Source organism: Carcharhinus amblyrhynchos, chromosome 2 (assembly GCF_965287045.1).
Source record: "Carcharhinus amblyrhynchos chromosome 2, sCarAmb.v2.hapA, whole genome shotgun sequence".
Lineage (NCBI taxonomy): Eukaryota > Metazoa > Chordata > Chondrichthyes > Carcharhiniformes > Carcharhinidae > Carcharhinus > Carcharhinus amblyrhynchos.
Window position 1 is genome coordinate 52,555,991 of NC_137325.1, and position 107,055 is coordinate 52,663,045.

Genomic DNA, 107,055 nt, shown 5'->3' on the forward strand with positions numbered 1-107,055 from the left:
TATAGATTCCTTTGCACTGGGAGACCAGATGCAAGACCCTGAGCTGCCAGTCACTTGTTATCTTAATTTTCCCCTCTAAGTCTTGGCCTCCTCCATTGTTCTAATGGAATAGAACGGCTTTTGATTTGGTATTTTACAGCCTTCCAGATTCAAATTTAAACAGTTCAGATTATGATTGCTGCTCTCCATATTTGGATTGCAGTTGATGGTAATGATTCTCTTTGGGCATTTACACTTCGTCCAGATACATTTTTCCCCTTTACTTGTCTGATTGCGAAAGCCTTGCACCATCATATTATTTTTTCATTTAATTTCTCCAGCCTTCCACCCAATCACAGTTGAAAGGAAAATTCAGATGGATTTACTTATAACAAATTACGCAAAAGGGAGGAGGGCAGATAACTGGTTACCACAAGACTTTGAGTTCTTGTTATTATACAGACCACTACTGTATAATGCTGCTGATTGATTTGAAAGGAGGAAGTAAGAAATAATGACAATATACAAGTAAGGACTCAAAATGCAGCTGCAAGCAGAAGCAGACTTACACTTTTAGGGGCCCCACACTCTGCCTCTGTGCTGGGGTCTCCCATGATGTTACCACCCCCTGAGATGTCCTTCAGCCCCACTCCAAATGATGTCAAACCCCACACCCCAATAGCATCCCTTCCCTCCTAACCCCACTCACCTTCAGCTCACACAATGCAAGCTACAAAATTATAGAACAGTGCAAAAATCACTGTTTCTTTGCTTTTTAACTTATGAAAACAAGCCTATAATTGATGAATTTAAATCCTCAGTGTAAGCCACAAAAATACAAAAGAAAACACAAATGACAAATCACTGATTAATTGCTTTTTTGTGCTTTTTAACTTATAAAATCAAACCTATTATTGATGAATTGAAATCCAAGCCTGTTGTCAGCAGTAGAGATGGTCAATATTGTGGTCTATATGTCTCGAGGTGAGCAAATATAGAACTGGCTGATGAGCAACGAGATGGAGAAACCAGCCAATGATATGACTCCAGCATAGACCAGTGCAGGACAGAATGAATCAGAAAAAGTCCAGTGCAGGAGCAAACACTCCAATCAAGTGGAGTGCAGTGAGTCCACGTGTAATATCAATGGTTTTTCTAGCAACTGTTTGGCAGAATCCCATTATTTGTCCAGAAGAGACTTTCTGAAAACCAATATTAAGAGCGATGGGAGATGGCAGTTACTCACCAGTTATAACTGTCTGCATGATATCAGACAAGCAAATGGTTGTCCCATTTGAAAAACAGAATTTAAACCAGAAAATATGGAAACATTTTTAAGATGTTCTTGCTTCACCAGTTATTTGCAATCCATTGGCAATTTAGATAGTTTTTCTTCTGCACTTTCGCTGCACAAAATCATCAATATTATCATGGATAAAATCTTGTAAGGATATATTTTCAATCGTCAGTTTGCTGAATTTGTTAAATGTTCCTGATTCACCATACTTCATAGATAATTTTTAACTCTTAGAACGTTCACTAGAAGCATTTGTGACAGGTAATGTTAAAAATATTTTCAGAATGGTTTCCATATTTGGAAGTTGCCTGCAAACCATCATGTACAAGAACGTACAAATCAACTCGAAGTACAGAGCTCATTATTGATGAAATGAATGAATTGTTTCACTTCATCTTCAAAAAGTTGTGTGTCAACGTCTCCCCAATAGAATTCAGTTAATTTCTTACTGCAGCAGCTCTTAGCATTTTCATCCAAACTTCTGTCGAAAAGTTCAGAAATAATTTAACAGTTCCCTTCAGAGATTCACTTCTACTGTGCAATTGCACCATTATTGTCACAACTAACACTAACAGTCCCAACGATGATTTTCTCTTCCCCTTTTAAAGTGATTTCATTGTCTCTAGTTTCATCCAGTTTGGTGAAAAAAAAAAACACATAGTAATTTACCATTCCTAAAAATGACTTGAGCCCCAAGTATGTTTTGGGGACCAGTGCTTCCTTTATGGCCTTGACCTTGTCTACCACCAGTGTACATCTACATTGCATCCAAGATAGGTTACCTCAGTGGCTTAAAAAGTACATTTATCCTTCCTAAGGTGAACTCCAGCCTCTTGAAATCACTTCAGCATCTCCTCTAAGTTTGCAAGATGCTCAGCTTCTGTCAATCCAGTTATGAGATTATCAAGGTATACCACTACTTGTGGCAGCCCCTGCAGCAGAATCTCCATTGTCCTCTAGAAAATTGAACATGCTGAAGACACACCAAAAGGCAAGTGCATGTATTGGAACAACATTTCGTGTGTGTTTATCATGACATAATCTCAGGAAGCATCGTCTAGTTTGAGTTGCTGATAACCGTGATTCACATCCTGCTTTGCATAAGATTAACTTCCAGCCAGTTTTGCATGCAGGTTACCAACCTTTGGGATTGGATATTAATCCAATTTGGCAGCCCAACTAACAGTTAACTTGTAATCACCATAAATGTGGACAATCTTCTTCAATTTCAATATGGGAACTATGGGTGCTGCCCATTCTGAGATCTGAACTGATTGAATAATGCCTAGTTTTTCCAATCATATTAATTCAGTGTCTACTTTCTCTCCTAAAACATACGGTAATGGGTTTTGCCCTAAAGAATCGAGGGGTCGCCTCTGAGTCCATATAGATGTTTGCTTGCAGGCCTTTTATTTTGCCTACTACGTCACAGAATCCCTACTGTGCAGAGGAAGGCCATTCAGCCCATCAAGTCTGCGCTGACCACAATCCCACCCAGGCCCTAACCCCATAACCCATGCATCTATCCTAGCCAATCCCCTGACACTAAGGGGCAAGTTAGCATGGCCAATCCACCTAACCCGCACCTCTTTGGACTGTGGGAGAAAACTCATGCAGACACTGGGAGAATGTGCAAGCTCCACACAGGTGGTGACTCAAGCCAGGAATTGAACTCAGGTCCCTGGCACTATGAGGCAGCAGGGCTAACCATTGTGCCACCCCAAATGTCCTTGAAAACATTCTCGTATTTAGTCATCAATTTGAGCAAAACTCCTTCCTGCACTTGGAAAATCTCAGTGTAATTTAACTAGATTTCCTTAAGCTACTTGCAGCCAAAAAGGTTTGGACTTTTACCTGTCACTATGACTACTAGGCGTTGAGCAGACTGTTGCCCATAGCTCACAGGCACCATTGCAGTGCCTACTATTTTTACCACTTCTCCAGCATAAGTTGCTAACTTGGTTGCAGTACTTTTCAAATTCAGTGATTGAATTTCTTCTCTCAAGTACCAATATGTATGCTCATGTCACTGTGTGTGCTTTTGTGCAAACCAGATTTCATGTTGGTTTTCCACAGAGGCAATTTTTGGACATCAAGAACCCCTAAAATCTTACATCTCAGGAACATTAGATGCTAAAATAGTAAGATCCTATTGTCATTACTATAAAGCTTATAAAGGGAGTACAAACTGGTTTGCAATTGTATTGCAGTTTCTCCATAAAGGCATCATTATATCTCAGTTTTTGAAATAACCTCTTTAGAGTGCAAAATAGGGCAATTTTCATTTTGTTGTTTAACCTTTCAGACCAATATACAAACTAAATAGCAGCTCCATCACCATAATCATAATTCTTAATTTTGCACATTCTATTAATTACAACAAAATTAATTAGTTTAGTGCAATATTGTTCATTAACTTCAACACACCAAGTCCAAATAAGTGTCAACTATTATTTGTGATGTCCTAAATATTCCTATAATTATAAATTTGAAGTTATGGGCTAATTATGCATTGCCATTATGTTTCCATCAGGCCATATTGCATTGCACAATTGATATGAGAGTAATATAGAGAACTGACCTTGTGTAAATACCCAAGGTTGAATGTTTTGATTACCACGTTGTTACTCTGTATGCCATTTGGCTTGTGTGTATGGAGTATACTTAGTGCATAAACTGGAGTATCCAGTCACTGTTAAAGTAGAACTGCCTATTGATAAACTGCTTGTGGTTGAGGATGGAAGCAAAAAAGACAGGGATCAGGACTGGGAAGGTATCCATTGAACTCTGTCCTTCACAACATTTCATCTGCTTGTCCTTACTGACCTTCATTGATTTTCTCAGTGCATTGATTTCAAATTCCTCATTTTCATTTACAAATCCAGCTGTGGCCTAATTTCTCCTCACTTATGCAACTTGCTCTAGCTCTAAGTCCCTGCTCGCATTTCCACTCTTCCAGCTGAGTTACTGAGCATTACTCCCTTAATCCACCCCAGAATTAGTGACAGAGTTTCTAGCTTTCTTGCTTAAACACACAAACACGGCAAATAAATCCCTTCAGTTTGCTTCATATATCCTCAAAAAACTGAATTTATTGTGCCTTTAGCCATCACCTTTAATTTCCATCTCTGTTTCTGTTGGGCACTGACCACAACTGTAAAAGCTTTGTGATCTCTCACTGGGTTAAAGGTGCTACATAAAAGTAAGTAATTGCCTCAATTGTTAAATGTGAACTAGTCAGGATCAGATGTTGAAGTGGCTAGGCAAATACCAAACACAATACATTCAAGATAAAAAAAATGAACTAAATGCTAACAAAGGAAAATGTAATTTTGTTGATTTGGTGCTTCTATTCAAGAATAGAACCATAGATCAGAGATAAGACTTATACTGTGGTGTTGATTCTTCAAGCATGGTGATTTCACCCTAAAACCCCAAAGCATATACATTTAACAAAGTTTATTACTATTCTGTTCTTCCCAATCAAACCTCCCTACTTATTTTCAGGCTCTGATCCACCCACCCATGGAAATGTGGTTATTTTAATGGCAGCATTAAAACTTAACATTTAAGCTAAACAGTCCTAAACAAAAACAGATGGATAATGACCCAGATGTTGAATTCAAAACCCTGCCTGATGAAGTCACTGGAAAATAACAACCAATCCTGAATTTCCTTGGCAGACCTTAAGGACTAACTATGTGGTGCATTTTCTGGTGGCTTGTTACAACCTGATCCAATCCCATTTCCAGAGTTCAAGTCTTTTGCAGGCATCATACAAAAATGTTATTTTTGATAAGTTGATTTCCATAGTCAGTTGTCCATTCATGTCCTTTCAATTTTATCTTCTGTTCTAATGTTTTTTATTTTTGTGAGGCCAGAGGAATTCTCCACCTTGGCCCAACAAAAATATTCAAGCTGACTGACCTCAAGTGACTGCTTTCCCAGTCAGTTGGCCAAATAGAGAGGCCTTATCCAGGCACCAGTGTAGCTTGCCCAACCTATGCAAGTAAGACTACTATCTCAGTGGCATCAACAAACAAGTCTTTCCTGTGAAAAAATGTTCAATTTTTATTACAGAGTATCCTGGCTCATTACAACACTGACTTAGCAATAGACTGTGTTTCTTTTTCTGTATAAAATATTGCAAATGTAAAAACTATGGTGGTAATTCTCAGCTTCACTACTTTTTTCCTTTATTTGTTGTTAGTCGCAAGTATGCTTACATTAACTTTGCAATGAAGTTACTGTGAAAATCCCCTTGAGTAATAAACTGGTCTGGAACTTCCCATTATTTTTCAATGATTTCAATATCAGATTTAAGTTTGAAATCTATTTTGGTATGACTAGACTCAAGACCTTCATTTTTTTGTATATGAGAGTGAATGAGATATAAATAAACGTGGAATTTCCAATAAAATCAGTGAGCAGAAGATGAATGGAAGAACATTGATAAGAAAAATAGGGTAATATATGACAGTCAATATAACATCCGTATTTAATTGACCAAAAATTGACCTCATGTAATTTGCAATGTCATATTCACAATCAAATACAAGGGGCAGCCAGAGGGTCACTTTATAACTCGATGTCCAGAAGACCTTTAATGAAATATCACATAAGGGACCCCTTTACAAATTAAGGTCAGTGGGCATCAATATTAATGGATACAAATTAGTAACTGGCTATAAAGACAAATGCAAAAAAAATGTGAGAATTAAATTTAAACAGGAAGTGCTATTGATTGACATGCCCCAAGAGTTGAAGCTAGGTCTCTCTGGTTTGTGATATACATAAATGACCTGTATTCAGAATCCCAAACCTCACTAGTAATATTTGGACTGTGGATTCAGAGAATACAGTCAAGATGTTAAAAGGGAGTTTGATGAGATGGTTTAGTTATGTATTACATTTGTTAATGTATTATGTTTGTTATTACTTCCGTGGCGAAAAACTGCAGCAGGCGACGGTGCAGAGGGACCTCGGGGTCCTTGTGCATGAGTCACAAAAACCCAGCTTGCAGGTACAGCAGGTGGTCAGGAAGGCGAATGGGATGCTGGCCTTCATAGCGAGGGGGATTGAATATAAAAGTAGGGAGGTCTTGCTGCAGCTGTATAGGGCACTGGTGAGGCTGCAGCTGGAGTACTGTGTGCAGTTTTGGTCGCCGCACTTACGCAAAGATATTTTGGCCTTGGAGGGAGTGCAGAGGAGGTTTACTAGGCTGATACCGGAGTTGAGGGGGTTGAGCTATGAGGAGAGGCTGAATAAACTAGGCTTGTACTCGTTAGAGTTTAGAAGAATGAGGGGAGATCTCATTGAGACGTATAAGATGATGAATGGGATGGATAGGATAGAGGTGGAGAGACTCTTCCCGCTCAGAAAGGACAGTAGGACTAGGGGGCACAGCCTCAAGATAAAGGGGGGCGGTTTAGAACGGAGTTCACTCAAAGGGTGGTGAATCTCTGGAATTCTCTGCCTGTTCAAGTGGTGGAGGCTGCCTCGCTAAATATTTTTAAGATGCGAGTTGATGGGTTTTTGATAAGCAAGGGGATTAAGGGTTATGGGGAGAGGGCGGGAATGTGGAACTGAGCCACGACAGATCAGCCATGATCTTATTGAATGGCGGGGCAGGCTCAAAGGGCTAGATGGCCTACTCCTGCTCCTATTTCTTATGTTCTTAATTGAACCATCAGAGGAGCTCCATATTTTTCTATCAACTAGCCCTTCCCCATGATGTTTTGTGTAGTCTGCATACAAACATGTGGTCATGCTACCTGGCACTATCGTATACCAAACTAGAAAATGTATGAGAATTTGACTAAAAACACACACAATGAACCCAGAGTGCACCAGTGGAAAGCAATATAGACAAATACACAGTTCAGAGTATTAGAATCTAAAGTTGTGGGTCCTATCAATTCTGTAGCTGCAAATAAAGGACAAAAGAAAAAGAATCTTAAAAGTGGTGATTGGTCAAAAGCTTGAGTGTATCCAAAGAACTATTTAATCAGAATGCCAAACCAAGTAGAGCTGATTTACTATCTCCTAAGTGCTCAAGACAGAGTGGCCTTGAATAGAGCCACTGGATTTCCAGCCATTTGTTCAAAGATCTTAGATAATGTGTCCTTTAAAAAAATTACGAAAGCTTGCATAAGGGGAGTTCACTTCCATGATATCCTATGCTGTGTTATCAATCAGTAAATGAATATTATTCCAAAATAAGATGGAAAGCCGTCTCATAGAATCCTACAGTACAGAAGGAGGCCATAAGGCCCATCGAGTCTGCAACGACCACAATCCCACCCAGGCCCTATCCCCATAACCCCATGCATTTACCCTAGCTAGCCTCCCTGACACTTCGTGGCAATTTAGCACGGCCAATCCATCTAACCCACACATCTTTGGACTGTGGAAGGAAATCAGAGCATCCGGAGGAAACCCTACACAGACACGGGGAGAATGCACAAACTCCACACAGACAGTGACCCAAGTCTCAGAGATCCAATGGATAATTCATTAGTCATGTCTGATTATTGTTCCTGAACATTTAAGTTAAAGTTAATTTATTAGTCACAAGGTTTATATTAACACTGCAATGAAGTTACTGTGAAATTCCCCTAGTTGCCACAGTCCTGCGTCTGTTCGGATCAATGCACCTAACCAGAATGCCTTTCAGAATGTGGGAGGAAACTGGAGCACCTGGAGGAAATCCACATAGGCACGGGGAGAACATGCAAATTCCACAATGACAGTGACCCAACCCAGGATACAAACCTGGGTCCATGGCGCTGTGAAGCAGCAGTGCTAACCACTGTGCTGCCATGCTGTCCCGAATCCTTGGGCAGAATTTAATGCCCTCCCCCAAGGCATGTTTGAAGGCAGGGTACATTTAATTCACTGGGAGGGTACTGGATGGGGAACCCACCACATTCCCACCTCTGTGCTAATTAAGTCTGAGGTGACAACGGAATCAGATTTGTGCTGCTTTTTGTGGACAGGACATACAAGGGTAATTTCCCACATTACTGCGACACTGGCATCTAGATGGCAAAGTAAAGTCTATTTATTAGTCACAAGTAAGGCTTACATTAACACTGCAATGATGTTACTGTGAAATTCCCTAGTCACCACACTGCAGCACCTGTTTGGGTCAATGCACCAAACCAGCACGTCTTTCAGACTGTGGGAGGAAACCCACGCCAATAGGGGGAGAATGTGCAAACTCCACACAGACAGTGGCCCAAACCAGTAATCAAACCTGGGTCCCTGGCTCTGTGACGCAGCAATGCTAACTACTGTGCTATCTTGTGGTCTGTGCAGGTGTACGAGAACAGTTTGGCTAAGGATGCAGCTAGTTCTGGAACAAAATTTTCAGTTTGATCGCTGGAATGCTGTCAGGGCCCACAGCCTTTACAGTATTGAGTGCCTTCAGCCCTTTCTTGATGTCATATGGTATAAATCAAATTGGATGATATCTGTGATGCTGGGGCCTCAGGAGGAGGCCGAGATCAATCTTGTCTTTTGTATTGATGTGCTGCCTCCAAGCACCCAGTTCAACGGGGCATACCCAAGGATAGTGATGGTGGTGTCTGGGACATTGTAAGGAATGGGTCCGTGAGTATGACTGGGAGGCTGTTGCTTAACTAGTCTGTCAGACAGCACTCCCAATTTGAGCACAAAATAGTTCAACTTTATGCTAGGAGAATTTTGCAGGCTTGACAGGACTGGGTTTGCAATTGTTGTTTGCAGTGCCAAGGTCGATGCAGAGTGACTCGTAGACTTTGTAGCAGTTTTGATACTTCTGAGTGGCTTGCTAATTTCAGAGAGCATTTAAGAGTCAAACAGTCAACCAACATGAATACACAGAGTTGGCTGAGCAACAGGAAACAGAGACTACTGGTGAATGGTTGTTTTTCAATTTAGATATATAGTTGGATTCCCCAAGATGATGTTTGGACCACTGGTTTTCTAGATTTATACTTAGATTTTGGTGAACAGGACACAATTTCCAAATTTTGAAATTACAAAACTTGGAAGTATTGTGAAATGTGAGGAAAACAGTGATAAACATCATGAAGAAGAATGCTGGTTGAATGGGCAGACAAGCAGCAAATGAAATTTAATGCATTTTGATAGTAAAAACCAAAGAAAGACAATATAAAATAAAGGGTACAATTGCAAAGGAAATGTGGGAACACTAGGACCTTGGAGTATATGTGCACAAATCATTAGAGGTGACAGATTTCCATCTCCAACATCTGTCTCACTCCCTCTGTTATCTGATAACAATCCAGAGATAATTCCCTTTGATGTTCTGCATTTAAAGTTTGACCCTAACTACTCAAACATTTTAAGCAGAATATTATTCTAAATCCTACCTATGTCCTTGGATCTTATGTGGACCACAACTTGATTCTCCTCCTCCTACTTTATCTCCATCCACAGGGAGATGTTCTTAACCCTGACACTGGGTCAGCAACACAGACTTTGGCTGGAGCTCCCAGTCATGGCTTCAGAGAACCACATCTATTAGCCTGACTATACTGTCCCTCATTATTACCATATTCTTTCTTGATAACCCTATTTAAAAAGCATCCTGCACCACTGTGCCTTGGTCAGTTTGCTCATCTACCTTCTCTTCATCAGCACTGGCTAGCACCTGCTGATCAAGGTCAAAGGCTAAGTTTCTCAGACAGGGCCTGCTGGATTCCCATACTTGCCTGACCCACAGTCACACCCTCCTGCCCCTGACCATTGGTCAACTGTAAAGATTTTTAAAATTTTTTCACAGGATGTGGGCATCACTGGTTACCCCAGCATTTACTACTTATCCCCAATTGCCCCGAGAAAGTGGTGGTGACCTACCTTCTTGAACATACTGCAGTCCATGTGGTTGATATATGTACACCCATAGTGATGTTAGGAAGGCAGTGCCAGAATTTTGACCTGGTGAGATTGAAGGGATGGCAATATAGTTCCAGATCAGGATGGTGTGTAGTGACAAGGGGAACTTGCTCTTATTCTTGTAGGTGGTAGAAGTCACCGGTTTGGAAGGTGCTGTTGAAATTCTACTGTCCATCTCCCTGATGCTCCACAATAACACTGAGCCAAAATTGCTCAAGCTGCAGCCACATTGCAGGTATGAGTGTCTGGTACTGCAATGAATTCCACAGATTACCATGTTGTTCCGATGGTACACTACAAACACTGACTTATCTGTCTAATCTATTTATTTAAATATCAAGACATTGTTATTACTTTAACTATATAAAGTAATAAGCCTTCTAGCTTGGAGACTAAAGAAGCTCAGCAGTTGTGGGAGGTTGAAAAAAAGGAATAAAATGTATCTTTTCCCCCATCAGCACCAAATTCTCATTGAACCAAGTTCCCGGTTTATCACTCGTTCCTCACTGCATTGTGTTCACTTACTCAGTCCCTTCATCATCTGGGCCAAACTTCCTCAAAAGGTTCCCCCCAGCCCAGACCCCTGAGCTTGCAACTTTCTCTAATTCCTATCCCATCTTCCTCATGCCCTGTCTCCAAGCTCATCCCACTGAGCGTTACCCTGCTTGGACGGAATTCCACATTGGCCCAAAGCCTCAGCCCTCCTCCTTAGGTCAGGTGCCCCACAGCATGAGCCACCTCACGGAAATGTCCTCTGTGCCTTTTTCCACCATGCAGAAGCATTTCCTGTACAGGCTGCTGCTGCAAACCTTCTATTACCGCGTCCTCACCTGTCGCCCGGATACACCTTGGCGGGCCTTGTTGCCATCAGGTGGCAGGGGTCCCCAGTGGAGGTCCCTTTATGGAGGGATCTCCCCCAATTATGTCAGGCACCTGGGGTAGAGGGTGATGCATGCAGCAGTTCCGCACAACTGTAGGATAGCTTGCCCTTTCTGTAGCCTTGTGGAGCCTGTTTTTTGTTTTCCTGAAGAACCTTTTATTAATGTTGTGTTTGTACTTCAGTCCCACACTCCTTATCTACGGCACCTGGTACGGAGAGACGTGGGTCAGGATGGCAACCTCCTCGTGAACCTGGGCCTGGTGAAACGCGCCATTTACAGTTCCAGGTGATTGAGGGGGCCATCCATCCTGACTGTCTGCCCCTCTACCGCAGCCACATAAGTGGCTAGGTATCCCTGGAGAGGAAGCATGTGGCATCCACAGATACAGTTGATGCCTCCCGCACCCATTGGGCACTGCAGGGGCTAGGGTGCCTTACCGACCCTAATAATCACATTTTAATTTGATGCTTTCAAATTTCCTTTTGGGGAGCTGCTCCTTTTACTTTGCCCTGATTTAGCTTGAGATTATTTGGTTTGACCTTAAGAGTCCAAGCTCATCCGAACCTGAGGCCCACTTTCTGCTCCCTAACTGCTGACCACCTAACTTCCTTTACTGGCCTCAAGTCAATGGATCCCTCTAATCAGATGCTGCCCCCTCTCTTTCTCCTTGACCCCTGTCCTTGTAAACTACCTCTGCACAAAGAGGAGGAATTTGAGATGTAAAGTTAAATACACACCTTTCTTGACACTCCCATATTTTAATCCATCCAATTAGGTTTTCTTTCCATCTCACTACATAAATAACTCTCAAGGTCAAAATCAATACCCCTCTTCATCCTTCTTGACCTTTCTGCAACATTCAACATACTTGATCACTCCATCCTCCTCCAAAGTCTCGCCGCCTTCATCCATCTGGGTGGCACTGAAGTAATCTAATTCTATACTTAAGTATCAAGCTGAAGCCAGAGAATCATCCACAGTTATTTCTCTTCCAGCTCTCACGTCGTTACCTTTGGAATTTTCCCAAAGATCTATCCCCTACCTTTCCCCATTTCTCTTCTACATGCTGACATCAGTGGCATTATTTGAAAACATCAAATCCACATTAACACTGACGGCACCCAACTCCACCATCATTATCATCATCACTTGGCCCTCCACTGTTTCTAAGTTGTCAGAGTGCTTGTCCAATATCCCATACTAGCAGAAATTTCCTTCAACTAAATATTGGATAAGACCAATGTCATTGTCTTTGGTCCCCCTCATAAACTCTGTTTCCATACCAGAATCTCTAGCTATCTTTTCTTCCTGGTAACTGTATGAGACTGAAGCACTGTTTAGAGCCTTGGTGTCATGACTGACAAGGAGATGAACTTCCCACCACATCTCTGGCATATTACCAACACTGCCTGTTTTATTCCAGAAAACTCATCGCTGAAGGATAGAATTGAAGCCAAACTATAAGGGTTTTTCCTCATTAAGAGAATTATTACATCTAACCCAACAATTCTAGTTTCAGAAATAAAAACAGAAAAGTTGGAAATCCTCAGCAAGTCAACCAGTGTCTGTAGAGAAAAACAGTAAAAATATTTTACAGGCAATTTAAAAAGCCAGCCATTCATTTTAAGTAGGCAACTACTGGTCAACTTCTACAATAACAATAAATGTGATTAAGTACTCGAAAAGTCAACATTGACTTGAGCCGTTAACTGTGTTTCATTTCACAGATGATAATTGACCTGACGTAATTCCAATGTTTTCTGTTACTCTTTTTGATTTCCAGCATCTGTAGTATTTTGCTCTTGCAATGCTAGTTTGTCTGTTTTTACTCAGAGAACAAATTAATCTCCATTTAATGCACACCACCTTCAAGCAATTAAACACAATTAACAAATTCCTTTCTCTCAAAATAAATGTAGAAAATAAATTAAGACATTTCATGACCACACCTCCTTTAGAGCCTCAAACAATTTATTCATACATGCGAGTCAAAGTGTCTCTTGCATCAGAAAACCTCAGTATTTGCATTTCATTCTCTTGCTTTCCACTCTTTCAGCACATTCTGCACTCCCTCACCTTCCATTCTTGTGCACATTCACCACAAAATACAAGTGGGCAGCGCAGTGACACAGTGGTTAGCATTGTTTCTTCATAGCTCCAGGGTTCAATTCCTGATCTGGGTCAATCTCTATGTGGAGTTTGCACATTCTCCCCGTGTCTGCATGGATTTCCTCCCGGTGCTCCGGTTTCCTCCCACAGTCTGAAAGATGTGCTGGTTAGGTGCATTGACCCAAACAGGCACTGGACAGTGGTGACTAGGGGAATTGTATAGTAACTTCATTGCCATGTTAATGTAAGCCTTACTTGTGACTAATAAATAAACTTTGAGGTACAAAGTACCTTATTTACTTCCATAAACTCAAAATCAGAGATTTTGTAATTAATTCCATTAATAGGTTCATAGTAGTTTGATTGTATAATATTACAAGCTATTTCCCCACCAGAACCTTTCTAATGACTTTTTTTTTTAAACAGTATACTAAATCTCCTGAATTAAACTATTTTTCAGATGTTTTTATGATTTCTCAGCCAAGTACTTGGAAATTTAAGACTTCTGCCTTGATTAAAGCATGGTTCCCTGCATGTAAAGCATTCAGTGTGCAGGAAAACTAAAGTAACTATCTTACTTCTGGAGCAGGAGGACTACATAACAGAAAAGGCAGCAAATTGGGATTTTGTCAATGGACTAATTGGTTGGTAATTTTCTCTCCAATCATCCCGAGTGAAATGTTTGCATGAATCACTTATGTCATGACAGTTGTCAATTTACAGTTTAATTACCAGCTAAGATTTTATACAGCATTCCAATAGTTACCCAGAAAGTATTGGGCAGAAAAATCCTAGTCTTAACTGCTGTGTAACTATACAACTGATGCCAACTTGACCCTCAACCTGACTACCCTCTTGACACCGCACACCCACCCCCTGCAACCTGACCTGTCTAGCCATCCTAGTGCTAACTTACACTAGTAGCGTGAGTGAGCTAAATGGGTATCTGACCCACTCTGTACACTTATTCACCTATCCATTTACTCACCCATTCACTCATACATTAACATACTGAAAAGCTGATGAGGTGTACCAAAGCTTTCCAGTGTGATAGCGAAAACTTTGCAGAATATGGCAGCTGATGCTACAAAAAGGGGGCACTGGCTTGTTCCTCCCTCCCCAACCCCCAATAAATTAGTGCTACAAGAAAGCAGTTTGATAAAAGACCACTCCCCATTTCTGAAGAAACCAGGATTGTTGTGGAGCTCCATCATGACATAACGAAAAACAGAAATCCAGTGGTGATTGCTGCTTCTTGGAAAATTCAGATAATTATTATAGAAGACTAAATTTAGTCACAGTCCACGAATTGTAGGATGAAAATATTTCTAATTTTTTTTGTCCAATATCTTCAGACCCACAACAACTACCTTAAGTTCTTGTCAATGGCATAGTTCAATACTTCTACAGATTTCACAATTGTTGCTAATGTATTATCAGCCTTGTACACACCTAGATTTTTAACCTTTGCAAAGTAAGATGAGCAAATTGCCTGTGTAAATTTAAGACAATTGCTTTCACTGATTTTCATCACCTAACGCAACATATATACGAACATACGGATTAGGGGCAGTAGTCCACTCAGCTCTTTGAGCCTGTTGAACCATTCAGTAAAGATCATGGCTGATCTAATTGCAAGCTCAACCCCACATTCTTGCCTACCCCCAGAGACCTTTCTTCTTGATATCGTAGCTTCTCCACTCCATGAAAGTACTAGACTATGAAGGGTACTCTGTCCGCCGCATCCCGTGTTTGTCTTCTGAGGAGGTTGGTGCAGTTTTTGAGTGGAGAAGCTATGACATCGTCTCTAGAGCCTTCAACATGTCATCGATGGAAGACGAATATCCAGCTAAGGCCATCCCCACATCTGCACTTCTTGCCTTCAAGTAACCGCACAACCTCAAACTGACCATTGTACACAGCAAACTACCCAACCTTCAGAAGAACAGGGACCATGACACCACACAATCCTGCCACAGCAACATTTGCAAGATGTGCCGATCATCGATGTAGATGTCATCATCTCACGTGGAAACACCATCCACCAGATACATGGTACATACTTGTGACTTGGCCAACATTGTCTTCTTGATACACTGCAGGAAAGGGTGTCCCGACGCATGATACATTGGCGAGGCCATGCGACAATGAATGAATAGACACCGCTTAACAATCACCAGGCAGGAGTATTCACTTCCTTTTGGGGAAAACTTTAGTCATGGGCATTCAGTTTCTGATCTTTGGGTAAGCGTTCTCCAAGGTGGCCTTCACGACACACAATGCAGAATTGCTGAGCAGAAACTGATAGCCATGTTCTGCACACGTGAGGACAGCCTCAACTGGGGTCTTGGATTCATATCACACTAACAGTAACCCCCACGACTTGCAAAATTTAACTGTCCTGGCTGGAGACAATACACACCTCTTTAACCTGTGCTTAACTCTCTCTCCACTCATTGTTTGTAGTTTTAAGACTTGATTACCTATTCAGACTCACATTCCAACCAGTTTCTTGTAATTGAGTTTGTGTCTACATATATCCTGTTTGTGAACCGAACTCTTCACTCACCTGATGAAGGGGCAATGCTCCGAACGCTTGTGCTACCAAAAAAATCTGTTGGACTTTAACCTGGTGTTGTGAGACTGCTTACTGCTCCTGCATCCTGTTCTCAATTTATTTTCCAACCTATGCTTGTGTAGTTAGCAAATTTGGCAACGCAATCTTTCTCCAAATAATTTATGATAAATTGTAAAATTTGATGCCCCAGCATACCACTCATTACATCCACTTAGAAAAAAGGCCATTTTTGCCAACTGTTAGCAAACAATCTTCTGCCCATGATATAGTTATCCACTACAATGTGCTTTTATTTTCTACATAACCTTTGTGGCACTTTTCAAATACCTTCTGGAAATCTAGGTTTGTAAATTCACCAGTTTCCCTTTATCCCATTACATGTGACTCCTTCAAAGTATTCCAATAAATTGATTAAACATGATTTCCCTTTCACAAGGCCATGTTGACACTGCCTTCTTGCCTTGAATTCTTCTATACGCCCTGCTATATTTTAATGATAGCTTCTAACAATTTCCCCATGGCAGATGTTAAGCTAACTGGTCAGTGATTTCTTGCTTTCTGTCTCTCATTTTTTTAATGAAAGGAGTTATATTTGCTATTTTCCAATCTAATGGAGCAGACCCCAAAATCGAGGGATCTTTTGGAAATTAAAACCAATTCCTCAATTATTTTATTAGCCACTTCTTTCAATACCCTAGGATGAAGTCCATCCAAACTAGAGAATTTGTCAACCTGCAAACCCAACAACTTGCTCAATATTATTTCCTTAATGGCTGTAATTTTTCAGGGTTCCTCATTCCCTTCCATTTCCTGATTTACAGCTGTCTCTGGGATGTTACTTATATCTTCTACAGCAAAGGCTGATGAAACAACATCTGTTCAATTCACCCTTCTTTCCATTAACAATTTGCCAGATGCACTTTCTATTGGACCAACTCAATAGTTGTCTAACATTGACAAAACATTAGGTTAAGATGCCCTCAGAAAACTACAAATCAACTGACTTTCCATATATAATTCATGTTTTACCATGTGCCACACCAAATTCCATTTGTGCTATTTTCATAAAATGTATTTCACTGGATACGCCATCAATACTTGTAAAATAGCTGGAATAAGTTATTTTATATGGAATTATAATGGCTTAGGGACTTCATTGTGTTGACATTGCCAAACCTAAAGCAAGTAATATTTTTACGTTCTTTAACCTTGCATTGCTTCTCACCATTTACAAAATCAAGTTATTATTTTAACCAATCTCTCCCACATATTGTTGAGGTACAGCTAAAGGAGTCTATCACTAACAACCATCTCAGGATCAAAAATATTGATTTTTTTTGTACTCAGTATTTTCATCTTTTTCTTCAGAATTTGCTGTCATTTGAAGGACCCTGCCTCTTTGCTCTCTAAAGCTTACCACATAACATTACTTGTAATCACATTATGAGCATGCATTAGCTGCTCTTTTGCCATTTCTGGGATTCATTTACCCACATTGTTGTTCCCATTATGCCCTCAATTGTAATAGCCAAATCTTCTGCTACGGATATTGTCAGCCTCAATCTCCGTGTTTAATCCTTCTGTTGTATTGTTGTCTGTGTCTAGTGTCTGGATTATTTCTAAATTTGGCAAGCTTTTGAATATTCTCTTTTGTGTCATCACAGTTTCTAATTTTCTCCACAAAAGCTTAAGGAAATGTTTCTCCAGAATGCTTTTTAAAGCAACAGACATTTGATCCAACAATCCCCCTAAGAACCAAACACCAGTTAGAACTTATGCCTGTCCATACGCACCTTAGCACAATCCTATAATTGAAACGTTAATACCATGCCCAGAATTTCCAAATTGAATTTTATGCCATCCTTTAAGGTACATGACATATTCTTCTGTAGAATAACTTCCGTCCTCTCAAATCTATTAATACTGAGCATGCCACATTGGCATTTAATAGATCATCTTTCTTGTAACGATCAAGAACCAACAGAAGCTCCAGCATTCACCTTCATCCAATTGACAGGCACCTGCTTCACAAGATAGTTCTGATTTTCCTTCTCATAGGGAGTGACACCAAGTTCAAGTGTGTATACCCACTTCATTCTTCCACTAGTCATAGAGTGAGGTTTCCAAAAACAGAAGATAGTCATACCTTAACGTCTTACACTTGCTTTCTGCCATTTTCCAGTAGTCACGAGGATTTTAGTTCTTTACCTGAATTTTTAAATGTTTCCAACCTTACAGCCATTCTCTGCTGCTGTGTTTTACTCTAGAACTCTAGCTCCGCATAAAACTCTACTGCCCTTACCCTCAATGTCAAAGTCCAATATCCACTGCTCTCAGCACTGACTCTTGGACTGATAACATAAATGTTAAGATTCTCATCCTTGTTTTCTAGTACCTCGCCCCTTGCATCTCCAACTAACCCCAGCTTAATGTCTCTCAGATCTCTGCACTCCTGCAATACTAGCGTCTTGGGCAATGTCTATAATTGTTCCAGTGTGCTTTCAGCTGTATCAGTCTTAAATTCAAACCCATTGAATCTCTTCCTTTACAACACTCTTTACTATATGTAAATAAACAGACAGATAATGAGAATTAACACATGGCTAAAATATTGGTGTGTCCAGGGGATTATAGACGTTTATTGGAGGTAGGAAAAATAATGTAATCTCAACTAAATAGATAAGACATCAAAAAAGAGTAGTCAGCATGGATTTTAATGCAGAAAATTTGCTTGACAAATTTTATTATTTGAAGAGGCTATTTATTAAGCAAAGGTGAAGTCCCTAAGCCAAGCACTTCTTCCAGTTCTGCTATGTCGAGTGTGGATAGGCCTCCTGAGTCTGTGGATTGGACTCTCTTCTATATGTAGTTTGCTCACCACAGGCACATTGAAGACTGGCACTGATGCCCCATCTGTGGGGGTTAGACAAGTAGGGGCCATGTTGAGGGTGGACTACTCTTTCCTCAGAAGATTGAAATCGGTCAACTGTTGGGTTGTGTTTGAGACCAGGTACTTGTTTGCTGTGTCCAATGATTTCTATTCATTTGTCCAGGTATATCTGCATGGGGTAGCAGATAAAGGGCTTTGCAAACCTTTTCTATCATTTTGTGGGTTTTTGCAAATTGGCAGATATGTGGGGGAAACCAGTGTTCCAGTAATGATTGCCATGGCCACATTCCGCTGGGTGTCAACTGCATGTGAGATAATCTTAGCCAAACAGAATCACAGCATTCTAACACTGTGTAGCACATGTTGAGGTTTGAAGTGTGATGATAGCAGCACCCTATGTTGAGTCAGCTAGTTTGGCATTCATGTTGTTTCTGGACTTAATCTTGGCTGCAGTTTTAGGTGTTCCCAAAAGGTCAGTGTCCATCCAGGATCACTAAGATATGTTGGAATTGGTTGGTACTTTAATTTGAAGTCATTCATTTAGATATTGAGCTCTTCATTGGCTTTCGCATTGAGGATGTAATAAGCTGGATACGGTTTCTGCAAGGCTGATCTTGAGTCACCATGCAGTGCAGTATTGTTCTCAAGTTGAAAAGTCCTCATTTAGGGCACAGTCCAAGGTGACGTCAGGGACTTGAGGTGTGAGATGGTTGTTTTTGGCATATATGAATTCGGAAGGTTATTTGCATTCAAGTTGAACAGAGCTGGTACTGATCCTAGGTTTGGGGGGGGGGGTCCATTCATTTGCATTTTCCATGGATTTTTTTTTACCTGTCCAAGGTGAACTCTTGAGTAAACAAAGTAATGCAGATATAATTAACCTGAATTTTCAAAAGGCCTTAGATAAGGTATCACATAACATTCTGCACAGAACAAATTGCAGAACAGATTTAACAACTGGTTGCAAGATGGACAGTTTTTGAAAAAAGGTTGAGGTTTAAAATTATGGAAGGCTTGATGGAGAGAAAACATTTCCATTTGTGGGGATAAACATAGCTAGAGACCAATATGGTGCCAGAGAGTGGCAACTTTTCACCATGTTAGCTAGAGACCATAAAAAATTGAATATAGCGCCAGAGAGTGGCAACTTTTCACTGTGTACTAATACATGTGACAATTTATTAAGTCACCAAGAAATTAATTTAAGGAATTAAGAAACTTAATTGCCTAAAGTGCTAAGTATGTGAAACTTGCTATCAAAGCGCTGGAACTGAATACTAGGTATAGGCTGGATAAGTGCATGACAGTGAAGGGACTATGGTAGAAGACTTGAATACTGCATACAAACTGACATGGACTAATCAGGCCAAATGGACAGTGTGTGTTGTACATCCTATGTAACACCAACCTTTTCAATAAGGTATCACCTGACCCCAATATCTTGTGTGACTTGGTGTTAACTTCAGCTTGTTGACCAACACTGCAGTAAAGCACGCTGGAACATTTTACAATCACAATAAATGCGAGTTGTTTTTGGGTCCTCAATTTCAAGGCCACTATTGCACTTGTCCCTATACAATGGTGGATGCAAATTAAACCACAGCATATTGCACTATGACCCACTATTGAAAACCAGTTGTGCTCATTCTGAATCGTGGTTGCAATGTAAAAGGCAACGGTTTTGCCACATTTTTGTAAAAAAGTCAGGTGAGAGTAATAGTTATCTGGCTCAGTGTCATTCCTCTCCCTTCAGCTGACAGAAACATCATTGTATTCAATGGAACTCCAGCTGTAATGAGGTGTGCAGATCTACTTCTGGAAGTGAACCTCTCCCTCCTTCAGCCATCTTGTATACAACAGTAGATTTTTAGCAGTAATAGAAAATAAATCTTGCCTTAGCTCTCACCTTAAGCTGTTGTCAAGGTATTCACACGTTAATCAGTGGAACTCTCGTCATCCTCTCACATCATGCCCCATAATAGCCACCACTTACCTTTCCACGCCGATGTGATCCCTAATAATGTTGCCTCAGGCCCTGCCCATTATAATCTCTCATCAGTTTTAGAAAAAGAGATAAAAGAACTATAATGGCAGGCTTATGTGAAGTTAGAGCACCTTAAGACACACGCATAGTTCTTCATTATATTACTCTAATCATATCTCTACAATCACAGGGCCCGCTTACTGTTTGATCACAAGCAACAATGGGACTGATGGCCCATTACTTTGTCCTATTATCCCTCAACATCTAACCACTTGCCAGTACTTTGATGCACAATAAGCACATTGGGTAACTAAAATAGCTTGAGCAAGTATATATTCATGAACCAATTGATATAAATCATCGGAGCTGGATTTAAAAATGTGGTACAACATTACTGTGGAAGTTGTAACAAGCTGCAATGAAATGTGATGCTGAATACAAGTACATCAAAGAAGTCACATTGACTAAACATGTCAAAAATGCAGTAAGCAATGAATATAATTTCTGGTGGGACTGGCTGAAGGAATGATTTTGCTCAGTTAGATAAACTTCTGCTCTTTGAATAATAGTGAATTTTTAAAGCACTTAATAGAAACTGCACAAGATCTTGCTCTACATCTCAATAGGTACAAAATTGCACCTTTGATCATGTAGTTATTTCAGTACTACATTGTGAAAGTAACAACTGATTGACGTTGTCAGGCGAATGATGAATAAGAAGCCACTTCCAGAGTAAATAAATTAGGTGAATGTAGCATGAAAGAAACACGAGTAACAATTTTAAAAGGAGGTACTGGGGAACTAGGGCTGATGTAGGTCAGTGAAGACAAGGCAATGGGTGAAGACAACTTAATGCAGGATAAAATATGGGCTTTTAAATAAACTGAATTTTAGACCGGGTGTAAAGCCAATTTGAAAGATTGGAATAAATAAGGAGTTTACAAAGAAATAGATAAGGGCATCAGCAGCACACTTAAATAGGGGTAGAGGTAGATAATGTTCTGCAAGTACAAGTAGGCATCTGTTAAACAAAGAATACATGAAGGTGGAAGCTCAGCTCTGGGTCATTTGGAAGACTAACATTTTGTCTGACTGGCTTAGTCAGAAACAATGGCTAAGGGGGCAATTAGGTCATAGCTTGACAAGAGTTTGCAACAGGGGCTTAAGACAATGAAATCAGTCTTTCTTGCATTTAATTGTAGCTCACTTAAGACCAGAAGTTGGACAGCCATTGGGACAGGATGGAGTAGAGTTAGATCTTAGAGTATATGAGGTAACTGAGTCTAATGCCATCAGATAAATCCATTAATGATAGATCCTTGGTGATTCCAGAGAAGAGTGATGGGAAAAGAAAAACGTTGTTGTAGAAGCTCAGGCTACAATTAAGGAAGACAGAGTGAAACCAAGTGAGGACCATTCCACTTAATTGGAGATAAGGAAAGACACTGAAGGATGAAACAGTTCATGTCAAAGGCTGTAGATGTAAATACTGAAATGCACTCACTTGGGATCAATGCTTATCTATTGCTCCTTCAGCTTGCTTTTCAAAATAAAGTGTTGCCTCATCACTTGTCCATACTTGAATCCCTTCTACAATTCAAAAAGCTCTACACCTGATCTCAATGCACCACATTGCCTACAGTAGAGAAGGTCCTGTTCCATCTCCTGTGCTGCTGGCACTATTAAGGGTAAATAAAAAAAATTCTTCCTTACAAGGCCCTCATTTCTGAGGACTTTAGATTGAGATTTGTTATCATTAGAACATATGAAAAATTAGAAATTTCCTCTGAAACCACAGTAATCACTTACAATAGATGCCAATGCAACAATAAGTTTATTCTCAAACCGAGTCCACCCTGTACCTAATTATATCAATTAGACAAGTGGCCTTAAGAGATACACATCTTATTGTAGCAGAATACTACGTCCATTGCATGTTTAAATTTTAATGTTTGCTTCAGGTGAACCCAAGGTTTCAGAGTAATATTTTGGATGCAATTTGTGTAACTGACCATATTACGTCCCTCTAAAGGTATGATAATCTTAACACCCTTCTGGTTGTGAAGATCTGACTTTGTTGTGTAGGATATAAAATTAGTCAATTAGGTTGCCTGTTTCTGACTCTAGGGTTAACTTTAATGAGATGTTTGGCATTTATTTGATTGGAACATTTTGATTAAATTAAGAGTTTAACAAAGGCCTAGATTAGTTCCTTAAAACTTTAAGCAGTCTGTCCACTTCAGCGCCTTGACTTAGTGGTTCTGACATAAGTTTGGGACACAATTTCATCATCATGTCTAGAACATACAATGCCCAAGTCGACTAGAGACTTTACATGCCAAGTTATAAAGCTAGAAATAGAATGGCCTGCTGGAGATTTGAGTATCAACCACATATCTGCCTACCCTTCTGGCTCAGCAATTGGTATTGTTTCAGTTCAGAAACTCTGGCAAAGCTGAAAGCATGTTTGTGTGCAACAACATTAATCTATTAAAATTCCTGGCAAAGTACCATCGACAAGCTGTAATGCAGTTTCACAGAGAACAACTTCTCATAAAGGCATAATTACTGTGTGCAATGTTGGCCACTTTCAATAAGATTTTTAATAGTTCATCTTGCTCTATTTCTCAGATAAGTGGTTTTCAACTTTGAATGGGTTTATTCATTTGACCTGCAGCAATGTACACAGAGTATATCTTTTAAGTTTTCCAAATAAGGTATGATGACAAATCAGGAAAACGACAAATTTATTGGTGTATTTAACTGCATCATAGAAGTGTTCACTTCATAAATGAACAAAGAAAACCAAAGATTCATAATGTGAAGGGAATAATTGGACAGTTTGAGTGCAAGGAAAATGATCCAACAAAAATCAATCACAAAATAATTTGTAATTGGTTTATTATACCAATCTCTGAATATACGTGTAGTTAAGGACCATTGTCCTTTGAGCACTGCAGTAATATTGCACTTCCATCATTTACTTATTTTTCCTTATAGTTCTTATGATTCCATATCCAACTTCAGACCTTCAGTTGCCAAGATTACATGTTTGAGGAAGGCTGTGGCAGTAAAATTTAAAGTTCAACTTAGAGTAAGAAATGTTTCCTTTTGTTATTCAATTAATTGAATCACTACCTGGGTTCACTCCAGCACAACCCAGTTTGAAAAGTATAGAAAGTTTTGGAAGAATCCTGAATGCAAACTCTATACACAGAAATTGTAGACCAACTGGTTCTTAAATGATACTGAAACTTTAATCTCCACCACTCTATCCAGGAACCTATTCAATATATTGATTACCTATTGTGTGAAGAACTGCCTAACCCAAGCTCTAAATTTGCCTTTTGAAACCGTGGCCCCTTATTATACTGTTGCAACTTTAGCAATTGCCACATTTACTGTTTCCATGCAATTTATCACTAATGCTTATCATTTTCAGCCATACAGACTCCAAAGAAAGAGTAACAAGTGAGAAACTACAATAAAAGCAATCGGGCGAGTGAATTGCCACATCCCTTGAATTTTATTACTCAATTAACTACCTTCTGATCAAAACTACCTTTAAAACCTGACACTGAATGGAAAACTATTTACTGAACTCAGCATCCTTGTCAAAAACATCCACAATCCATTGAATCCCGTATCAGCTCCTAGAAAGGGAGAAAAAAATTATCACTATCCAAACTTAAGTTTCATATTTCACAGAAACGAACAGTGAAGAAATTAAGCAACTTCAAATTATTAATTAAAATCGATTTTTCTGTAGTGCAGATCCACAAGCCAAAACCCATACACAAGACTTGGATAGCAAGCATGAGGAGAAATTTCTTCAATAGGGTTCCGAATCTTTCGAATTCTCCACCTGGAGGGCTGTATTGCTGAGTTGTTGAAGGCAAAGATCATTCGCTTTTGAATACTAAGGGAATCGCAGGATACAAGAAAATCAGGGGGGAAAGTGGAGTCAATATTTAAGATCAACCACGAATTTAATACATGGCAGAGCAGGTTCATGGGGCTCTGTGGTCTATTCCTGCTCCTATTTTATGTTCTTCGTGGGGAATTTGATCAGAGACTATCCCAATCAGACCTGACCCTTTATTAATCCAACAGCCACTATTAGAACATTTCCAACAGGGACCATTGGTTAACCAGGGAACAAGAACCACTTGCACCATCGTAACCAAGCTAACTGCGATCAGCAAAAACTAGTCTAAATTAGAGAAGAAAGTAGCAGAGAGCACTGTTACACTTTCTGATTCTATCCATGCCCACCCATACATCTTTTACAGCTCAACTCCAATGCCATTTCCAATATATAAAAGCAAGTTGCTGTTCCTGAAATCACCAATGTTCAAGATAAGGTTCATCAAACACAACACCTGAAGATCAGTTTTATTTCACAAAACTTAGAAACACACCATAAGAAATATCCTATGTTAAATAGGAATAATAATTCGAGTCAATGGGGACCACACAAGTTTCTTACTAAAGAATCTTCTTACTAATGCAGCATACTAGAAACCTCTAGTTCCCTACAAACTGCAAGATATCCTAATTACAAAATACCATTTAAAACATCAAACATTTGCCTCAAGAGTCCATCTGCCAGCTCATAATCCCTGCATGTAACTGTGCATGCTGTATTTACCAACTTAAGTACTTTACACCATTCCAGTGACATTACAGATTGTCATTAAATCAATATATTAATTAGATTACCTGCAGATCCTCACATAACGTCCCCCAAAATCTCATTCCTAGGCAACCATCTGCTAGATACGCATAGGGAAAATAGGAACCAGGCACACGTCTTAACAGGAATTGCAGGGAAGGAAACAAAAAAAAGACCAACACCCCCGCCAACATAGTGGATAAGAACAGTAGGTTTGAAATTTGATAACTGGATTTGTTGTTTGAGTAAATTTTCCAGGACCCGACCGACGTTAACTCAAAGAGCAAGTGAAAATAAAAATACAACTACAAAAGATTTAGCACTTTTGCCAGCAAAATGCAAACTTGGCTGAACATTTATCTGATGCACGCTTTGTTTTTATTGAATTAGGGTACTGCAGCTGTTTCTTCACTACTGACCTCTCATTTTCCGATCTGCTTAAATTTTTCTAAATCATGAGCACATTAAACATTGAGAACACTGGGACACATACTTAATGCAGAATAGGCCCCAGCCAGAATCTAGGAGGGAATCTATCACTGGAAGACAACTGGATGTAAACGCTCAGCTATTTAATCAATGGTGTGAAATATTTTGTCTGCTCGAGCAAAATCTATATTTACTCATGTTTGAGTGATCAAGATTTTGAAAAATTACCAATCGTAATGTAGACTTAAATATACAATAAGAGTCAAGTTTTAAAGAGGAATATTTTCATTACACAAAGTTCTCTTCATATGCTATGTTAACAATGCTCCAACACTAACTTGACTTTATTAAATTGGCAAGCGCTAATTTGTGCTTGAAATTTTGACATGCTGAACCCCTTCAGTGCAATTCAATTATTCAAAAAAAATCACAGCTCATTTCGAATGTTATTCAAATTAATGCATATCGCTGTGTTCTGTACACTTACCTACTCCAGCAGAGAACAAAACTGATCATGGGGCTTATAGCCTAGATCACTGCCCTCTCCACTGTGATTTCAGTTTCAGTGCAGCTCAGACCAGTTGATAGAGGTCAGACGCTGGCTGAGGATGGTTCTGATCACATGTGGAATGAAGTCTGGCAGCTCACAGTTTAAGATCCAGTGGACAATCAACACCCACCGTCAGATACTATAACCTTAAATAGCACAGAAAAGGTAAATAGTTAGGCACAAAGAAACCACGAATTTTTAATTTTGTGCAGATTTTAACTTTGCACAAAAGGGAACTGGTGTGGATCAAAATCCCTACAGACCAAGAATGTGGTGCTATTGTGGTACTATGGAATAAATTGAAAATCAAAAACAAATATTATCTGCTAGCTTGCTATGTTTGCATTGGCTACCTCTTCACTTCTGTAAAATAAAAAGACAATTAAATAATATCTTACTTACATGATGAAGTTTAACTGATGTTTAGCTCTATTCTGCTCTACAAGACCTCTGTTTGCGTTGGCCTCCTCTTTATATTTACTGCAGTTAAAGCTTTTGATGCATGAATATCGCTCACTTTTAAAAGAGTGCTGGCTGAAATTAGGCTTCTTTGTCCAGACTTCTTGTGCTAGACCTGTTTTCTTGAAAGTGTAAACCACTTGCTGTTTAACGCCGGATCATGCCTTTCCTGGCCGATGAAGGAGCTGCTGTATCTACAGGATCTAAGGATCTTTCCTTCTTGCAGAAACCACTCAGTTCTAGCAGTTTTTAAATTGAGGATTTGAAGATTCATCTCTGCAACTTTTGTCTGTTTAGCAGTCCTTGCATTTCCCTGGCTGTGTCAAAGACTGAGCATTTTACCCACCCATAACAAATCTACCTAAAAAAACAATTAGACACCCCCTTTTCTTTTTTTTTGGGATTTTATTAAAGTTACTGTGGACATACAACATTTTCCAAACTCTACACACTGCAGATATTGAACATAGAAAGACTGAATATTATAACTCCATGATCCTGGTTCATAGCTCTCAAAGTTCTCAGTGCATCTAGGAATATTTAAATGTTGAAAAATCCCCTCAACTCATAACAATTCCACATTGCAACTTATGTAGAACACTACAAAGATACTACAGCAAAGAAAATTTTTTTTAAAAAGCTAGAAATCTGTCTCCAAGGCATCTTTACAGTCCTTTCTCCACATCAAGAGTCCGCTCAATTAAACAATCCCAAGAATTGACAAAATGGTTTTCTCTGCCTGTGCTCTGGAGTCTTCCGTCATCTCACTGCCTTTTTATGTTCCGCTGAGATAATTTTTTTCCTTAAAATTTTGCTGAGAGAATAACCTGCAGCTGTCCTGTAAACTCTGGGCTCTCATCCTCCCCTATTTATATAGTGATGCCTGTTACAATAAAATAGAGGTAAATAGTAAGCAGCAGTTAATCATAAAAATCCAATGTTACTATCCATTTAACATTGTAATGGTACAAAGTCCTTAAGTGGTATGCTGAACGAACCTTATGTTTTCTAGAAAAACGTTACTTAAAATAAATTGTGGCTACATTATTCCTCCCCAGACAACTTGCTACAATTATGAATAGTTGTGCATATCTAATTGGGTTAAGGATACAAAGGAGATGCAACTCCAAATTATTACTTGAAACCTAAGAGTCTAAGGATTCATATATTCAACAAAATATTAGAAGTAACTTTAAAAATCTCTGCTACTGGTACTATACACAACAGTAATAAATAATAGGAATTGATCACACTTACCCTTGGAATGGGTTTTTACTGAATTAGTATCTGTTACGACCAAATCCACTACCACCTCCACCACCATAGTTCCCTGAGATCAAGATTATATAAAATTGCATCAGGATAATTCTATTTTAATTCACTACAAAACATTAAAATTGCTTAATTTTGGTACAATATTCCACATTCTTACTGTTATTATTCAGTCACATGCCAGAGTTCAAACTCAATTTGATGGAGAAAATCCACTGGGATTTTGATCACCACGATCTCATGAAAACCATATGGTTATCTGAGCCTACACCAAGAACTATAGTTTGGAATTTGTGTTAATTCCAACAAAGGCTTCGCCCTTAGATAGACCACATTAATTTAAATTATCAACACGTTTTAAATATGGCTGGACTTAAAAGCACTGCTTCCAAGATCTATACGGGCCATAACAGGACAAATAAATTTTTGTTTTAGCTGGTATAGAACTCTTGACTGGCTTTAAATTTCAGCTACTTCTCAAGGATGTACAGTTAAATGGGATTAACTCAGGCTTTACTGAAATATTAAAGTAATTAATGAACAAAATTTCAAAACATTTTTAGAAAATATTGGGCAATGCCTGATAATTTCAGCATTTGGTGCTCACACAACATTTAAAAAGTGATTTGGCACTCCCAAGAAAGGTGAGAATGGGCTCTTGCAGAGAGGTTACATGAGGAAAGATGCACATTTGTGAACAAAATTCATACTGATATTCAGAATCACCGAAGTAGAATTATCAAGATATATGGGGTAAAGCAGATGCAAAAACAAAAATCGTTTACAACACGAAGGATTTCAAGAATGAATCTGCCAATTGGAAGTACCAGTTGTAAAAGAATTATTTCCACTAAGACATCAAATTTCACCTGTCACAGGCAGGTAGAACATGCTCAAAACCCTGATCCAAGAAGCTAACTTTCTCCAGTTAGCTTTCCCCCTTTTTTGAAAAGTGGGAGGGGAGAAATTCAAAATTAAAATTCTCATCCATTGCAAGTTTCCACTTGCTCAATGCCAAAGAGATATTACTTCAGAAATTATGTAGTGGGATCATTTCTAAAATGTAAAAAAGGCACTCTATTAGATACGCAACTGTCAACAATGCATATGGATGCATCCAGTGCATTTAAAGGAAGGAATTTTTATTTATGGGTGCAATGCAGATATTGATAATCAGCAAAAATATAAGAAACTGCTACTGACTAAACTATACTAAATCTGACTAAGCAAAGAAGCCGAGTATCCATCAATCCTTTAGTTCCATGTTAATATTCATGTTTCTTTTGTAATAACATTCATAAGCGAACCAAAGGAAAACAGTGTCCATAGTTAAGAGAGAGCAACTGGAGAATTAACTTCCAATTTTTCAGCTGACCTTGAAGTATGTTCAGATATATTTGAACAATTCCTTTTTTTTTTCGGAAGAGAAACATTTTTCTCTTTGCTGGCCAATATTGTTTATTTCAGACATTACTACATTATGGCTATATTGTGGTTACCAATTGCAAATTAACTATGACTAAAGCTAAAATTTAAGCACAGACTTGATCCAATTAAAAATTCACAAGTTTCTTCTTATCCCCAAGAAAATCAGGGAAAATTTCTAAAAGGGATTTTTATAGTAAACATAGAACCTTCCAAACCGTTGCTACCCACGTACAATCACAAGTAAAAGAATCAAGAGCGATGATTTTACTGCAATTGATCAGTAAATGTGCCATTCTAAAAATGGCAACAATGGACACCCCTGGAGTACAACTGGTGTTTACTTATTACTACCAGCTATTTGTAAAGCACAATTTCAACGCAATGTGCTCTTTGTATTTGAAAACTAAACACCCATTTATGAGTACAATGGAGATTACACTTAAAACCCATCTACCAATATAACTCTAGGAAGCTGTTACCCTGTTTTGGGCATTTTCATTTACATTATACAAGGGAAAGTACACGTATGCCTGATGAGCTAAGGTGTTGTAGTACTCCTATCATTAGCAAATCAGATGATCCTGGGCTGATTGAGGGCAGAGAGTGGGGGCAGAGAAAAGAGGAAATGAACACAGTTTCCATACATGATGGTCGTCCAGTGATTCTTGGATGATGAACAACGCATGAGGGCAGATTGTCTTAGCAAGCTCCTCAGCAGACCAATTATCTGCTGCCACTTATTGTTTACACTCATCAGTCAAGACTCACTTGGCCATGAAACTATCAGTACCTTAAATCAACAGAAAAATGGAAAGCGAACAAATGAATATCAACAAATTAAACAAAGACAAGGTAAAGCTGTTAACAGTCCACAGGAGCAAAAAGGAAAATTCTAAGGCTGTTTCAACAGGCCCAATGTTTGACTCAAGGCAAAATTCACAAGTGATTCTTGAATTGGGTTAAACTATATTGCTGTACCAGAATGGAAAAAAAGTTTTACCCTGTCTGCCCAGGAACACTCAACCCGAATACTTAAACGTCAAAAGCGATCAGAGTGTTTCTAATTTTCCAACATTTTTTAGCCTAATCAAGCCGAAAGATGTAAAATAGGTAAACTCATCACTTTCTTTTAATTTAGGAGTTCTTTGAACCTCCACTACACTGCTTTCTGCCATACAGTAACAAAAAATATACCTCCATATGGTCCACCCATATTTCTTCCTCCATAGTTTCCACCTTTCATTGGTCCAAAATTAGAGTTCTGATGATGGTAATTTCCAAAATCATTGTAGTTACCACCTCCACCAAAATTTCCTAGGATACAAAATACACTGATCACCAAGTGAGTTATTTAATTCCTACATATTCTATACTCCCATATGAAACCTTCACTGTTCATGCAGAAATGAATCTTCACTGTCCTCATTCAAATATTACAACCAAAACTCAATTTTAATTTCTTCCTACATGATGAGGCTGGTAACGTAATACTTATGTTACTGGACTAGTCACCCAGAAGCCTGGACTAATGTTCCACAGACAGAAGTTCAAATCCCACCATAACAGCTGAGGGAATTTAAAAATCCAATTAGATTTGGAAATTTAAGCTCTATCAGCCACGTAAGTGACCATGAAACTGCCAGATTGTAGTAAAAAAACCATCTGGTTTACTAATGTCCTTAGAAAGGAAATATGATGCCCTTACCCAGTCTGCCCTAAACAGGACTACAGACCTTTGGAAACAGCCCTCCAAAATGGCCAAGCAAGCTACCCCATTGTATCAAATTTTTGCAAAACAAAGTTAAATAAAGATAAAACCAGACATAATACCCACCATCAATCTAAACACAGGATGTAACAAAAGCATAACAGGCCACCCTGCAAAGCTCACTAACACCCAAGGATGTGTGCCAAAATTTGGGAGAACTGTCCCCACTTTCTAGTCAAGTGGCAGTTCAACATAGTTACCAATGTCTTAAGATTCTTCCATCACCCATTCAGCATCAAGATAGGCCCACCAGAGGTGGTAGCACAGCAGTATACAGATGAGAGGATGTGCTACATGCCCTCAACATTGATCTCATAAAGTCTCATAGCAACTGAAGTCGAAAGGAAACCTCTGATGATTACCACCTACTGCCATCCCTCAGCTGATAAATCAGTATTCCATGTAGATCATTAGGATGAAGCACTGCCGATAGCAAGGACATACTCATGGTGGAAGCCTTCAACAAATGGCTTGGTAGCAACATCACTGACTGACCATACCAAATCCTGAAGGACATACCAACAATGGAATCAAATGACACATACTCAACAATAACCTACTCAAGGGTGCTCAGTTCCAGTTATGCCAAGGCCATTTGGTTCCAAATCTTTTGATTTGATTTATTATTGTCACATGTATTAGTATACAGTGAGTACTGTTTATGTGCTATACAAAGCATACCATACAAAGGGAAAGAAAAGAGAGAAATCTCACTACAGCACTGATCCAAATACGGAGAAGAACAGAATTTCAGAGATGAAGTGAGTGACTAACTGTGACATCAATGATCCCTGGTATAATTGAAGTCAATGAGAAATAGGGGAGAAATGCTATAAGGCTACAGTCAGGTCTAGCACGAGAAAAGGTGTGGTTGTTGCAGGCTAATCATTTCCAGTGATGTCCTGAGCTGAGGAGTTTCTCAGGGCAGTGCCGTAGGCCCAACTATCTTTAGCTGCTTCCATGCTCTTCCTTCCATTGTAAGTTCAGAAGTTGTGTTAATAGTGTTTGGTTCCATTCAAAATTCCTTGGAAAATGAAGTAATTCTTGCACAGATGGAACAAAATCTAGACCAACATAGGCTTGGGCTGACAAGTGGCAAATAATATTTGCACCATACAAGTGCTAGACAACAACCACTGCTAATAAGAATGAATCCATACCTTTAACATTCAACAGCATGGTTATTTTAGAATAGCTCACCATCAGGTTCATCACTGACCAGAAACTAATCTGGACCAGCCATATAAGTACAGTGAGTACAACACCAGAACAAAGGCTTGCAATTCTGCAGTCAATGACTCACCACCCCCACCTCCCCCCAAACTCCTCAAAGCCTGTCCACCATCTGCAAGGCGTATGTCATGGAATACTCCACATATCTAGGTGACTGCAGTTCCAACAACACCAGAAGCTCTGCACCGTTGAGGGAAGAACAGCCGTCTCGATTGGCACCCCATCTGATGCATCATAGCTAAGTTCACCAGTAACTCACTAAGGCTATTTTGGCCACACTGTACAAATCCACCTAGAAGAAAAGGGCAGCTGGTGCATGTGATCACCATCTGCAAACTTCCTTCTAAGTCACACACCATCCAAACTTGAAAACAGACCACTGTTTCTTCCTCTTTGCTTGGTCAAAATAACAGTATTTAACAGCACTGTGAGTTACCAACACCATGCAGACTACAACGCCACAGCTCACCATTGTTTTCTCAAGACTGGTAAAGGACTGGCAATAAATGCGAGCGACACCCACATCCCATAAACAAGTAACTTTTTTGTGATTTACTACTGAAATATTTCCACTGTTGCATACAAAAATCAATTGTATGCACAGATAAGCAAATCCAGAATACAAGCATTCTTGTAGGATATTAATGAGTAATTTGCCAAACCTTCAGTTGTATAAACTTACATCATTCTGAAAAAAAATATGGTGCCTGGACTGGTGATTGCAAAGTTATTCTTCTTCCTTTTCCACTCTAGCTCCAATATCTGTAATAAGCTAAGTCACTGGAATGCCATCCCATAATTAGGAGAAGACTGCGAAAGATAAATGTCCCTGGATCACCCTCCTGCTTAAAACTTCTGTAGAAAAACTGTCATATTTTTGACAGGGAGAAGTCAAGAAGATGACATGCAGTAACTCAAAGTAGTAAACACAGATCTATTTCAACCAGCCTTGTACTTGTTTAAACAGTATGAAAATGCACATTGGAAGACATAAATAACTTGCGACAACGCCCAAATTCACACATTCAAACTTTATGGAAGTTCTTATTGGAACAGCAAATTTGCTATTTTGATTATAGGGATTCTTTAGATTTTTGAGAGTATTTTTCCCCCTTTAATTCAACTAATGCCTGACCCTTTCTCATCCACCTCATAACTAGCTGCCAAAAGAGCAAGTGTGATCCAGGGATATCTCTTATTTCAAATCTTTCTTGCTCTTGGGTTCTCTTCTATACTGTGTTCCCAGCCTCCCTGACAATGCTAAATTTCAGCAACAAAATTTAGGAAGCCACGTTAAATATTTGGCAACTGTATTAGGCAATTGTATTCAACAATAAGCAGGAAATACTGCCCTTCATTACTAGCCTAAAATCAAAGGTTGTGCACCACAATGCACCAAATGCCGCAGTAATTGCCATAATGTAGCTCTATCATATCACATACTTCAGAGTGACTTCATAAAAATCTCAAATTTCTCAGTAGTCGTAGCAACAAAGTACTCACCACCATAATTTCCACCTCCATCATAGCCACCACCATGGTTGCCAAATCCACCACCAGGGCCTCCACCAAAGCCTGGGCCTCCACCAAAACCAGGGCCTCCAAAGTTACCACCTTAAAACAGAAAAAGCATACTGAAAAGGTTGGCCAATTCATTTGGATTGTTTAAGGATGGTGTGGGAACCCAAGACTACACAATAGTCTCAGATAAATTTGTTTATTGAACAAATTCCTGAAGGAACTCAAGTAAATGGAAAAGTTATGTCTGAAATTAGAATATGAAAGACACATATAAAATGCAGTTATTTTACAAGTAATTCCTATATCAGTTAGCTGTTAAATTTGTTTGAAAGCTTTAAAAAGTTGCATGTTGATCAAGCCTGGAAGAATAATTTAGTGCTCAATGAGGAGGTGAAACCCTGCATCTGAACTAAGCACAGATATTCCAGGTTAACATCTTGCAGATTAGTTTGCACATAGAAAATGAGAACTAGGACCAGGCCATTAGTCAGAAGTCTGCTCTGTCATTCACAATCATAGCTTATCATTATTATCTTCTACTTCAAAAACACCTTTTTGCACTCTATCTCAATTCTCTTACTAACCAAAAATCTATTGACTTCCGATCTGAATATATTCATTGAGCATCTACAGCTCTGAGGTAGAGTCCCAATACGTACAATCCTTTGAGTGAAGAGATTGCTCCTCATCAGTCCTGAATGACTAATGCTTTATTCTGACTACGACCACGTATCTAGATTCCACAACCTGCGGAGCTTTTTTCTCAGTATCTACTCTATCAAACCCCTTTGTGCTTTAGTGTTACCACCTATTATTCTTCCAAAGTGTAAAGAATATTTAAGAACATTGACCAAAATTCCAATGCAGTGCATTTTCCTGCTGGCATCACAGAGAATCGGGCTTGGGGGCTGAATTCCAGTCAGGCCTTCATCTGTAAATCTGTTCTACGCTAGTTACCAACAGGTTTCCTGATCCACCATGGCAAGCAATTTCAGAAGATCCTGCAGGAATTTCATGCTAGCATGAAACTGATTTTTGGAGTGAATCTTTGTTCCATTCTCTCCCAAGCAAGTACATTCTTCCTGAGGTCAGGAGAACAAACAATACACAGTAATTTTAAGTGTATCCTCACCAACACCTTATACTTCTTCAATCTTTACTTCAATTCCTTTGAAATAAAGTCCATATACCACTTACTTTCCTAATTGCTTGCTTTACCTGCACATTAACTTCCCGGTGATTCATGTACAAGAACATACAGACCCCTCTAACTATCTGCATTGCAAAGTCTCTCAGTGTTTAAAAATATTATCTTCTATTTTTCCTACAGAAATGGATAACTTCACATTTCCCCATGTTACATTTCACCTGCCATCCTGCGCATTCACTTAACTGGTCTAAATCCTTTACAATTTCACAGCCTACTTTCCCATCTAACTTTGCACCATCAGCAAGTTTGGATATTTTACCATCTAGCAGTGAGACTGAATGTAAATGGCTCAGGCCCAAGCACTCCCCTATTTATTATAGCTTGCTAATCCAAAAGACCATTCTGTTTTCTGCTAACCAAAACTCAATCCACCCAAACATATTACCAGCAATCTCATTTGCTCCAATTTTACATTTACAGCCTCATGCTTTTTAAAAATTTAAACACTTGACTTCCAGTGGTCCCTCATTCCATTTTCATAAATTTATATTTTCTAACTGAATTGTAATCATGCATCTAATATTTCCACCTTTGCCCTATAACCAATATCAATCTAACTGGTCCACTCCCTCCTTTCTGGATGAGCGGCTATATTAGCTACATTCTAATCTAGAAACCATTCGAGCCTAAAAAATTCTGGAAGATCAAAATCAATGCATCCACTAGCTTTGTCGCTACTTCTTCTACAACTCTCAGACATCGACCATCAGATCTGGGGATGTGCCACCTTTTTCCTGAATACTCTCCAGTACCAAAGTTCTTCCCTTTTCTTTAAATCCTTGGAACACCACTATTTCTGGAACGTTTTTGCCTTTTCTACCATGAAGAAATGCTGGTTAATTATCATTCCCTAACTTTATTTCCTAATGAGCTTCATGGAATTATTATAAAACAAAATTCAACACCATACCACATAAGATTTTATGATTTATAATAAAAGCTTGAATGAAGCATTGTAAATTAGGAAAGCGAGGTGGACAGCAGAAAGGTAAAGGGAGGATATTCCAGTGCTCAGGACCATAACAAGCAAGAACTGAGGCCACCAATGGTTGAGTGATTAAAATCACAGATGCTCATGAGATAGATAAGCATAGATATCTCACAGGGTTGTGAGGCTGAAGATTAGATCATGTGGGAAGAGGCCATGGAGATATTTGAAAACAAGGATGAGCATTTTAAAATCAAGACACTGCATGACCAAAAGCTGCCAACATAGGTCAGTAAATACATGGGTGATAGGTGAATGGAACTTGGTGCCAGTTAAGACATGTCAACAGTTCCAGCTGACCTTAATTTTAATGGAGGATAGAATGCAAGATAGCAGTATCAAGGGGCAGCATGTAGTGAGAAACAGTAAATAGTTTCCTAGTCATCCTTTGCTGAATTTTAAAATCTTAATCCTCAGGCTTACTACTGTTCTTGATAACTGTATAGCCTCTTCCTTTAATCTAATATAGCCTTTTAGTTTCTCTACTAGCCATGTTTGCACCGCTTTTGCTGTGATTTTCATTCAGTAAAAGGCCATCACTAAAGCTCAACTTGAAACTTCTTGCCAAATTCAAGTCATGGAACATATTTCAAAATTGCAAACAATCTGGATCACAAAACAAGAAAATACATGTACAAAAGGAAATTTGGAAACTTGAAGTGCAATATCATAGTGACAATTCAACACAATATTGAAAACAGAATCTACACCACCACGCTTAGTTACAGAGAATGCCACTACTCTTCAAATTTCCTAACCAAGTCAAAGGATTCTCCCATCCCGCTGTGCTAATTTTTAGTGCAGCATGCCAGGATATCGTCACGTTGGCCAATTCGCAGAAGCATTCGCCCCTTGCTATTATCTCCCAGCACAGATACTCAGCAGTACCTGCTCTACATCAGAAATCGGCGGGGTCTACAGTCATTTCAATATGATTAGCAGGCGCGGGACTAAGGTCTGCAGGCCCACCAACAGGGTTTAGAGTAGCTCCCCATAAACAGGAAACTAGCAACTTAATCCCACTGGAGTGAGGGGGGAGGCAATCAGAGCCCACTGGACATTGGCATCCTGGCAATGCCAGCCCATGCCCCTGTCACCGCTGAAGGGGCAATGTATCAATGCCCAGGGGCCTCTTGGCACTGCCCATTGGGGAGGGCCAAAGGGGTGGGAAAAATGAGGGATGGGGGTGTCTCGCTACCACTCTGCATTGGGATTGGTGGACAAAGGACAGTGATCAGGGCTGAGCCTGGGAATGGGTGGGGGGTGGCGAACAGCGATGGGGCCGTAGTGGTGGTGGGGGACCAGCATTGCAGGGCTGGCCAGCAATTGGGAGGACAGTGTGGGGCTGATGCATGTGCTGATCTTCGCGCTGACAGATCAGCAAACTGATTTCAGCCCTTGATTTTCATGAGATTCATGTTGATGGCCTCTGCAGTGCAGTGTGGGAGATTCTTCTTTGAACTCTCACTGAAAAAAGTAATAGGAATTACTCCAATTTTCATGCAAATTCGACACTTAGAATTTCTTCAGAAGAATTCTGGCCAAAATGTTTCAGCAACTCAATTAAAGATTTTGTATCTTAACAGTTAATGTTCTCCTCAGTTTTCACCAATTTATGCATATTTTAAGTGCAGGTGTTGTTAGTTAAGTTTAATTTTTCTTCATTTCTGCCCAATTTAAAAAAAAATTAACTCCTCGATAGCTCAATATGTTTATCCACAGAATAACAACCTTGCATACCAAAAGATCTTCAGGCTGTACCAATCTGTGTTAAAAATATTTGAGCAGTTAAAGCTGGCACCAAGAATCACGTCTTTTTGCAGGGACTGTGGGATGATGAAAAGTACAAGTTTACAACACAGCAGGAGGCAGTCATTTAGCCCATCATGTTAGGTTTCTGCCACAGTAATCACGATTAATCACTTTTCTGCTTCTTTATATTTTCCTCTTTCTAATCATTATCTAATTCTCCCCTAAAAATACCAGTCTCACAGCCTTGCTCACTGTGGTAAAAATTCCATGGTCCAACAATCTTTTAAGAGTAAAGCATGTTCTCCCAACATTTCTCCACCCTCAGTGAAAAGATACCCTCTTGCCACTGATGCTTAAAGAGTAAACTGTCTTACCTGGTTCAAATGTCCTCAAGTTTTTCTTTCCATATCATCCTGATGGAACTAACAGTAACATTTTATCTGGGGCTCCCAAAATGTCAAAGTGCTACAAATGCGCTCGAACTGAAAATTTGTATAAACTTGTACTTCTTACTCAATTACCATTGAACAAAACCCCATATTCTACCTGTACTTTAAGGGAATCATGTACTTGAACTCCAAGCTATATGATTCAACCACTTAAGTATCGTTCCACGTGTCCACGACCATTTTTAATTCCAAAATAATTGCCTCTCACATCTCCACATTAGCAGGCACCTGTCAACTGCATGCTCATTAAACTAACCCACCTATCTTTCTAAGTTACTTACAATTCCCCCATAACTTGTAAATGTTAGAACAATGACAGCACTTTAAAATACTGCACTGGCTGTAAAGCACTTGTCTTAAGGTTGCAAAAGGTCCAATTTGCCTTTCTGCAAATCCATTTACTTCTATGAATTGATTCTGTGCAAACTATGTTCAAATCTAATTTAAATACAAATACAAAAAGCCAATTAATCCCAACATTAACTCCTGCGATACCATGCCTTCTAATCCAAATATCAGCCAAGACCCTGGAAACAATGCCCTTTCAACAATAGTGCTATGGAATCTTTTACAGCCATCCAGGCAAGCAGGTGGGCCTTGGTTTAATATTTCATCTGAAAGGCAACACTTCCAAAAACGCAACACTCCTTCTGTACTGCACTGAACTGAACTGTTAGTAGGGGTTTGAGAGCCCAAGCTCTCAAATTTGAACCCAGAACCTTGTGACTCAAAAGCCAAGGGATTTGCTGCTTTTCTTACATTACAACGCAACACAATGTACACTTCAAAGTACCTAAATCAACGACAAAGCACTTTAGGAAGCTCAATGGTCACGAAAAATGGTGTATAAATGCAAACATTTCTTGTTTCATTGGTTTACTTCCCATACTATGTGCAAATTTATAAAAGAATTGATAAATTGTAGTCGTAGCATGCCATCCCCCACCCCGTGCACATACCATCAGAACTTGGTAGTCAAACTTATTCATTCTTTCTCAGTAATTTCTAATAGTTATTCTGCATCTTCATGCATACCACCTTTCTCACTGACATCATTTGCAAAATTTAAATTTTTTATAACTTCATCCTGAAGTCACATTTAGTGATCGTTTCCTTCAGTCAATTATTGCATCATCTTCATCTCACATGCTATATCCCTGGTTCCTGCCATTCTTTTCTTTCATGCTGCTCTCTATTAATGCTGTAAATCCTCAGTCAAGCTCTCAACAGATAACAATTCGACATACAATGCAAGTGTGTCTGGCATGCATAGCCACAGATAGGATAAGCTCAGTTGCACAGGCCCTCAAATAGCCTGCCCAAACAACTCAGTCATGAATAGCATGTGGGCAAAATAACAAGGAATCTATTGTACTATTAATGAGGAGTTAACACAGAGAAGGTTGAGGAGAGGAAAAACAATTGGGAGAGAAACGACAGTTTATATAACGTACCGCCTCCACCATAACCATTGAAACCAGGACCATCTCCAAAACCACGACCACCCCCATATCCATCTGCAACAGAAAATAAATTGTTAAACCATCTTAAAATAAAGAAAATTAATTAGTTAGTAAACACGTTCAAAACTTACTGGGGCTCCCAAAGTTTCCTCCACGTCCCATTGGAAAATTGCCACTTCCACGAGAGTCTCCTCTAAAGCCACCACCTGGCATTAACAATAGCAAAGTTTTCAAATTGAAGTAATGCTACTGAGAGGTGTCTTCACAAAATTGGGAAAGGTATAACATTACAAATCACAAACTTAGTGCCTATACCCACATTTAGGATCAAATCAACGTGTCTAAAATATCAACATTCCTTCTGCAATTTTGAACTACTCTCGTAAAAGATTTTCCCTGTACAGAATCGTTAAAAAAATTAATTGTCCAAGTTTAGATTACATACCTCCACGACCTGACCTGTTACTTTGTGCATCCAGTATTTCTTGCCGAGATAAAGCTTTTCTTACTTCTGCATTGTGGCCATTAACATAATGATACTTTTGAACTGCAACAGAATTTATAAGAGAACAAATACATTTAAGTGTAGCAACAAACATGATTGGTGCTCACAAATAAAAATGACGGATTATACAAAACCTCAGGCATTGTGAAATATTAAAATTAAAACATCAGTTTCGAAATACTGTTATTTACAGAGCTCTCCCATACATGCTAATTTGAGCAGATATGCTGAGCTAGCATAATCTGAAGTGAATCTTCTCAGAGCACATGATATCTGCTGTGCTCAGTCTGTCAATCTGCAAAATGTCCAAGTTTCATATTTAAATTTGTCCAAGGTATCAACTGTGTCCAACTCATGTTCCTTCAAAGTTATGCGAATTCTTTATTTCCTTTGCCCTACCACGATCATATCTTCAGTTGTCTAGACCCCAAGTTCTAGAATTCTCTCCATGAAATTCTCTTCTTTCTTCGGGCTGTTTTCCTTAGAAAGACGGAGAATGAGGGGGAGATCTAATAGAGGTGTATAAGATTATGAAGGGTATAGATAAACAGTGGTAAGCTTTTTCCTAGATTGGAAACAAATATTACGAGGGGCCACGGGCTTAGGGTGAGGGGGGGGGGGGGGGGGGGGGCGAGGTCTTTTAATCCACGGGTGCTTCGGTCTGCCTTGTTGTCCAACAAGGGGCAAACACACGGTGGGTCGTGCGAGGGCTGCTCTTGGATGTTTCGAGAGTAGCCTAGTGCTTCATGTCGTTAGTGTACACTTAAACTGGACCAGCTGATGGGCAACACGACAGCTCAGTGACTATCACCATTTGCTGTGCAGGTACATGGATTTGGGCCAGTGTCCACGGGAGTTTGCACATTCTCCCCGTGCTTGCGTGGGTTTTCTCCAGGTGCTCCGGTTTCCTCCCACACCCCAAAGATATGCTCTTAGGCTGATTGGTGTAATAAATTGTCCCTAAATTAGTCTCCCCTCAATCTGGTTTCCCATGTGGAGTGCCATAAGCATAGACAAAGGTCATAGGTGGAAGAGGGAACTCAATGTTAAAATGGCGGCGCGGGCTCATTGGGCCGAAGGGCCTGTTTCCCATGCTGTGTTGTTCTTTGTTCTTCCCTTTGAGATCCTCCTTAGTGACCACCTTACTGACCAAACTGAATATTGCTGACTTTACATCCATTTTTACTGTTTAATTACACTTTTGTGACATACCTTGAGATGTTTTTCCTATGTTAAAAGTGCTGTGAATACAAGGTGTGGTGTTTCAGACCAAACAATGTTTTCCCAGTCTCTAATTGCTTTCTGCAGAAAGCAAATGTTGTGGTTTCTTTCAAAAAAAAGGTAAATATCAACAATCACTTAACTGCCAGGTGAAACTGAACAAAGACAAAGGAATCTATCCAGAGCTCATTAGAGAAAAAGATTTCACTATGGTTGCCCACTTTATAGAAAAAGGTAACATGTAAAAACGCAGAAATCCTTAAATGGTTACAGGACAGAACACAAAACACTGAGGGTTTGGGTGCTTGGGGTAGAGATGGGTGGTGGCAGAGAGATCAGACAACCTAAATTAAGTAAAGCAGTCGGTTATGGAAGGTACTTACGGACTACTTTGTCAACAGGATCATGGTCATCAAAAGATACAAATGCAAAGCCCCTCTTTTTCCCAGTCTGGCGGTCCGTTATTACTTCAATAGTTTCAATTTTTCCATAGTTCTTAAAGTATGCTCTGAGGTGATGTTCATCAGTGTCATCTTTTATTCCACCAACAAATAGTTTTTTCACAGTCAGGTGAGCTCCTGGTTTCCCAGATTCCTAAAAAAAAATCAGGAACAGAAACTGACAATGTTACTCTTAAAATTAACCCAAATCAACATATGTTGGGGCATCAATATATACAATGTTCCTGAAAAGACAGAATTATTGCTTCCTATTTTTAATGGAAGATCACAGATAACCAATGGATGAATACAGGATTTGTCTCTAACGTGATGTATACTAAGAAATTATTTTGGACAAAACGGAAATGGGAGTTAGCAAAAGAAATTGCAGTCATCTTAAAAGAAAAAACCTGGGACACCATCTCCAAGTTATGCATCTTAGAAACATTTCACCATCGCTGCACACAAGGCCTTGATTGTGTAGTCACCATCATCAGTTTTTGGTTAAATAACAGTATGCTGTGATTTCAATTAAAACAAGTGTAACTAAGTATGGATCTAAGAGAATGAAGAAGTAGAAAAGCTTCATACACAAGTTGAGCTAATGAGGAAAATCACATCCTCGAGATACTCTAATGTTCTTGTTAATCAATAATCCAATTCAAAATGCAGGAATATACTAACATGACAAACAATGTAGATGTTTATTCCTGCAGGGGTCTAAATCTCCATTTGAAAGCAATGGAATCATCTTGGCTTATTTGCTCAAGATAATGCTATAGCATATAAAGCTGAAAGCAGCTGTCCCACAGAAAAGACTGCAAAACACTCAAAGGCATGAGGCCACAATATAAGCATATCACTTAGGATGAGCAATTTTGCCTCTCTGACCATTGGGTTCCATTGTTGAATACATTCATGGCTGAGATGAACAGATTTTTATAAAATGGCAGAAGAGATCTGACAGGCCGCACTGTCTGCTCCTGCTTATATCCTGTGACTTTTTGAGCAAGGAGCATTTCATTCATTATACACATTTCTTTCAACTGGAGATTTAAGAATTAGAAAATTATTTTGGCCACAATTCCAAAATGACTTTTGGGCAAACTCTGCATTCACTATTACACAAAGATTTTTTAAAGTTGATTATTCATTAGTCACAAGCAAGGCTTACATTAACGCTGCAATGAAGTAACTGTGAAATTCCCCTTGTTGCCACACTTTGGTGCCTGTTTCGGTCAATGTACCTAACTAGCATGTCTTTTAGAATGTGGGAAGAAACTGCAGCATCTGGAGAAAACCCACTCAGACACGTGCAAACTCCACACAGATAGTGACCCAAGCCAGGAATCAAACCTGGGTCACTGGCGCTGTGAAGCAGCAATGGTAACCACTGTGCTACCATGCTGTACAAGGGACATGTATAAGATGCTCTATGCTGTCCTTTAAATTTAACTCATTCATGATCCAATGTTTCCCCTTCATTAGAAAAACTTACTTCTCTTGCGACTGCTCTTTTAGGCTCCACTACACGACCATCAATTTTATGAGGCCTAGCAGCCATTGCATCATCGACTTCTTCAGGGGTAGAGAATGTCACAAATCCAAACCCTCTTGATCGCTTGGTCTGAGGATCTCTCATGACCTGCAAAGATCGTAACTTGTAATTTCATGCAGCATCACTTCTGAATTCTAGTATAAGAAATTAATATTTGTCATGGGTGGTACCCATGGATCGATAGGGTTAATAGTTTAACCTAGGAAGGTGTACGTCCAAGTGCTTCTTTGCAGGCAAGGGTCGACAAAAGATAAACATCACAAGATCAATTTCAGACAACCAACTCTGAATTTTCCTTGTCAAGGATAAATGATTGGAAAAAAAAAACAGCTTTAAGACTAGAAACAAAATAGCAGGAACTGGACTTGTCAGGTTTTTGGAATACGTGCACAATAGTTTTACAAAAACCAATCAAGAACATAAGAAATAGGAGCAGGCGTAGGCCATCTAGCTCTTTGAGCCTGCCCCGCCATTCAACAAGATCATGGCTGATCTGAAGTGGATCAGTTCCACTTTCCCACTTTCTCCCCATAACCCTTAATTCCCTTGTCTATCAAAAACCTATCTACCTGTGTCTTAAATATATTTAGCAAGGTAGCCTCCACCACTTCAACAGGCAGAGAATTCCAGAGATTCACCACCCTTTGAGTGAAGAAGTTCCTCCTCAACTTCGTTCTAAACTGCACCCCCCCGCCCCCCAACTTATCTTGAGGCTGTGCCCTCTAGTCCTGCTGTCCTTTCTGAGCGGGAAGAATCTTTCTACCTCTACCCTATCCATCCCCTTCATTACCTTATACGTCTCTATAAGATCCCCCCTCATCCTTCTAAACTCCAACGAGTACAGACCCAGTCTATTTAGTCTCTGTTCATAGTCTAACCCCCTCATCTCCAGTATCAGCCTAGTGAACCTCCTCTGCACTCCCTCCAAGGCCAAAATATCCTTGCGCAAGTGCGGCGACCAAAACTGCACACAGTACTCCAGCTGCGGCCTCACCAGTGCCCTGTACAGTTGCAGCAAGACCTCCCTGCTTTTATATTCTATCCCCCTCACTATAAAGGATCCATTCGCCTTCTTGATCACATGCTGCACCTGCAGACTGGGTTTTTGCGACTCATGCACAAGGACCCCCAGGTCCCTCTGCACCGTAGCATGCTGCAGCTTTTCGCCCTTTAAATAGTAATAGTAAAAAATGAATTTAGGACACACGGTTAAAGTTTGCAGATGACACCAAGATTGGTGGGCATTGAAGATATGGACAATATTTATATATGTTTTCAAAACTTACCACACAATCTGTAAGCTTCCCCCATTGCTCAAAGTGGCCTCTTAAATTTTCTTCAGTAGTATTAAAACTGAGACCACCTATGAACAGCTTGCGATATTGCTCCTTATCCCTGTTCTGGAGAGAAAGATTAATTGCTTAATTAGATGAAGTACTCATTTCCTTGAATACTGAGACAACCTGTATAGTACATAGATGGAGAGAGTACTACAATACCAGGAATAGAAAGACAGTAGCTCTGGAGCAAAAGCATATTGACAAAAGGTCAACTATTTTCTCAGTGAGTAGCCAGTGCAGTGCTTGACCGAGTTGATTTCTTAACTGACGAACTTGATAAGATAGATAGCTGAATACTTATTTGATGAAATATGCCCGTGTTTCCCCACGGCTGAACAAATCCCCTTACAGTCTTGATCTGACCTCAAGATGGCAGAGGGTGGGAGGACACTTTTCAGCAGTGTAAATCTTGCAACGGTTCCTTTACACTCTGCTGTTACTAGACCTCAACTTGATCTTATGATTGTAGACCAAAGTTCAGAGATATGTGCTTTTACAAAGACTTAATTAGAAATGCTGTCAAATAAGTTAGGAGATATCTTTCCATACTCAGGACCCACATCCACACCAGTGCTCCCTCAAACACTTAACCATGGCCAATCCACCTAAATCGGGTAGTTATAAAGGGTTGTTTTTCGAACTGGAGGCCTGAGACCAACACTGTGCCTCAGGAATCAGTCCAGTTATTTGTTATTTATAACAACAATTTGGATGAGAATTTAGGACACATGGTTAAAGTTTGCAGATGACACCAAGATTAGTGGGCATTGAAGGTCATCTTGGATTGCAATGGGATCTTGACCAATTAGACCAATGGGCCGATGAATGGCAGATGGGATTTAATTTAGATAAATGAGAGGTGACTCATTTTGGTAGATCGATTCGGGGCATAACCTACTCAGTTAATAGTAGGATGTTGGGGAGAGTTATAGAACAAAGATCTAGGAGTACAGGTTCAGTTCCTTGAATGAAGTCACAAATGGACAGGGTGGTGAAGGCAGCATTCTGATGCTCAGTTTCATTGGTCAGAACATTGAATACAGGAATTGGGATGTCTTGTTGAAGTTGTACAAGACATTAGCAATGCCACATTTGGAATACTGTGTATAGTTCTGGTCACCCTATTATAGAAAGGATATTATTGAAGTAGAAAGAGTGCAGGAAAGATTTACTAGGATGCTCCTGGAACTTGACGTTTGAGTTTTGAGAGATTGGGACATTTTTCCCCTGGCTTAAGGGGTGATTTTATATAGATCCATAAAATAAAGTGACAAATAATTTACCTCAAGATAAGCTCGAGGACATAGATTTAAGCTGAGAAGGAAGATACAAAAGGGTCCAGAGGGGCAATTGTTTCACACAATTAAGGTGGTCAGTGTCTTGAACAAGCTGCCAAAAGTAGTAATAGAGACAAGTACAATTTTGTCTTTTAAAAAGCATTTAGACAGTTACACTAGTAAGAATGGTATAGAGGAATATGGACAATTGAGACTAGCTTAGTGGTAAAAACTGAACAACGTGAATAGGTTGGGACGAAGTGCCTATTTCGATACAGTAAACATCTATGACTCTAGACAAAGGACAGCTTGAGACATCTCCCACAGGTCACAGAATCATAGAATCCTGCAGTGCAGAAAGCAACCATTCAGCTCATCAAGTCTGCAGCAACCACAATCTCACTCAGGCCTTATCCTCATAACCCCATGCATTTACACTTGCTAGCCCCCAACACTAAGGGGCAATTTATCATGGCCAATCCACCTAGCCCACACATTTTTGAACTGTGGGAAGAAATCGGTGCCCGGAGGAAACCCATGCAGACACTGAAGCATGTGCAAACACCACACAGATAGTGACCCAAGCCGAAATCGAACCTGGGACCCTGACGCTGTGAGTCAACAGTGTTAACCACTGTGTCACCGACCTGTTTGCTGAAACAGATCAAAAAGCCATTTATGCCAGATTTTAATTTGAGATAGTAACCACACAGATGCATTTCTACTATACATTTATTATTTTCACAGCAGGCGAGATCAATGTAAAAACTTAAGTACTAGGAAAATACTGACTTTTAAATTAATCCAAGTACACCAATTCACGTAGAATGGTTCATATGGTGTGAATCCAATTGCTTTAGAAAATGACTGGGATTTGGCACATATACTCAATTATTTTCTAATTGATGCCTGGGAACTCACCAGTGAGAAAAGTAAGATTTATGTGAAATACAAATACAGTATTATACACAAAGAATAAAATGAGAATATACCACTGGCACATTAAGTCATGAGATATACATATATATATGAGTCATTTTACCATATTGCATAATGCTAAGGTAAATCTGTATCCCACAAGACCATAAAATAATTTAGATAGGCTGAGAACAAATAAATTTAAACTGTCAAAGAAATTTAGATTAGTAATCACTCATCAGATTTCTATATACATTTAATTTCACATCAATTAACCGTAAAGCAAGCATTGCACAGATCAAAAGTATACATGATTTATAGACTGTAGATGCAACACTTTTGCAGTTTTTTATGCATTGAGGAGAACGTTTTTGATCTAGCAATCTCCTGTGTAAATCAGGCACAAAGCCCCTGAACAAACACAAAATCATATAATGTTCAAGGTGGTAATATCCAAATTCTGTATCAATTTAAGGCCATAATATGGAGATGCCGGCATCAGACCGAGGTAAACACAGTAATAAGTCTCACAACATCAGGTTGAAGTCCAACAGGTTTATTTGGTAGCAAAAACCACTAGCTTTCAAAGCGCTGCTTCAGGTGAGTGGGATTTCAGAGATATGTTGGGAAACCTGTCGGGACTTTAACCTGGTGTTGAGACTGCTTACTCAATTTAAGGCCACCAGAGCTAAATTAGGTATGCAGTGGCCTAGACAGCAAGAAAACTGTCATTTCAATCCCGCTTCAGAAATGCGGTACTCCACTAAAACAGGGGGCTGCAGTGATACATCTTGACAATGAAATTTCATAAATTAAGTTAGCCCTTAACTTTCCATGATCAATGTTTGACTTCCCTTACCAGAATTATGCTCTCACTTCTTCAGATATCATTCTTAGGGTAACTGCTATGTGGGCAGGATAGACTATTTGACGGACTACTTAAAGACCTAACATCAGATGGGGATTCTGGTCTTAGATTTCGAGTGATGCCTACCCTATGTCTATAAAGGCACTTGTTTATTGTACCTTTCAAGACCACCAGATATCCCAAAGCACATCACGTCCAATGAAGTACATTTTGAAGTCTAGCCACTGTCGTAATGTAGGAAGTGTGACAAGCCAATTTGCAAACAGCAAGCTCCCAATTGTAACCATGATCAGATCATCCGTTTCTGTGATGTTGATAAAGGAATATTAATCAGGATACCAGCAATAACACCTGTGGCTGCTCTTCAATAAGTCACATGGGATCTTTTACAGCCATGAGGGAACAGTCATACCATAGTTTATCATCTCATCCACAAGACAGCACCTAACAGTGCAGTACTCCTTCAGAGCATCAGCCGAGATTGTTGTGCTCAAGACATACAGTGGGACTTGAACCCACAACCGTATGACTCAGATATGCTATCAACTGAGTCACAGCTGACAAGCTAAATTTATCTCAGAATAAATATACTGCCCCATTTCTTTATTTTTGGCCTACAGTGTTCCAAGAAAACTTAACACAATCCCCATTGCTGGCACTGTATTATCTCAGCCTTCTGGCCATGTGGATTTAACAGCTTCACCAGTAAGTGGTGCTCATGTGGGGTGAATGTGTCACCTTTGCTCAAGAAGCAAGTGAGGAGCAAATCAATGTAGAATGGATGATGCTTGATGTGGGAACACTCCAATCGACCTTTTTCTTCTCAGCCTCCGTCTTAACTCTTAGCTTCTGATTTTTTTTTAAAGTTTACCTACCTCAAGTTTCCTTCCTTCCAAAGATCACTTTGAAGGTACTCCTGCAAGCCAGCCAGCCACTATTTACTTTCTTCTCTGCCACCTCTCCCCGTGATGTGGAGATGCCAGCGTTGGACTGGGGTAAACACAGTGAGAAGTCTCACAACACCAGGTTAAAGTCCAACAAGTTTATTTGGTAGTTAACAAAGTAAACTACCAAATAAACTGGTGTTGTGAGACTTCTCACTGCCCCTTACAGAAGCTTCAACTGAATATTGCACAGTCTAGAGGAAGACTTTAAAATTATTTCTACGATTCTTCTTTATTATAGACTACATGAGGGTCAAAAGCAGAAAATTATGGAAAATCTCAGCAGGTCTGACAGCATATGTGGAGAGAGAATAGAGCCAACGTTTCGAGTCTGGATGACCCTTCAGAGTTGGGGAAGTTGGTTGCATTTTTGGTGGCGAGATTCAGGGCATGAGAAAGAAACTCATCGGAAACATGGAAAGTTTTAGAGTAAATTTGTTGACCGTTTATTAAAAGATTGGGACCAATCGCGAAATATTCGGCGCATTCGCACTTCACAAAGAACTGCAGAAATCTTTCCCTGGATACCATGGGCAAACTGACAACAAATATGCCGTAAAAGAGAAGCGTGGTCTGGAAATGAGATGTCGGTGATTTAAATGTTAATGCAATGTTTTTGTTTTTTTTGTTTGGGGGGAGGGGGAGAAAGAGAGGCTATGTGATGAGGTTGTCCTTTGAATCCTTTACCCACCCCCGCCGCGGTAACGGTACAGCTCACGAACGGACTCCAATTAACTACCATTATCAACGCAATGTTTTCTTCAACCACCACGGATTTTAACTTTTTCATGATTTTTACAGCAAAAAAAAACACCCCATCCTCATTTTTTCCCCTATCCCTTACCTCCATCCTGCTCGAATTTTTTTAATTAAGGCTATACTTCAATTCGAGCGCTTCGTAAGTAACGTTATATCGATTAAAAAAATCGCGTTATGAGTAAAGAAAATCGATTGAAAAGACAAGCTCTACAGCCGCAGCCTCCCGAGCGCTGCTACCGTCGCCGCTCAACTCTTTCTAGAAGCTTCTCTCACCCCCACAAAATGGCCGCCCGGCCGTCACGTGAGGCCGATCTGTTAACGGAAAAAATGGCGACGAAGTCAGGTAGGATTCGAAAAAGCACCCCAAAATAATTATGTGCCACACTTCTGAAAAAAGAACGTATATTTTAAAAAAATGTTGCGTACCTTCATTTAGTAACAATAATTAAGCCGTAGTGACTTTTTGGCGGAAAAAGCCGAAACCGCTTCGGCTATGACGCAATTCAAACTCATTTTTTAAATATTTTACTGGCGATAATTTTGAATGGCGTCTTTTTTCCCTATGAAAATCTAGTTGAAGTCATGGGTGCAATTTCTAAAATTAATTCCCCCCAAAAAAATGTAATCTGGATCACGTGACGGGCGCGAGGTGCTTGAGGGGTGAAACGAAGTCTTTATTATTGAGCAGAAAAGGGGCAGTTTTTCCACTTTGACAGCCGGTTCTGGGTTAATAAATAGCTCACATCAAACTAAATTGTGTAGAATGTCAACGGACGGTGTTGCGGTGCGCGCATGCGCGGTTGCCCAGCGCGTGTTTTTGGCGGGACTGCAAGTGGAGCTCAGAAGGAGGGAGAGAGGCCGGGCTGCTGGAGTCAAAGTGAATCTGGGCAGGTAGGGCAGGCTGCTCGCTTGCAAGCCAGCCGAATAGAGCCTCACTGCTTACTACAGTCCCGTGGCTCACCCGCCCCCCCTATCATCCCATAAACCGCGCCCTGTCGGGGCCCAATAGCTCTCCGGCTGTTGGAGATTAAATCAGCCAACTGGTCAAACTTCCGTTTAAATCGAGTGTACTAGGGTGGTGTAGGCCCCGAACTCGCTGTAGATTTTTTTTGTGCCTGCGCAGCGGCAGCTCACGGAAGTTTTCTCCATTACAATCAGCTGAGCCTGTGTTTTTTTTACCCGTATTTATTTTGATTGTCGAGTGAAGGTTTCAAGGACTTGTTACTTACTTCCCCTGTTTCCTGGTGGGCGGGCTGGCTGGGTGGGTGAGTGGGGTGGGGGGGAGGGGATCGTTGGAAAATTTTACTCCGACCTGGGGGAGGAGGGAGGGGGCATTAACTTCAGTTTTTGTTCACTCAAGAACTGTTCTGGGTTTTATTCTCTGGTTGCTGTTTGAATATTTTTCCTTTCGTTAGACAAATTATTTATGCAAGGTTGTTGCGTAAGTGGGTAATTCAAAAGAAATTTCAATTACGCTCCAGTGCGGAAATCGGTTGCTTGTGTTTGTTTAGTAAATACTGAAATTAATTATCAGTCTGTAAGTGGCACTTTTGCAATCGAGCTGAATCCCGATAACAGCATATATAAAAATTCTGAATTTAAGGCTTGGAATCATTTTGAACTGCGCATTCTTTATTTTCCATTATGGGGAAAGTCGATAGGTTAATACTACTTGCAACACTGTGTAATTTAGTCCAAAGTAGTTGTAGAGGAAATTCATAAGTTTGTTTATTTCTTACCTTCGGTCGTGAGTTCACGGAAAACGTTTAGAAAGCAAGATTAAAATGGTGAACGAGCGAATGTAAACGGAATAAACACCATAAGTAGAATCCAAAGATTAAGGGTAGTAAGCCACAACAGAGAATGTATTTTTCCAATGGCCAGTTAGTTGGTGTGATAATGTTGACAGGCATAAATCAAAGGAGAAATAAAATGAGCTTAATATTCTGTACGTACTTAGCTTTATAATTATTATTCTGCTTTAGAACTGTTGTCTTTTAAAATTTAGCAGAAGTTTGACTTAACTTTTTAAATGTGTTATACAACCTGCGCTCGAATCAAACACTACACAACAGGAATGTGTGATAAATTCGAATTCATTACTTTGATGTAATGTTGCTTTGGGAATGTTCCTGTGCAGTTGACTGATCTAAATTGGGTTCCTATAACCTTTGCCATCTTGCACTATGTATCCCTTTTCTATTTAAAATCTAATTTTAAACAAGTTTTAAAATGGTTAATATCATGTTTACACCAAAATGTAAATGTTTGAAATGCTGACTTTATATATCTATGTGAGCAATTGCTGATTATTTTTTCCTAGGGACTTGTGTAGGCGGATACAAAGTAGAAGATGACCACGGTTGAAGATTCCTTTTTTTCTCCTATTAGCCTTGTTTCTACTAGTGAGTTAATCCATGTTTACAAATAATAAAACACATACATCATGTTATATCCCATTTACAGTACCTAACCATTTGACCATATGTAGAGTGTTGAGTAAAATTTGTTTAACAACTCCCAGGCCCTAAACAAAACCTGAGTTCCTGTTGTGGTGCCAGGTCTGCCATTCTGAGTACAGAATGAGGTTGACATTTTGTCTTGGGACAATGACTTTTCAACATGCAATTGACACTATTCAGAAGATAGTTACTGTGCCATTTTTTATGTTGGAGTTGATAAAGGACTTACAAATTTATAAGTCTGCCATTTTGTTTACTAAGAATTTGCTCAGCTAAAATCTTCAAATTTTGATAGTCAGCTGTTCATAGAGCTAGTAAGTGGGGAATATCATGGATGTGTTCAGTGGAGCTAGGAAAAATGTTCAATTATATTCTTAGATTTGTTATTGGAGCTTAAATGTGTTTGGTGTGGTTCCTTGTAGTGATTATGCATACATCTAACAACCTTTTTATGAAACAAATGCAGAAACTTGCAACTTCAGGTAAATGCTCTCCTGTCTATCTTCCATGACAAACCAAATTCTGAAATTTGATGGTGTTCTAATTCACTAGTGTGAATTGCTGTGGCAACATGCAGTTTTGCATGTATGTTGTAGTCTGGAGCTATGGCTAGTGATTTGAAGAGGCTCCAATATCCTTTCCATCACCTGGCTGACCGGGAATATCTCCTGCTGTTACTGCCATGTGTGTGTGTGTGTGTGTTGGAAGTTTGCTGTGTTATGAATGTACCTTGACTATCAAGTCCACAGGGCTTAAATTCTGAAAGTTTTTTTTCACTTTTCCTCTTCCTTGTCATCTCAGCCTTGCTGGAGTGGCTTCTAAGATGCATTCACATGTGGTCCTTCTCTTTTAGAGTTCACAGCCTGGAAAAAGGGCTATGTAATCAAACTTAATCTTGCCCGTTTCTTAATAGGATAGCTAAAATATTCTTTCTCCCTTTTAACCCAGAGAGACTGAACCCACTTATATCTCTTGCTGTCCCAGTTAGGATTAGCTAGTGTAGAATTTAACCCTAGGACTTCTCATTTGTATGGCTCAGCTATTCGCTGCATAAGAAACAGCAGTGAAGGAAAACTGCGACCAAAGAAGAGAAAATGCTGAAAAATCTCAGCAGTTTGGTAGCATCTGTAAGGTGAGAAAAGAGCTGACGTTGAGTCCAGATAACCTTATATCAAAGCAGTCAGCTTTGACAAAGGGTCATCTGGACTCCAAACGTCAGCTCATTTCGCTCCTTACAGATGCTGCCAAACTGCTGAGATTTTCCAGTATTTTCTCTTTTGATTTCCGATTCCAGATCCGCAGTAATTAGTTTTTTTAAGGAAAGTTGCTAACAATTTTCAAAAGATTGAGTTGTCCAAAACTCTCTTCACTTGCTCCTACTATTGCATGCATGTGATCCTTGAACAGTAATAGGGTGTACAAGTATTATTTTCATTCTTTTCTAGAAAATGAGAGGAAGGGCCGATAGAGCTTATAACATTGGCACCTTGAAACTCAATATAGGAAATATTTCAGTGATGGGGTGAGGTGAGAGAGAAAGGAAAGATCACAGCTGACTTAATTTCAATGTTCCTAAGTATCTGGAAGCGTGCATACCTTCAGCAGTAATTTCAAACAATTACTATTTGGCAGCATGATCAGATTTTCCTCCTTAGCCCAAGGGCATTACCTGGAAACCTGTGTTGCTGAGCACAAGCAAGCATTTGAATTTGCATACTTTTTTTTCTCTCTGTGCAACACTTAGCCAAACACATGCTATTGTGGTGGCTTAAATAAAAATAGTGCAGTGGGCTAGATAATTTCCTTCGCCTTGAAATTTTGTTAAATCTAAAATACATTTGATTATACCAAACAAAAATGCTTATCCAAGGGTCCAAATTGCAAAGCATGTGTGGGTAGTCCCTCTTGCCTTCAACACAAAATGATTGAACTTTGCCATAATAGCCAAAGGCACACCCAAAAACTGTGTACCAGTGTTTTTTATTCCTCCCACTTTTGCATATCTATAGTTATTTTAATTTAGATTTAAATTTACAATGATCTGTTTAAAAAAAAAAACAGCAAAATTGCTCAACAATTTAAATTATTAAAATCTGACCCCCAAAGAACGTATCTAAATTTCTTGGATTGAATCTTGTTTTTCCCATAAAACAAGAGCATGTACATTTTCCTTTAACCCAACAAATTAGCTTATTTCAAAATCTCTACAGCAGTAATTGTTGTTCAGGTTTGTTCTGATTTATTTCCTGAGCCATAGAATGCATTTGTGGACCATTAAAATCCTCGAGGGCCATCCTATTTTTATAAGCCAGGCTAGCTAACAAAACATTGTCTGAGGGGCATGTATTTCCCATGGTCTTTGTACATATCACTGTTATCTACTATATCTGCTACAGATTGTGTTCTGCCTTTTTGTAGGAAGATTTTCAAACATGTTCCTTCAGTTCTACATCAACAGTGCCTTCAAGAATTCAAAATTGTCACTGGGTTGGAATTTCCTTTGCAGTTCTGCTGAAATAATGGCAAAAATAGCATGTAAAGTTTTATTGCAGAAGGTCAAGAAGCTCACATTTAAAGGAGCTTGCACTTTACATCTGAGTTTCTTCAAATTTTTTCACCACTTCAGTAAAGCCTCTGCTGGAATCTCTTTCGCTCATTAACATAGCTCCACCCCATTTATCAATTGACTGAGTTTGCTGCATTAATGAAGAATCTGAACATTTGCCTTCAATTTTTAATTACAGCAGTAACATGTCATTTCTGCTACTTTATGGTGTTTCTATATTTTTTCACCGAGTTCTGCATTATATTTTCTGAATCGTTGAATACATTTTATGACAACGGAATAAACCACGTTTAAATTGAAAAGCTTCCCCAATTACATTTTTTTGATTTCAGGCTTTAAGTTTCATGCATTAAAGAATATGATTTACGGCCTGCACTTTCCTTAGCACCCTGATTTGGTTTTTTTTGCTTACCTACACTTGTTTTTGTTTCCTTGCATTCCATTCTTGTATCTTAATGACATTTTCTGAAATTTTGACAGTGCTGATTAGCTTAAAGTGCTATAAATTTTAGCATTACTGAATTGGTTATGCTGTTGAGGGAATTCCACCTGAATGACAAGTCAGGTGAGAACTGACTCAAGTCTTGAATGCAAATCTTCCTAGAGAAATGTGTTTGAAACCAGTTCCTTTTGAGGATCACTTTCTGTATTGCCCTCCTGGCACAGAAACCAACTCTTTAAAATACAAGTACATACATTATATATCCCTTCCCTGTCTCTGCTTCTGCTTTAGTTTGTAATCCACTTGTGGATGTTGACCCAGGAGTTGAGTTCAAACCCATCATGGCAAATAAGGAAATTGAATTCAATAACAGTGTTTGTTTGTGGGCTTGCACTATTTGTTATAATAAAAACTAGTTCACTATCCCTTATCGAATTGAGCCACCATTCGATGGACTGATGTGTTTGGTTGGCACTTATCCTTGGGGTAAGTAGACATAAAATGTCTAGGTAATATTAAAGCATCCCAAAGTAGGAGTAGTACCAGTGACCCAAATAAAACTCTTAACGTTTCACACTCAATAAAATTGGTAGGAGTTCTGTGCTTCTAATTGAACCCCAATTTAAAGATTTGCAATTGAGCTTTCTTATAGGTTGTAGCTTTAATTTATTGAAAGCCTCTTAAATTTGAATGCTCCATATGATTTAAGTTGTTTTGTCTGCCTATGTGGTACTGATCCTTTTTTCCTCTTGTTGAGAGTTAATAGTTCAAGTGGGGCATTTAATTGATTTATCGATATTGAGATATATTGTACTGATAACACTTCGGCATTGTTGCTTGGGTACCTTGTGATTACTTCAGTTTCAAGTGGGCAAATTTGGCGTTGAGTTGGAGAAAAGCACTTTTTTAACAAATTAAATAATGCACGTTTAAATGTAAACATGTGGATCTATATCTAGATTCTGCAGCATGTAGTACTTGAGCCTTGGACATGTTTGAACGTATCTCACATCTAGTGTAACAGTTTCAAGTGTAACTGTACAAAAAGTAGGTCACAGCCTCAAGATTGTGTTTAATACTGAGAGACCAGCCATAATTTTGTTTCTTAACAAAACTTTGATGCTTGAACTGTGTGCATACACATGCAGACATGTTTTGAGCATACAGTTTTCAACTTAATATTTTAAATTGGTGGAAGGATTGGGTTGGGTGGTGCAGTTGAGACTCTTTTTCAACCTTGAGGATGGTGGGGCTTGTGTCAAAGAAAGAAAACCTCATAACATTTAAATATTTGAAGATGCACTTGAGGTGCTGTAACCTACAAAGCTACAGACCACTTGTCTATATGGACTAACCAACTACAGTACGTGCATTTGAGTGCTGCTGGTGGTCAGTTTGGTTCAACCTTACATCACAACAATGCAGTACATAGACCACCTGAGTGGAAAACTTCTATTGTTCATACTATACCTGGTACCAGTAGCCATCATGAGAAAGATGCATTCCAATAGAATAGGGAAAACCAGTATATGTTTGAAACACAAATGCTGGCCTTAGCTCGGACTTGATTGTAACATAAAGGTGAGCATGGGTAATTGGGAGTGTACAGGTATTACGTGTTTTGATTTATCATTCATTTGCAAATTTCAATGCAAATTAAGAATATGTAAATATTGTTTTTGGGAACTGCCATGTGCTTTATCATCCTGTTCTTTTTTTAACAGCTAAAATGGGGAAGAAACAAGGTAGCAAGACGAAAAAGTCTGAGGATGTTCAGCCGGAAGAATATATTGTGGAAAGAGTGTTAGACAGACGAGTTGTGCAAGGAAGGGTTGAGTATCTTCTGAAATGGAAAGGTTTTACAGAGTAAGGAGTTTTACTGCAAGGGCAAACCTCTAATAACTTTTTCTGCTCTTTATTTTTCATATTGATGGTGAAATTGTTTTTTTTCTGCTGAAGCTCTGAGCTCAGAAATAAAATCAAGTTTGGTGTTTGGTAACATTTAAAATGGCTGCCGTAAAGTCGATACCTTACTGGCACCAAATGTAGTGAAATTGTTTCAATCATTTGGCTTCTAACTTCCCTGTCTGAATCAAAGACCATAAAATTCATTATACATTGACGTTTACCACAAGTGTGGAAACAGTTCTGCCAAGTGATGTAGCACTTGGTACTGTGAAATCTAATCCTTTTATGTTGAGAGATTCCACAGTGCTGACGACAACAAACAAGCAAGTGCTCGTAACGTTTGCAAAGTTGCAAGTCACTGACTTTTAATTCTTTTTTTTCCTTGATCTAAAAAGTGGCATTTTATTTGTGCGTGTAATCCAGCTTGTGGTTGGCATTGGTAACCTTTTAGGTCCCTTTAAGGTGATTTGTCTTGGCACTTGTGTTACAGCACTGTGGTCAAAGTCATAGCGACAGTTCCTTTAAGACACACTCCTCTAGTTTATAATCCACAGCTCTGTAGTATTGAATATTGGTGTTTCTAGTGTTCCAATGAGCAGTATGGTTCCTGTTTGGTAACCTCTTGTACTGTATACATTTCTTGCATAGCTTGGAGGATACTCTAATGCTGAACCATTTTTTTGCATTTGCATTACTGTTTCCTGGGAAGAACTGGATAGTGAGTGCCAGTGGAACAAATTGCTCCTGTTAAATGTCATGCCAACTATGGATCTGCATGTGGTGCTTTCTTTCTAGCTTTTATTAAACTAATTTAGTGTGATCCGTGCTAAATATATTAATTAGAATACTCTAAATATGTTGAATGGAGTAAACACTTAATTCAGTTTTGATATGAACCTGTTTCAGTGCTGACAATACATGGGAGCCAGAGGACAATTTAGATTGCCCAGAGTTGATCCAGGAGTTTCTGGATTCCCAAAAGGCCACCAAGGAGCGTACTGATGGATTCAAAAGAAAATCTGTCTCTGAAAATGAGGGTGAAGAAAACAAGCCAAAAAAGAAAAAGGATCCTGTAAGCCACTGTCTTTTTAAATTGATATTTCCAGAACTAATTCAGCTGAATCAGCTTTTATTTGCTACAGCAAGGCGGACTAAGTAATTCTCTATTTCTCTTTTTTAAAAAAAGTGCAGGCAAGAACTGTGGTACGTAGTCACAACCAGTTCTTTTGTGTCTAGTTGCTGGGTGCATTAAAAGTAGCTTGTATCAATGCACTTGGGGCTTCAAGCATTTGATTATTCCCATTACACTCATACATTGTGAATCTGACTCAATTAGGAAGAATGTAGCAGATGGTATAAATTCACGTCATGAGTTTATGACCAATTTGCATCAGATTGCCACCTGCTTAACACCTTAGCCCAAAGATAAATTTTAATTTATTGCAAATGTGAATCAACTTGGTGAGTGGAGTTCTTATGGGACTGTTAGCTTTTTGGCATTTAAGATTGCACATGATTGACATTCTGAACTTGGTGTTTTGAGTTGTCTCCCTATGATACTTTTTTCAAATTGTCTTGCTCCAGTGGTGATTTTTGGAACTGTTGTATATCTGCTGATTTCATTTAAGTAGTAGAAAGTGACACAATGGAGGAAAATGGTTCAGTGCATAAAATGGCAAAAGCTGAACATCTTCACCACTCAGGACAAGCTGTCAATTCATAATAATCAAAAATCCCAAGAGTTTAACCTCGTACAACACTGCAGAGGTTGAGGGGAATGAAATTTAAGTACGCTGTGCTTGGGGGAGTAATAAATGACAAAGCTAACTTGCTATGCTGGTGGTAGTTGTGGGATAAATGTTGGCCATGAAACCAAGAATGCTCCCCTGCCCTTTAAAAGTGCTATGTGATCTTCTGTCCAGTGTTGGTGACCATAGGGACCAGAAATGACAGCTGAACTGGGGGCAGTTAAAGGAACCCATGGTGACTGTGGTAATAGTTTGGCTGTGGTAGGAATAGAGCTGAGAGTAGTAACCAATGGGTTGAGAGGATGGGTTCAAATGGATGATAGAGACCTGTGGGGATTGCAAGTGGGGAAATCATTGCAGTTTTTGAAGAAAAAAATTGATAAATCTTTGGAGCGGAAGAAGATGCTCAGGGTTGTTGAGCGGGAGAGGAGCAGTTGATTTAGCTTTCAAATATATTAGTAAAAGGTTGACACAAACACTGAACTCTTTAAACTTCTTGTGATTTTGCCCTTCAGCATGGCTCAAATTGGCATATTTTGGAGAAGTTAATAAAACCTATTAGAGGTGAAGATTGAAGCCAAAGAGCCAGTGTCTGATGGCTTGAGGGCAGAGCTACAAAAACAAGTTAGCCAATGAAGTTGTGGTCTCTCAAGACACAGTGACTTCATACAGGAGCCAAATAAGAGGAGAAATTGAATTGTGCTGAAGAAGTTGGGGAGGTGGGTAGTGTTGAATATGGGAGTACAGAGCAGGAGGAAGTGAAGGATACAGGATCAGAATGGTTAATGCCTCCAGTACTCTAAACTCAAACACATCAACTTTAACCAACCATCATTATGTACTAAAGCTCGCGTCCATGTTAGCTGTAGCATGAACTAAATTGAGTGTACTTGCTCTTGTCTAGGTCCAGCCAGAACATCCATCCTTGTGTGAAGTCGTCTTGGCCCGTGCCAGTTCTTGCACTGACACTTTTTTACTTGGTTTCAAACCCTTTTTTTCCTAATATCCGTTATTGTATAATCCTTTTCTGTAGTTTGCTTATGTTTGCATTTGTTTTCTAAAACTTCAGTTGACACAATGCAAGTATGTAATTAACTATTTTCCTTTTATAAGAACGACAACCAACCAAGAGGTTTTGCAAGGGGGTTAGAACCAGAACGCATCATTGGTGCTACTGACTCAAGTGGCGAATTAATGTTTCTAATGAAATGGTAAGGATTTCTATTCTAAATCATGCTAGAGCTCAGATGTTGATTAATACATTTCTTCAGTTTTTTTGTGTAGTAGCGAGGTGACAGTGCTATAATGGTAATCTCACAAGACTAGTAATCCAGAAACTCAGGCAAATGCTCTGGGTACGTACGTTCAAATCCCACCATGGTATCTGGTGGAATTTACATACCATACTCTCAATAGTAGTATCCAAGCTGTCATCAGTCTCATAAAACCCATCTAGATCAGTACCCCAGGACTATCATCTGGTACCAAAGAAATCCAAGCAGTGTGCCTTAATGACTCTCATCTGGTGGCTCTGACATTCATCGTTATGAAGTACTTCAAAAGGTTAGTCATGGCATGAATCAATTCCGGCCTCCGATTGCCTGGACTCACTACAGTTCGCCTACAGCCACAACTGATCCACAGCAGATGCCATCTCCCTGGCCCTGCATTCAACCCTGGAACACCTAGATAACAGACACCTATGTCAAACTCTTATCTATTGACTACAGCTTAGTCTTCAATACCATTGTCTCTACGTGGCCTGGGACTTGGCTCCTCCCTCTGCGACTGGATCCTGAACTTCCTAACTCAAATTGCAGTCAGTAAGGATAGGCAACAGCACCACCTCCATGATCATCCTTACAACTGGTATCCCACAAGGTTGCATCCTCAAACTCCTACTATATTCCTCTATACAGCAATGACTGGCCACATTCCCTCCAACTCGATTTTCCAGTTTGCTGATGACACCACTGTAATGGGTCGGATCTCAAACACTGACGAGATGGAGTTCAGGAAAGAGAGAATCTGGTGAACTGGTGCTACGACAAGCTTCCTTAATGTTAACAAAACAAAGGGGATGGTTATCAACTTAAGAAAGCATAGTGGAGGATGTGCCCCTATATCAAGGGGGATGAAGTAGAAATGGCCAAGAGCTTCGAGTTTTTAAATGTTCAGATCACAAACCTGTTCTGGTCCCTCCATGCTGATGCTATCATTGCAAGAGCCTACCAATGCATCTACTTTCCCAGAAGACTAAGGAAATTTGGCATGTCTGGTACAACAAAAGCATTCTTTCCAGTTGTATCACAGCTTGGTATGGCTCCTGCTGTGCCCAAGGCCACAAGAAACTAAAGAGGCTTGTGGACAAAGCCCAGTCCATCACTCAAACCAGCCTCCCAGTCATTGACTCTGTCTACGCTTCCTGTTGCTTCGGAAAAGTAGCTAGCATAATCAAGGTCCCCACGCACCCCAGACATTCTTCCTTCCACCTTCTTCTGTCGGGAAAAAGATAAATAGTTTGAGGACTCATACCAACTGACTCAGCAACGTCTTCCCTGCTGTCATCAGACTTTTGAGTGGACCTACCTTGTGTTGAGTTGATCTTTCTCTACATCCTAGCTATGACTGTAACACTACATTCTGTGCACTCTCCTTGGGGATGGTACACTTTGTGTAGCATGCAGGAAACAGTGCTTTTCACTATATACTAATACATGTGACAGTAATAAATAATACCTTTTTAGGGAAGGAGATCTGGAAATTTGCAATGTGGTTAACTCTTGACTGTCTTTGGAAATGGCCTAGCAAGCGGGCAACAAATGTTGGCCTTGCAACACATTTTATCTTATCTGTCACATACACAAAATAAAATTCGTGTATGTGATAGTGATATGCTGCATTTAATATTAAAGCATTTAGGTTGAAATCTACCTGACAAATACTAAAACCAAAAAAGCTCAGTTTGAGACAGTAAAATTTTAAAAAAACTTGAATATATATAATGCTTTTCCTGACTCGTGTCATACAGCACTAGTCACTGTTCTGATCTTGGTAACATGGCAGGCAATTTGTACATAGTATGGTCCATATCAGTTGATGGATATATATTAGTCAAGGCATCTTTTTATATCTGTTTTTCTTTGGATAAGGCACAGAGTTGAGCCTATTCCTTTTCCTATGTTCACTCCCTGCTGAAAATTTAGTTGGCCTTGTAGAAATTCTGGTTGCAGTTACTGTACAGGGTTAATGTGAGACTTAGTACTGTGGTCAGTATGGTGTTGGCTTTGCTGTACCCTTTATTGTGTATCTGTATATAATTACAGGTAGTTAATAAAAACTTGATGTAAGCATAGAAGACCACAAAGACTTATTTAACAGACACATTCTGCAAACAGCATGGTGGCAACTTGTGATTTTTTTTTTAAAAGCCCTCAACCTCATGAATGTTGAAAAGCTAAGAAAGAGAAAATCTTCAACAGATTCTGAACTGAAAGAAGTTCACACTTAAGCTACATGCACTGAAGGTTTGCCAGAAAAATCACTAGACTGAAGAGCCTGGAATATAAAGACAAAAGCCATACAACAGCAGAAGACTATAGAATCTCCTTTGGGAGTCCAGTTTTAGCATGCAAAGCTGATATATAACCTATAAGGGTGAACTAAATCTTTTTCACTTCCAGGATGCAGCAAGCCCACTTTTACTTCTACCAATTATAATTCAATAAGTGTCATCTGAATGAAACCCATCACCAATCCTGATCCCTGACACTGTGCCTCAACACAGCCTCCAAGTTGAAAACAAGAAAAAATTGACTTGGTCCACTCAGGAACCTCATGACATCCCGAATCCTTAACTATAGCAAGCCTGTGGTTAATTTAAACACCTTGCTGCTTGCAATGTTACATTGTTTATAGGTGATCTGTGGTGCCATGTTTAAAAAATTTCATTCAGTTGCACACCACTGCCATTTTACAAAGCCCACCACACGAGATGAGAACTATCGCCAAAACTGGTAAGCACCATCTTGAATTCTAGAGAGCTATAACAAGCGCCACTGACAAAAGTTTCAAAAAAAAAGGGAGGGGGAGTTCAAAACTCTCCTCCCAGGATATTTTCTGTTTTAAAAATTAACTAGAGGGCCCAAGACTTACTTTCCATTGTTGGTCGTCTTTCTGTTTAGTAACTCACGATCCTAGGAGCTTGTCAATACTGACAAGTGTTGGAAGTGCAGAAAAGAAAAGGCACAAATAATAATTCTTACAGTACAGAGGGCAATCTTTTGGCCCATTGTGTGTGCACTGACTCTCCTACCCATTGCTTCAATTCAAGTAATCATCCAACGCCGCCTTCAATACCTGGCTTGAACCTGCCTCCTCCACACTTGCAGACAATACAAAAAAGTTGTGTTAAAATTTTCTCAACACATTTGCTGCTTTTGCAAATAACTAAGTTCATATCACCTCATTCTTGATTCTTTCTTTTATGATCAGCCCCCTCATTATTTTGAACATATCCATCAAATTTCTCAACCTCTCTCAGTCCCAAGACTATCCTCATAAAAAAATTTTCTCATTCTAATAACTGTTTTGCTCTCTAGCCAATGTGTTCTCATTTTTCCTATAGTGTGGCACCCAGAACTGTACAAATATTCCAGCTGAGGTCTAGCTAGTGTCTTGTATAGGTTTCATATAACATCCTTGCTCTTGCACTCTTAAGGCTTGATTTACAAAGCCCAGAATGCTATTAGCTTTATTAACTGCTCTTTCCTCCTGTCCTGTCACCTTCAGTGATCTATCCACATATATACCCAAATCCATATGTTCTTACACCCTCTTAAGAATTTGACACTTGTGATGTCTCTCCATGTTCATCCTCCCAAAATAATCGCCTCACACATCTCCACATTGAATTTTATTTGCCACTCTACCCAACATGTCTATGCCCTTATTGAAAATTTACATTGCCCTCTTCACAGTAAACGATACTTCCAAGTTGTCATCTGCAAAATTTGAAATTATCTCCTGGCACATCAAGATCAAGGGTCCCAATACAGACTCCTGCAGTGTCACTACAAGCTGCCTTCCAGATTAAAAAATATCAAAAGCTGAGTTGGAAGAATTCAGCTTGAAGGATAGCCAGGCAATCTTGAGGCATTCACAAATTTTTGTCTTGAAAAGACTCTTTGAACCAATATGTGCTCCTAGATAAATGTGAGGAGTTGGGAAAAGATGATGAATGCTACATTGGAGAAATCAGTTTTGACATTACCAATACAGAGATTGAGAAGGCAAAGAGTTGAAAAACAGCTAATTGTCCATCTGATTCAGATTTAGAAACAGTCCATTGAACAAATTTAAGTTTTCCTATAGTTTAACAGAATTTTGAGACTAAGTACTTGGGCTTTGCAATAAAATGGAAAAATCTGTTAAAGGACTTTCAAATGCTACAATGATCTTTCAGGTCCAAGTTAATAAACAATGAATTTAATGCTGCTTTTCAAGGAATTGACAAATCCATCTTCAGAAGATATTGGAATGTTCATTAATTTTGGGAGGAGGCCAGGAGATATGAAAAAGAAACTGCAGCGCTGGAGGAAACCGTTGCACGTTTGGCAGGAACCTTGGGGGAAAAATATTACACTCCCAAAGAGAGATACAAAGATTAAAAAAATCAAAAATGGCTAATGAATGCGAGCTCTTTCAAAAAACCATTGGCATAAGAGCAATTCAACATGAAATCCTCAACATCACAGATGCCAGTCTTCAGTAAATTCTGTTCTTTCCACGTGATGTCAAGATATGGCTGAAGGCACTGGATACTGCATACTCCAGCAATACTAATGCAGTCTCATGCTTCAGATCTTGCTGCACCCCTAATCAAGCTGTCCCAGTACAGCTACAACGCTGATATTTACCTGCTAATGTGAAAAATTGTCCAGCTATGTTCTTTACATGAAAAGCAGTCTCTCAACACCAGGTTAAAGTCCAACAGGTTTATTTGGTACCACAAGCTTTGTGTTGTTCCTTCCTCAGGTGAGTGAAGACTTGTGTTCACAAACAGGACATACATAGACACAAACTCAATTATAAGATGTTGGTTGGAATGCAAGTCTTTACAGGCGCAGACAATGAGAGTGGCAAGAAGTTTAAGGACAGGTTAGAGGTGTGAATTGTCTCCAGCTAGGACAGTTAGTGAGATTTTGCAAGCCCTGGCAAGTCGTAGGGGTTATAGATAATGTGACGTGAACCCAAGATCCTGGTTGAGGTCGTCCTCGTGTGCGGAACTTGGCTCAGTTTCTGCTCAGCAATTCTGTGTTGTCGCGTGTCATGAAGGCTGCCTTGGAGACCACTTACCCAAAGATCAGAGGCTGAATGCCCGTGACTGCTGAAGTGTTCCCTGACAGGAAGAGAACAATCCTGCCTGATGATTATCAAGTGGTGTTCGTTCATCCGTTGTCGTAGTGTCTGCATGGCCTCCCCAGTGTATCATGCCTCGACATCCTTTCCTGCGGCATATCAGGTAGACAACATTGGCCAAGTTGCAAGAGGATGTGGCATGTATCTGGTGGATGGTGTTCTCACATGAAATGATGGCATCCATGTCGATGATCCAGCACGTCTTGCAGAGGCTGCTGTGGCAGGATTGTGTGGTGTCGTAATCACTGTTCTCTTGAAGGCCGGGTAGCTTGCTGTGGAGAATGGTCTGTTTGAGGTTGTGCAGTTATTTTGAAGGCGAGAAGTGGGGAAGGCCTTGGCGACCATGTTCGTCTTTATCAATGACATGTTGAAGGCTCTGGAGATGATGTCATAGTTTTTCCGCTCCAGGGTAAAACTGGACGATGAAGGATACTCTGTCCGCTGTGTTGTGTTTATCTTCTGAGGAGTTTTTTTTTTGCTGTGGCACATCGCAACTGTTGACGTGTCAAGTGCCATATCCTGTTCTTGTGAGGGCACCTTTCAGTATCAGTAGGCATCTGCTGCAATCCTCATTTGAGCAGATCCTGTGTATATGGAGGGCTTGTCTGTAGAGAATAGTTTATTTAGGGTGGAAGCTGGAGAAGTGGAGCATTGAGAGATTATCTGTGGGCTTGCAGTATAGTGAAGTGCTCAGGTGAATGTCCTTGATGGAGACGCGTGTGTCCAAGAATGCAATCAATTCTGGAGAATAGTCCATGGTGAGTCTGGTGGGATGGTGTACAGTTGTTTGTGATTGCGCACCATGAGTCCAAAGGAAGAAAATATCATCCGCACAGGACCTTTAATTGACGCTATCTATTAGATACATTGATATTTTCTTCCAACAATCACTGAAACAACAAATATGGCATCAAGTTCCATCTCACCATTGCCTACTCTCTGGAATCGTTTGCATTCTTGGGAACACGCATCCCCATCAAGGTGGGTCACTTTTAGCATTTCATTGTACCACAAGCTCATGGATAAACTCAGTGCTCCATTTCTCCAGCTTCTACCCTAAACACATTAAAGAAGCCATCCCGTACGACCAAGTCCTCCTTATACACACATGATCCTCCTCATCTGAGCAGATCCTAACAGACACCTAAAGATGCTCTGATAAGAACAGGATACGCTGCTGGATTCATCCATCGACAGTTCCGATGCATCACAGCAAAAAACCGCACTGACGACCTCAGAAGACAAACATGGGACACAGAAGACAGAATACCCTTTGTCGTCCAGTACTTCCCTGGAGCAGAGAAGCTACGACGACATCTCCAGGGTTTCCAACATGTCATGGATGAAGGCTAACATCTCGCCAAGGCCATCCCCACACCCCCGCTTCTTACCTTCAAACAAATGCACAACCTCAGACCATTGTCCGCAGCAAACTACCCAGCTTTCAGTAGAACATCTCACAACCCAGCCACAACGACCTCGGCAGGATGTACTAGATCATCGACACAGATGCCATCATCGCACGTGAGAACACCATCCATCAGGTACATGGTACGTACTCTTGAGACTCAGCCAACATTAGCTACCTGATACACTGCAGGCAAGGATGTCCTGAGGCACGGTACATTAGCAAGATCATGCAGATGCTATGACAACAGATGAATGGATATTGCTCGACAATCACCAGGCAGGAGTGTTCTCTTCCTGTCGGAACACTTCAGCAGTTACAAGCATTCAGCCTCTGATCTTCAAGTAAGCATTTTCCAAGGCAACCTTCACAACAATGCAGAATTGCTGAGCAGAAACTGATAGCCAAGTTCCACACACGAGGATGGTCTCAACTAGGATCTTGGGTTTATGTCGCATTATCTGTAACCCCCATGACTTGAATGTCTGGGCTTACAAAATCTCACCAACTGTTCTGACTGGAGACAATATGCACCTCCACTAACCTGTCTGTAACCCTCTTGCCACTCACATTGTCTGTACTTGTAAAGACTTGATTACCTGGTGAAGAATCCCATTCCAACCATTAGCTTGTAAATTGAGTTTGTAACTATGCATGTCCTGTTTGTGAACATAAGTCCTCACTCACCTGAGGAAAGAGCAAAATTCCAAAATAAGTCTCTCCAACACCAGGTTTATTACTTTACTTACTCCAGTCCAGTGCTGCCATATCCACATCGACTCCAAGCTGGCCAACTGTGGCTCCACCAGTCCAATCTTGATCAGCAAAGTGACGGAACAAGCCATCAACAGTGTTATCAAACAACATTTGCTTAGCAATAACCTGTCATGGGCACTCAGCTTGGGCTACGCCTTGGCCAATCAGCTCCTGATCTTGTTACAGTGTTGCTATAAGCATGGGCAAAAGAGCTGAACTGGTGAAGTAAGAATAACTGTTCTTGACATCAAGGCAACATTTGACTGAATGTGGTATCGAGGAAATGGCATCAATAGGAATCGGAAAATTTATCTGCTGGTTGTTGATCTGTCATCTGCAGGAGTTCCTCGAGAGTGGCCTAGGCCCATCCATCTTCAACTGCTTCACCAATGACATTTCTTCCATTACAAAAGTGCAGAAGTTTGAAATGTTCACCGCTTGCAACAACTCACTGGAGTAGTCCAGGTCCAAATGCAGGAAATCCAGTCAATATATGGGCTTGGACTGACAAGTGGCAAGCACCATTCACAAAAAAAAATGACCGTCTCCAACAAGAGAATGTTAACTATTGCCCTTTTGACATGCTATGGTATTGCATTCACTGGATCTTCCAATGGTCAGTGGCAACCCCCAGGATATTAATCAGAAACGCGAACTGAACTGGCCATGTACATATTGTGGGTACAAGAACAAGTCAAAGGCCTGCACTGTCCTGTGAGTAACTTAACCACCTGACTCCCAAAAACCTGTCAATCTTCCACCATGCACAGGGCAAGAAGATGATGGCATACTATCTTGCCTGCATGAGAGAAGCTCCAACTCTCAAAGCTTGATGCCATTCAGGGGAAGGCAACCCACTTGAGGTGCCATCCATTCTTCCACTATCAAAGCAAGGTACATGTTCCTTCAACAGTACCTTCCAAACCTACGAACGTTATCATTCAGAAGGGCAAGGGCAGCATAGACTTAAATGTTGTTGTTTCCTCTTTGTTGCTGGGTCAAAATCCTGGAACTCCTTCCCACTAGCTTAATGGGTGTACCTGCATCATATGGACTACAGTTCAAAAAAGCAGTTCTTCAGCACCTTCTTGAAAGCAATTGGAGATGGGCAATAAATGCAGGCTTAGCCAGTGAAGTTCACATTGTGGGCTTGAAGTTAATACAAAAGAATTTGCCAAAGAAAACTGACCAGTGAGAATACAATCAGAGCAGCAAACAAGTCTGAGTTGATGAAATAATCTGTCAACCTTATAGTTGTGGTTACTCTAGCAGTGCAAACAGTTTCTCGTATTTACACTGACCTTAATTAATTCTCCCTTTAACTTTTTTAGAATCTAAGAACAAAAATAACTTCTGGTATCTCCATGTAACTGGCTTTGCATTTCCAGTACCATTGTAGTAAATTTCCTATGGATAATGACTAGTTTGGTTTTGTTTATATACTTTGTATTAAACTGGGGATCCTATATGCTTTTCAACCTACCCTTCTCTACCCAACATCTCAAAACATACAACAGCACAGGCCCTTCGGCTCTCGTTGTGCCGGGCTATGTCTAAACTCACAATCAAGCCATCCCACTCCCTATAATTTATGGTGTGCCCCAGGAGCCAATCCAATAACCACTTGAAAGTTCCTAAAGTGTCCAACTCCACTATCACAGGAGGCAGTGTATTACTCACCCCACTACTGAGTGAAGAATCTACCTCAGAAATCCCTCTTGTATCTCTCACCATGAACCTTTTATAGTTATGCCCCCTAGTAAAAGCTACAACCACCCGAGGAAATAGTCTCTGCATGTCCACTCTATCTATTCCCTCATCTTATAAACGTCTAAGTCACCTCTAACAAGAACAGAACGTAACAAGAACAGGCCATCTAGCCCTTCGAGCCTGCCCTGTCATTCAATAAGATCATGGCTGATCTGTTGTGGCTCAGTTCTACATTCCCACCCTCTCCCCATAACCCTTAATCCCCTCTCTTATCAAAAACCCATCAACCCGTGTCTTAAGCCCCAGCCCAGCTCCTTTTAACCTTTCCTCATAAGACCAACTCTCCAAACCAGGCAGCATCCTGGTAAATCTCCTCTGCACTCTCTCCAATGCTTCCACGCCCTCCTCGTTGTGAGGTGACCAAAACTGCACACAGTATTCCAAATGTGGTCTCACCAACGTCCAGTATAGCTGCAGCATAACCCCATGGCTCTTAAACTCAAACCCCCGTTAATAAACGCTAACACACTATAAACCTTCTTCACTTGAGTGGCAACCTTTAGAGATCTGTGGATATGAGCCCCAAGATCTCTCCGTTCCTCCACATTCCTCAGAACCCTGCTGTTGACCCGGTATTCCACATTCAAATTTGTCCTACCAAAATGAATCACCTCGCATTTAACAGGGTTGAACTCCATCTGCCACTTCTCAGCCCAGCTCTGCATCCTATCAATGTCTCTTTGCAGCCTGCAAGAGCCCTCCACCTCATCTACTACTCCACCAATCTTGGTGTCATCAGCAAATTTACTGACCCACCCTTCAGCCCCCTCTTCCAAGTCATTGATAAAAATCACAAATAGCAGAGGACCCAGCACTGACTCCTATGGTACACTGCTGGTAACTGGCCTCCAGTCTGAAAATTTTCCATCCACCACCACCACCCTCTGACTTCTATGATACAGCCAGTTACTTATCCAATCAACCAAATTTCCTTCTATCCCACACCTCCTTATCATCTTCATGAGCCTACCATGGGAGACCTTATCAAACACCTTACTAAAATCCACGTATACGACATCAACTGCTCTACCTTCGACTGCACATAGTTACCTCCTCAAAGAATACAATCAAATTTGAGAGGCAGGACTTATCCTTCACGAAACCGTGCTGACTATTCCGGATTAAACTGCATCTTCCCAAATGGTCGTAAATCCTATCTCTCGGGACCCTTTCCATTAACTTACTGACCACTGAAGTAGGACTAACTGGCCTATAATTACCAGGGTCATTCCTATTTCCTCTCTTGAAGAGAGAAACAACATTCACCTCTTAGCAGTTTTTAAGTTGGTTCAGGAACAACTTTAATTGTTGCTGCTTCTGCATCCTACCAAAATGCATCACTTCATACTTGTGTTGAATTGCATCTTACTACATTGCAACTTTCATTATATTCTGAATATTACCCTGATGCCTCATGGCTGTTTTGTTTTTGCCTGTGTTGGGGTTATGTTAACTTTCAAGTTCTATTTATCATATTTGTTCATGGATTGTGGACATCACTAGCAAGACTGGCACTTGTGTCTATCTCTAATTGCCTTTGGGAAGATGGTGAGTTAAAATGGAGTGGCATTGGATAGCACTGCTTTGCTGGATTACATGTAATATAGGATGAAGGCCGTCCTAAAATGAAAGCCCAATACGGCAAATGTTCGAAATCTGAAATACACAAAATGTTGGAAAAAAATGGGTTTAATCAGCATCTCTGGAGAGAGAAAAACGGGTAACATTTTGAATGTGTATGATGACTAAGGACTCAGTGTTAACTCTTGTTTTTTCTTTCCATTGCTGCTGAATTTTCCTAACATTTTGTTATTTCTGCAGTCCATACCAATGGTTTTGAATGTGGAAATGATCAGGTCGCTTTGGTAGTTTGATTCACTTGAGGGTAACATAACTTTTTTAAAGTGTAGGTTGTGATTGCATTTTAGTGTGAGCCATTTCTCAAATGGCAATCAGTGTTACTCTGCTTAGCTTGGCCTTGTCCCACTTCATCTTTTACAAGATACCTCCGGAATGCAACTCTTTCTACGCCATAATGGAGAGCAGACGTTCTATATCTGTTTCTATCCATTTAATAATTCCACATTTTTAAAGTGGCCTAGAAGCATTTAAATGATGCCTTGGTCACAAAAACTTGCACACATTTTGTGTTTGGCAACTTTCATATTATTGTTTGATATTAAATAGACAACTCTGCTGTAGACCTTAATTCCATCCGGAGTTAAATTGAGACTGCCCAAATTTCAAGTAAGCTTAAAGAAAAAAAACTTCTTTGTACATAACCCAGTAATATCAGGTTATCATTTTAGAAATGATTTTAAGGTAGGACAATTAAATCTAGTGCAGGTGGCTGATGACTGTTTCTTTCTAATACACCAGTTTGCTGTCCAAATTTTGGAGCATCTTTAATCTCTGAGGGGAACTGGCCTTGGGAACTAATATACTTTGGGTAATTTGTGCCAATGCTACTACCAGTTTATGCCTGGAACTCGGGTCCTGAGCTCGTCAAATTGGATTAATAATCTACCTAGGATAGAAGTCATTATGAATTCAAGCTGAGGGGAGAGGCAGGGATTCTGAAAGCAGTGTCACATGTTCAGGAGTTTGAGATTCACTGGTGCTGCATGAGTGGCTTGTTAAAAGCCTGATTTCACAATGTTGTCTTTAGAACATTTTTTAAATATCAGAAATTGAGATCATTTCTTTCTATTTTCACTTTTAGGAAGGATTCTGATGATGCAGATCTGGTTCCATCCAAGGAAGCCAATGTTAAGTGTCCACAGGTTGTGATTGCATTTTATGAAGAGAGACTGACTTGGCATTCCTATTCCACAGATGATGAGGAAAACTAATTTGCAGTGTGCAGTAAAAATAAAGGTTGTTGTGGAGAATTTGTGTATTCATGTTCAGAAGTACTGTTATTGTCCAGTTTAAGAACTTGCACCTAAAAATATAAAGTTCACCATCTATTTAATGCCCTTTGACTGCAAGGTGAATTTCAGCTGGATAGTTTATGCATTGAGACTGGGACATTTGTTACTTAGGATATATTGATTAAATGCATAAATATCAAATGTACTTCTGCTCCTTTTATTGACAATAATAAGGCTGCCTTGGCTGTTTCCAGAAAATTTGTTGTGTACGTCAGCAGCTAGCTTGTATTAGATCTGTACTGAGAATCTGAGTTTACCATGGTCACCCTGATTTTTAAATGGCTTTTGTGTGAACCTGTTTGCTTACATTGTCAATTTTTAAAAAACTAAACTGCAAATGGCACAAGGTGGCTATTTTTGGACAAATAATTGCTCGAGTTCCAACTTGCAGTATATTTTGGCTCAGCATCCTATTGTGGCTATTTTAATTATTTTAACCATATCCAATTTCTAAAGTCACTGTTGTAAAAGTTTCTTTGGTAGCTTAAATGTATGGTTTTTGAAATAATTTGCCATGCATTATTTCTCTAAAGTTGCAATTCACTCAGGTTTTTTTTTTTGAATGGTTCTAATAACCAGGAAACTGATCAGAAACTTCAGATTCAATAAGTTTGCTGTTGTAATGCAAATAATGAGTTGAAACTTGGGTACTTGATTAAGTTGCTAAGTGCCATTTGTCAATAAGTCAATTGTATATTGCAGGCTGTAACTATTTCAAGCTGGCCCTCAGTTCAAGCCTATAAACAAAAATGATTATGAAGTAACTAATCAGTCAAGAAAGTTCTGCTCCAATATTGAGCTGGTGCAGCAATTTGTTCTCAAATTAAGGAATTGTGACCAGTTTTGCAATACATAAGTTGGTTTTGAAAGCTGAGCTTTTATTTATAAATTTAATGAGCAATGTTTTTGTTGAATACTTGTAACTGCCCAGTTTTTTCCGTGAAGTTGATTTCCATTTCTTGTTAACTGTTGAGGAAAAATGTTTAATAAAACTATTTTTGTCTTTTTGAATACATTTTTAATCTCTATCCCATGATAATTCAAGAGTCTCAACCTGATAATGGTAGCACTGGTCTCTTGATTTAATGAATCTGCTTAACTTGTGTTGAGCCTTCTATGCAAATCCAGATGCTTGCGTTGGCATTACTACGATTTGGAAAAAGTTGTCTATCCACTATTGTTGCAGTTTGGTCATCTAAATTTTGCATGTTGTCTGTTAATGTTTTACATAGGACCTCTAGCTTAATATAGTCCTGAATAAACCATCTCTTTCAACAACTATTTACGTAGAGCATTTACAGAAGAAGAAGACTTCAAACCTTTGAAGCCCTACAGTGCAGAAAGAAGTCTCTGATACATCAAGCCTGCACTGACTCTTAAAAAGCATCTCACCCTCTATCTCCATAACCCTGCACATTTACCGTGGCTGATCAACCCAAACTGCATATCTTTGGACACTTAAGGGGCAATTTAGCGTGGTATTGTGAACTATTTCATTCAGCAAATTCCCACAAAAACAATGCGGTGATAACCAGAATCTGAGGGATAAATGTTGGCTAGGACGCTGGGATAACTTTCTGAATACTGCTATGGAATTTCTTTTTGCAGTCACCCAAACTGGCAGATTAACAACTCATCTGAAAGACAGCACCTCCTGAGTGCAATGCTCCCTCAATACTTCGCTGGTTTGCTTCTTGATTTTTGTACTTGAGCCCCCCTTGAATGAAACTTGAACTTGGAATCTTGTAATTCAGGAGCAAATGTGCTATCAAAGAAGTTGCAGCTAACATTCAAAGATAAAGGTGAGGTATTCGGCCCCCTTTTTGGGGAATTGAGAGGTAAAAGAAACTGGGATGGCCTTTAAGCATGGGCTTCCTATAGATTGAATTCTGCACATAATTTTATGTTCAGAGGTTAAGAAACCTGGATTGGGGGTGGTAGTTGAGGTGGAGTGGAAGATTTGGAATTAATATTTCCATTGTATGTTTGAATTATGATGCACAGTCTTGATAATGGTTTAAAGCTCAGCAATTGCTCAAAGAACATGAAAATATAAAATTGATCTAATCAAAAATTAAAGATGCTTGTGGTGTGATCAGAGCCCCTAGAAATTTGAGTCTTAGTTTTGCCTCGATTAGATACATAAACCACATGCTAAATTGAGAGATTTAAATTTGTAGTTTTTTTAAAAATGCCTAAGCTTATTCTTTTAAAATGATAGATAATCCTTGTAGCAAATTAATCACGCCAAATTTTCCTGAAGGAGTGGACAGGATTTTGTTCTGTCAGACACTTGGATATCAGTGTCAAATGGGGGTCCCTATCCCCACTCTGGGGAACAGCCCTGCAGCGTTCTTGAGCTGTGGAGCCAATAGGAGACTCCAGCATGGAAAGAGCCATTACAGATAAGGGGGAAAGAGGCCACCTACATGTTGAGATGACACCTCACCTAAGCTGCACCTAGATTGGTGGTGAGCCTGACTCCCAACAGCATTAAACTTTTAATGCTGTTGTGAATAAAATGAGTCCATTTGTTTTGCTGGTATAGTTTGAGGGATGGATGTAGGTCAAGTTAAGGGGATAATATGATATGATCCCATGCTAGGGTGTAAACTGATTAGCACTCGAGCAATTTTTTTTCATAGCCATTAATTTAATTCCACTGAAGCAAGTCTGACTTCCTTCCCCAAAGCCTGTCCCAATTCCTACAAGTCAGAGTCAGGAGTGTATTAGAATACTCACTATTTGCTTGGATGAATGCAGTCCAACAACACTAAGCTTGGTACCATCTAGCTCACAGCACTCTGCTTGATTGTCACCTCATCCTCATCCACTACCTTCGATATTCACTTGCCACAGTGGCAACAATGAGCTAAGCACAATAAGGAGTCTCACAACGCCAGGTTAAAGTTCAACAGATTTATTTGGCGTAATAAATGTTAGCCAGTGATGCCCACATGCTGTAATGAATTTTTTAAAGTTGTTTATTCCTACTTTATCACTGATTAGGCAGCATTCACCATTTAATGAAAAAAAATTGTTTCATAAATCTATTAGGCTTTGAGTGCAGTGTATGTAAGGCAGAACCAGTGAATGAAATATATTTGGACTTTCCTGGGTGTATGCTTAAGGTAAGGTTAACACAAGATTAGATTGGGATTGGTGCAATAAGTTTAATGGGCAGAAAACAGTCGGAATAAATAGTCCACTTTTAGCATGAAAGGATGTAACCAGTTGAGTGATTTGAGGATTGTGGTGGGTTGTTGGCTGTTAACAATATAATTAATTTATATGGTGGAATATATTCAAATTTGCTGTCAATAGAGAACTAGGCTGTGATGAGGATGCAAAGAAACCGCAAAGGGATAGTTACAACTGGACTCAGGGTAAAGTCCCCCAGTATGTTCAGAGTCTGGATAAGATGCCCCAATTGGAATGTTCCTGGGTGAGGAGGGGTGAATTTTTTTCCCCCCCTCCCTATTTGATCCCCTCAGTTGATTGCAACAAAGTTAAGTTTAAAAAAAATCCCTTCCCCGTTAGATGCCTTTTCACAGTCCAAATTTATTTATGTTTGAAAAGGAGCGAATTTAAACAGGGTCCCTTGAGTTAAAAGAGGTGGGTTTATTCATTACTGAAACATGAACTAGTAAAAATGCAACATACGATATATGTATAAACTGATTAGAAATGAGAAGTGAGTCCATAAATAAGTTAAAGATAACAAACCAATCTTTGCCTTGCCTATGAGGAATAGATGATGAAAAGTCGTGGCTATTAAGTTGCATGATTCCAGTGGCACTGACTTTGCAGTTGAGCAGTTTGGAGATGCTTGGTTCTGTAGATTAGTTGAAAAGCGTTGTCTGATTTCCTTTCCGATTTATGGCTTAGCTGACTTGTGACTTGCTTACAGCAATCAGAGTGAGAGAGACACTTTTTTAATCTTCAAGTGCAAAGTTATCTAGTGGATGTTCTTCAACTGTGACCTTCACAGCATACACTAATGCAGTAGAACAAGAACACCAGATCACACTGAGACCAGGGTTACAGGTTTTTCCTGGAAGAGGAAAAACGCATCTTTCACCAGAATTATTTTAACTTGCAACATATTCACAGTTGGGGACATAATTCACAGGATATGGTCTCTACTGAGTGGTAATCAGTCTCTGTCATCTCTACAGGACATTACAGTTCAGGTTTTACACTGCATGTCTTTGAAGTGTCTGCCTAAAAAAGATGCAACATTCCATTCTCTCTGAACACACTGGTCAAATGTAATCCATATAGGAATTCCAACAAATATTATTTTCAGTCTCAGCCAGTTTTTGCTTGTCCTTTTCAAAAAAAAATCCATGTCTTAAATTTTTTATAAGTCCACAAATAATTTTGGGCTTGATCCATTGTGTTGACGGAATCTAGACAAGTTAAATGAGTTGCCAAGAAAGAGAAAGGTGGAATATAAGGCAGGGAAACGGGTAATAATTCACTCTATAGGAAAATTGGGAAAACAGGACATGAGAGACAAATAGCTGTTGGGCTGTAGTGGAATTTAAATCCCCTTGCATGTAAATCACAAAATTAACACGCAGATAAGACAAACAATTAGGAAGGCAAATGGTAAATCGGACCTTGTTACAAAGAGATTTGAGGAAGTCTTGCTGCACTTAAATAGCTGGGGTACTATAAGATATGCTTTTCTTGGAGGTGATGCAGCAAATGTTCATCTCTGGGACAAGAGGATTGACTTTTGAGGATGGATTGAATAGAATGAACCTGTAAATTCCAGAGTTTAGATAAAAGAAGGGTGGTCTCTTTGCAATGTATATAATTCTTAGAGATCTTAAAAAGGTAGATGCTGAGAGGCTGCTCTCTTGACTGGGTAGTCAAGAAGCAGAAGCCATAGTCTCACGATAAAAGGGTCAGCTATTTATGATTATACAGAAAAGATATTTCTGCCTTTAGAAAGTTGTGAATCTTTGGATTTATGTACCAAAGAAGGATATGGATGTTGAAATGATTAATACTTGTATTTTTGACCAAGCATTTGCCCTATCAACTACCCTATGGCACTGGAGCCTGTCTCAATCTCCTTGTGACTGAAACCTTCACACATGCCTTCACTAACTCTGAACAACTATTTCAATGTTGTCTGGCTGGCCTCCCAACTTCTATCCTATGCAAACTAGTCCTCACCACAAACTGCTGTGTCCATCTTGTCTCACTCTAAGTCTTATTTATCCATCACCCCCTCGTGCTTTCCCTGTCTGACAATACCTCAAGTTTAAAATTTTAATTCCTGTCTTTAAATCCCTTCTTGGTCTTATCCCTCCCCATCGCTGTAGCTTCCTCCAACTCTCAAGTCTTCAAGATCCCTACAATCCATCAAATCATATCTCTTGTGTATCTCTGTAAGTGTGTCCTTTTAGTGATTGCACTTTCAGATGCCCTGGAATTTCCTCCCTAAACCCCTCTGCTTCTCTATCTTGCTTTTCTCCTTTTAAAATACTACCTATTTGATCAAACCTTTGTCATTCTGTCCTGATTTCTCTTTCTGTGGTTTGGTGTCAGAATTGTTTTATTTATTTTGTTACGCTTGTTAAGAGATGCTTCACTATGTGAAATGAGCTGTATAAATATTTGAGAAGGTGAGTTAATAATTTCATGTGATCAGACAAAAGAGTCCCAAAGTTCCATATGATTTCAAAAAATCTCCATCTACACCATCAATAGGAGAGAATCCTCATCAAAATAAAGGAAACTGGGAAACATCAGGGACGGGCTCTCCCTGGCTGGCCATGTCAGGTAATTGGCTTGGAAAGCCAGTAAGATCAGGCAAAAAAATCCAGTGTGGTGAATTGGGGTGGGGGCAGCAGTACTCAGTGCACTGGGAGATTGGAACCCCTAGAGCTCAGCAGTTGGCTTCCCAGCATGAATAGGCTCTGCCTACTACCCCTGACATTGCAACCTCTGTATTGCACAAAGTGCCTCAAATTATAACCACTTACCTCGCTGGAAAATCCTCCTGTTTTCTCACCCGTTCAACACAGAATGTTTCTGAGAAAATTCTGCCCTAGATATCTGTTGTTTTGATGGTACTTTGTACTTATCTTAGGAAGCAAATGAGCTGCAAGCACAACCAGGGCAAGGATTTCTGAATGTGGAATTCCCACTCCTGAATTGTGTGAAGCCTCTCAGGTGGGTGTAAACAGCCTGGACCTCCTAAGGAGGAACAGTATATATCTAAAACAGCTTATCCTAGATCAGCTGTCTAGCTTAGAATGTTAATTGATGCATTTCTGGAGTTAGGGGTACCTGAGGAATAACACTGCTCCCCCTCCTCCAAATATTCTTGGGATAGATGGATGCCAAAGAAGTGGCCCCGAGCTACATGTCGGCTTGTCAGCTCCACAAAAATGATATGCCTGTCTGGGACCCTGGAGTCTCTACCAGAGATCAGTGACCTGGAGTCAAATTTCAGCATAATTCTGGGATCGGTGATTATAGTACTTAGGACCTCAAATTTATATCACAGCAATATTGAAATAAGGTCATTTATATCTTTGGTAGAATAAATGTCATCCCATTTCAATGATTTAGTTATGGTACATTTTAAATGTGGCAATTTTGGAATAGGCATAGTACTTTAGGCAATGATTACTTCTACAAAATACTTTATCACCCTCATTTTTCATGTTTGCCTTGTTTTGTGCTGGTCAATTTCAGACCCCAACCAATATCTCTGCAACTGCTGCTTGCTTGCACAAGAATTTTGCACTTTGCATTGTGATGTACTCTATTACCAAGTACATGGTCAACGTGATAGCCCATGGGAAGATTCATGGGTGCACTTCTGCAGGATCTTTTTAGTGTTTTAGTCATTCCTGATATGTTTACAGATAATAGAAACAAAGTGCTGGAAAAACTCAGCAGGTCTGGCAGCATCTATGGGGAGAGAAAACAGAGTTAGTTTTTCAAGTCCATGTTACTTCTTAAAAGCTTGACTCTCCTTCAGAGTTTTGAGCGCTATGGACTGGAAACATTGGCCAATAATTTCTGATTAGCGGTGGAAAGCTATGGGCTGCCAAAAGTGGAAGAATTTTCTGCATTCTTTCCAGCCTTGAAATGTGGTACCCTACCTTCTGATGGGAGCAGCAGCCTTCGGCCTTCAGCAGAGCCAATTCTGCCAGCCCCAACATGACACAGGAGGATCATTACCACACCCCTTTATCACATGATCAGACTAGCAACCATTGAGATCCAACTTGGAAATAGCAGTTTTGCACTGAAAAAAGGAGGATTTTTCTGCTATTATAGAAAGAATGTTGAAACTTTTTAATTTTTTTGCTATTTATTTTGAATAGTTAATCCTATTGATATTGGCTCAGTTAAAGTGTGATTTTTAGTTTTATTTTTATGATTGAAGAGGAGTATTTAATATAAATAAATGCACATAAGTTTTGTGATTTGTTCTAAATCTGTGAAACCATTATTTATATCTGCATATTATTATATAACTTTACATAAGGGTTCATATATTTTAATTTAGAATATGGAAACTGAAAATGTAACTAGGAAGAAGAGAGGTCAGAAATTCTCAGACCATGGTTGGATGCCTTATTGCATGAGGTTGAGCAAAGGAGAGTCATATTTTGGGCCGCGGAAGATCTAAATGTGTTTTTCACGAATATTCTGCCTTGCTTACTTTGTTTATAATTTTCATATTTAACTGCTCTGTTTTGATGGTTCAATAAAGCATTTTTTATAATTTCATATTTAAATATTTTGTTTTAAGGTTTCAATAAAGCAGTAGTAGAATTTTGAAAAGTTTAATGGAAATCATTCATTAAGAAAAATAATGTGACAAATACATTTGTATTTGTAATGTAAATAAACACTTTAGCAGCTGTACCATGACATTTTGTTTAATTACCTCATAAAATATATTGTTTCTCTAATACAACAATCAACAAAATATTTTTATACATTACTCAACAGTTTAGTTGTTGCTAAACAAGGATATGAGGGGAAGGGGAGGTAGGATGCAGCCTGACTTTTCCATGCCTATGTCAAAGCCTCAAAAAGAACTTCAGTGAAAAAGCCAAGCGAAAAGTATGATGTACCAGCCCAGTGGTGGAACATGACTCCGGATTTTCAATTTGCAATATCTATCAGAGAGATAGTTTGCATCTGCTTACAGGAGGTTTGCATATGTCAATTTAAGGAATACTTTCTGAAAGCAATTGTACTAGCCAAGTTGCAAAAGGATCAATGTTGCATCAGGGAGACTCTTAAAATTGGGACAAACACTGTTTAAAATACATAGCAAAATCCAGATGGACTTCAGCTGAAATTTATTCCAGACTCTAATACCTCGTTATATATGAATGTACTTTTTCACTGGAATTAATTGTCATGACAATGTTGTACAATTTTTAAAAGAAAATTATTTCCCTTTCCATGCATTATATTTACGTTAAACATCTTTTTAAAACATTTACAAATACATTTAATCCACCCAAAGAATATCTGCTGTCTTTACTCGCTGTAGCTGGACCATAAATAAGTGTGCAAATAAATAAGAGCAAAAACTCACCAATCATCAGCACAAGTGACAGAAGTTAGGGAGAGACTGCAGCTCAGCACTTCGATACTGGCAGCTTTCCAAATCCAAATTGGAACTTCAAACTTGGCACTCTTTCAGCGTGCATGTCTACGCACCAGGACCTCCGTATAGTCCACACAATCCACGCACAATCAGCTTAAGTCAGGATTCAGGGCAGTAGTTACATGCCATTAACCCTATTTTCTCTCTCCACAGATGCTGCCAAACCTGCTGAGTTTTTTCAGCATTTTCTGTTTCTATTTCAGATTTACAGAATCTGTCATATTTTGCTTTTGTTTACAGATAATGTTTGCCAATTCCGCTTTTGTCAATCTTAAAGTTGAAACAATAAGTTAACTGTGTCATCTGCTCGGCTACCCAGAAGTTCATGCAGAATCACACCGCTAATTTTTGCAGATGTGAAAATTTACTTTATAACATTGTTTCAGAAGAAATTTTTATGCAGTATATATTCACTGGGTAAATGAGAATTTAAAATATTATTGCTCTGTGTATGTGGATACAGTTTTAGATATATATATATCTCTAAGTGCAGCGAGTACATCTATACCAACCATGCCCAACTTTGAATCATAAACTATAATTTGTGATGTACATCACAGAAGTTGTCAACAGCATTAAGAACACATCACAAACTTAACAGAAAACCTCATCTAAAATTGTATGCCTTCACAAATTTTATTCATAGGAATAGAGAAATTAGGAGCAGAAGTAAGCAATTCAGCCCTTTGAGCCTGCTACATCATTCAATCAGATCATGGCTGATCTCTTCCTGGTCTCAAATCCATCTCCCCACCTGTTCCTCATATCCCTTTAACCTGTTTCTGATCAGAGATATTTTTATTTCAATGTTACTCTTCAATTTTCAACAGTGAAATTAAAGTTTTCCACACAGTTTCTTGGAAATTTCTTCAGTAGTGCCGGAACAATGATCATTGATCACAGATTTATGGGGACAGGATTCCTAGCCATTTCAGCATTGAAGAGAATTTCTGGAATTGGGAATGGGGGCAGGTGTGGCAGCCCATGAGATCAGTTAATGAAATTTGCCACCACAGCAGAGCATGCCCTTTGTCTCAACTGCACTGTATGTTGCCCCGAGACATCCATGTCTCAGTGACATCACCCCAATAGTACTATAGGAAACCATGAACGGCAACAGTCTGAGAGGGTGGGGGGTTGGTGGGGAGGGTGGTTGAGCTTCTGTAGAGTCTGGGAATGGGGCTGAGGGCAAGAGGGTAGGGAATGGGAAATGGGGACTGGGGGAAGGAAGAGTGGGTAATAGGTGAATGGTTGAGATGGGGATAAAGGGAGACTGAGGAATGATCTCGTCTGGGAGAAGAATGAGAAAATGGGGGCTTGGGGAGTGGAGGAGGCATCAGGAGGCATCAGAAGATGGAATATTGGAGAAAAGCATAGAAAATGGGAGCAGTTGTAGGCCATTCAGTCCTTTGAGCCTGCTCCACCATTCATTATGATATTCGCTGATCATCCAACTCAATAGCATGATCCTGCCTTGCCCCCCCATATCCTTTGATTCCCTTCTTGAAAATGTACAATGTTTTGGCACAACTGTTTTCTGTGGCAGTAAATTCCACAGCCTCACCACTCCCTGGATGAAGAAACTTCTCCTCATTTCAGTCCTAAGAGAATCATAGAGAAATAATTGAATCCTTACAGTGCAGAAGACATTTATAACACTCATTCAAGCAACCAAATATCACCAAGGGATTGGTTGGTGGTGGGGTGGGATGTATATTTACAAGCCTCCAACCAAGGACTTAATCGGCATACAGGCAGGAAAGTGGTGGGGTCCCCTGTCACCCTCTGCCATGGGAATGAGCTTTAAATTCTATTCCAAGTCTCACAGGGACTTGTTAGGAATGTCATCTTTTGTAAAGGGTTATTCTTTAAAATATCCATTTAATCCCAAGATAAAATAGAATTGGGGTCGAGAGGATAGCTAATTAGTATTTCCACATGGGCACAATGCTCACGTGATTTTTGTCACCACAGAGATGGGCTCTGAATGGAGATGGGTGCATAGTAAGCCACTGTAGTATTGACTTACAGTGTTTTCTAATATATCACTGAACCTGACAGAAATAGATCAGCCTGCAAGAAAAAGAGAGAGAGGGAGAGAGGCAGAGTGAGATATAGCCATCCTTTGTTGTTAACCACACTGAATGCAGATGGGAGTTCACACTCAAATTGAAGAGACGAAATTCAAGAGAAATTGTACAGGTCTGGAAGAATCACCTAACTTCCGCTAGAGGAAAGAATCTCCACAGTAACCCTTCCCATGAAAGTCAGGTCAAGGATTAGAAGTTAGCCAACCAGAAAAAGAAAAAGGAAGCAAGTCATCGGGAGCTCAGAATAGCTTTGGACTGGATACTGGAGTATCAAGTTCCGCTTAAGGAACAAAGTAAACTGTGAAGGAGGACTTTCATTATTTAACAGTGTGAATAGTGCTGAGATAATATTGGGTGGGATTCTCCGGCTGTGCTTGCCCTCAAATCAAAAAATCCCAGCTGAAGTCATTGTTTCTTTGCGTTGTCCACTCCGCCCCCTGCCCACTATGATTCCCATGGTGATCAGGATTGGAGAATTCATCCCATTGTGTTTCATTTGTACATTACAATAAAAAAACTAACTTTGAAATCTTGTCAAGTGATTCCTCCAGTTAATCACTGGAAATTCCATATTGGCTGGGATTCTCTGGTCTTGTTCGTCCCACCACCGCTGCCAGGGAGAATTGAGAATTTGGTGCTCAGCCAAAACTTCATTCACTGGAGCAAGACCAGTGAGTCCCAGCCGCACGCAAGGTCTGAGAATTATGGCCATTGTTTCGAAAGTTATCGGTCACTTCAGCATTGTAAAAATCATTACCTCTATTTTTATAACAGCAAAGTTTGGTCTGAAACAATCCATGTATGGAATAATAATGAAGGACCTTTGATGAGTGAATGAGTAAATGGAATACGTGCCATTGTGCTGAGTTAATTGATTTTAAACAGGAAATCAGAGAGGCTTTTGTATTAGTTTCAATATCCCTGACGGTAAAGGAAATATTGGTTATGGTTCCTGTTCCTCGCTTTTGTGGGTGGCTCCAGTTCACGACAACTAAGGACAAACTCCGAGTTATAATCTTCATGTTTTGCTCTGTATCAGATAAGACAAATAAAAAGGGTAAATTCATTGCTTGTGAGTCATGACAGGGTGGTTGTGTGAAGGAAGGGTAAAATGTTAAGTTCAAAGGAAGTATGAACAGAATTAATGATAGATTGAGAATATTATGGTCACATCACTCCTATTAATTCATTCCTTAACTGATACCTTTGACCCAACTCTGTTGGCAGTCTGAGTGAATACACTTCTTGGCAGTATTGTTATGACCTTAGGTGACAGTAATAGATCACTCCTAAAGAACATTCTCAATTGCAGGAGCCGGAAAGGTAATGAAAAGGAGATGTGCAATGGAAGGAGAGAGAAAAGAAGAGCGCAACATTTTCATGACTATCAGAAATTCTTGAATGAAATGCAGTAAAGGAGAAAAAACAGCTGGATTCCCTGGGAGGAAAGCTCAGGAAAAGTGTTTCATGTGCTACCTCACTTGCTGCCTACAACTGCACACCAGTGCCAGAAAATGTTCAATGACTTAATCAAGTTAACATACTGCTGACTCCTCCATTGCAACCGGGTGATATCAGCATACTTATAATCTGAGATATCCACTGGAACCTGAGGAGGAGTACAATGATAACAATGAGGATAATGATGCAGTCGAAGAGTATAATGCTGCCTAGGCAGAGAAGAATCTTTGAAGCAGGAGTCAGCAAAGCAGCTTCTGTCAACTTCTCAGGAATCCACATGTCCAAGCCTTTCCATGTACACAGGGAAATAAGCTGCCACTATGTGAAATGTCCATTCAAAAGTGTATTGAAAAAGTCCCTCTTAGTCTCTCATATTGGAAAAGCAGCTTTGTAAGGCCACAAAAGTACTCTCACCTGCAACTCTTGAAGAAGTTGAGTCTCGTCGTAACATTACTCAGCTGCTAATTGTTGAGAGGTCATGATCAATGTAGCAGGGGATAAACATTGTCACCCATTTTCCACCTTGTTCCGTGAGATCAAGGTGGCAGAATTCTGAAGAACAAAGTGTTCTACTCAGCATGAGTTGTGCATTCAGCGAGTGCTGGCCCCATCTATTCAGAAAGACCATGGGGTTTAGTGCTAAGCGAGTGCCATTTATTAAATTCTTTACTCGGTGGGATCTTTCATAATGTTGCTAGGTGTTGACATCAAATTGAGCGCACTCCATTGCCGCTAATATTAATTCAGTGATGGGTAGGGGTCTTGCCATTCATGAAGCACAAAAAGCAGACCCTCAGTGAAAGAGACTCAGCCTTTTTGAAAGACCCAGCATTGGGAAGGGGGGAGGAGGCACTGAGAGCCACTCACCTGTCCATTGCTGCTGAACCCCTTACCTGTTCCCTGTGACACCTGCCCTATAGCCCCTAATACCATCACTCTAGGCCACAGGTGGGTGTTGAACGAACAACAGCTGCTGCCTCCTTGGTGTTGCAGCCTGTCAATAGAGTTGCTGGTCTCTGATTGGCTGGCAGATCTCAGTGGACAGGATTTCTGTCCCCATTTCTCTGATCCAGGGGAAGCTTGCCGCGGTCCAGTTAACTGCCTGAATGGTGGGCCCTCCCTAAAAGAGGTGACGTGGCGCTGTCACTGAATCTCCGGGCAGCAGGCAAGACCCACATCACTCCCAATAATTGCCCCAAAAGACTGACAGATGAGGGCAGGGCTGTGGATGTTGTCTGCATGGACTTCAGTAAGGCCTTTGACGAGGTCCCTCATGGCAAACTGGTCCAGAAGGTGAAGTTGCATGGGATCAGAGGTGAGCTGGCAAGGTGGATACAAAACTGGCTCGGTCAAAGACAGAGGGTAGCAGTAGAAGGGTGTGTTTCTGAATGGAGGGCTGTGACAAGTGGTGTTCCTCAGGGATCAGTGCTGGACCTTTGCAGTTCGTAATATATATACATGATTTGGAAGAAAATTCAATTGGGTTGATAAGTAAGTTTGAGGATGACACAAAGGTTGGTGGATTTGTGGATAGCGACGAGGACCATCAGAGGATTGTGCAGAGAGATGGCAGGTGGAGTTTAATCCAGACAAATATGAGGTAATGCATTTTGGAAGGTCTAATAAAGATAGGATATAAACAATAAATGGCAGAAAGCTTAATAGTATTGACAGGCAGAGGATTTGGGTGTACAGGTACACGAGTCACTGAAGGTGGCAACGCAGATGGAGAAGGTAGTCAAGAAGGCATACAGCATGCTTGCCTTCATCAGCCGGGGCATTTGAGTTTAAAAATTGGCAAGTCATACTGCAGCTTTATAGAACCTTAGGTAGGCCGCACTTGGAATAGTGTGTTCAATTCTGGTCACCACAAACCAGAAGGATGTGGAGACTTTGGAGAGGGTACAGAAAAGATTTACCAGGATGTTGCCTGGCATTGAAGGCATTAGCTATGAGGAGGGGTTGGAGAAACTTGGTTTGTTCTCACTGGAACAACGGTGGTTGAAAGGCGAGCTGATAGAAGTCTACATGGTTATGAGGGGAATGGACAGGGTGGATAGACAGAAGCTTTTTCCCAGGGTGAAAGAGTCAATTACTAGGGGGCATAGGCTTAAGGTGCGAAGGGCAAGATTTAAAGGAAATGTACAAGGCAAGTTTTTTACAGAGAGTGGTGGGCGCCTGGAACTCACTGCTGAGAAAGGTAGTGGAAGCAGATATGATAATGAGTTTTAAGGGGCGTCTTGTCAAATACATGAATAGGATGGGAATAGAGGGATACGGTCCCTGGAAGGGCAGGGGGTTTTAGTTCACCCGGGCAGCATGATCGGTGCAGGCTTGGAGGGCCGCAGGGTCTGTTCCTGTACTGTAATTTTCTTTGTTCTTTGTTCTAATCTCCCCTCAGCCATCACCGATGCTCTTGCCTTGATCTACAGATGTGAACATCTTGCACCTTCTTCCCAGCAAAACAAATTGGGCCCCTTTCTTGCTTTTAAAAGCCAAGTCACTCAAACCTGTTGATCAAATTTAGAACAGCTCACAGCACCACACTTCCTTCCTCCATTTTACCCTAAAGAGACAGTCCTAAAACCTAAGAACCTTATAAACTTTATATTCTTAACACAATAAAAGTATTTTGATAAGTTTGTAAACATTGCAGCATCCATTAAAGATTTTAAGGTAATGGGCTGAAGTACGGTAGCACAGTGGTTAAGCACTGTTACCTCACAGGGATCTGGGTTCAATCTCGGTATGGGTCACTGTGCAGAGTCTGCACGTTCTCCTTGTGTCTGTGTGGATATACCCCCAGTGGTCCTGTTTCCTCCCACAGTCCGAAAGATGAGCTGGTTAGGTGCATTGGCCTTGCTAAATTCTCCCTCAGTGCACCTGAAGAGGTGCCTGAGTGTGGTGACTAGGGGATTTTCACAGTAACTTCATTGCTGTGTTAATGAAAGCCTACTTGTGACACTAATAAACAAACGTTAAAACTGTTGCTGGATGACAATCACACTACCATCAATAAATGACAGAGTAAGTAATCTTCACCAAATATACAGTCAGACTGATAAGGCAAGGTGTATATCACAACTGGCAAATCCCATTGTCGGCTTAAATGATTTTTCTAATGCTATTCAATAAATACAGAGTAAACTGGTTCTGCACACGATCAGGTTCTGATTATTTTACAAATAAGGCACTTTGCAAAATACTCTAAAATGCAATTTTAACACTTCCATATTTATAGAATCGAACTACTGGCAGATTTATTGTGTACTTCCAACATTTTCTATTCTTATTTCAGATTATTGACTTGTAGATTTTTTTCCTTTGGTTCCATTCATATCCTTTGTGCATTGTGCTATTATGTCATTGTGTTTTTTATTAAGAGTTACACACCTTCTTTCACATTCCTGTGACTGTATCACTAAAAGTAAAAGAAAACACAGTGGCACAGTGGTTAGCACTGCTGTTTCACAGCACCAGGGACCTGGGTTCAATTCCAGCCATGGTTGATTGCCTATGTGGGGTTTGCACATTCTCCCTGTATCTGTGTGGATTTCCTCCAAGTGTTCCCACAGTCCAAAGAAGTGCAGATTAGGTGGACTGACAATGCTAAATTGTCTCTTAATGTCTCAAGATGTGTAGGTTAGGGGGATGAGTGGGGTAAATACATGGGGTTTCAGGTATAGGGCCTGGGTAAGATGCTCTTTCGGAGAGTTGGTGCAAACATGATGGGCCAACTAGCCTCCTTCTGCACTGTATGGACTCTGATAAATTTATCTTGCTTTTTAGAAATTCTGTAACAGCTTCTCAGTCACCTCTTCTGTGTTACTTGAGCTAACAGATTAAACTTGAACACATAATGACAGCCTCCCATATTCACTTGCTCAGTGGAATCTAGTATAATTGTCCTCATCATCTCTTACTCTTCACAGCAGTAACATCACCGTATCACAGCAGTGTACTCATATAGCACAGTCAATGGCAGATACTGTTCAAAACAAATCAGGCAAGATCTCCCATTGAATGGACTAACGTCAGTTCCTAAAGCAACATCACTAAAACCTAATCGTTTATCTTATTGCTGTTTGTGGAACCATGCTGTGTTCAAAATGGCTACCAGTTCTCCACAATAGAACAGTGATTACAGCTCAGAAGAATTTAATTGGTTGTGAAGCACTTTGGGATGTCTTGAGATTGTGAAAGGTGCAATGTATTTTTTCTTTTTCATGTGGCTGTCTTTTGAGTTAATAGCTCATATGGTGTGAACTTTCTTCTACATTTCCTTTTTTTTCACCTAGTAAGCCGCCTAGTGGGCGGAACAGTAGCGCAGTGGTTGGCACTGCTGCTTCACAGCTCCAGAGACCTGGGTTCGATTCCCCGCTTGGATCACTGTCTGTGTGGAGTTTGCACATTCTCCTCATGTCTGTGTGGGTTTCCTCCAGATGCTCCAGTTTCCTCCCATAGTCCAAAGATATGCAGGTTAGGTTGATTGGCCATGCTAAAATTGCCCTTAGCGTCCTGAGATGTGTAGGTTAGCGGGATTAGTGGATAAAGATGTAGGGATGTGGGGGTAGGAACTGGGTGGGATTGTGGTTGGTGCAGACTCGATGGGCCAAATGGCGTCTTTCTGTACTGTAGAGATTCTATGATTCTATGAACTGTTGAGAAATCAGGACTGATCGTGAGTCTGTGCCTTTACCCACAGAGGGAGACTGATTAACAAATGAAAAGAAAACACTTATTAGTTTTGTGGGCTTTATTTTGTGGAATGCTTTAGGATTTGAAAGAGTTGTTGATCAGTTAAGTTCCACACCTGTAGGATGACAGTTGGTAAATTTGATATTGTGACATTAAGGTACAGATAGTACTGAATGTAACAATCTTTAATCTCACCACTAACTGAAATGCCAAGACCTACACAAAGTAGACTTTCAATGAACCTTTTCCCCATGTCATTTTGAATTCATAGCTTTCATTTTCTTCAGGTAATTCAAGAGTGCAGGAGAGGCATGGCTGCCTTCAGAGACGGATGCTATCATAAGTCTCATACACACTCTCTACCAGTGCAGAAACACACATCTCAGTGAAGATTATTCCAACAGAGATCTGTCATGTTGTGAGACACATGTTGCAGTATCAAGAGTAGATGCTGGAAAGAGAGACAGAGAGAGAGAGAGAGACAACAATGGAGAGCCCCCATCGGTGAACTTAAGATACTTCAAACTCTGCTCAGCTGTACCCAAAAAACTGAGCTTAGGAGCCATCCTGGAAAGGACAATTCTGAAACAGCAATGAGAAATGTGTGTGGTTCTAGCAACCGTGAAAGCATCCCCTGGGAGAGAGATTGGAGGAGTCTGTCTCTACCGTGGGTGCCATGATATCTCACGTATTAGCTCTGATATCCATCTCTGTGAAAAAGAGTGGCAAGCTGCATGCTCATCCTCACCACTGGTCTGTGCACTCAACCTGTCACTTCAAACAGGATGGAGGAAACCTTCTCACTGAAGTGTGGCAAAATGCTGACCAGAACCCAGCTGGTGGAAAAATATAGGTGAAGGTGAGCCATGAGAGGGAAAATGAAGAAAGAGTTCTTGGAAATGGGGACTCTTCTCAAGGTGCATCCATATCTCATTCCTTGATAATGCACCATCTTTCCCCCAGCTCAGTCACATGCTAACCCCTGCCAAATGCTAACTCCTTACTGAGCTTGCCCCTGCATCGCTCCAGGTGGGGCAGTTTCTGGCAGGGTCCTGATGAACTCTGGAATCCAGAGAATTCACCCATGGGCATCTCATCTGTCAGAGCAGGAGAATGAGCAACCTGCTTTTAGCCCCGTAGAAGCCACAAGGGTAGCTCTTTGCTATAGTAATAAAAATGGAAGATTGAGTCCTTTTAGTGCAGACCAGGTCTGATTTGGGTGTTTATACCAATATCAATCCTATGATATCTATGAAAATGAGTTCAGCACTGTATTTGAACTCACTATTGTCCTGTCATCTCCATTGTTGAATCCTGAATTCCCAATGGGCGTTAGCCTCAAGGAGAATGGTATAATTAGAGTGGAAAATGAGTAAAGGGAGTGAATTTATGACCATTTCTTTTTGGGGGGTTGGGACCCAGGATTTAACATTCTTGTACTGTGTAACTTCACAGTCAGGTTACCTGAACCATTTCCAGATGAGTTCCATCACCAGCTTTCAAGATGACCAGCCGCAGGCACCTTGAGCTCATCAGGGTCCTTCTCTCCTCCCTCCTCCACTGGGTCAGAGGAAGCCAAGCAGCCTGTACCTTCCTCCTCCTGCAGTTCCAGCTCCATTCCTCTCTACAGTTGAATTTTATGCAGAGCATAGTAGGCCACTCACATTCTGGAGACTCTTGCTGGTGCTTATTGAAGGGCACTCCATATCAGTTCCAGGCAACAGGGTTGCATTTCACTAACCCAATGACTTATCCAATAATTACCCATTTGATTCCTGTTGTACCTCATCATCAGGGATAGGGTTAGGGTATGAGTCTGTTCCTCAGAGTTTGTCTCTAAGTAGCCACCGACATACTCTGCAGAGGTATAAAAACCTCTGGGGGATGTGATTGTTGAGGAATGAAGGAATCATTGCAAGTTCCAGATTATCTTGCAGAGACATGCATGAACACTTTCTGATGGTCACATGATACATTGATGGAGTGGAATCTCATGATTTATAAATACTCCAGGATAATGTGATTACTGTGTGTGCAATTTAAGATTTCCTGTATTTGCGGGTATCCAAGCTGTGCACTAAACGTAAGAACCCGCCTTGTCGGTCTGGCCTCATCAGTGTCAAAACGAACATAGTGGACAAATCTGGAATTGGTCACCTGAGAGAATCAATTGTAGGCAGCAGATTGTGAAATCCTGAAAATGGAGTAATATATGGCACTGAAAGAGGCCATTCAGCCCATTGGGTCCATGTTAGCTCTCTGGGGAGGAATCCAGTCAGAAGCACTCACTTGCTCAGTCTCTAATGCCCTCCAGCTTTATTTCCTGTCCAATTTCCTTTTGAAATCACTGATTGTTGCTGCATCCACCACCCTCATAGCAGCGACTTCCAGTTTATTACAATGCGCTGTTTAAAGTTAAATTTTTCTTCATATTTTCCTTGCATCTCTTGTCCAAGATATAGTCTGAAATCTTCCTTCCTCATTCACAGTTGTGATTTTCCGGTGCAGCTGAAAGTTAATGGAATTTTGGCTGGAATGCCAAATTTTCCATTCTTGCTTGTAACAAGACCAGTGAATCCTGCTCATAGTTCTTGTACAATCATTGAGTTTTGATTTGTCTAAGCCTGTCATAATCCTATATAGTTGTCAAATCATCCCTCAATCTCCTTTGCTCCAAGGACAACAACCTCAGTTCTTCCAGTCTAAACTTGTAACAACCACTCACACCTCCCAAAGATCGTATATGCTTTGCTAACTACTCTGTCAATATATTCTGTCACCTTCAAAGATCCATCACTCAGGCACCTACAGGCTCCTCTCTTCCTGCAAGTTTTTAGAACTGTGCCACCTGGCCTATATTGCCTCTCCCCGTCCCTCTGCCCAAATGCATCATCTCACACTTCTCTGTATTAAGTTCCACCTGCCACTTGTCTGCCCATTCTGCCCACCAAGTTATGTTCTTATGCATTTATACCCCACGTTCGATTCGCAGCTTGGGTCACTATCTGTGTGGAGTTTGCATGATCTCCCCATATTTGCATGGGTTTCCTCCGGGTGCTCTGGTTTCCTCCTACGGGGCAAAAATTGCAGGTTAGGTGGAATGGCCATACTAAATTGCCCCTTAGTGTCAGAGGGACTAGGTAGGGTAAATGCATGGGGTTGTAAGGATAAGGCCTGGGTGGGATTGTGGTCGATGCAGACTTGATGGGCTGAATGGTCTCCTTTCTGCACCATAGGATTCTGTGATTCTATTCTATGATTCTACAATCTTCCTTGCTGTTTGCCACTCCTTCAAGTTTGGTATCAGTGACAAATTTTCTCCATATTCCAAAATCCAAATCATTTATTAGAGCAAAATCAGCAGTGGTGTAGCACTAACCCTTGGGGAATGGCACTGCCTACCACCTTCAAATCCAAAAATCAATTTATCATCTCTCATTGCTTTCCATCTTCAAGCCATTTTTTTATCCAACAGTACACTATCTTATTCCATAATTTTGCAAACTGGACTTTTAGGTGGTAATTTGTTGAATGCGTTCTTAATTTCCATATAGACAACATCCACTGTATTCCTTTCATCAATCTTTTCTGCTACCTCACCAAAACACTGGGTCAAGCATGGCTATCTTTAATTAACTCAAACTGCTCCAAGTACCTTTCGTTTCTTCCCTGGTTAAAGATTCTAAAACTTTATCCAGGACCGATGTTAGACTAAATGGCCTGTTGTTGCTAGGACTATCCTTACACCCTCTTTTAAGGATGTTACATTTGCTACTGTCCAACCCTCAGGCACATCTCCGTATCTGGGGAAGCTTAAAGAACTAAGGCACACCCTTCTATTATCTCCACCGCCATTTCTTTTAGCTATTCAGGCCTAGTGACTTATCTATCTTGAACAGAAGCAGCTTGTTACTGTACTCCTACCTTCCAATTTTCATACTATCTATTGCCTCCACTACCTCTGCTTCTTCTGATACATTATCAGATTTCTCTTCCTTAATATCAGCCTTGTCCTGCACCTCTAAGCATATTTCACCCTCTTTGTCCCTAATAGAATCCACTCCACCACTGCTACCTTTTACTATATACATGTTCCCTTTTCTGTTTACTCTCATTCTGTTCTAATATTCTCTTTCTCAGTTTTTTTCTGCTTCCTCTCAACCCAGCATTTGACCTGGCTTTCACTTAAAAAATTCACTGGAGATGCATCATACACCCTAATTTTTGTTTCATCATAATCTTTTTTTTACCCTTCACCAATGGATTCATAGAAACATAGAAAATGGGAGCACCAATAAGCCATTCAACTCATTGAGCCTGTTCCCCCATTCTATAAAAAGTAAAAAGTTTATTTATTAGTGTCACAAGTAGGCTTACATTAACATTGCAATGACGTTACTGTGAAAATCCCCTAGTCGCCACCCTGGCACCTGTTCAGGTACACTGAGGGAGAATTTAGCACGGCTAATGCACCTAACCAGCATGTATTTCAGACTGTGGGAGGAAACTGGAGCACCTGGAGGAAATCCACACAGGCATGGGGCGAACATGCAGACTCCACACAGACAGTGACCCAAGCCCAGAATCGAACCCTGACACTGTGAAGCAGCAATGCTAACCATTGTATCACGATGTCATCCTGTGATCAAGGCTGATCTTCTATTTCAATGCCATACTCTCACTCTCTCCCTATATCCCTTTAGAGTCCAGAAATCTATCCATTTCTTTTTCAAATATAAGGCCGAGTCACTGAATATATTTAAAGAAAATATATTCAGTGACTCGGCCTTATGTGCTAGAAAATTCCAAAGTTCACCACTCTTCAAGTGAAGAAATTTCTCCTCATCTCAGACTTAAGTGGCTTATCTCCATATTCTGAGACTGTGACCCTTTGTTCTAGATCTCTGCCTGGAGCCAGCGGAACATTATCCCTGCATCCAGTGTCCAGCTCTGTCAGAACTTCATACGTTTCTTGAAAGATTTAGAGGTAAAGAAATTCACAGCCATCAAAGCCTTAATGGCAACTGGCAATCCATACCTACATTACTCTCTTTGATGGTGGGAGAGGCATTATGTTCCAGGAAGCTGCTTGTGTTTCTTGAGGCAGTGTTGCTCCATCATGTCAAGAAAGGTAACCATCAGAGGATACAAGGTAGACCATTTAGAGTGGAGATGAGGAGACATTTCTTCACCCAAAGAGTGGTGAGCCTGTGGAATTCATTACCACAGGAAGTATTCAAATGGTGGCTAGATATAGCACCTGGGGTGAATGGGATCAGAGGTTATGGAGAGAAAGCAGTATTAAGCTATTGAGTTGGATGATCAGCCATGATCATGATGAATGGTGGAGCAGGCTTGAAGGGCCGAATGGTCTCTTCCTGCTCCTATCTTTCCATCTGCCTGTATACTCTGTGCAGGAGATACCTCCTCTTTTGAGCTTGAGCACTGTGTCCATCCCCTCTGTCCTATAGAGTAGCAGGTGCTTGTAGAGAAGAGTAGCAGCTGTTGCTGTTGTTGCTGTTCCTATTGCTGTTGCCATGGCTGACCCTACTGTTCTCATCAGAGTTCCATGTTAAAGCTACAAAGCTGGTTCTGTGCTTCTGTGAAAGCTGACAGCAGGGAAGATCAGATCAAGGTGAGTGAAATGAAAGGTAGGTGAAATGACTTGCAAAAAGTTGGAAGGCACCCGTAAAGTAGTGAAAGCATGCTCTCAGGACAAGTGCTGCGAGCAAAAGTATTTATTTCATGCAAGGCATGACAGCAGTCACACAATTGCACTGTTTAACAGCATCCATGAATGTCAGTTTCATTGTTTAGCAAGTTCTGCGTTCACCTTGTTGGCCCAAATGAGTTTCACACAGCTCAGGAAAACTTAAAGCCAGAATTTGGTTTCAAATTCACAGGTGGACAGAGTGGTGGAGAAGGCATTCGGCTTGCTTGGTTTCATTGGTCAGAACATTGAATGCAGGAATTGGAATGACTTGTTAAAGTTCTACAAGACATTGGTAAGGCCATCCTTGGAATACTGTGTGCAGTTCTGGTCACCTTATTATAGAAAGGATATTATTAAACTAGAAAGAGTGCAGAAAAGCTTTAGAATCATTGAAACCCTACAGTGCAGAAAGAGGCCATTTAGCCCATTGAGTCTGCACCGACCACAATCCCACCCAGGCCCTACCCCCATATCCCATACATTTACCCGCTAATCCCTCTAACCTATGCATCTCAGCACATGAAGGGGCAATTTTAGCATGGCCATTCAACCTAACCACCACATCTTTGGACTGTGGGAGGAAACCAGAGCACCCAGAAGAATCCCATGCAGGTACGAGAATGTGCAAACTCCACACAGATAGTGTCCCAAGCTGGGAATTGAACCCAGGTCCCTGGAGCTATGAAACAGCAGTACCAACCACTGTGCTACCATGCCACCCAGGATACTAGGATGCTGCCAGGACTTGATGGATTGAGTTATAAGGAGAGGCTGAATAGACTGGGACTTTTCTTCTGGGGCGTAGGAAGCTGAGGAGTGACCTTTTAGATGTCTATAAAATAATGAGAGGCATACACAAGGTAGATAGTCAATATCTTTTCTCAAAGGTAGGGGAGTCTAAAACTAGAGGGCATAGGTTTAAGGTGAGAGGGGAGAGATACAAAAGTGTCCAGAGGGGCAATTTTTTCACACAGAGGGTGGTGAGTGTCTGGAACAAGCTGCCGGAGTAGTAGTAGAGGCAGGTACAATTTAATCTTTTAAAAAGCATTTAGATAGTTACACGAGTACAATAGGTATAGAGGGATATGGGCCAAATGTGGGCAATTGGGATTAATTTAGGGGTTTAAAAAAAAGACCGCAAGGACAAGTTGGGCTGAAGGGCATATTTCCATGCTGTAAACCTCTATGACTCCAGTGAATCTGTGGGTTTCTTTAGTGCAGAGGGCTGTAAAGGCTGGGTTCTTACATATGTTCAAGGCTGAGAAAAACAGATTTTTGATCAGTAAAGGAATCAAGGGTTATGGGAATAAAATAGGAAAGTGGACTTGAGGGTTATATCAAATCAGTCATAATCTCATTGAATGGCGGAGCAGACTCAATGAGCTCAATGGCCTATTTCTGCTCCTATGTGTTATGGTCTAAAGCTTTTTTATTCTTTCATGGGATGTGGGTGTCGCTGGCCAGGCCAGCATTTATATTGTCCTTCCCTAATTGCCTTTGAGAAGTAATGGCTAGCCACCTCCTTGAACTGCTGCAGTCCATATGATTCAGGATTTTGACCCAGTGACAGTGAAGAAAGGCGATATAATTTTAACTCGTGTTTGGCTTGGAGGGAAACTTGCAGGTGGTGATGTTCGTTTACATTTACTACTCCTGTTCTTCTAGTCAGTGATGGGCGACCTGTGGCCTGGGGGAAACATGTGGCTTATCTGAGTTCTGAGTACAGCCCACGAGACATTTAGTTGACCGTTGCCATGCACAGGGTTGCCACATTCTGTCCACATGACGTTTTCCTACCACTATGACTGATGTAATATGCACATAAAGCTAAGGCAAGTGAAGTGAGGTGCATACTGATTGCACACAACATTGACTGAGGGCCGTGCACCTCCTCTGCTTCCAAAGTATATTTACTTTGTTTTTACCATTGAATTTGATGGTAGTTCTATTTATATATGATCAGCATTTTCTACAATTTGTTACAAAATGTTCAGCATTATTTCTACGTTAAATGTATTTAATCTTATTCATGGGGTGATGGTCTGTGAACAAGACTGATTTCAATCTTGCAGCCCATTGAGGTGAAGGAGGACCAAACACTAGACTAGAGGTTACCCATCAGTGTTCTAGGTGGCTGAGGTTGTGAGTTTGGCAAGGGCTGATGAAGGAGTCTTGGTGAGTTTTTGCGGTGCATCTTGTAGGTGGTACACATTACTGCAACTGTGTTGGTGGTAGAGAGAATGAATGTTTCAGGTGATGGATGGGATGCCAATCAAGTGGACTGCTTTGTCCTGTTAAGTTTCTTGATTGTTGGCGGAACTGCACTTATCCAAGCAAGTGGAAATTGTTTCATCACACTCCTGACTTGTGCTTGTAGGGACAGACTTTGGGGACTCAGGTAGGACTCAGTTACTCTCCACAGATTTTCAAACCTCTGACTTGCTTATGTGGCGACAGTATTTAAATGGCTGATTCTGTTCAGTTTCTGTTCAAACTGACCCCAGGGTGCAGCTGGTGGGGGCAATTCAGTGATGGTAGTGCTATTGAATGTCAAGCGGAGATAGTTAGATTCTCTCTTGTTGGAGAAGGTCATTGCCTGGCACTTGTGTGGTGCAAATGTTACTTGCCACTTCCCAGCCCAAGCTGATTATTGTCCAGGTCTTGCTGTATATAGGCATGGCTGCTTCGGTATCTGAGGAGTCGTGAATAATGCTAAATATTGTGCAATCATCAGCGAACATCCATACTTTTGACCTTTCGATTGAGGGAAGGTCATTGATGAAGCAGCTGAAGCTGGTTGGACCTACCCTGAGAAACTCCTGCAGCAGTCCCCAGGACTGAGATGATTGACTTCCAATAACCACAACCATTATCCTTTGTGCTAGGTTTAACTGAACTATTTGAGAATTTCCCCCCGATTCTCATTGCCTTTGACATCAAGGCAGCATTTGAAATCAATCTCAAATCTCATCCCACGTGGCTGGTGAGCCACATGTTTGGCTTTCGATTACTCTAAAATATGAACCATTATTGTATTCTGAATAAGCATTCTGGTGAATCTTTCAAATGAATAGCTAAGCCATGCAAACCCGGAAGATTCCACATTTTATCCCTGGATTTTGCTGGCAAATAGAATGCTGTCTTTGTCAGCATTTGGATGAAAGCCTATGAATGACATCATTAAAAGACAATGTGCAGGTGAAAAGAAAGGTCAATCCTTGGAGAACCGATTTGAGGGTAGGAAGAAAAGGCATTTCCGGTTTGTAGGGTTGGTGATGCCCTCTGATTGTGATAGATGTTTAGCATGTAATATTGGACTTTCAGCATTTCACTTTCTTTAAGAAGAAATAAATTCTGCAGTCCCAAAGTAAGGGGAAGACCATTTCGGACCGAGATCAAGAACAACTTCTTCATTCAGGGGATTGTGAATCTTTGGAATTCTCCAGCCATTTGGGCTGTGAATGTTCATTTGTTGAACATGTTCAAGACTGAGACTAGTAACCTTTTGGATTCTAAGGAAATGAGAATTAGGCAGGAAAGTAGAAATGAGGTGAAGATCTAGCTATTACATTGGCAGGAGAGGCTCAAGAACTAGTATGGCGACTCTTGTTTCTGTTTCTCATGTTCTTCTATTACTAATATAAATATAAAAATACAGATACATTAGTTCAAGAATGTAGATATAAGTATCCTCAATCATTCTTGCATTTTACTGTACATACCTAAGAATTACATATATAAATTCCTGGTTAAGAATGCCTCTACTTAACTCCCCTGAATACTTTTAATTTAAAGTATAATCATTTCAATTCCTTAAAAAAATACATTCTGTCCTTATCCTTTCTCACAGCAAGGCAGCAAATCTTGCTAGGTATTGAGGGAGACATCATAGCCTGAGTTTGTCCTTGTTTATCAACAGGAACCACTCACTAACAATTAGGAACAGGAACCATAGCCAATATTTATTTCTCCTTTAGGGTTGCCGAGGCTAATTCAAAAGCCTCTCTGACACCGTCTAGAGTCAACACAATGGCATGTAATGCATTTACTCATTCAGTCATCAGAGATCCTTCACTTGTTGTTCCAGACATGGATCGCTTCATTCCAAAATATAATTTTATAAAATATTTTGATAATTTTGTGGACCATTCAGCATTCCATGGAGATTTGAAGATAATTGGCTGCAGTCTGTTGTTAGAAGACATTATTATTCATAACTATAAATATTAGGGAAATTAGTAAACACTACATTTTCAGTCAAAATTGGTCGATAAGGAGCATGACTATCAGAGATAACAAATACAGCAGATTTTATTTTTATTTCTGAATTCTGACTAAAAGTTTTTCCTTTGGGTCTATACATATTCTTTATGTTTCTTTTATTATTAAGTATTTCACACTATATTTTATGTGCCTATAACAATATCACAAAGAATGAAAATAGTCTGAATATGTCCTTTGTCAGAAACCCTCCAACTGTTCACCAGGCACTGTTTTCTTGTTATTCATACTTAGGTGGGCTTAAATTTAGACATGAGAACACAGATAAAGATGCAGCCTCTCCGATCCACTTGCTGCCTGGAAACTAACATAATTGTCCACATCTCCTGCTTCTCAACACCACAGAAGCAACTTGTCTACATCATGGCAGTATAACCATATACCCATGTTGTGTATTGCACTGAGGAAGACGAACACATGTTCAACCTCAGGCACTCATTATTGAGCTAACTCTATTTGTGCCTCTCTAACTGTCACACACAAGCAGATAATACTTGAATGTGGCCAAATGTGTGTGCCAACGTTTGTCCCTAATGCAATATTCTAGATATCTCATGATTTACCATATCAGACTGTTGTTTGTGGGAACCTACAGTGTTACAACAGTGACTGTATTTCAATAGAATTTAGTTAGCTGAGAAGCATTTTGGGACATCCCAAGATTGTGAAAGGTGTAATGTAAACGCAATTTTTCCTTTTTCATGCAGTTGCCTTTTGAGTTAGTAACTCATGTGGTGTGAAGTTCCCCCCACAGTACAGACAATATATTTCCTTGCCTATTGTTTAGAGCAATGATGGAACATTTTCTGTTATTCAGTTCACTTACAGGAAAGATGTGCAAGAATGTAGCGTAATTGGCCAACCAGCCACTCAAACAAAGGAGAGCTAAGTGTAAGAGGGCTAGACAAGTAACCGAACTCCGACTTCACCCTGTTAGGGAATCAGAACGAGCCATGAATTAAGTAAATGTTCCCTCTTCTAAAATAGTCTGGGACAAGAGGTCATGGTTGTAGAGTAAGAGGGCGGAGGTACAAGACAGAGATATGGAAAAGCCATTTCTCACAGAGGGTGAATCTATGGAACTCACTGCACCAGAGTGCAGTGGATGCAGAATCAATCAATGGGTTCACACAAGAGATGTATAAATATTTGATCAAAAGTGGGATAAGAGGCCATGGGGAAAAGGCAGGGAAGTGAAGATCAGCCAGGATCATATAGAATGGTGGAGCGGACTCAAAGAGCTGAATTGCCAACTCTCGCTTCTAATTCCTGTGTTCCTATGTAATCTGTGTCTTTACCCACAGTGGGAGCTGACTAACAAAAGGAAAACATCTATTGGTTTTGTGGTCTTTATTTTGTAGGGTGCTTTAGGATTTGCTGGGATTGTTGTTCCATTGAGTCAAATTCCACACCTGCAAGCTGACAGTTGGTGAACCGGATACTGTGACATTAAAATACAGATTGTACTGAATGTAACAACCTTTGGTCCATATGATACAACGCACACAGAGTAAGACTTTTATGTCCAGGACATGTCTCTACTACCTAACAGTAACCCAAATTCCATGCCTGTTCGTGTTAAACTTTAACTGCTTTTCTTGACCCAAGTTCAGTATTTTGATTTCCCCCCACTGATCTTCTGTTTATTCCATTAACAAATAAGTCTAGTGTAGCTAAGTTCTGAAAACAAGGAAGTCCTGTGCTTGATTCCTGGTTTTACTGGGAAGTAGACTAATATGTTTGTCAGTAGGCAAATGAAATGCCTTTGAATAGGGTTACTAAGAGACTATATGCTGGTGGGAAAAAAAGCTCAATTCTTGGGGACAGCATTGGTGCCTATTTGAGGGTAGGAAGAAAAGCCCATTTTTTGTATATTAACTATGTTATAAACATCCTTCACTGCAATGAATTTTCAGTATATCCTATTTATGGTGCAGATTTTCAGCATTTGCAGACTTTATAGTCTCAATATAAGCGAAGGATCATTTTGGACTGATATTGGGGAATTGTTTTCACACTGGAGTTTGAATCTTTGGAATTCTCTGCCCCAGAGGGCTGGGCACGCTCAGTCATTGAGTATCACACCACAGAATCAGCAACTCACCCAAGCTTCTTCAACAGCACCTTCCAAACCCATAACCCTCTGCCAAGCCCAGCAAAATAATGGTAATACCATCACTTGCAAGTTCAAGTCACTCACCATCCTGTCTTGGAAATATATTGTCATTTTTGTCACTGGTACTGGGTCAAAATCCTAGCACTCACTCCTTAACAGCTTTGCGGGTATACCTACATTGGGTTGACTGCAGTGGTTCAAGAAGGCAGCTCACTACCATCTTCCCAAGGGCAATTAGGGATGGGCAATAGTGGCCTAGCCAGCGGCATCCACATCCCAAGAATGAATGAAATAAATATACTCTCGGCTGAGATTGATAGGTTTTGGAGGGGAATTTTCCTGTCCCACCTGCCATAGGAATCAAGGTGGGTGGGTTGGGGGGGAGGAAACGGACATTCAAAGGTCTGTTGACTTTACGTGGGATTTTCCAGTTTTGGGGTGAGCGAGGCTGGAAAATCCCATGCTTGCACACTCTAAGGAAATAGGCTTTGGGTAGGAAATGTGAGGTTGAGGTTGAGGCCAGCTGCTAAATAGTAGAGCAGAACCAATAGGCCATGGTCTATTCCTGCCCCTATTTCTTATACTCTTATGGTGCAAAAGATTATCTACGTTTTGTATATATTTATAATTCGAGACATATGAATGCAATTGTGTATACAGAAGTCCCTAGTTAAGCAATGCCTCGATTTTCAAATTTCTATCCTGTCTTCAAATCTCTCCACAGCCTTGCCCTCCAGTAATAGTTCTTGTTCACCGGTTAAGGGAACAATGACAATATGTTTATTTATAGGTAAAGGCTATACAGAGGTTTGCAGCCTCATGGCTGCAGCCAGCTCCTGAAGACCAAAGGCCCCCGTTTACTAGGCTGATCCACCACCCAGCTTCCCAATTGGTTCCCTGGGTTGTGTGACCCTTATTCTGCAAATTGATCTTTAAAGGCACATCATTATATTCCCCTCTGTCTGAGACCCTTTATACAAATATTAATACACAATTTACACAGTCTTAGATAATTGGGGTGGCATGGTGGCACAGTGGTTAGCAGTGCTGCCTCACAGCACCAGAGACCCAGATTTGATTCCCAGCTTGGGTGACTGTCTGTGTGGAGTTCGCACGTTCTCCCCATGGCTATGTGGGTTTCCTCCAGGTGCTCTGGTTTCCTCCCACAGTCCAAAAATGTGTGGGTTAGATTGTTGGCCATACTAAATTGCTCCTTAGTGTTAGAGGGCTATCAGGGGGATTAATATTGCAAATACATGGGTTTACAATGATAAGGCCTGGGTGGGATTGTTGTCAGTGCAGGCTCGATGGGCCGAATGACCTCCTTCTGCTGTGAGTATCCTACAATTAAACATTTAGTACATGAATTCAGTCCATTATAAACTAAGTCTTTCAGGTAGTTTCTGATTCTAATAGAGAGAGTGGTGTAACTCTGTCTGGGGTGCTTCCACTGAACTGCTGTCAGTAGAAACCATAATCACAGGTGTCTTTTCAGGCACAGGCATCTCAGTTCCATCTGTTTCTGTGGGGACGTCAGTTGCACATGTAACAGGGTGACCTGGTACTTCGATGTTTGGACAGTCGACATCATTTCTGGATGGTAATATAACCCCTGATGGCAATACTGGCTGCTGGAGCAACTCTTGCTCTCTCAAATGATCCATGTGTTTTCAGATGATCCTTCTTTCTATGTCCACTTGATAAGACAGGGTTCCAGTTTTGGATACAACGACTCCAGAGATCCAAGTCAACCCACTTCAAAACTCCTCACATACACGGCTTCATCTACTGACAATGACTGTGTTGACCAAGATGAATCATGATTTGTCTTCCAACTGCTTTGGTTGGCCTCTACTCTCCCTGACAAATTTGGAAACAAATTTGGTCTCATCTGAGATGAGGGTTCGTTAACAACTGGCGGGACTCCTGTTGTTACATGTGGAGTGGTCACATACCTCAGAAGGAATTGTGAGATTCTGATCTTCAGGGTCCCTCCTGACTGCTACTTTAGGCTAGACCTAAAGGTTTAGACAGCAAGTCCATTGGATGCTGGGTGGTAAGGCGTGGTCCTAAAGTGCTTGATATTATTGCGGGCAGTGAAGTTATGAAACCCAGAACTCATAAAGGCTGTTCCATTATCAGACACTATGGCAGTGATTTTACCGGCTTGTGCCACCTAATCATTGGTTGGAGACAGTGAATAAAATCACACGAGAGGTAAGAAGCCAGATTTGCATCTGATTTCTCTGCTCTCATGATCTTACCAGACTCTTGCCCATTTCTGGCATGAAGCTGAACATGTTAGTTAAACTTATTCAAATCATCATTTGAATGGAATTAGTGAGCCTGGGATCAGTCGTCAGGGCTCACTTGCCTTTGCGCCCTCACCGGGAAAGGTTCTGTTTGGTGAAGAAAACACCTGGTCCCCAGCAACAAGGAACAGTCGTGTTAGCCTAGCTGATAAGATCACATTGCAGAGATTTAAGTTTAACTTAAAGGATAAAGTTCCAGGGGAAGCTATTATAACTTATTACCAGGTTGAAACAAATCTCAGAGCACTATAACTTTGGAATCACTTTAAATGATATGCTGCGGCACAGGATAGTCTGCAGATGAATAATGAGGTTATTCAACAGAGGTTGCTAGCACATGTGGATGTAAACTTTAAGTGAACATTGGAGACAGCGCTGGCAATGAACAGTACTGGAGTTACAAGAACTGGAGGCCATTGAGACCCCTGGGATGGTCAGTGGCAAGGGGGTGCCACCTTGCAATGCCTACCTTTTGTGTGCTTTTGCTACAAATAAACCTGTGTGGACTTTAAACTGGTGTTGTGGGGTTTCTTTCTATCTCACAGTGCCAGAGACCTGTGTTTGGTTCCAACCTCGGGTCACTGCTGTGTGGAGTTTGCACATTATCCCTGTGTTTGCGTGGGTTTCCTCTGGGTACTCCGGATTCCTCTTGCAGTCCAAAGATGTGCAGGTTAGGTGGATTGGCCATGCTAATTTGTTCTTCAGATGTGTGGATTAGCCATGATAAATGTGTGGGATGCTCTTTCGGAGCCTGGGCGGACTCGATGGACCGAACGGCTTCTTTCTGCACTGCAGGGATTTTTTGGATTGTTGCTTTTTCCTGTTGCACAAAACAAATACATTTCTGGGGAACACGGCGTTACATAATAGAAGCCTGCAAAACATAGTTTTATTCTTATCTATGCAATAAATTGTGACATCAAACAGGATTTCGGAGATTTGCACCTCAGCGATGCTGAGCCCTTTTAACAATCTGGCTCCAAGGGCGGAAGCAGCAGCGGACCGGAGCTGAGAAATTGCTCTTTGTCATGTGACCGGGGTAATCCCGAGTCAGACAAAATCGAAAGGAGCCGTGTTGTTGGTGGAGTCTGGGTGCTGTGGGCAGGTGAGTGAGTGAGTTCCAGGCTGCCTGTTGGGGAGTGGGCTGTGTAGCTGACAGTGAGTTCCTGCCTAGCTGCTGGAGAGCTGGTGGGGAGCGCGGCCGTGTAACTAACTGTGTTCCAGGCTGTCTGCTGTGTAATTGATAGTAAGTTCCTGGCTCTCTGCTGGGCTGTGTAATTGACAATGGAACGTTGTTATTGTAACAATTCCTCGCCGGGGATCGAAGTTGCAACATGCGAATCTCTCAGTGCAGCCGCCTTACGAGAACCGATGCATCACATTGATTACTACTAAATTTGGCGGAGCTTTTTGACTTCCCGTTTGCTTCTTTCCTTTAAACAATTCCCGCAAACTCAAACCGAACGTTTCCTCATTTTCGTTTTCCTTTTGACTGTGAATCTTGGCCTGTACCTTTCTGCTTGCTAGATTTCGCCCTGTTGATTGCTGTGTCCCAGGCTGGGTATTGATTTAAGGATTCTGCACTGATGGGGTGGGGTGGTTCTATGGTGTCATAAAAAACGCAGATGCTGGAAATACTCGGGTCTGCTGGAGGAAGAAAGAGTGACAATTGCGAAGTTGTTGATGATGTTAGCTCCTAATTAGATTCCTGCCTTTTGATGTTACTGTTGTATATAAAAAAAATCCAAACTAAATGTAGAAGTTGATTGTAAGTGGTAGGATTGTCTTTTAAAAAGCATTTAGACTTACATGGCTTAGAGGGATATGGGCCAAATGTGGGCAATTGGGATTGGTTTAGGGGTTTAAAAAAGGGCGGCATGGACAAGTTGGGCCGAAGGGCTTGTTTCCATGTTGTAAACCTCTATGTCTCTGTGACTCTATGATCCAGACATTCACTTCTGGTATGTGTGTAGTTTTGAAACTACATTGACACACCACCATTCTGGGGGTGATGAGACTAATGTTATGAGTCAACGGCAAATAAGTAACAACGGTTTTGTGCAATAAATATGGGAAATGTGTTTCTTTCAGGTTTATGAAATAGTGAAGCTAACAATCCCAGTGATCAGTCAGAATAATACAGATAATTTGTGTGTTAAAATGGTTTTATCATTAAAAAACGATTTGTTTTCCATTGCTGATGGGGTTGATTTTTCTAGTTCCAGTGATGCACAGTCAATCAGCACCCTGCTCACTGATGAACTTAGATGTATTTATATAGTGAAAGAACATGCTGAAAATCTGAAATAAAAAAAGAGAATGCTGCATAAACTTAGTGGCAGCATCAGTGAAGAGAGAAGCAGGGTTGGTGTTTCGGGTCCATAAATTTCTTTTATCGTGCTTAAACATCCAAAAGCATTTCACAAGTTGTTGAACAGAAATTTTCACTGAGCTGCATGAGGAGATATTGCAGCAGTTACTCTAACTCTTGGTCAGAGGTTTGAAGGAGCATCTTAAAGAAGAGAAGAGAGGCAGAGAAGGCTGAAGGAGTCAATACTATCGCTTAAAGTTTTGGCAACTGAAGGCACCAGTGTTGGAGTGACTCAAATCATGAATGTTCGAGACCAAAATTGGAGGAGTGCAGATATGTCTCAGAGATTTATGGGGCTGAAGGAGATTAGAGATGGGGAGTAGCAAGACTGTGGAGAAAATTAAAAGGAAGGATGACAGTTTTAAAATTTGAAGTGTTGCTTTACCAGGAGTCAGATCAGCAAGGAGAAGGATGATGGCTGAGTAGGATTGGGTGCGAGTTATACCATGGGCCCAAACTTGGATTAACTTGAAGTTAGTGAAGGGTAGAATGTGAGAAATCAGTTGAATGCAGAGGAATAGTCGAGAGGTAACAAACCCTCAGTTACGCCCTTATCAGCGGATGGTACAGGTGGAGTTGGGTGATGTTACAAAGTTGGTGATAGGTGGTTTTGGTGATGGATGAGTATGCAGAACCAAGTTTGTTTTAAGGTAAAGCATGTATTGGAAATTGGTCAAGCAGCTTGATGATTTAGAGACGGCAGAGGGGTTAAGAAAGGAGGTGATGAGGTAGGGCATGTGGAAACAGGGATAGGATCTTGGTTGTTGGGTGCATGTAATGAGAAATAGTAAGAGGCCCAGGATAGGTCTTCAAGGAACACCAGAGATAATGGTGTTTGATTGGAAAGAGAAACTTGCTTCTCTTGTCTGGCAATGACTAGATTGATAAGAATGAAATCATAATTTAATTGGAAAGGAAAAGGCCATCATTGCCAAACAGATCTTTCCACCATCTGACATTTGTGTTGTGCACTTCCTTCACGGGATTAGAAATAAGTAAGCTTTACTGACTTTTTCCCTTCTTCCAAATCCAGTGGCACAGAGACCAGTTACTATATTCTGTCAATGCTGTGGCCATGGCAATGAGTTATGGACCTATATAGTTTCTATAGCTCACTAAGCTATCAGACAAACTGGCAGCTGGTTATTTGGTGCACCATTCCTGAAAATAAGTTATAATTTTAAATCAAAGTGAATGACACTAAGAAATTCAAAAAGGGGAACATACAGCTCTCAAAGTCCCGCTCAAATCATTTCCCTATCTACATTCAGTTCAACTTGTAGAAGATT

At 40.3% G+C, this 107,055-nt stretch overlaps 2 protein-coding genes across 12 annotated transcripts; one reads left to right on the forward strand and one right to left on the reverse strand.

Annotated features, from left to right (window-relative positions):
- Window positions 1–23,506: 23,506 nt before the first annotated feature.
- Window positions 23,507–49,931, reverse strand: LOC145354343 (heterogeneous nuclear ribonucleoproteins A2/B1-like). Of its 8 annotated transcripts, none has more exons than XR_013888846.1 (12): window positions 49,735–49,931; window positions 44,830–44,943; window positions 43,484–43,630; window positions 41,929–42,139; window positions 40,265–40,366; window positions 39,951–40,025; window positions 39,811–39,873; window positions 33,940–34,050; window positions 30,630–30,749; window positions 27,993–28,065; window positions 26,214–26,422; window positions 23,507–24,275 (listed from the first exon to the last, which is right to left on the reverse strand). XR_013888846.1 is itself a non-coding variant. In XM_080205540.1 (11 exons), the coding sequence occupies exons 1-10, from the start codon at window positions 49,738–49,740 to the stop codon at window positions 28,016–28,018; spliced, it is 999 nt and encodes a 332-aa protein (XP_080061666.1). In that variant the 5' UTR covers window positions 49,741–49,931; the 3' UTR covers window positions 23,507–24,275; window positions 27,993–28,015. The 8 variants fall into 8 exon arrangements, 3 of the variants coding, with proteins under 3 accessions (XP_080061666.1, XP_080061654.1, XP_080061687.1); XR_013888845.1 differs by having other exon boundaries at window positions 26,214–27,618; XR_013888849.1 differs by lacking the exon at window positions 30,630–30,749.
- A 483-nt stretch (window positions 49,932–50,414) lies between these two features.
- LOC145354362 (chromobox protein homolog 3-like) lies at window positions 50,415–73,077 on the forward strand. Of its 4 annotated transcripts, none has more exons than XM_080205576.1 (6): window positions 50,422–50,540; window positions 51,973–52,054; window positions 56,844–56,985; window positions 57,934–58,099; window positions 59,889–59,986; window positions 71,852–73,077. In XM_080205576.1, the coding sequence occupies exons 2-6, from the start codon at window positions 52,003–52,005 to the stop codon at window positions 71,979–71,981; spliced, it is 588 nt and encodes a 195-aa protein (XP_080061702.1). In that variant the 5' UTR covers window positions 50,422–50,540; window positions 51,973–52,002; the 3' UTR covers window positions 71,982–73,077. The 4 variants fall into 4 exon arrangements, with proteins under 4 accessions (XP_080061728.1, XP_080061702.1, XP_080061711.1 ...); XM_080205585.1 differs by lacking the exon at window positions 50,422–50,540 and adding an exon at window positions 50,733–50,856; XM_080205593.1 differs by lacking the exon at window positions 50,422–50,540 and adding an exon at window positions 51,012–51,090.
- Window positions 73,078–107,055: the final 33,978 nt, after the last annotated feature.

What these genes read in the sequence shown, in the direction of transcription:
- LOC145354343 (XM_080205540.1), bottom strand. An exon ending in TAACAGGTCAGGTCGTGGAG is followed by an intron (nt 40,026 to 40,264) that starts GTATGTAATCTA and finishes TGTTAATGCCAG; the next exon opens with GTGGTGGCTTTAGAGGAGAC. An exon ending in AGGAAACTTTGGGAGCCCCA is followed by an intron (nt 39,874 to 39,950) that starts GTAAGTTTTGAA and finishes TTTCTGTTGCAG; the next exon opens with ATGGATATGGGGGTGGTCGT.
- LOC145354362 (XM_080205576.1), top strand. Translation starts at nt 52,003, where the DNA reads ATGACCACGGTTGAAGATTCCTTTTTTTCTCCTATTAGCCTTGTTTCT. An exon ending in TATTAGCCTTGTTTCTACTA is followed by an intron (nt 52,055 to 56,843) that starts GTGAGTTAATCC and finishes TTTTTTTAACAG; the next exon opens with CTAAAATGGGGAAGAAACAA. An exon ending in CAAAAAAGAAAAAGGATCCT is followed by an intron (nt 58,100 to 59,888) that starts GTAAGCCACTGT and finishes TCCTTTTATAAG; the next exon opens with AACGACAACCAACCAAGAGG.